This window comes from Musa acuminata, chromosome BXJ1-5, assembly GCF_036884655.1.
Source record: "Musa acuminata AAA Group cultivar baxijiao chromosome BXJ1-5, Cavendish_Baxijiao_AAA, whole genome shotgun sequence".
NCBI classification, from domain to species: Eukaryota; Viridiplantae; Streptophyta; class Magnoliopsida; order Zingiberales; family Musaceae; genus Musa; species Musa acuminata.
The window spans coordinates 37,007,610-37,151,788 of NC_088331.1; the positions used below are offsets into that span (position 1 = coordinate 37,007,610).

General features: G+C 39.0%; 3 pseudogenes; all 3 read left to right on the forward strand.

The window, feature by feature from the left end:
* The first annotated feature begins 5,932 nt into the window (after window positions 1–5,932).
* Window positions 5,933–27,972, forward strand: LOC135673941 (DIS3-like exonuclease 2; annotated as a pseudogene).
* Window positions 27,973–32,299: 4,327 nt separating this feature from the next.
* LOC135673942 (DIS3-like exonuclease 2) lies at window positions 32,300–35,255 on the forward strand (annotated as a pseudogene).
* A 23,082-nt stretch (window positions 35,256–58,337) lies between these two features.
* Window positions 58,338–82,708, forward strand: LOC135673943 (DIS3-like exonuclease 2; annotated as a pseudogene).
* Window positions 82,709–144,179: the final 61,471 nt, after the last annotated feature.

Below are 144,179 nucleotides of genomic sequence, written 5' to 3' on the forward strand. Positions count from 1 at the left end.
GCATGTCATTGGTCCTACGACGCTTCATCCGATTCTTCGATGCATCGTCCTCTCTTGCGGCATATTGCCCAATCAGTCAGTTGACTCCGCAACTCTAATATCCTTGGCGCAATACCCGCTTTTATCGGCCCGATGCCCGAATCCATAGCCCGAAGTCTTCTGTTGATACGTCGACCAATCCGCCGGCCCAACGTCCAATCTTCTGACATGTTCTTCCAGCACAACATGATTTTCCTACTTTAATTGTCTCATCCTGATCGAAGCATCCTGCGTCACTCAAAACGTAGATTAAATCATAAACACATATCAAGTGGTTTCATCATCAAAATACGAGATTCAACAATCTCCCCCTTTTTTTATGATGACAATCACTTGATGACAGAGTTAACCTTAACTTCCGGAGTTTAAACAAACTCCCCCTATCAATATACCATATTGATAGAACCTTGAATTCAAGCCAAATTTAAGTCATTACAAAATATTCATCATGAATATTTGCAATACGTCATCATGCATAACATGATCATACTTCTCCCCCTTTGTCATCAACAAAAAGGAGAAGTGCCACTTTCTATGTGTTTGAGATATAAAGTTCAATACATTGCATGAAAAAATATAGTGTCAAATTTTATCATCATGCAATCGAGTAATTAAAGATGTGCAAGTTTAGAATGTTTGCTTTTCTTGAGATAGCAACTGTTTGCTTCTCTTTAGACTACAAGCTAGCAATTTTTATGATATTTAAGTTTTGCTATATGCAAGCTAGCAAAAAATTTTGAAAGCAAATACAAGATAGCTTTCTTGTGTAAGCTCATGATTCTTGCTTCCTGTTGCAATGTGCAAGTTGCAAGTTTTTGAAATATCCAAGTTCAACACATTGCATAATTAATATAATCTCCTAGTTTTATCATCATGCAATTTTGCTATTAGCATCGATATGCAAGATAGTATGATAGCAATTTCTACAACATACAGGCTAGCAAATTTTACAATATTTTTAGAATGTGCAAGTTAGCAGTTTTGAGATGTTCAAGAAAGCATCCCTTGCTTCTTGAAATACGCAAGTTTGCAAGATATGCAAGTTAGCATATTTTGCTTCTTGAGATAGACAAGATTGCACATTTGGTATGCAAATTTATAGTATGCAAGTTATCAACTTTTACACATAAAATGTTAGTAAAAAGATGTGCAAGATAGACTATTTTGTCTCTTTTCAAAATATGTAACTTGGCACATATTACTTCTTTGAGATTTGCAAGATAGCACTTTTGCTTGAGATTACAAAATAGCATTTCTTGCTTTTGAGATGAGCAAACTAATAAGTTTTGCCCCTTTTCGGGATATGTACATTTTCAGTTTTTACTTCTCTTGTCTTGTGCAAGCTAGCTAGCTAGCTAGCAAGCTAGCTATCTCCTCCTTTGTCATTGTCAAAAAGAAGGGAAGAACCTTTACATCAATTATGACAAAGGTAAGTATCAATCTTATTTGTACATTATTATATTTTCAAATTAAAACATGTACTATTTCAAAAACCTTATATTTCATTCATGCACGATGAGTAAATCAATCAACATTATGAGCATATCATACATGATACTAAAATTTTTAACTATTTATCAATATTTTGATCATGATACCAAACATTCATCATTTAGAGCATTCATGATACGAAACATTAAATCAACATTTATGATACACCATTTTAGCAACAATTCATAGCATTTTAAATCATGATTCACATCATATGTAATATATCACATCATAATTAAAAATCACAAGTATTACATGCATTATTGTAAATCATAAATATTTCATATCATGATGGTATCAATTTTGTCAAATTATATCCTACCATGCATGTTCATAACTTTTCATTTGTATGCATCAAAATAATATCAAGAGTATTTTATGCATAATACCAAATCATCATTTATAATTACATCAATATTCTAATCATTATTTTAATCTACACATCATGATAACAATAAATTTGCACTATAGACAATCTCATGTTTTATCATTCAAGCTAGCGTATATTTTTGCAATTAGCAAGCTAACAATTTCCTTTTCTTTTATAACAGTGATTCAATCATATCAAGGCATTTGTATCATAGATACCAAGAAATCATATCATCAAAGATAAGACCATTTGAATACCAAAAGACATGATTTATTTCAACAGATCTCCTTTTTTTTTATAAATGTCAAAAAGAAATGTAGGAGATCAAATGTTATAGTACCTTGATTCTTGCATAAGAAGTCATAAGTTATAAATTTCGAAAAATCAAGATAAGTCTTATTCAAATTCAAATCATCAAATCAAAATCATTTTCAAGAGATTCATAAAAAGAAAAACATAGATAGATTTTTTAATCTCTCAATTCTTTATGAATCATAAAAATTATAATTCCAAAAAATCATGATTCATTTCGGAAATTTTCTTCTTTAGTAAACAATAAGAAGAAACATGGGAGTTCAAAGGACAAGATCTTGATTTACAATAAAATTTCATGTATCGAATATCGAGAAATCAAGATGATGATTCATAAAGAATATCACAAGTTACATTCAAGAGAAAAATCATTATTCATTTTTAAATCATTCAATTTGTCAAATCAATATTTCTTGGGTATGCATGATATCAAAACATAGTTTCAAATCTTCAACATATAACATGCATGAATTCAAAAATCGAAAGGAGAAGGGAAAAATTCAAGGGTACAAAGATTTCAACCATCTCATAAACAAATGAAGGATCAAGTCATGAATCCAAAATTCCATGAATCATTTCAACAAATCTCCTTTTAAATAATCAAAAAGATCATCAAAGGAAATCTCATATTATTCCAAAAAATCAAGATCATGATTTTGATAAAACTCATTTCAAATTCAAATTATCAAAATCATTTTTATGGTTCACAAAATTCATAACATAAGTAGATTCATGATTTCATTAATAATAGATTTTTTTCCTTTTTTTTTTAAGTGTTTCATTTTAAGTGATTGATTCCATGTTAACATGCTTTTCAAACATGCATCAACGTTTAGGATCAAAAAATGAATTTCGTCATAAAACCATCAAGACCAATAAATTACAAATATCATTATATATTACTTTAAAATCTCATACATAAAATCGTCAAATCATGGTATCAAAATTTCAATATTTTCATTACAACTTTATTGCATTGGTTTCATTGAACATAATTTTGAATGATTCTTATATATAACTAAAACTTCTTTAATTTTAATTTATATGATTGACTTTATATTAGCATGCTCAAATTTTATTCTTATGTCAAAACCATACATCATGTTTGAAAACCAAAGATAAGGTTCATAAAAAATCATCAAGCCTTCCATTCAAAAGCCATGCATCGTCATTGAAAATCAATATGGAAATTGTCAAAATACACATTCTTACTTCTCAAGCACATACATAAGATTAATCTTACTAGGTGTATAAGCATTAGATTTATATCTAACATTTTATTGCATTAACATAACACATGCAATTTTCAAGAAAATTAATCCTAAACTAAATTAAAAATAACTCATGAAAGTATTATGTAATTTCAAAATAAATTAGGGGGATTTCGATTACCTCATCGTTGAAAGTGGTTGAGGCATAGTTTGCCACCTTGCCTTTCTTGATTTTCTCCTCGTCTTCGGAAGAGCTCAATTCATCCCAATTTTTGTTCTTCTTGCGTTCAAAGCAAGTAGTTCCATTCTTTTTGTTTTTTAATTTTTGTTTCATTTGTAGTTTAAGTTCACCATCACTTGAGCTTATGCTCGAGTGGTCTTTATGTGTTCTATGTCCCAAATCCTTCCTATCCTTTGGAAGGTTGTTCTCGAGTTTTTTTTTTGTCACATCGTTCATTTCGTAGGTCATTAGAGACCCAATAAGTTCTTCGAGAGGGAATGTTTTAAGGTCCTTGGCCTCTTGAATGACCGTAAGTTTTGGATCCCAACTTTTTGGAAGGGATCTTAAGATTTTAGTGACTAGTTCAAAGTTAGAAAAACTTTTACCAGGAGCTTTGAGTCCATTGATGACATCCGTGAAACAAGTGTACATGTCTTCGATGGACTCACTTGGTTTCATCCGGAAAAGTTCGTAAAAGTGCACAAGAATATTGATTTTGGACTCTTTCACTCGGCTAGTGCTTTCATGAGTGACCTCAAGAGTTCTCCAAATATCAAAAGCCGAATCACAAATCAAAACGCGATTAAATTCATTTTTGTCAAGTGCACAATATAAGGCATTTATAGCCTTTGCATTTAAAGCAAAAACTTTCTTCTCCGATTCATCCCATTCGCTCATCGGAAGAGAAGATTTTTGAAATCTATTTTCGATAATATTCCAAAGCTCGAGATTCAACGAAAGTAAGAAAACTCTCATTCGAGTTTTTCAATAAGTATAGTAAGAAAACGATCTTTCGAAAACTTCGACAAGTCCCCGATTTCTTCTCGGTTGGTTCCGGTAGCATCTTCGACGAATCTTCAGACTCTTGAACACCCATCAAACATGACTCCGGTAGACTTGCTTTATGTCTTCAAGCTTTCGTAGTTAATCCTACATACTTTTTAAGTGACCTGTTCAACCTTACTTCATGTGCTTGCAAGGAACCCATTAGTTCATCAAATGAATAAGTAGATAAATATTTTGACTCCTCAATTGTGGCAACAACATGATCAAATTTCGACATTAAACTTCTTAAAACTTTTGCAACAATTATATGATCAGGAAGATATTCACCATAAGATTTCATTTGACTAATAATTTCAATCACTCGAGAAAAAAAATCTTACACCGATTCATTGCTTTTCATGAACAAAATTTTAAACTCACGACGGAGGGTTTGAAGTTTTACCGTAATCACCCTTGATAAGCCTTGAAATTTATTTTGAAGTATCAACCAAGCTTGCTTTGAGGTTGTCGCTGCTGCAATTCTTGAGAAGATCGTCTCATGTACAGCTTATTGAATGAAGAACAATGCTTTTGAGTCGTTATTTCTATTCTCCCTCAGCCTGATTTCATCATCTAGATCTGCATATCCAATCTCTATTAAGTCCCAAAGATCTTGAGACTTGAATAGAGTCTTCATCTTAATACTCCAAAATTTATAGCTTTTGCCCGAGAAGTTTAGATAAGGGGTTGAGACATGGAATTGTCAATGAAAGTCATAATGCCCAGTTTAGATTGAAACTAGGCTCTGATACCACAAATGTTGGAGATGGAGGAGCAAGGAAAAAATAGAATACTACGATACAAGTAAAAAGAATCCTTTCGACTCAAGAAAACTGATGTAGTATTTAAAATAGGAGGATTGACAAGAACACTTACAAGATATTCTCAAGTGCACACACTCTCTATATTCCTTGTATCATGAACTATGGTCCTATTTATAGGACCTAGTTATAACCACCCTATAACTACTAGATCATGATTGTGATAGTTATTGAAATCATATATCTAGATAGATAACTATGAATCAAATCTCAATAGTGCAAAGGAAAGGCTCATCAATGGCGATGTATCAATCGAAAGGGAATTGGTAGCTGACCGAATAGAGGAGTCGAAGGAAGGAAGTGTCTACCCCAAAGCATAGGTGCTATATTGTTTGAGCATGCAATCAGAGCTGTAGACTTCTCTCTGGAGTCTTTGTCTTGTCTTTCAGAAGCACCATGGAAGATCCCTACGGAGGAATATGAGACCAGAAAGGACCTTAGAAACACTTGCACCTTCACAATCGATCCTGCATCTGCTACCGACCTCGATGATGCATTATCTATCAAACAGGTATCCGAAAAAGTATTTGGAATCGGTGTCCACATCGCTGATGTTTCATGGTTTGTTCTTCCAGACATAGCATTAGATAGAGAAGCCTGAATTCGATCCACCAGTGTGTACACATAGCAGCACAAGCTGCCAATGTTGCCTCCAGAGCTTTCTGAGGAAGCATGTTCACTTGTACCAGGTGAGGATAGGCTTGCCTTCTCCATCACTTGGGACATTGATGACACCGGAAACATCACCGTGCGGTGGATCGGCCGATCTGTGATCCATTCATGCTGCAAGCTATCATACGATGATGTGCATGACATCATTGATGGAGGATTTGAGGTTGATGTTTCAGGGAAAATGATACCTAAAATGCATGGGCAGTTTGAGTTAAAGGATGTTGTTGATTCTCTTAGAAGCCTGCATGGGACCACCAAGAAGATGAGGGAGATCAGATTAAGAAATGGAGCATTTTGGATTGAGACTCCTAAGCTTGTCTTCTTGTTGGATGAGAGTGGGAATCCAAATGATAGCTTCCTTGGTGTGAGGAAGGAGTCAAGTTGTCTTGTTGAGGAGTTGATGCTGCTGGCAAATGAATCAGTTGCAGAGCTTCCCAGTGCCCTACTTCGCAGGCATGCTAAGCCTGTGTCAATGAAGCTCAAAGAGTTCCAAGAATTTTGTAGGAAACGTGGACTCGAGTTGGATGCTTCGTCGGATATTATTGATCTATTTTTTCTATATCATTTGCTCTATTACTAATTATGAGCAATGTATAATTTTATGTTTGATCGATGAATTTACTGTTTACTATCATCGATGTTATTGAGACGATCATCTCTATTGATCGTTGTCAACAAAGGGCCGTGTACCACCCCGTAGCCGTGCATCACGGTCGTGCATAGGCAGCGGTCCGCTTGCGAGCGGTGGCGGCACCACGGGCATCCCGCACCGCCTATGAATGCGGTGCCTGTGGAAGGGCAATGGCCACGGATGGCGGCAACCGCTGCTCCTGTGGACAGAGGGCAGCGGCAGCGGTCGCGCCAAGGCGGTGGCCAAGCGCGGGTAGGAACCACCGCAGCGGTCGCTAGTGGGCAGATTATATTTTTTATTTGATTATGATTAAATTTAATCATGATTATATTTTTTATTTGATTGGATTTAAGTTTGATTAAAAAAATATAAATTATGGTTTACTTTATAGTTTTCTCATATGAATTATTGATTATACATGTGATAAATAAAATTCAATTATTGTTCTTGGATATTCTTTAGTTATTCACATGTATATATTTGAAATTATGAAATAATATTTACCTTTCACATGAAGGCATGATTTATATGTTATCATGATTATCATATGAGTTTTCTTTTACTAATTAATGTTCAATAATTATTATGGTTATTATTTTATTATTGAACTACTTAGCATTAATATTCAATAATTATTATGGTTGTTATTTTATTATTGAACTGCTTAGCATAAATTAAAAAAATTTGATGAATATTATTTGTAATTCATCTCCTTAAGTTTTATCTGACTTGTAGTTACCAAAGTGGCTTGGGATGATAGACTTTTGTGATATGAATTACAATAAATGTCTTATTATTTATAGAATATTTTAGATTATATTTTATATTTTTATATTGGTCCTACAGCCACCAAAGTGATTTGGATCGATAATTTATAAAATATATTATGAAATTAGACTTAAATGATATTAAATAAAATAATATTCACAATGACATGAATCAGGATAAAGAAATTTAGTGAATATTATTCGTAATTTATCTTCCTAAGTTTTATCTAACCGGTAGCTACCAAAGTAGCTTGGGATGATAGGCTTATGGGATATGAATTACAATAAAGTTCATGTCACTTGTGGGATATTTTAGATTATATTTTATCTTTTTATATTGATCCTATAGTCACCAAAGTGACCTAGATCAATAATCTATAAAATATATTATGGAATTCATCCTAAATGATATTAAATAAAATAATATTCATGACGGCATATATAATTATAAGATTTAGACAATCCCAAAGGAGAATCTATTTCAAAAAATTATATGATGGGGTAGGATGATATTGTTTTAGGTATTCTTATAGTTTAGGGTTTATACCTAAAGGTAACAATACTATTCCACAAGGATTGTATCAGTCCTCCAAAAGTGATCTTGAGTGAACATTAGATATGTTAATATTTCACCCAAAGGTGAAATATAGATGATATCAATAGTTCATCATATTTTGAAAACTCAAAGCATTAATGTTATATTATTACTATGGCACTTCCTTTATTGTGTTTTTGTAAATGTCCCTATACTTTCTGAAATAAATGGCTTGAGTATATGTAAGTTGTATTGAGTGAGTGAGACCTTGATCAGATTAATTGAATAGAACATAAATTACTGAAAGTTCTGTGAAATAAATAATTGAGGTGACTGATCAAGAAAGGTATGAAAGACTCAATTTTATGATACTTAGACTTCAGTATAGTTTACAACTAGCACATAAGAATATCTAATGATCAATTTAAATTTTCTGATAAGTCATTAGTTGACACCTTATTATGATAGTATTTGAGAAATTCAAGATTATATCCTCAAAATAAATGATAAAGATATAAGCTCAAGACTCATAATATTTTGAATACTACTCAGGGAGTATGTAATACCAAAATAAGGGTGAAGAATAAGTCACCTGAGTTTATAATTACTATATAAACTCATGAAAGAATATCTTCACAAAAATTATTGCTTTTGTAGCAAATAAAGTTATATGAAGAAGAAATATACTATAAGATTTGATTTGAAATGAAAAAGGTATAAATAGAACCTTTATATGGTTCAAATCAAATATTATAGATATTATTGATGGATTAATTTGATGCTTCATCATATGTTACCAATAATAGTATTCATTAAAATAAAAAGAAAAATTAAGAGGGATAAAACCAAAAGAGAATGAGATATTTATCAATGTAGGGAATCATCTTAAAGTGAATGCGATGTTAGTTTGTATTTATCGCTTATATCTAAAGATAAAGATGATTCAATTTGATAAATCTTGAGAATCTATATTATGTTCTTATAATTCTGTGAATTTTAGTTCTTTACCTAGAATTGTTATAATATTATTTTTCTTTTGGTGGTTGTAAATTTACTATGATTCAATAAAATTAACCTTTGAATTCTGCATAATAGTCTATACAAAATTAATATGAATCATAAGTTTACAATGATTCTACAATTAAATATCGAAGTGAAATGTAGTTTTATAAACTCCTTAAGGTTATGTTTATCACTATATGCTTTTGTCTTAGTAAAAAGAGACATTTTATCACCATATAAATAATTTATTGAGATATGATTATATATATCTAATTCATGTAAAGTCTTTGACCATTTACACTCTTGAAGTGTAAATAAATAAAGTTGATAGACAATCAGATAAAAGAGTCAAGATCATCATATCTAACAAGGGTGATAAATTTTATGGTATTTATGATGAACCCAATTATAATTCTTTTGCTAGATTCTTAAAAAAATAAGGTATATGATTTACCATATGTGTTACAGTAGAATATGATTCCTGAAAGATATCATCGTACCTTATAGATATGGTTAAGAGCAATGATAAGTTATTCTTTTATACCCAAATCAATGTGAGAATAAGCTCCACGGACAACTATATATATCTTGAATGGTGTTCCTAGTAAGTAAATTACATAACTTCTTTTAAGTTATGAAATAATAGAAAACCTAAGTTAAGATATTTATATATTTAAAATTATCCTATGGAGATAAGGATCTTCAACTCACATAAAAGAAAATTAAATTTAATAATTATTTTGAATATTTTATTATCTATTCAGAAAAGTTTAAAGGGGTACATATTTTATTACTTTAATTATAGTACGAGGATAATTAAATCTGGTAACTTAAGATTCCTATAAAATAGCAAATCAGTGGGAGTGAAAATCTTGAAATTTAATTTTGATATAAAGGAGATACAAGTTAATACTCCTTTATTATTCAAGAGATTATTGTTACTCAAACCATTAAATGATTTGATAAAAGTGAATAACAAAATAACATTACTAAACTCCCACATTATATATTGATATCATTATTAATAGTCTTGTAGAATAACCATAATTGATAACTTTGAGAATATCTCAAAGGGAAAGGAATCATGTCATTTATGGTTATTATGTTGCATATCTACAAGAATTATATTATGATATAGGAATAAGAATGGATCCCTTATTTTTGTCATGGGTCATGAAAAGTAATGATTTTGAAAAGTAATATGATGCAATAAAAGAAGAGTTAAAATTAATAACCAGAATGGTGTCTCATAAATTTATCGAATTGTCCAATAATTGTAAAAGAGTTAATTATATAAATGTGACTCAAAGGACAATGTCAAATGATATAATGGTGAGACTTGTGGTTAAAAGTTTTACTCATAAAAAATGCATCGACCATAATGAGATTTTTAATGAACTCGTTAAGAATCATCATGACATTAGTGATTCATTATGAGTTTTGAGTTATATCATAATGATATGAAAATATTTTTAAAAGATCTAGCTTTATATGAGTTACTCTAAATGATTTACAAATAAAATGAAAGAAATATAAAGTTTGGTATGCAAATTCAAGAATCCATTTATGACCTTAAACAAGCTTCAAGATAATGATATATAAAGGTTCTTGATATCATTATTTTAGATTTAAGGTAAATACTATTAATTAATATTTATATCAGTGGAACCAAGTTTATTATATTGGTCTTATGTATGGATAATATTTTACTTTACCAATAGTGATCTTGATTTATTATACTAAATCAAGAAATTTGTCACTAAGAATTTTAAGATGGTTGATATGAATGAGACATCTTATATTATTAACATTGAGTAATTCAAAGATAGACCTTAATGATTATGAAGATTATCTTAGAAAGAATATATCTACCGAGTCTTGAAAATATTTTAATATACAGCTTTGTTAAGTCAATCATAAAAACAAAGTTTTAGTCAATAGTAAATATTTTAAAATGACTTGAAAAGAATCAGATAAATAAGATATTCTTTGTATATGCGCAGTTGAAAGTCTATGCTCAAGCCTGTGTTAGAAAAGATGTCAGTTTTTACAATTAAAATGTTGGGTATATATTGGAGTTACCAAGAAGTATAAACATTAAAGGACTACAGAGAAAGTAATAAGATATTCGGAAGGGACAAAGGATTATATACTCACATGTATGAAATTATATCAGCTTGAAATAATAGTTTTTTTCAGATGCTGATTATATAAATTGCCTTGATAATAGGAAGTCCACCTTACGGTTAATATCTATGTAAATTAGAGGAGTAATTTATTATTATTAATAATAGAAGTTGTTAGACTCAATTACCAAGTCGTTGAAGATATTTTATGATATTGCAGTAGTTTTCTTCAATAAGAATGACAAGTACTATTGCATCTATATGCATTATGGTATAAAGTATTTGATAGTTAGAGAAGATGAGTCCAGAAACATCTAATGTCAATTAATTACTTAAGTTCTACTATATTGATTACTGATCCATTCACTTAGGACTTACAGTCTAAAGTATTTTAAAAGAACATGTTCTTATGATTGGGTTTGTGAGCAACCCATAAAGGATATGGTGATGCATGTTTTAGTGGATACTATAATTGACATTCTTGCTTACGTACTTAAAGTTATTTGTTTCTGCTATCCTATTCACAATTATGTATGTACATATTATGGTTGAATGTGATGATAGGATTGTCTTAACAAGACAAATTATATGGGTCATTTTGGATTGTATTAAGAAAGGCTCACAGTATTGTGGTACATAGAAGGAAATGTGACTCTAATGGCATACAACTGTTATGACTCATATTGTTAGTCAGACTTAATATAATAATATTATTATTATTGAACTTATTGGCCTATTTTCTAAAAATTCATGCACGTGTATATAGTTTTTCTAAAATTTCAAAATCCAATTAAGTCAAAATTTTTCTAAATAAATTTTATTTATTTATTTTTTTATTTTAAATCCTTTTGTATATTACTAATTAATGGGCCAAGTGGGAGAATGTTAGATTATGTGGCTCTATTTAATTAAGTAAGATATATTATAGATATGATTGGATTCTGGTCATTGGCCAATAGAAAAGAAGTCGATGTTAAAGTAGGATTCCTTAGGAGATAAATATGATGGGAGGAACTCTCCTAATAACTTATCCTAGACTCTCTACTCTCGCCTATAAATTGACAGGACCTCTAGGGGCTAAGGGTGCATCTGAGTGGTCTTGTGAAAAGATAGGAAGAGAGGAGAAGGATCTAGTTCTCCTTGTAGATCCTTGTAGATTGATATTTCAGATCCGAAAATGGAGTGCTTGTAGATCAGATAAGGTTTATTTTTCTGAACAATAAGAAAGGTATGCATCGTAATATTGTTAGATCCAATTTATTTGATTTCAATCTTGGCATAAAAGTTTTTTTATATTACATATAGCATGATTACATATTTTATGCTTACAGTTTATATGGAGAAAAGGCAGAGTAGTGGTAGTCTTTATTTTGATAAGGAGGCTACAGAATCTGAGAAAGGTAGAGAAGCATTGTTGTCTGCCACTGTGAGATGTGGAGTTCCTACATCTGAAGTGGTATCTGAAGTTGTTGCATATTGTAATGAAAGAAAAAGAGCTAGCAAGCATGCTGAGCAATCTGCAAAAAATGTTTTATCTTTGGGCTTTGCTGAATAACGAGGTAATTTTATTTATTTTTTTCACTTACGGTGTTTTATTTTTCTAAAGAATAAGTGATGAAGATGAATTTTGATCCTAATATTTATTTATTTTTACTCTTATACCTAAATATTATAAGGATATCATATGTTTTGATATCTTATAAATTGAGAAATAAAATATATAATAAGGATATCATATGTTATGATACTCTTATACCTAAATATTCCATAAGATATCTGACTTTCAAAAATGAGAAATGTATAGTAGATATAAAAAATCTGAAAAAAAATATATCAACCAATATCTCTTGGAAAAAGGAATTTTCTATATTATAAAATTAAATAGTAGTAACATCACAAATATATTATGATTATACAAAAGATATATAACTTCTTGCAGCTCAACAGATAGCTACTGATTATATTACGATTAATTTGTTGCTATAGATAAAAAATAGTGATCATACTTGATTGTTTTTATTGGCATTTTGGGTTGGGAATGAGAAATTGATCTTTATATTGTCATTATTATTTGTAGGTGATGTTTTCTGATGCCAGGGTATTAAGAGTAGGATCAACTTTCATGCCAGGGTTCTACATAAACAAATTTGCTGTAAGATCTTAGCACCTCATCTTGATATAAATTTGCACATTTACTGCTATATTAATCTCATTGATTCTTCTTCTTTTCTCATAGATCGAGAGGAGGATATATTTTGGTGAATTTGAAGGATTGATTGTCGAATGGACTGAAACTACTGGTACATTAGTTCTTAATACACTGAAGACTAAACCCTTATAGAGAAGTGATCTTTCTGAGACGTGTCGTGTGATTGAAGATGTAGTGTTAATGATGAGCCAAATAGTTACACCCGAAGATCAAAATGAATATATCTCTACAGTTCTCAGTTGTTGTAATAGAGAAGGCAATGTAACTGCGACAGCTCCCCAATGCTTTCCTTTGGTGATTCGAGTTTTATCCACCATTCCTGTGGCTGTTCATGCTGTTGGAGGAAGCAAAGGTCATGTACACATCATGGTAAGACTATATATGCACTAATGATTTAGATAAGGTCAGAAGAAGAAGTTTCCAAGTAGAGGTATCAATTATGTTCACAGGTACGAGCACGAGGAATAAATGCAAATGGAGGTATTTTCTATTATTCGCATGGTGATGGAGCAGGAAAGGGTAAAAGCACTTTCCTTCTTCCCTCGTGCCCATCCTCATCATGTCAATATGTGAGTCAACATGATTCAAATCAAATCAAAGTTGGGTTGAGCCTTGTTAATTTTCCTATAAAATTCACTCCTCTTGTACACTATAGGTGTTCATCGTTCGTAGTGGCAAAACTGTGTCTCTATTCTGCACTCCAAGCCAATCGGTGTAAACTGTCTCTTATACTCTTCCTCAAATGGTATCCACATAATACTTCCTCTTTTGAATCTACTAATCATTACATGAATGATATCATACTTTCTGTTCTCCTTAAGAAAAATATCTAAAATGATTTCACCCTTACTGATTTCTGGATTGTGAAGAGCACTTTAAGTTATTTTCCCTAAGAGAAGTCAGAGAACCTTGAGAGATCGATCAGGTAGTTGGAGTCTTCGTACATTCCCCCCACGCTCTCTTGGAATGCTAGTATATTGTTGTGTTTCTCTTGAGGGCACATGAGAAACAAAGCCATCCTTGAGAATGATGGTACAAGTGAAGCTGCTTATGTTGGCACTAACCCTTCATGGTTGAATTCCGGGAGTTCTATTTTAGGGTCTTTAGATTACAATGAGTTTGAAAGAGATTGTTCCACAACGTAATCTTCAAGAACATCATTTTTGAACCAAAACAATATAGCGAAGACCAATGCAGTTTAGAGACTGGGTAGAATGTCCAATGCAACTGTGGAGCCCATTGGACACTAGGTAGGTCAAAGACAGAAGCCCCATGTCCAATGATTTCACCCTTCGTCCATCGCCCTCAGTCGCCCTTGTCATCTTTGACTGTCACTAGAGCTAAACAAATACGCGAGTGCCAAATAAAACTCTCTTGATGGTAGCATCCATCGTAACTATAGCCTTCTCCTCCGGCATTGACTTCACATCATCAGAGGTCTCCCTCCCTATCTTAAACCCTAAATATTAAACTCTAAACTCTAAATCCTCAACGCTAAACCCTAAACTATAAAACCTAAACCCTAAACCCTTATACAAAAATACTAAACCCTAAACATTAAACCCGCAACTCTAAAACCTAAACCCAAAATATCAAACACTCAACCCTAAACCCTCAACCCTCAACCCTCAACCCTCAACAATAAATCATAAACCCTCAACCCAAAACCTCAAACCGTCAACACTAACCCATAAACCCTACACTCTCAACTCTCAACCCTCAACCTTAAATTTTAACCATAAACCTTAAACCCTAAAGCCTCAACTTTAAATCCTATACCTTGAACCCTCAACCCTAAAACCTAAACCATAAACCCTCAACCTTAAACCCTAAATCGAAAATACTCGACCCTCAACTCTAAGTCATATTTCCATCTACTCTGATCTTCTTCTTGAAGATCCATTTACAACCAATGGGTACAAAACACTTGTGTGTATCATGTTGAATCTCATATTTTGATGATGAAATCAATTAATAAGTTTGTTATCTAATATGTGTTTTGAGTGTCGTAGGACTATCTTCGATCATGGAGAGATAACTTAATTAAAGTAGAAAGAATCAATGTTGGGCCGAAGTGAAACAAGTTAGAAGATTAGACGTCTAGCTGAATGATTGGTCGATATGTCGACAGAAGGCTTCATGCTATGAGTTTGAGCTTCGGGCCAAGAAGATCATACATTACGCTAAGGAGATCCGATGTTGCGGGAAGACGATATGCCGATTGGGTAATATACCGAAGGAGAGGATGATACGTCGAAGGGTCGAATGAAGTGCTAGATAAACTAATGATATGTCGAACAATATGTGATTAATACATTATAATAATTTGTCTAGATATCAAATGACTAGAACCAAAGTATCTTTTACAAATAAAGAAAGAAAGGCTCTTGAAAGACTCTTAATTGATGAAGACATCTGAGTAGTTTCCATCATGATTATGGCCATGACATAGAAGACTATCATGACTTGAAGGAACAAATCGAAGGACTCATTCATTGGGGACACCTCGAGAGGTTCGTCCGAAGGCACTGGGAGGAGATATCTTCTTAGGTCGTAAAGTCTACACCCAAGCTGCCACTGAAAAGCGCTTGAGGTCAGAAGACGACTCAAAAATAACCTTTAAGGAAGAAGAGACGGAGTACCTCGATCCAAATTAAGATGATGCCTTTGTAGTCTACGTAAGGATGATTAATGCCCGAGTAAAGAGGGTTATGATTGATATAAGTTGATCTATCGATATCTTCTACTTTGAAACTTTTTAAAAGCTTGGGCTTTTGGCTAACGATCTCATCCCTATTATTTCTTCATTGATGGGGTTCATTGGCGACTTTATCTCCCCTCTCTAGACTCTAATCCTACATATTACGGTTGGGGACTAGCCTTGCTCTAAAACAATGATGACCAAATTTATAGTAGTCGACATTCCCTTAGTTTATAATGTCATTATAGGTCGACCCACACTCAATAGGCTGAGGGCAACGGTGTCAACATACCATATGGTTATATATATATATATATATATATATATATATATATATATATATATATATTAACGATCAATCATCATCTGACATATAATCACCATGTGAAAGTTATCATGGATGGAAAAGGTCCATGTTATCCTCCACCCATCTGCTCGCATGGACAAAATTATAAGAGAGAGACGTTTGGACAATTACAAATTGTCCTCTCTAAGGCCAGGTGACATCTCGAGAGTTTGATACTTTTACTTCGAAGTCATCTCAGCCACCACCTTAAACACTCCTATGTCTTTAGATTTAGACAATGTCGGATTGACTCATATATCAATAATGATTTTTCTACATTAATAATAAAATTATTTTATTAATAAATAAAATATGGTAACACACTACCCACACATTATATCAGAAAATAACATAAATTGCTAATCCATTTTTTAATTATCTCTATTACACCTTTTATAAGCCTAAGTACTGCAAAAGAGAGATTTAGAAATAAAAAATCACAATTATATCAAACTAAATAAATCATTTGTTCTTTCCTTGTTGGAAGAAGATAACATCCTAAATTTATCTTGAAAATAATCTTCTAAATTTTATTTATAATCATAAGTTAATTTTTTTATTTTTTTTTTATTTTCTTTCTTTGTAATCTAGAAACTACATTAGAATTATTTCACATATCGCAACTTGTGATCGAGAAATAGTAGCTCCTTAACTAATTGAATTTATTCAAATAAGATATAAACTAATTTGGTATATATCAGACTCCCCCTATTGATGCGACACGTATCAAACTCCTCCCATCAGTAGGTGTGCATTGTAAGCTTTTAAATTAATTTAATTAACTTTTTATTTATAAACTAAAATACACTTATTGATTTTCTAACTAAAATAAAATAAATACGCTTATCAAGAATTTTAATAAAACAAAATAATATTTATTGTATTAATACCTTTAAAATATAAAATATTTCCCATAATACCTTTAAGTAATATTTCCTATAACAATAAGGCATAGTTTTATTATTTTTAATTAATATGAAATCAAAGATAGAAATTAAAATCTCATACATTTTTATAAGTCTTCCTCTTCTCCTATTTAGTTGGTTAGAATTATTATCTTCTCATCCATCTTAAGTGATCAAAGAATTTGATCATGCGAAAAGATTTGTGGAGATATTCTAAATAGGTTCTCCATCTAAACCAGAGGTTCGATAGTGGGGAAAGATTTGAGGAGGTTTTCAATTCTAGGTAAGCTATTTAATTATTTCATATTTTAAGTGATAATATGTTTTGTTTTTAAGATTAATTATATGAATATATTTTTATGCATATTATATCATATTCATCGTTCATGAAAATATGCAATCAACTCTTGGCATAAATAATTGTAGAAATTCTCTTTCTAACCGATGTAAAATAAAATTTTGAATTATAATATGATGTTAAATAATTAATCTTATCAATTTGATTTGTTAAGATAATGTCACAAAATTATTATATTTTATTATTTTCAATTTTATCTATTTTATTCAATTATTTAGATGAACTCTAAAATTTATAAAAAATGAAAATTAGATTGGGTAGTGTTGGAACTTACCCAACTCGGATCGGATCAAGGCTTGGGCGCGAGCCCGATCCAAATGGGCTTGGTTCGATTCCTAGTTATCCTAGTGGCTGAACCCAATTCGGGTCTCCGCATGGGTGGATTGGCAAAGACCAACGGCCAACCCAAGTCGAGGTAAGCATAATTAGGTCGGTTTAGGCTTATTAAGCTTGGCTTAGTCCTAATTCGGTCTGCTTCTGGTCGGTTCAAACTCATTTTGGTGGTTTCAATCTGATATCATATCGGTTTACAGATCGATTCTGACTTGTTGAGTATGGTTCAAGGAGAAATTAAACCTAATTAGAGTCGGTTTAGCCTGGTTTAATAACAATTGGGCTTAGTTGGAGCCGGTTTAGTGTGTGGCTCAACGTATGCTAAATTCATTCGACCAGATTGGTTGGCTAAGTCAAGCATACTGAATTATGTGTATTTATGATATATGAAACTCTTAATATAAATAATCAAAAAAGTTTCACAAGTAATAATTGTCTTATGATTTTTCAGGGTTCTTACAAAACTTTCTAGTTCCAAAATTTATTGAATTATTTTATTTATTTATTTATTTATTTATATTCAGATAAAGAAAAAGATCGAGTCCTCTTCTCGAAGTTTTTATTTTAATTTATATAAGCAAAATGAAATATGAATTAATTAACGACGTTCAGTCAATGATCTGAATTAATTATCTCGACGTAGCTGCCAAGAGGCCGACATAGCAGCGGCGCAGGCGACACCATGGCCTTCCTACCAGGTTGGCCTTAGCGCTTCCATCCTCTTCGTTCCATCTGCTCTCCTTCAAGATTTGACCGAAAAATCTGTTCTTTTTCTTTTGTCTGATGTTCTGCAGGGATCCCGAATAACCACCCTTTGCCGACTTCCTCTGTTCCTGTTGTTGTGGCAGCTCCTCCACGCAATTCGCAGATGAACTTTGCTCTTCATTGGCCAGAGCAGGCAGTCAAAGAGGCGATCGAGGTAAACCTGTTGTCTGCTACAATAGGAGATGAACTCTTACGGTGGAAACCATACTGATCGAGTCTTTGATCTTGCAGAAAGGTCGTGCCTTTAAAGCAACATTTCGCGTGAACGCATATGACCGGAAAGAGGTCAGTAACAAAGCTTGTTCTTTACTGTTCTTGCAGAATTCTTATCGGGTGTTTGTTTCTTGGCTGCTGCAGGCCTTCTGTACCGTCACGGTCTCCCGGTGGACGTTCTCATTAATGGAGCTGGTGTAACCGTTATTATTAAATATCTAATTTAATAATAATATAATCATTCTTATTAAGATTCATAATTTATTATCATAAATTTTTTCGTTAATTATGGTTTAAATGATTTCAGTTTTTTATTTTTTAAATATTAAACCGTTATTATTAAATTAAATATTTAATATCATTAAAGTTCTTCGTTATGATCCCAACATTAAAAATTTGAATTAATTTTTGAACGTTATGATTTGGTGATAATAAATGTTCTTGATGGGAGAACATCTATATATATGAGGATTTTGGTTCCTGAGCTCAATATCTCTTTGAAGCGAAAGGCTTTCCTACACCATCTAAAGCGAGAGTTCTGAGCCGAGAAGTACCAAAGTTCAAGAAAAAACCTCTGCAGAAATTCTTGGCGACAATGGCTGGAGGTACGCTATTTTATTTCCGCATAAGTTTTTATTGTATTTCTATTGTAACGATTTAGAAACACAAGTTGGTTTAAGTCATTTCTTACATTTGGTATCAGAGCCTTTTGACTTCTGCCTTGATACGAAACAGTTTTCATTTTTTATGCCATGAAAATGATTTGATTTTGGTTTCTTCTTGGAAACTTCTTGATATATTTTATTGAAAATCATGAGGAAATATCATTTTCAACATTTTAGTTAGTAAAATGCTCATATTATGTATGCATATTTAGTTATATTAAATTATGCTTATGAGCAAAATTTTTTTTAATGTTTAAAATGTCTAGTGATCCATATAATCTTAATTAATTAAGAATTAGCCATAACATTTTTAATTAATTAAAATTATATATAAAATTAAAATAAGGATCACATAAGTAATTAGACATCATATTGTGATTGATTATATTTCATATAATAATTGTTATCCCACAAGATCTTTTATTATATTTAATATAATTAATCAGGATAAAATATCAGATTATTTTCATAATTTACCCACAGGGATTATGAATTGGAATATAATTTGATAGTTTTATCATAAAGACCATATGAATTTATTTGAATTAAGAATTTAGCCCACAAGCAATTTTTATGTCATGAGATTCATATTTTTGGCATGTTTCACATTGGTAAAACATGTAATTTAGTCTATTAAGCTTCAAATTTTGACATAAGCATGTTTGATTTTATGCAGTTTCTCAAACTATTAATTTCTCTGATATTCGATGTGATATTCCCGAACTTAATGGCGATAACTATAAGATATGGAAAGAGAGAGTTCTCCTCCATTTAGGGTGGATAGATATCGATTATGCTATCAGGAAAGACGAACCACCTATAGTCACTAATACCAACACTCCAACTGAGATCACGTTATATGAGCGATGGGAGCGATCTAATCGGCTCAGCGTGATGTTTATCAAAACTAAGATGACTGCTGGCATACGTGGTTCTGTTGACCAGCATGAAAATGTCCGAGACTTGCTAAAAGCTATTGATGAACAATTCGTCACTTCGGATAAGGCACTGGTAAGTACCCTTATTATGAAATTTTCATCTCTTAGACTCATCAACATAAAGGGTGTGCATGAGCACATAATGCAAATGCGAGATATTACGGCTCAACTTGAGAAACTTGAGGTTAATATGTCAGAATCCTTCCTGGTGCACTATATTCTAAACACCCTTCCACCTCAATATAGCTCTTTTAAAATTTCATATAATACACATAAGGACAAATGGTCAATCAATGAATTAATAACCATGTGTGTTCAAGAAGAAGAGAGGCTAGTAATGGAATTGGGTGAGAATGCATTAGTAGTAACCACTCGAGGAAAAAATAAAACTGACAAACATCAAGCTAATCAGAAAGCTCATCAGCAGGGAAACGGTAAAATACCACCCCAAGCTGATATCAAGAAAGAAGTAAGGTGTTTCTTTTGTAAAAGAAAGGGACACATGAAGAAGGAATGCACGAAATTCCAACAATGGCTTGAAAAGAAAGGTAAACCAACCTCATATGTATTTTATGAATCTAATATGGTCAATGTTAATATTAGCACCTGGTGGATTGACTCTGGATCAACAATCCATATTGCAAACTTTTTGTAAGGTATGCAAAACCTAAGGAAGCCAGTGGAAAGTGAGCAAAGCATCTTATTAGGAAAGTGAGCAAATGTAGAAGCAATTGGAATATGCATTTTAACTTTAAGTAGTGGTTTTGTTTTAAAATTGGAAAGAACCTTTTATGTACAAGTTTCTCACGAAACTTAATTTCTGTTTACAGACTTGTACCATTTGGGTATTCCTTTAATTTTAAAGACACATCATTTTGTTTATTACATAAATCTGATTGTATTGGGAATGGTATTTTGTCTGACGGTCTTTACCGTATTTTATTACAAAATGATAATACTCAAAGTTTAATACATGTTCACGTTGGCATTAAGAGGTGTAATATTAATGAGAACTCTTCTATATTATGGCATCGGAGATTAGGACATATCTCCATAGAGAGAATTAAGAGATTAGTTAAAGATGGGGTACTTAGTACTCTTGATTTTACTAATTTTAAGACTTGTGTGGATTGTATAAAGGGAAAGTAGACCAATAAGTCCAAAAAGAGTGCTAATAGGAGTTCATACTTATTAGAGATAATTCATACTAATATATGTTGTCCAGACATGGACATACATGTTCAGAAATACTTCATCTCCTTTATAGATGATTACTCACGATAGATATATGTATATATATTTGCTTCATAACAAAAATGAAGCATTGGATGCCTTCAAAGTCTTTAAGGCTGAAGTTGAGAACCAATGTGGTAAGCAAATTAAAATTGTGAGATCAGATAGGGGTGGAGAATATTATGGTAGATATACTGAAAATGGACAAGCACCTGGTCCTTTTGCTAAGTTTCTTCAAGAACATGGGATTATTGCCCAATACATTATGCCTGGTTCTCCAGACCAGAATGATGTTGCAGAAAGAAGAAACCGAACCTTATTAGACATGGTGCGGAGTATGCTTAGCAACTCCAGTCTTCCTAAGTTCTTATGGATTGAAGCACTAAAGACGACTGTGTATATATTAAACCGAGTTCCAACCATGGCTGTCCAAAAGACACCATTTGAACTATGGAAAGGTTGGAAACCGAGTTTGCAACATATGCACATTTGGGGATGTTCGTCTGAAGTTAGGATATATAATCCACAAGAGAAGAAACTGGACCCGAGGACTATTAGTGGGTATTTCATTGGATATGCCGAAAAGTCCAAAGGTTACAGGTTCTATTGTCCATCTCACACAACTAGGATTGTGGAATCAAGAAACGCTAAATTTCTTGAGGATGATGTGATTAGTGGGAGCGATCATTTTAGGAACATAGTTTCCGCACATGATCATATAGAATCTCAACCTTCCATATCAAATGATAGATTGGTTATAGTTTATAGCACTCCTTAAGTACAAACTAGTGCTGAACAACCAATCATTGAAATTCCACAAGTTGTTGATAGTATTCTAATAGATCAAGCAGTTCAGGAATTACAACAAGCTCCTGAACAACTAGTTGAACCACAAGTTCCTTAAGGAACCATTGGTACAACATTAAGAAGATCTACTAGAAATAAAAGATCAGCAATTCCTAGTGATTATGTTGTATATCTACAAGAATCTGATTATAATATTGGAGCCAAAAATGATCCTGAAACATTTTCACAAGCCATGAGTTGCAAAGAATCAAATTTATGGTATGATGCCATGAAAGAAGAGATGAATTCCATGATGAGCAATGAAGTCTGGGATCTTGTAGAGTTGCCTAATGAAGCAAAGGCCATTGGTTGCAAATGGATCTTTAAAACTAAGAAAGATTCGTTAGGCAATATTGAGAGGTACAAGGCAAGACTTGTTGCAAAAGGATTCACTCAAAAAGAGGGAATCGATTATATGGAGACATTTTCTCCTGTATCTAAGAAAGATTCTCTACGTATTATTTTGGCATTAGTTGCTCATTTTGACCTTGAGTTGCAACAAATGAATGTGAAAACAACATTTCTTAATGGAGATCTAGAGGAATAGGTTTATATGAAACAACCTGAAGGTTTCTCCTTTAGTGTTGGTGAACACTTGGTTTGTAAGTTTAGGAAGTCTATATACGGCTTAAAACAAGCCTCCTGCCAATGGTATTTTAAATTTCATGAAGTGATTTCTTCATTCGGATTTGTTGAAAATCCCATGGATCAATGCATATACCAGAAGGTTAGTGGGAGTAAAATATGTTTCTTTGTTTTATACGTAGATGATATTTTGCTTGCAACCAATGATAAGGGTTTGCTGCATAAGGTGAAACAATTCCTTTCTAAAAATTTTGACATGAAGGATATGGGTAAAACATCTTATGTCATTGGCATTAAGATCCATAGAGATAGACCTCGAGGCATTTTAGGTCTATCACAAGAAACCTATATCGATAAACTTTTAGAAAGATTTCGGATGAAGGATTGTTCACCAAGTGTTGCTCCCATTGTGAAAGGTGATAGGTTCAATTTGAACCAATGCCCAAAGAACAAGTTTGAAAGGGAATCAATGAAAAACATCTCATATGCTTCTGTCGTAGGAAGCTTTATGTATGCTCAGGTCTATACTAGACCTGATATTGCATTTATTGTGGGGATGCTAGGTCGATATTAGAGTAATCTAAGTATGGACCACTATAGAGCTGCAAAGAAAGTGATGAGGTATCTACAAGGAACCAAAGATTACATGCTTATGTATAGACATACAGACAATCTGGATGTGATTGGTTACTCAGATTCAGACTTCGCCGGTTGTGTTGATTCTTGTAAATCAACATCATGATATATTTTTATGATGATCGATGGAGCTATTTCTTGGAAAAGCGCTAAGCAAACCTTGACTGCTACTTCTACCATGGAAGCTGAGTTTGTTTCTTGTTTTGAGGCTGCTTCACATGGTGTATGGATTAAGAGTTTCATTTTTGGGCTTAGAATCATGGATTCTATTTCTAAGCCATTAAGAATTTTCTGTGATAATTCAGCCGCTGTCTTTATGGCTAAAAATAATAAAAGAGGAAGTCGAAGTAAACACATCGATATTAACTATTTAGCCATAAGAGAACATGTAAAGGAAAAAAAAGTGGTCATTGAGCATATTAGCACTGAATTGATGATTGCTGATCCTTTAACGAAAGGCATGCCACCTCTGAAATTCAAGGATCATGTAGAGAAAATGGGACTTGATTCCACTTTGTAATGATATTGAAACTATTATATATTGTAAAATTTTCTCATTCATGTGCACATTATTTTGAGAAAATATATTGTTACTGGACCAAGAATAAACATAAGGTTTATTCATTAAGTAATATTGTCATATTAAGATTAAGAAACTAAATACATCGTGATACATGGATGATAATACTCGCTCTTAGAGGACTTATCGCTATGATTCATGTATTTATTTCTTAAGAAAATTGTTCAAGAAAAATTAATTCAAATTATTAAGATAAATGTATGGACCAAGTGGGAGAATGTAACCATTATTATTAAATATCTAATTTAATAATAATATAACCGTTCTCATTAAGATTCATAATTCATTATCATGAATTTCTTCATTAATTATGGTTTAAATGATTTCAGTTTTTTATTCTTTAAACATGAAACCGTTATTATTAAATTAAATATTTAATATCATTAAAGTTCTTTATTATGATCCAAACGTTACAAATTTGAATTAATTTTTGAACGTTATGATTTGGTGATAATAAATGTTCTTGATGAGAGAACATCTATATATATGAGGATTTTGGTCCCTGGGCTCAATATCTCTTTGAAGCGAAAGACTTTCCTACACCATCTAAAGCGAGAGTTCTGAGCCGAGAAGTACAAAAGTTCAAGAAGAAACCTCTGCAGAAATTCTTGGCGACAATGGCTGGAGGTATACTATTTTGTTTCCGCATAAGTTTTTATTGTGTTTCTATTGTAATAATTTAGAAACACAAGTTGGTTTAAGTCATTTCTTATAGCTGATGCACAAAACATAGCGGTATGTTCATTCGGTATGTCTTTGCAGATCACATTTGCGTAGTGTGATGATTCCTTTACGTTATTATGTGTAGATAGAAGGTGATGTGGTCGCGGTAATGTTGGATCCTGTTGTGTACTGGACCAAGTTGAGAGGATCGAATGATGCTCTGATCTCCAAGGCATCAACCGATTCAACTTAGAACAGGGACTCCGAGCAGGGAGAAGCTGCAAGAGCTTTGGAGGGAATACGTGCTACGTTGAGTTGCAATCCATCGAAGCGACCAACTGGGAGAGTCGTGTCTATCATCAGAAGCTCTCCTCGTCGTGAAGCAGTGATTGGTCTTCTTGCTTCGAATCCATGGTTTCCTGAAGGAGAAGAATATGGAAGAGAGTTGGATTACATAAAACTCATACATACAAATTCCAAATTGCCAATGATGGTAATCACTGTGGAAAGTCTTCCAGGTTGTGCAAAGGAAAGGCTCATCAATGGCGATGTATCAATTGAAAGGGAATTGGTAGCCGCTCGAATAAAGGTGTGGAAGGAAGGAAGTGTCTGCCCCAAAGCACATGTTATCCGTATGTTGGGACGAGCTGAGGAAATTGAGCCACAGATAAGTGCTGTATTGTTTGAGCATGCAATCAGAGCTGCATACTTCTCTCCGGAGTCTTTGTCTTGTCTTCCAGAAGCACCATGGAAGATCCCTACGGAGGAATATGAGACCAGAAAGGACCTTAGATACACTTGCACCTTCACAATCGATCCTGCATCTGCTACCGACCTCGATGATGCATTATCTATCGAAAAGTATTCCGAATCGGTGTCCACATCGCTGATGTTTCAAGGTTTGTACTTCCAGACACAGCATTAGATAGAGAAGCCCGAATTCGATCCACCAGTGTGTACACACCGCAGCACAAGCTGCCAATGTTGCCTCTAGAGCTTTATGAGGAAGCGTGTTCCCTTGTACCAGGTGAGGATAGGCTTGCCTTCTCCATCACATTGGACATTGATGACACCGGAAACATCACCGTGCGGTGGATCGGCTTATCTGTGATCCATTCATACTGCAAGCTATCATATGATGATGTGAAGGACATCATTGATGGAGGATTTGAGGTTGATGTTTCAGGGAAAACGGTACCTAAAATGCATGGGCAGTTTGAGTTAAAGGATGTTGTTGATTCTCTTAGAAGCCTGCATGGGATCACCAAGAAGATAAGGGAGATCAAATTAAAAAATGGAGCATTTTGGATTAAGACTCCTAAGCTTGTCTTCTTGTTGGATGAGAGTGGGAATCCAAATGACAGCTTCCTTGGTGTGAGGAAGGAGTCAAGTTGTCTTGTTGAGGAGTTGATGCTGCTGGCAAATGAATCAGTTGCAGAGCTTCCCAGGATGTGCATTACTTTGCAGGTATGCTGAGCCTATGTCGATGAAGCTCAAAGAGTTCCAAGAATTTTGTAGGAAACATGGACTCGAGTTGGATGCTTCGTCATCCGGCAAACTTCAGCTCGCACAACCCAAAATGAGAGAGAAACTGAAGAATGATCCTGTGTTGCTTCAAATTCTTTTGGCACGTGCTGCAAGGACAATGCAATTAGCAGTCTATTTTTGCACAGGAGATTTGAGAGGCAGAGAAGATGAGTGAGCTCGTTATGGACTGTCATTCCCACTCTACACACATTTCACTTCTCCATTGAGAAGGTATGCTGACATTATTGTACATAGAACATTGGCTGCAGTGGTTGAAGCTGAAGAGGTTTTTGTGGAGAAAAGGCATAGTTGTGCATCTGATTCAGGTGATGGGATTGGCAATAGTTGTTTTACTGGTCTTTATTTTGATAAGGAGGCTGCAGAATCTGAGGAAGGTAGAGGCATTGTTGTCTACAGTTGTGAGATATGGAGTTCCTTCATCTGAAGTGGTATCCGAAGTTGCTGCATATTGTAATGAAAGAAAGAGAGCTAGCAAGCATGCTGAGCAATCTGCAGAAAATGTTTATCTTTGGGCTTTGTTGAAGAACAAGGAAGTAATCTTCTTCTTTTTTGTTTTCAATTACTATTTTTTTCTTTTTTTTATAAAGAATAAGTGATGAACACAAGTTCTAAAATATTCCATAAGATATATCTAACTTTAAAAAATGAGATTGTATAATAGAGATAAAAAAATCTGAAAAATAGAATTTTCTATATTATAAAATTAAATAGTGGTAACATCGCATATATACTGTGATTATACAAAAGATATATAACTTCTTGCAGCTTTAGAGAGAGAAATTGATCATATTATGATTAATTTGCTGACATAGATACAAAACATAGTTCATACTTGATTGTTTTCATTGGCATTTTGGGTTGAGCATGAGAAGTTGATCCTTATGCTGTCATTATTATTTGCAGGTGATGTTTTCGAAGCCAGGGTTCTAACAGTAGGACCATATTTCATGACAGTCTACATATACAAATTTGCTGTAAGATCTTAGCACCTCATCTTGATATAAATTTGTACTTTTACTTCTATATTAATCTCATGGATTCTTGTTTTTTTCTCTCACAGATTGAGAGGAGGATATATTTTGGTGAAGTTGAAGGATTGGCTGTTAAATGGATTGTAACTACTAGTATTTTGGTTTTTAGTACACCAAACATTGAACCCTCGCAAAAAAGTCATCTTCCTAGGAGTTGTCGTGAGATTGAAGATATAGGGTTTACGATGAGCCAATGCCAAATAGTTACCCCCGAAGATAAAAATAAATGCATCACTATTGCTCCGAGTTCTTATAATACAGAAAGCAATGTAACTATGACTCCTCTACGCTTTCCTTCGGTGATCGGAGTTTTATCCATCGTTCTTATGGCTATTCATACTATTATTGAACACAATGGTCGTGTAAATTTCGAAGCAAAACTGTATATACGGTGATGATTTAGACAAAGTTTTATATTTCAATATTGTTTTGACATGTAAAACTTCATAAATATTATTGTTATTATTTATAAATTTTATATTATTAACTAATTTTAATAATAATTATATTTTTTTAAAAAATAAAAATAAATTAATTATGAGAATATAGAGAACTTACGTGTTACCCACCTGACAGGGATAATATTAGTACCCTCCAACTCACCCACTTGATAGGGATAATATTAGCACCATCTAGCTCCCTCGACTGCGTGAACTAACAAACAATAAAGGCATAGGAACAAATTATCATTAACGATAGTACGTCTCAACATCCGCAAATGATAGGGATAATATTGGCTCCCTCCAACTCTCTCCACTATGTGGACTAACAGACAATAAAAGAATGAGATTCAATGATTATTAATGACAACATGCCTCAACTTCCCTAGGCATTAATGATTGACTGCAAATCACTCTCATTAAAGCCTTCGTAGTTTAGTGTAAGGGGGGCCTTGGCTAAGGCATGACCAGATCGCTCAGCGCCTAAGTATAAAAGTCATGCCCCAAGCTAAGTAGGCAATAGCTTCTCTATTCTCTATTCTCTCATTTACACAGCTCATGTTGTTGTCTTCTTCCCCCTCTGCCTCTCACTAACTTAAATATCGGAGGGGTCAAGCCAAGAAGCCTCCGAAATAGATCTATTATGTAAGACTACCAGTGGCTAGGAGATGACCCCATAATAAGGGAGACCCCGTTCTTCTACTCAACCTCCTTGTTACAAAATTAGATCACCCCAATGAACGATCCCCACAACAGATCTATAGATTGTAATGGGAGAAAAAGTGTTATTTTTGTTAAAAAAAATCATATCATCAATTAACTAATTGGACCCTATTTGTCCATAAAATAAAATAAAATTCTCCTCCGAGGAAGGTTGGAGAAGAACAAAAATGCTCCATTGACAAGGTTGTGAGCTATAGAATTGTTTAACATGTTAACGGTTATGAAGTTAAATGTAAATTTTAAAATATTATAAATTAATACTTTATCTTTTAAATAAGATTAGATAGAGTTAGAGAGATAATGAGTTCTTAATTTTATTGATTAAAATATATTTTGAAAGATTTTAAATTAATATTTTATTTTTAAAATTAGATTAGATAGAATCATAAAGATTAAGAATTCTTATATTTCACATCTATAAATATCTGACATCTATTAGATAATTCAAATCTTAAATATTCAAGCCAATAGAATTGAAGTATAAGAGTCTTTTAAAATCTGTAATTATTTTTTTAAGAAGTTTAATAAAATTTTATTTCACGTTTTAATTTTGATCTAATAGTACCTTTTTACTACTATTCGAGAATAGATTGTATTTACATGTGATCATTTCTTTTTCTTTCATATTAACATATTCAAAAGATAAAACACCCACAGATTCAACCAGTTAAAAAAATATCCTAGATTTATTATAAAACAAAACTGCCTTAAAATAATAGGATTTGAGAATAAAGTTTCGCAGATTCAAATGGGAGGCTTTTGTGAGTGCATAAACTTGAGATAGCCCAGAATTCAACTTGGAGCGGAGATGAAGCTTGATGTATGTGTCTTCTAAGATTACGTTGTTGTTACCATCCACAAAGCAAAAGCTAGACCTGCTTTGACATCTTAGCGAAAGAAGGATCCATCACAGTAAACAGTCGATGAATTAGGAATGCACTCAGCTGGGGGTGGATTTGAGGCATGGTGGGTGCTGCTGCTGCTTTCGTTGATCATGGTATCGAGTCCATTAAAGCTGCGATGGCTGCTACCTGCTGAACCAACAAAAATGTCTTTCTTAGAGGAAGATTCATTGCTAAAACCGTGTAGGAAGCTTCGAACACTTGCGTGTTCGGGCAGTGGTGAGTTGCTAGAGGGGTTCTACTCAAGTATTAAAGCTGCGGGAAGATCTGACTTGAATCTAGAGTGGCTGGATTATATGATGATTGTCTAATTATATGATTGAATTTTGATTATGAACATGGATCAATATAAAAAAAGTTTGATTATTATAAGATTTCTTAGGGGATAAACTCCTAATTATTTATCCTAAACTCTCTATTGTCGCTTATAAATAGACAGAACCTTATGACTCAATGTAAATATATGATATTATTGAGAGATGAACTAATTATTAAGAGATTATATATATATTTTATCTCCCTTTGTCCTTAATTCATTGTTAATAGTAATATTTTCAAGGATATGAAGAGAGAAAAAAGTGAATCTAGCTTTTCATACATATACTATATATTTCAAATTCGATGATAGTGCACTTACAGATCAGATAAAAAGTTTCTAAATAATATCGAAAGATATACATCGTATATTTGATCTATTGTTATGTGATTTAAATTTTTAACATTAAAATTTTTCGTATAATAATAATATAATCAAGATATTTATACTTATGATTAATATCAAAGTCATATTTTGAAATCAAATACTTTGGATCATAGAAGTATTTCAAATCTATTTTTTATTTAGATCTGTTTGTTAACACCCGTCGCTTGCAAAAAAGTATTATTTAATTTTAATTTATAATTCCTAAATGATCTACTTATATTGTTGTTCTACTATTCTACTTAGTCTATCATATCGCTCGCTGCTTGTAGACGATCTGAGATTCCTTATGTTTAATCGATGAACCACTATCGATAGATTGTATATCTATGATGTATTGTCGAAGGAGGTGGTCTTCGTTTGTTTGTCTGAAAGAGAACTAGAGAGGAAAAAAAATAACAAAGAGATAATAATAAAATAAAATATAACTATCAAATTCACAAAATATAGGTTTTGCATCAATATACATCTTATGATAGAATAATATTATTTAAAAAAATATGGTATCACATCACCCACATATTATATAGGAAAAGAGTGTAATTTATTAATCTATTATTTTTATGCTCTTTATTACAAGGTATTAGCCCCTTTTTATAAGCCTAAGTATCACAAAAGAGAAAAAAATATAGAGATAAAAAAATATAATTAAATCAAACTAAATAAATTATTTGTTCTTTTGTTATTCGAAGAAGATAACATTTTAAATTTATCTTGAAAATAATCTTCGATGATAGGCTTCCATTTATGTAGAAATAACGATTTGAAATATCTTTGTATTTGTAATCTTTATTTACAATCATAATTTAATTTCTTGTTCTTTTCTTTCTTTGTAATATACAAACTACATTAGAATTATTTCACATGTTGTAATGTGGCAACTTGTGATCTTAGAGAAATAACTCTTCAACTAATCAAATATATTCAAATAAGATATAAACTAATTTGGTTTTGCATTATACCTATAAGGTTGATCGAATACCGGACATGATCTTTGAGCTAACGTTGTCAAGTTGATGAGAATCCCTATATCAATGGGCACCAATTCCAATCAAGCGAGAAGTAGTTGAGAAGTAGTTGTGCAAGCGACAAAAGCTATAGTCGTTAGCTTCTTAATTAATTAATTAATTAATTTTTTATTTCTAATGAAAATACCCTTATTTATTTTTTAAATATGTTATCAAGAATTTTAATTAAAAAAATAATATTTCCTATATTAATACCTTTAAATAAGGTATAGTTTTATTTTTTAATTAATACGAAATCAAAGATAGAAATTAAAATCTCAGACATTTTTTCAAGTCTTCCTCTTCTCCTATTTAGATAGATGGTTGGAATTATCCTCTTCTCATCTATCTTAAGTGATCAAAGAGTTTTTTAATTGTGGGGAAAGATTTGCAGAGATGTTCTAAATAAATTCTCCATCTAAACCAAAGAAAGAGTTCGATAGTGGGGAAAAATTTATGGAGGTCATCTATTCTCAAGAGGTTATTTAATTACTTTATTTTTTAAATGATAATATGTTCAATTATTATGATGAATAATTTGTATGAGATTGATCATATTTGAATATTAATTCACCTTCATTCATGAAAGAAAATATGCTATGGACTCATGGCATAGATAATTATAGAAATTTTCTTTCTAACAGATGAAAAATAAAATTTTGAATTATAATATGATTATTTTTTAACTTAATATTGTGTCATTAAATTATTAGATTTCATTATTTCCAGTTTTATCTATTTTAATTCAATTGTTTAGATGAAATTGGGTAGTGTTGGAACTGACCCAACTCTGATTAGGAGTGCGAGCCCGATTCCTATTGTGTTTGACAACGAAGTTATCCCGGTGGCTAAAACCCAATTAGAGTTTAATGATTCGTTCAGTATATCTTTGCGGATCAAATTTGATAATTGTCTTATGATGATTCCTTGACATGATTGTGTGTAGATAGATGGTGATACAGTCAGTTGCTGTAATGTCGGATCCTGTTGTGTACGAGACCAAGTTGAGAGGATCGAATGATGCGTTGACCTTCGAGGCATCAACAGATTCAACTAAGAATGGGGAATCCGAGCAGGGATAAGCAGTAGAAAGGATACGTGCTATGATGAGTTGCAATCCATCGGAGCATCCTACTGGCAGAATCTTGTCTATCATCAGAAGCTCTCCTCATCGTGGAGCAGTGATCGGTCTTCTTGCTTTGAATCCATGACTTCCTGAAGGAGAAGAAAATGGAAGAGAGTTGGATTACGTACAGCTGATGCCTATAGATGCCAAATTGCCAATGATGGTAATCACTGTGGAAAGTCTTCCAGGCTGTGCAAAGAAAAGGCTCATCAATGACGATGTATCAATCGAAAGGGAATTGGTAGCTGCTCAAATAGAGGAGTCGAAGGAAGGAAGTGTTTGCCCCAAAGCACAAGTTATCCGCATGTTGGGGCGAGCGGAGGAAATTGGGCCACAGATAAGTGCTGTATTGTTTAAGCATGCAATCAGAGCTGCAGACTTCCCACCGGAGTCTTTGTCTTGTCTTCCAGAAGCACCATGGAAGATCCCTACGAAGGAATATGACACCAGAAAGGACCTTAGAAACACTTGCACCTTCACAATCGATCCTGCATCTGCTACCGACCTCGAATCGGTGTCCACATCAATGATGTTAAGGTTTGTTCTTCCAGACACAGCATTAGATAGAGAAGCCCGAATTCGATACACCAATGTGTACATACCGCAGCACAAGTTGCCAATGTTGCCTCCAGAGCTTTCTGAGGAAGCGTGTTTGCTTGTACCAAGTGAGGATAGGCTTGCCTTCTCCATCACTTGGGACATTGATGACACCGGAAACATCACCGGGCTATGGATCGATCGATCTATGATCCATTCATGCTGCAAGCTATCATACGATGATGTGCAGGACATCATTGATGGAGGATTTGAGGTTGATGTTTCAGGGAAAACGGTACCTAAATTGCATGGGCAGTTTGAGTTAAAGGATGTTGTTGATTCTCTTAGAAGCCTGCATGGGATCACCAAGAAGATGAGGGACATCAGATTAAGAAATGGAGCATTTTGGATTGAGACCTAAGCTTGTCTTCTTGTTGGATGAGAGTGGGAATCCAAATGACAGCTTCCTTGGTGTGAGGAAGGAGTCAAGTTGTCTTGTTGAGGAGTTGATGCTGCTGGCAAATGGATCAGTTGCGGAGGTCATATCCAAGGCTTTCCCAGGCTGTGCTATACTTCGCAGGCATGTTGAGCCAATGTCGACGAATCTCAAAGAGTTCCAAGAATTTTGTAGGAAACGTGGACTCGAGTTGGATGTTTCATCATCTGGCAAACTTCAGCTCGCACTACCCAAGATGAGAGAGAAACTGAAGAATGATCCTGTATTGCTTCAAATTCTTTAGGCACGTGCTGCAAGGACAATGCAATTAGCAGTCTATTTTTGGACAGGAGATTTGAGAGGCAGAGAAGATAAGTAGGCTCATTATGGACGGTCAATCCCACTCTACACACATTTCACTTCTCCATTGAGAAGGTATGCTAACATTATTGTACATAGAACATTGGCTGCATTGATTGAAGCTGAAGAGGTTTATGTGGAGAAAACGCAGAGTAGTGGTGCATATGATGAAGGTGATGGGATTGGCAATAGATGTTTTACTGGTCTTTATTGTGATAAGGAGACTGTAGAATCTGAGGAAGGTAGAGAAGCATTGTTGTCTGCAGCTGTGAGATATGGAGTTCCTGCATCTGAAGTGGTAACTGAAGTTGCTGCATATTGTAATGAAAGAAAAAGTGCTAGCAAGCATGCCGAGCAATCTCCAAGAAAATGTTTATCTTTGGGTTTTGCTGAAGAACAAGGAGGTAATTTTATTTATTTTTTTCACTTATGGTATTTTATTTTTCTAAAGAATAAGTGATGAAGACAGATTTTGATCCTAATATTTATTTATTTTTACTCTTATACCTAAATATTGTAAGGATATCATATGTTTTGATACTCTTATAAATTGAGAAATAAAATATATAATAAGGATATCATATGTTATGATACTGTTATGCCTAAATATTCCATAAGATATCTGACTTTCAAAAATGAGAAATGTATAGTAGATATAAAAAATCTGAAAAAAAATATATCAACCAATATCTCTTGGAAAAAGGAATTTTTTATATTATAAAATTAAATAGTAGTAACATCGCAAATATATTATGATTATACAAAAGATATATAACTTTTTGCAGCTCAAGAGATAGCTACTGATCATATTACGATTAATTTGTTGCCATAGATAAAAAACAATGATAATACTTGATTATTGTCATTGGCATTTTGGGTTGAGCATGAGAAGTTGATCTTTATATTGTCATTATTATTTCCAGGTGATGTTTTCCGATGCTAGGGTTCTAAGAGTAGGATCAACTTTCATGACAGTCTACATAAACAAATTTACTGTAAGATCTTAGCATCTCATCTTGATATAAATTTGTACTTTTACTGCTATATTAATCTCATGGATTCTTCTTCTTTTCTCATAGATTGAGAGAGGATATATTTTGGTAAAGTTGATGGATTGACTATCGAATGGACTGAAACTACTGGTACATTGGTTCTTATTGCACTAAAGACTAAACCCTCATAGAGAAGTGATCTTTCTGAGAAGTGTCATGTGATTGAAGATGTAGTGTTGATGATGAGCCACTACCAAATAGTTACACCCGAAGATCAAAATGAATGCATCTCTACCGCTATGAGTTGTTGTAATAGAGAAAGCAATGTAACTGCGATTGCTCCCCTATGCTTTCCTTTGGTGATTCGAGTTTTATCCACCATTCCTGTGGTTGTTCATGCTATTGGAGGAAGCAAAGGTTATGTACACATCATGGCAAGACTATATATACACTGATGATTTAGATAAGGTCAGAAGAAGAAGAAGAAGTTTCTAAGTAGAGATATCAATTATGTTCATAGGTACGAGCACTAGGAATAAATGCAAATGGAGGTATTTTCTATTATTCGTATAGTGATCGAGCAGGAAAGGGTAAAAGAACTTTCCTTCTTCCCTCGTACCCATCCTCGTCATGTCAATATGTGAGTCGATACGATTCAAATCAAATCAAAGTTGGGTTGAGCTTTGTTAAGTTTCCTATACAATTCACTCCTCTTGTACACTACAGGTGTTCATCGTTTGTAGCAGCAAAACTGTCTCTATTATGCACTCCAAGCCAATCGGTGTAAACTATCTCTTATACTCTTCCTCAAATGGTATCCACATAATACTTCCTCTTTTGAATCTACTAATCATTACATGAACGATATCATACTTCCTGTTCTCCTTAAGAAAAATGTATAAAATGATTTCACCCTTACTGATTTCTCGATTGTGAAGAGCACTTAAAGTTATTTTTCCTGAGAGAAGTCAAAGAACCTTAAAGAGATCGATCAGGCAGTTGGGAGTCTTCGAACATTCCTCCCACGCTCTCTCTTGGAATGCTAGTATATTACTGTGTTTCTCTTGAGGGCACATGAGAAACAAAGCCATCGGTTGAATTCCTGGAGTTCAATTTTAGGGTCTTTAGATTACAATGAGTTTGAAAGAGATTGTTCCACAATGTAATCTTCAAGAACATCATTTTTGAACCAGAACAATGTAGTGAAGCCCAATGCAGTTTAGACACTAGGTAAAATGTCCAATGCAACTGTGGTGGAAGGGAGCCCATTGGACACTAGGTAGGTCAAAGACGAAAGACTCATGTCCAATGATTTCACCCTTCGTCCATCGCCCACTAGAGCCAAACAGATATGCCGGAGCCAACTAGAACTCTCTTGGCGGTAGCTGTTGGGAAATATTGGGGGCGACATCACATGCGCAGCGGAATAACAAGAAAACAAAATCCCCGATTCCCAAAAAGATGTTTGTCATCGTGCGAAGATTGGTGCGCAAAATCCGCGAAACTCAAAACTGCGTATAGAGTAGATTGTGTTACCTAGGGAGATCGTATATCCCTGTTTCCTTGCAAATCCTTAGGAGAGGGTGAAGGAGGTCAAGTGTCCTCCTCTCTAGCGGTGATCCACACAGCAGGGTTGCGACGATGCTCCTCAAAACTCCAGGCCTGCTCTGAGGTAGAGAGGGAGAGGAGAATAGGAAAGGCAAGCAAAGACTCTAGCCTATGAGGCTCTGAATCCCTCATATTTATAGAGATCCCCTGTCAAACCCTAATGGGTCCTCCCCTAATGGGTATTGGATCTGTATCCAATAGCACAAGGGCTCCGTCGGATATCTCATATCTGAACCTCTACTCATCGCAATGCCTACCATATGTGTGTGACCCTCTAGGCCCAATATCGAGCTGGCCGTGAGTCATACCTGTCAGAACTCCTTCTAACTCAGTGAATTATTTTCTCTATAATAATTCACTCAACTCATCGACTACGAACGTACTAGGCCACTACACCGTAGTCCCCGGACGATACAGGGGAATCCAATCCATTGGACCTGTCTGTCCTCAGTTATCGTGTACCTATAGTCCCTTATCCATCTAATATCCCAGAGACCGTATATCGAGCATGGTGTTGTCAGACCCATACGGTTTCTACTCGAGTCTCGCTATAATCGGATTCTCCCGGAGAACTCTTTCTCTCTCAACCCGATTGACCCTGGCCAGGGATTTGTCTGAGCAAGAACACATGGGATATTCCTCTCATGACGCCGAGAGTGGATGATCCTCTATCGACACTCAATAGCCCTCGTAAGGTCGACTACCACTCCCAATGACCAGCTATACTAGATCTGGGACAGCCAAACCTATAAGTCTGGTATCAAAGAGTGGAGCACTCATACAGGACATCCTTGGTGTCTCAAGTCTAAGGACTAGATACACCACTAGGACTACGGAATCGCTGTCTGACAATAAGGCATCATCAACCATCCAGCATTCCGTAAGTGGATCAATCAGTGAACTCATTCTCCAATGAGCACCTGTACTGTATCCCTAGTGTCCCTACACGAGCAGCTATGAGACCAACTGCATCCATCATACGGACGGGTATACAGCACACCAGTCTATCCGGTTATCACGATGTCCCTCTCGAGTAACCTATGACCGGGATTATTTAGGATATGTGTTTAAAGGTGAATCGATCTCATTATCGTGATCTCATCACGATCCGATTCCCATTGCACAAATCCAAGGACATCACAATATATATATATGCACATATGCAATAGTTATAAAGTGATATACGCCAAAATATAATAAGCAAAAAAGATTCTGTATCAAGTCACACGTGCCATCACTCACGTGATTGGCTTGCTGGGCACCTATACCTAGCAATCTCCCACTTGACCTAAAGCCAATCACCTATGTGTCTTATCCCCATCAGACCCCTGTGACGCTCAAAGACAAAATGAGACAACGGCTTTGTCAATGGATCTGCAATGTTATCTTCGGATGGAACTTTTTCCACTGCTACATCTCCTCGGGTTACGATCTCTCTGATAAGCTGGAACCTCCTCAGAACACTTCTGATGAGACCCGGGTTCCCTTATTTGAGTAATCGCCCCATAGTTGTTGCAATATAAGGAGATCGGCTCCTCGCTACTCGGCACGACTCCAAAATCTGTGATGAACTTCTTCACCCAGACTCCCTCCTTTGCTGCATCTGATGCAGCAATATACTCCGCCTCTGTGGTCGAGTTAGCAGTGGTATCTTGCTTGGAACTCTTCCAGCACACTGCTCCTCCATTCAAGGTATACACATACCCTGAATTCGACTTACTATCATCGACATCAGACTGAAAACTTGAGTCTGTGTAGCCTTTAACCTTAAGACTATTACCTTTATATACTAGTAAAAGATCCTTAGTCCTTCTCAAGTACTTAAGGATACACTTTACTGCTTTCTAGTGCTCCAAGCCTGGATCCGCCTGATACCTGCTCATGACACTCGAAGCATGCACTATATCAGACCTAGTACATAGCATGACATACATGATAGACCCTATTGCTGAGGCATAAGGTATCATATTCTTATTCGCCCTTTCTTGTGGAGTCTTTGGGGACATACTCGTAGAAAGCGATATCCCATGTCTCATCGGTATGAGACATCTCTTAGAATTTTTCATGCCAAACCTTTTGACAATGGTTTCTATGTACTTGGACTGGGACAAACCAAGCATCCTTTTGGATCTATCTCTTTAGATTCTAATCCCCAAGATATAAGATGCTTCCCCTAAGTCATTTATGGAGAAGTGTCTAGCTAACCAAGTCTTTACTGTGGATAGCATTCCTACGTCATTCCCAATGATGAGGATGTCATCCACATATAACACCAAAAAGGTGATAGCGCTCCTACTTACCTTCCTGTACATACAAGGCTAATCTTCGTTCTTAACGAAGTGATAAGATTTGATTGCCTCATCAAATCTTATGTTCCAACTTCGGGAAGCTTGCTTTAATCCATAAATGGATCTAAGCAACCTACACACCTTATCTAGGCAGTTCTTGGACACGAATCCCTCAGGTTGCATCATATACACCTCCTCCTCGAGGTTCCCATTGAGGAATGTGGTTTTCACATCCATCTGCCAGATCTCATAATCATAGTGTGCTGCAATAGCCAATAGAATTCAGATGGATTTTAGCATTGCTACGGGTGAGAAGGTTTCGTCGTAGTCAACACCTTGCCTTTGACGATACCCCTTAGCCACTAGCCTTGCTTTATAGGACTCTACCTTTCCATCTACTCCGATCTTTTTCTCAAAGATCCACTTGCAACCGATGGGTACAATACCTTCGGGCGCATCAACTAGGTTCCAAACCTTATTGGAGTACATAGAATCCATCTCAGAATTCATGGCTTCTTGCCACTTCCCGGAGTCTATACTCATAATAGCCTCCTCGTAGGTCTGAGGATCAATATCCTCAACATCCTCTCCTCTAATATGTCCCACATATCTCTCAGGAGGATGAGATACTCTATCAGACCTGCGTAAAGTTGAAAATTGTGTATTAGGTACCTGAACAGACTCGGGCTGTAGAGTGGTGCTTGAGATTGGTTCTCCAACTTCGCTCAACTCTATCATTCTCCCACTGTCTCCGCCAAGAATGTGTTCCTTCTCAAGGAACACTGCTCTCTTAGCTACAAAGACCTTTTGGTCCTCGAGATGATAGAAATAATACCCACAAGTTTCCTTGGGGTATCCCACAAATTTGCATCGCTCTGTCCTTGATTCTAACTTATCGGGGTTGTGTCTTTTAACGTGGGCAGGGTAGCCCCAAATCTTAACAACCTTAAGATCAGGCTTCTTCCCTTTCCATATCTCATATGGTGTAGACACTACCGACTTAGTTGGAACTCTGTTCAGAAGGTAAGTTGTGGTCTCTAGGGCATATCCTTAGAATAAGATGGGTAGGTTAGCGAAACTCATCATAGACCGTACCATATCTAATGGCGTACGATTCCTCCTTCCAAAGACACCATTGAGCTGAGGTGTATAAGGAGGTGTCCATTGGGATAATATCCCATAGTCCTTGAGGAACTGAGTAAACTATGTACTTAAGTACTCACCTCCTCGATCTGATCGAAGAGTTTTGATACTCTTTCCAGTCTGGTTCTCCACCTCATTCTTATACTCTCTGAATTTCTCAAAGGCCTCGGGCTTGTACTTCATTAAGTACACATATCCATACCTTGAGAAATCATCAGTAAATGTAATGAAGTAGGAGTAACCTCCAATGGCATAAGTTGACATAGGTCCACATACATCACTATGTATGAGTTCCAACAACTCAGTGGCTCTCTCTCCAGTTCCACTAAATGGAGAGTTGGTCAATTTTCCACGAAGGCAAGGCTCGCAAGTTACATATGACACATAGTCGAATGGATCTAGATTGTTGAATCTCGGATTTTGATGATGAAGTCAATTGTCATTTGTTATCTAATCTATGTGTTGAGATAAGTGTGCAGGATTAACTACGATGAGAGTAAGACAAGCAGCAGGTGTTGCGCCGGAGTCAAGATCATGATCACGTTGGGAGTTCGAGAGTTCGACGGAAGTTCGGACGGTCGTCGGAGGTTCAGCGAGAAAAGATCCGAGAAGTCCAGAAGCTTGCCAAGCGAAGCTCGTCGGAACTCGCCAAGTGGATCGTCGCAAAGTCCAGGAGTATGCCGGATGTCCGCAGAAGGATCACCGAGGGTTTATCGGATGATCGACGGAAGTTCGCCGGAAACTCGCCGGAAGAAGCGATTGACGCATCGGAGCATAGCTGCAGAAGTTGTCTTAGAGTTAATCGTAGTTAGCACGATGATTAAGCTTGAAAATGGGAGGTGATCCCATTAGCTTAATCTTGGGGCAATTGGGCCCCTGAAAAGATTCAAATTGGGCCGAATGGAGCGAACCATTCGGACCCTGATTGCACCAGGCGGTGCAACCGCCTGGGCTGCGGGACTGGGCGGTGCAACCGCCCCAGCCAGGCGGTGCAACCGCCCAGGCCATGTCTTCCAGCGGGACTGGGCGGTGCAACCGCCCCAGCCAAGAGGTGCAACCGCCCAGGGCTCAGTCTCCAAGCGAGACTGGGCGGTGCAACCTCCTCTGTCAAGAGGTAGCACCGCCAGAGCTCAAGTTTCGAGCTCTGCCAAGAGGTGCAACCACCGAGCTCGGTCTTCGAGCTCTGGCAGAGAGGTGCAACCTCTTTGGATAGGAGATGCATCGCCTGAGCTCGGTCTTCGAGCTCTGGCAGAGAGGTGCAACCACCTCTGGCAGAGAGGTGCATCAGCCTGAGCTCAGTTTCGAGCTCTGCCAGGTGATGCAACCACCAAGCTCAGACTTCGAGCTCTGCCAGGCGATGCAACCACTGAGCTCAGTCTTCGAGCTCTGGCAGAGAGGTGCAATCGCCTGAGCTCAGTCTTCGAGCTCTGCCAGGCGGTGCCACCTCTCCAGTCAAGAGGTGCAACCGCCTGATCCCGGAATTCCGGGATTTGATCGTTTTGAGCTCCAAATTTGAATTGGGTTGGGGCCTATAAATACCCCACCCATTCAACACTGAAAAGATACAGATCCACACCGAATTCTTGATCTTTTCAGTGATTCTAAGAGCTCAAATTTGTGTAAAGTCCTAAAGTTCTCCTCCTTTTGTTCTTTAAGTCTTGAGTTGTAAAGAGAGGAGAGAAAGGATCTGTAAAGGTTGTCTCCTAAGCCTGTCAAAAGGAGAGAAACTGTAAAAGGGCAGTTAGCCTTCGCCCATTGAAGGAAGGCAGCTAGTTGACGTCGGTGACCTCGTCGGAGGAGGAAGCCAAAAGTGGAGTAGGTCAAGACTGACCGAACCACTCTAAATCTCTGGTTTGCTTTTACCTTGAGCACTTTTCCATTACTGCAAACCTCCTACATTGCTACTGCCCTCTGCGCCTTTACGAACGAGTTTCTAAGCTCTGATCTTTCAGAATCTGCATTCAAACGTAAATCGTGTTTTCGTACGATCTTCACACTGCAGTTTACGCTTACATTCGGATTCCATTTATAACTGCAAATTGCTTTCTACGTAAAACGCTTTTCAAGGTTCAAAACTGCCTTTAGACGCAAAACTACATTTAGACGTAAAATTACGTTTAGAAGTAAAACTGCGTTTAGACGCAAAACTGCGTTTAGACGTAAAACTGCGTTTAGACGTAAAACTGCGTTTAGACGCAAAACTGCGTTTAGACGTAAAACTGCGTTTAGACGTAAAACTACGTTTTGACGTAAAACTGCGTTTGGACGTAAAACTGAGTTTAGACGCAAACTGCGCTTAGACGCAAACTGCGCTTAGACGCAAACTGTGCTTAGACGCAAACTGCGCTTAGACGCAAACAGTGTTTAGACGCAAACTGCGCTTAGACGCAAAACTGCGCTTAGACGCAAACTGCACTGTGATTCTGCTTTTATATCGAAATCATTTTTTATCGGACGAACGAAGCTTTAGCTTTTTAATTGCTGTAAGATTTCCGCTGCACTAATTCACCCCCCCCCCTCTTAGTGCTCTCGATCCTAACAATTGGTATCAGAGCGAGGTTAACTCTCTAAAGGATTAAAACCCTAGAGAGATGGCTTACGCCGGAAACCAAGAGGGGCATTCTATTACACGTCCACCCATGTTCAGTGGAACGGACTACACCTACTGGAAGACCCGAATGAGGATCTTTCTTATTTCTATGGATTTTGAACTGTGGAACCTTGTTGAAAACGGATTTTCAAAGTCTTCTCTTCCAATGATCGATTGGAATGAGTTGGAAAAGAAGGCTTTCGCTCTTAATGCAAAGGCTATGAATGCCTTATTTTGCGCACTTGATAAAAACGAGTTTAATCGTGTTTCAACTTGCGAAACTGCATTTGATATTTGGCACACACTTGAAGTGACCCACGAGGGCACAAGTAGAGTGAAAGAGTCAAAAATCAATCTGTTGCTGCATTCTTTTGAACTTTTCCGAATGAAACCGAGTGAAACCATTGGCGACATGTTTACCCGTTTCACGGATGTCGTCAACGGTCTAAAAGGACTCGGAAAAAGTTTTTCGGATTTTGAACTCGTAAATAAAATACTAAGATCCCTTCCTAAAAGTTGGGATCCTAAAGTCACTGCCATTCAAGAGGCAAAAGATCTACGCAACTTCCCTCTTGAAGAACTAATCGGGTCATTAATGACCTACGAAATGACTTGCAAAGCTCATGAAGAGCAAGAAGACATCCTTCCAAAGAACAGGAAGGATATGGCACTTAAAACTTCTGAATGCCACTTGAGAGAAAACTCAAGTGATGAGGACTGTGATGATGACTTGGCACTTTTGACAAGAAAGTTTAAGAAATTCTTCAAAAGAAACAAGTTTAAAAACGATGTGAAAAATAAACTTGAACCCAAGAAGGACCAAGTGATCTGCTACGAATGTAAAAAGCCGGGACACTACAAGAATGATTGTCCCCAAGTCAAAAGAAGAACATCAAAGAAGAAGGCTCTTCAAGCAACATGGGATGACTCGAGCGCATCTGAAAAAGAGGAGTCCAACACCGAGCAAGTTGCTCATTACGCCTTAATGGCCATCGGAGAGGAGGTAACGGATTTATTAGATGCTGATTTATCTTTCGATGAATTATTAAATGCCTTCCATGATTTATTTGATGAATGCAAAGTTATAAATAGAAAATACAAATTGCTAAAAAAGGTACATGATAGTCTTACTTGTGATTTTAATAAGTTAAAAATCGAATATCATGATAGTTTAAATTCATGTATAAAATGTCATGATCTAGAGATCTGTCAAAAAGAAAACTTGCTACTTAAGGACACCTTGAAGAAATTCGAGGTTGGTAGCAAGTCATTAAACATGATCCTTACAAACAAGGGTCATGCTCCCAAAAGAAGTGGGATTGGATTTGTGAGGAGTCCTCACCAAAATCCAACTACCTTTGTAAAAGGCCCCATCTTACATGTTAGAAGCAAATGCAACTTTTGTTGCAAGTTTGGTCACAAGACACATTATTGTCCATTCAGGAAATTGAGTCCAAACAAATTGATATGGGTTCCTAAAGGAACCATGACAAATTCTATGCAACATGATAAAAAATGTAGATCTATTTGTGAGGAACCCAAAAGCAAATGGGTACCTAAACATCATCCTTTCTTGTAGAAAACTAAACCATCGCAAGCTAGGAGCAAGAGATGGTACCTTGACAGTGGATGCTCAAGGCATATGACCGGAGATTCATCCCAATTCTCTAAGCTCTCTAGCATAAACGAAGGATATGTCACCTTCGGAGACAACAACAAGGGTAAAATCATTGGCAAAGGAACCATAGGTAACAAATCCAACTTTTCTATTGAAGATGTTTTGCTGGTTGATGGTCTAAAACATAACCTCCTAAGCATTAGTCAATTATGTGATAAAGGATATATCATCAAATTTGAATCTAATGCTTGCGTCATTGAAAAACCTCACAAAAACATATCTATGATTGCATTAAAACAAAATAACGTATACACTATTGACATCGATGATTTATGTAATGAAACATGTTTTTCTGCTTTAAAAGAGAATGCTTGGATATGGCACAGAAGATTAGGTCATGCTAGCATGAAGCTAATCACTCAAATATCATCCAAAGAACTTGTAAGAGGAATTCCTCATATCAAGTTCATCAAAGATAATGTATGTGATGCCTGCCAATTAGGTAAACAAATTAAGAGTAGCTTCAAATCTAAAAATCAAGTAAGCACCTCTAGGCCCTTACAATTGATCCATATGGACTTGTTCGGACCCATCTCCACATCAAGCCTAGGAGGTAGCAAATACGCTTTCGTCATCATAGATGACTATAGCAGATACACATGGACTTACTTTTTAAAACAGAAAAGTGAATGCCTTAGATCTTTTACCAAGTTTTGCAAACTCGTTCAGAATGAGAAAGGTTCTATGATTTCGTCAATTAGAAGTGATCATGGTGGTGAATTTCAAAACCATGATTTCCAAGAATTTTGTGAACTCAATGGATACAACCATAATTTCTCTACTCCTAGAAACCCTCAACAAAATGGAGTTGTAGAAAGAAAAAATCGAAATTTACAAGAAATGGCAAGAACCATGTTGAATGAACATAACCTACCCAAATATTTTTGGGCCGAAGCCGTAAATACTGCATGCTATATCTTAAATAGAGTTCTAGTGAGACCTCTACTAACCAAAACTCCCTATGAGTTATGGAACAATAAAAAACCCAACGTTTCATATTTCAAAGTCTTTGGGTGTAAGTGTTTTATCTTGAATGAAAAAGACAACTTAGGAAAATTTGATGCTAAATCCGATGAAGGAATCTTTCTTGGTTATTCTACAGTTTCTAAAGCCTTTCGTATCTTTAATAAAAGAACTCTAATTATTGAAGAATCCATTCATGTGGTTTTCAATGAGACTTCTGAAATCACGAAAAATGATCTTGACGATGATGTTAATTTTGACTCTTTAAATTTAAACGAGACCCCGTCTCCAACTAGCAACTTGGATGCATCCACTTCTCAGATTTCCTTACCCAAGGATTGGAAGTATGTAGATGCTCATCCTAAGGAGCTAATCTTAGGAGACACATCAAAAGGAGTTCAAACACGATCTTCTCTTAAAACCTTTTGTGCAAATACCGCCTTTCTCTCCCAAATTGAACCCAAATGCGTTGATGAAGCCATGAAAGATGATTCATGGATTATCGCAATGCAAGATGAATTAAATCAATTTGAGAGAAATGAAGTGTGGAAGCTTGTTCCTAGACCAAATGATCATCTAGTTATTGGTACTAAATGGGTCTTCAGAAACAAGCAAAATGAAAATGGTATCGTGGTTAGAAACAAGGCTAGATTAGTGGCCAAAGGTTTCAACCAAGAAGAATGTATCAATTACGAAGAAACCTTCGCTCCTGTGGCACGATTGGAAGCCATAAGGATGCTCCTTGCCTACGCTAGCAGTAATAATTTTAAGTTGTTTCAAATGGATGTTAAAAGCGCCTTTCTTAATGGCTTTATTTCCGAAGAAGTCTATGTTGAACAACCTCCTGGATTTGAAAATAATAGTCTCCCTAATCATGTGTTTAGATTAACTAAAGCTCTCTATGGTTTAAAATAAGCTCCTAGGGCTTGGTATGAGAGACTTAGTTCTTTTCTTATTGAAAATAATTTCATAAAAGGCAAGGTTGATACTACATTATTCATCAAGAACTTTGAAAACAATTTTCTCATTGTTCAAGTTTATGTTGATGATATTATCTTTGGTTCTACAAATGAATCTCTTTGTGAATCCTTTGCGAAAACTATGAGTTGTGAATTCGAAATGAGTCTAATGGGAGAGTTAACATTCTTCTTAGGCCTACAAATCAAACAACTAAGCAATGGCATCTTTATTAGTCAAACCAAATATGCTGTGAGCTTGCTAAAGAAGTTCAAAATGAATAAATCAAAAGCCATTGACACTCCTATGAGCACCTCCACTAAGTTAGAAATTGATGAGAATGGAGAAAGCTTCGATCAAAAAACCTATAGGGGTATGATAGGAAGTTTACTTTACCTCACTGCCACCAGACCAGACATCATGTTCAGTGTAGGACTTTGTGCTAGATTTCAATCAGACCCTAAGATATCTCATCTCAAAGCAGTCAAAAGAATACTCAGATATCTTAATGGAACTACCAATCTAGGGTTATGGTACCCAAAATCAGAAAATTTTGAATTAACAGCTTATGCTGATGCGGACTTCGCTGGCTGTAGACTAGACAGAAAAAGCACATCAGGATCATGTCAATTTTTAGGACATGCCCTTGTATCCTGGTCATCTAAGAAACAAAACTCGGTTGCTCTATCAACAACCGAAGCTGAATACATTGCAGCAAGTGCATGCTGTGCACAAGTTGTATGGATGAAAAACACTTTAGAAGATTACAAAGTGAATCTTAAAGATATTCCCATTAAATGTGATAACACGAGTGCAATATGCTTAACTAAAAATCCTATACAACACTCAAGAACAAAACACATTGATATTAGACATCACTTTATACGAGATCATGTCACTAATCATGATGTAACCATAGAGTTTATTGATACCAAACATCAACTAGCTGATATCTTTACAAAACCCCTATGTGAAGAACAATTTGATTACATAAGAAGAGAATTAGGAATGTTGATGTGTCCGAATACTTAAACTAGTTAAAATTATTTTTCGGATGTTATTACTATTACATGCCTTGACATCGCTTGATCAAATAACATGTTGCAAATTATGTGACAAATATTGTTAACCAAATGCATGTAAGAAGTTCATTTTTCGGTTTGTATGCTAAAAATGGGATGTTCCTGTACACTCTTATGAAAACTTTTTGAAAAATGACTTTCCTCCTTCAAGCAACAAACAATAAAGAGATATTCAAAGAATTATATATGTCATGACTTCCTTTATGTGCTTGATAATGCTATCATGCTTTTTGTTGATGACAAAGGGGGAGAAACATATGAATTGATAAACACTATGTCATAGCTGAACTGCCATAATCATGTCTATGTCATAGTTGCAAATACTTGAGTGATGCTATAAACAATGTTATAGTTATGCCATCCTTGCATCACCAAGAGATATGTGAACATGTGCTATAGTTTGCATCATGTCTTGATTTGATATTCTATCTTGTGAAGTATATGCAAACTTGCTAGAAAATCTCAAATGTGTGCATCATGTAAAAGTCCTTCGTAGCTTTATATGATTACATGATGAATAGTTACAAACACTATCATACAAACTTAATGATGTATGTCATGCCTTGACATCATTCTTGAAGAGATACATCATGATGGGAGCATTGATAAGTTTAACTGATCTAACTTATCAATACGTCACTTGAATTCTTAGGTCTTGAATTCAAGGTTGACTTATCTCAACTATGGCATATAGATAGGGGGAGTTAAGGACAACTCCTTTATCAATTGATTGTCATCATAAAAAAGGGGGAGATTGTTGAATCTCGGATTTTGATGATGAAGTCAATTGTCATTTGTTATCTAATCTATGTGTTGAGATAAGTGTGCAGGATTAACTACGATGAGAGTAAGACAAGCAGTAGGTGTTGCGCCGGAGTCAAGATCATGATCACGTTGGGAGTTCGAGAGTTCGACGGAAGTTCGGACGGTCGTCGGAGGTTCAGCGAGAACAGATCCGAGAAGTCCAGAAGCTTGCCAAGCGAAGCTCGTCGGAACTCGCCAAGTGGATCGTCGCAAAGTTCAGGAGTATGCCGGATGTCCGCAGAAGGATCACCGAGGGTTTATCAGATGATCGACGGAAGTTCGCCGGAAACTCGCCGGAAGAAGCGATTGACGCATCGGAGCATAGCTGCAGAAGTTGTCTTAGAGTTAATCGTAGTTAGCACGATGATTAAGCTTGAAAATGGGAGGTGATCCCATTAGCTTAATCTTGGGGCAATTGGGCCCCTGAAAAGATTCAAATTGGGCCGAATGGAGCGAACCATTCGGACCCTGATTGCACCAGGCGGTGCAACCGCCTAGGCCAGGAGGTGCAACCGCCTGGGCTGCGGGACTGGGCGGTGCAACCGCCCCAGCCAGGCGGTGCAACCGCCCAGGCCATGTCTTCCAGCGGGACTGGGCGGTGCAACCGCCCCAGCCAAGAGGTGCAACCGCCCAGGGCTCAGTCTCCAAGCGAGACTGGGCGGTGCAACCTCCTCTGTCAAGAGGTAGCACCGCCAGAGCTCAAGTTTCGAGCTCTGCCAAGAGGTGCAACCACCGAGCTCGGTCTTCGAGCTCTGGCAGAGAGGTGCAACCTCTTTGGACAGGAGATGCATCACCTGAGCTCGGTCTTCGAGCTCTGGCAGAGAGGTGCAACCACCTCTGGCAGAGAGGTGCATCAGCCTGAGCTCAGTTTCGAGCTCTGCCAGGTGATGCAACCACCAAGCTCAGACTTCGAGCTCTGCCAGGCGATGCAACCACTGAGCTCAGTCTTCGAGCTCTGGCAGAGAGGTGCAATCGCCTGAGCTCAGTCTTCGAGCTCTGCCAGGCGGTGCCACCTCTCCAGTCAAGAGGTGCAACCGCCTGATCCCAGAATTCCGGGATTTGATCGTTTTGAGCTCCAAATTTGAATTGGGTTGGGGCCTATAAATACCCCACCCATTCAACACTGAAAAGATACAGATCCACACCGAATTCTTGATCTTTTCAGTGATTCTAAGAGCTCAAATTTGTGTAAAGTCCTAAAGTTCTCCTCCTTCTGTTCTTTAAGTCTTGAGTTGTAAAGAGAGGAGAGAAAGGATCTGTAAAGGTTGTCTCCTAAGCCTGTCAAAAGGAGAGAAACTGTAAAAGGGCAGTTAGCCTTCGCCCATTGAAGGAAGGCAGCTAGTTGACGTCGGTGACCTCGTCGGAGGAGGAAGCCAAAAGTGGAGTAGGTCAAGACTGACCGAACCACTCTAAATCTCTAGTTTGCTTTTACCTTGAGCACTTTTCCATTACTGCAAACCTCCTACATTGCTACTGCCCTCTGCGCCTTTACGAACGAGTTTCTAAGCTCTGATCTTTCAGAATCTGCATTCAAACGTAAATTGTGTTTTCGTACGATCTTCACACTGCAGTTTACGCTTACATTCGGATTCCATTTATAACTGCAAATTGCTTTCTACGTAAAACGCTTTTCAAGGTTCAAAACTACCTTTAGACGCAAAACTACATTTAGACGTAAAATTACGTTTAGACGTAAAACTGCGTTTAGATGCAAAACTGCGTTTAGACGTAAAACTGCGTTTAGACGTAAAACTACGTTTAGACGTAAAACTGCGTTTAGACGCAAAACTGCGTTTAGACGTAAAACTGCGTTTAGACGTAAAACTACGTTTTGACGTAAAACTGCGTTTGGACGTAAAACTGAGTTTAGACGCAAACTGCGCTTAGACGCAAACTGCGCTTAGACGCAAACTGTGCTTAGACGCAAACTGCGCTTAGACGCAAACAGTGTTTAGACGCAAACTGCGCTTAGACGCAAAACTGCGCTTAGACGCAAACTGCACTGTGATTCTGCTTTTACATCAAAATCATTTTTTATCGGACGAACGTAGCTTTAGCTTTTTAATTGCTGTAAGATTTCCGCTGCACTAATTCACCCCCCCCCCCCTCTTAGTGCTCTCGATCCTAACATAGATATCCATCATTTAGCAACTTTTGAATCATTCCCTTATGGATATGACCTAGCCTACAATATTCATGATATATGGAGCAGTGTCTTGCATAAACAAACCTTTATGCAATATTCCTCTCGTCAATCTCCCATCGGCTTTGCTAAAATTTACAATAAATTATAGATGTGATAAGCAATACTGGTATCCAATACCAATGCACTATCACAAAAATCTAACAATTGGAGATTGATCATGAATGTACCTGAAGCTTCTCTAAGCTTCTATTTTGCCCTCTCTGCAAGGTACTCTTTGCAATTCCTCTTCCAGTGCCCATCTTTACCATAGTGGAAGCATTGGCCTTTGTCCTTTACTGGGTCTTTCTTAGCAACCTTTGCTTTACCTGGTCTGCCCCTTGCCCTTTCCCTTCTTAAGGGATATTTCTGCTTTCCTTTTCTTTCTAGTCTCACCAGTATAGAGAACTGGCTTCTCTTTCTTAATAGTACTCTCTGCCTCCCTCAACATATTGAGGAGCTCTGGGAGAGTCACCTCAAGCTTGTTCATATTAAAATTCATTATGAACTGTGAAAAGGAATCTGGTAGGGACTGAAGCACAATGTCCACACACAAGTTATCCTCTAGGACCATTCCTAGACCTGTGAGTTTCTCTATCCACTCAATCATCTTTAGGACATGGTTCTGAACCGGTGTCCCCTCAGTCATCCTAGCGCGGAAAAGGCTCTTGGATATCTCATATCGTTGAGTCCTTCCCTGTTCCTCAAACAATTTGCGGACATGTAGGAGAATGGATCTGGCATCCATCTTTTCATGTTATCTCTGTAACTCAGGAGTCATAGAGCCCAACATATAGTACTAAGCAAGAGTGGAGTCATCAATGTACTTCATGTAGCGAGTGATCTCATCCTCGTTTGCCCCTTCTTCGGGCGTAGGTATCACTGTATCAAGGACGTACACGATTTTCTCCGCTGTGAGAACAATTCTCAAGTTACGGAGCCAATCCGTATAATTTGGACCAGTGAGGCGGTTGACATCAAGTATGCCACGTAAGGGATTTGAAAGCGACATTTTCTGAAAATAAAGATGCAGCAGAAATGAATAACATGCAGATTTTGTAAGAAATAAACTATCAAGATATGGACTTCTATCTTAATATGCTCCCACTATTTTACTAACGAGTCACGCGACGCCCTTAGCACGTGAAACGGAAGTCTCCGGCAGACTTCTAGTGGGGATCATGATCCAATCAGCATCTTAGTGTAACCTCGAGGGACTCGACCAATCACACTAAGCCTAAAAGGTAGGCAACTCTTGCCGATCACAACTCCTTGTGATTCCCGTCCTGTTCGGCCTCCGAATCACCATGGTCTCGAGGGACTCGACCAACCATGATGCTCGGTTAAGTCAACACCTTCGTTACAAGATGAGTCTGATTTGATGATATACCCTCGAGGGACTCGACCAAGCATACCATGCCCTCAGGTCACCGGTGACATCTCTATGTCGTAAGCAAGATAGCGAATCACGATATAGGTGAGTCTTGAGGGACTCGACCAACTCAACCTACATCGGGAATCGGTTCCTACTCATAACGATAAAAGGCCACGTGGGTCAATCTAATTACCTCACGTTTACCGACTTAATATTATCGAGAGATGTTTCTATGATTTGGTCTCCTAATATGACATGTCACACATATACATATTTAATATATATCTACATCGCATGCAAAATATATATATATATATATATATATATATATATATATATATATATATATATATATATATATATATGTATAAACAATCACACCAAATGATCATGGATCATAACCTAATATGATTAGGCCCGAGCCAGTAGGCCTAATCACACACATCAAGATCTATGTGTGCAACGGTGCATCTCCATGTCCTGTGATCGTCCATCTCGTCCTCGTCGGTTCCGTCGACATTATGATGCATCTCCATGCATCACGATCGTCCGTCTCGTGGGTCCCGCTATCGCATCCACGCTCCCGCTGCGCCTCCTCATGTGATTACAACTTAATCATAGGCATGCAGGCCCGATAATAAACGAGAAATATAATAGAGGCTCGCAGACCTCAATAATAATAATCACAAGTACACACATCACACGGTCCATGATCATCCGTCCACACATCATACATCACATGTATAATTAATCATCATCATGTAGGACTACTAGATAATAAAAAATAATAATAATCAACTAAACTTTTTAATTAATTAATATTTTCTGAAATCAGGGACATGTAGGGAATTTCTCAATTCCTAAGGGTATTTTCGTAATTTGGACAAAAGATAGAAACTGAAATTTCTCAAATTCCGAGGGGCAAAACTATCTTTTGCCCAGAAAACCCTAATGCCCTACTCCCCTTTGCTACTGCCGCCGCCGCCGCCACCCTGCTGGCGGCGGCCTGTGCGGCGGGGCGAGGGCGCTGCCGCCACAGGTGGGCTCCCCCGCGGGCGGTTCTGCCGGCGGGGCAACGCCCGCAACCGCCCCTGTGGGGGGGGGGGGGGGGGGTTTTCGCCCGCTACCCTGCGGTGCCTCACCCCGCGGGAGAAGCGGCCGCAGGCGCCTCTGCCCGCGGGCTGCCAGCCCCGCCGGACGCATGCCTGCTGCAAGCAGGCCGTCGGCCGGCTGCTGCAGACGCAGCCCCTGTGCTGCCCGCCTTCGGTTGCGCTACACACACGCAAATCGAGGGCAGCAACTGTTGCTGCCCTTCCTTGTTTTTGCGTCAACGATTTTGACATCAAAATTCTTCCTAAATATAACACACGCAGTTCAAAACCAATCATTCGCACAAATAACCTAGCTCTGATACCACTGTTGGGAAATCTTGGGGGTGACATCACATGCGCAGCGGAAGAACAAGAAAACAAAATCCCCGATTCCCAAAAAGATGTTCGTCGTCGTGCGAAGATTGGTGCGCAAAATCCACGAAACTCAAAACTGCGTATAGAGTAGATTGTGTTACCTAGGGAGATCGTATATCCTTGTTTCCTTGTAGATCTTTAGGAGAGGGTGAAGGAGGTCAAGTGTCCTCCTCTCTAGCGGTGATCCACACAGCAGGGTTGCGACGACGCTCCTCAAAACTCCAGGCCTGCTCTGAGGTGGAGCGGGAGAGGAGAATAGGAAAGGCAAGCAAAGACTCTAGCCTTTGAGGCTCTGAATCCCTTCTATTTATAGAGATCCCTTGTCAAACCCTAATGGGTCCTCCTCCCCTAATGGGTATTGGATCTGCATCCAATAGGACAAGGGCTCAGTCGGATATCTCATATCTGAACCTCTACTCATCACAATGCCTACCATATGTGTGTGACCCTCTAGGCTCAATATCGAGCTGGCCGTGAGTCATACCTGTCAGAACTCCTTCTAACTCAGTGAATTATTATCTCTGTAATAATTCACTCGACTCATCGACTACGAACATACTAGGCCACTACGCCGTAGTCCCCAGACGATACAGGGGAATCCAATCCATTGGACCTGTCTGTCCTCAGTTACCGTGTACCTATAGTCCCTTATCCATCTAATATCCCAGAGACCGTATATCGAGCATGGTGTTGTTAGACCCATACGGTTTCTACTCGAGTCTCGCTCTAATCGGATTCTCCCGGAGAACTCTTTCTCTCTCAACCCGAATGACCCTGACTAGGGATTTGTCTGAGCAAGAACACATGGGATATTCCTCTCATGACGCCGAGAGTGGATGATCCTCTATCGACACTCAATAGCCCTCGTAAGGTCGACTACCACTCCCAATGACCAGCTGTATTAGATCTGGGACAGCCAAACCTATAAGTCTGGTATCAAAGAGTGGAGCACTCATACAAGACATCCTTGGTGTCTCAAGTCTAAGGACTAGATACACCACTAGGACTACGAAATCACTGTCTGACAATAAGGCATTATCAACCATCCAGCATTCCGTAAGCGGATCAATCAGTGAACTCATTCTCCAATGAGCACCTGTACTGTATCCCTAGTGTCCCTACATGAGCAGCTTTGAGACCAACTGCATCCATCATATGGACGGGTATACAGCACACCAGTCTATCCGGTTATCACGATGTCCCTCTCAAGTAACCTATGACCGGGATTATTTAGGATATGTGTTTAAAGGTGAATCGATCTCATTATCGTGATCTCATCACGATCCAATTCCCATTGCACAAATCCAAGGATATCACAATATATATATGCACATGTGCAATAGCTATAAAGTGATATACGCCAAAATATAATAAGCAAAAAAGATTCTGTATCAAGTCACATGTGCCATCACTCACGTGATTGGCTTGCTGGGCACCTATGACTAGCAGTAGCATCCATCGTAACTATGGCCTTCTCCTCCGGCATTGACTTCACATCATTAGAGGTGTACCTTCCTATCTTAAACCCTAAATATTAAACTCTAAACTCTAAATCCTCAATGCTAAACCCTAAACCTCAAACAACAATACTAAACCCTAAACATTAAACCCTCAGCTCTAAAACCTAAACTTAAAATATCGAACACTCAACCCTAAACCCTCAACCTACAACCTGAAAACCTAAACCCTCAACCCTCAACAATAAATCATAAACCCTCAACCCAAAACCTCAAACCCTGAACACTAACCCATAAACCCTACACTCTCAACTCTAAACCCTCAACCTTAAATTTTAAATTATAAACCTTAAACCCTAAAGCCTCAACTTTAAATCCTATACCTTGAACCCTCAACCCTAAACCCTAAACCCTAAACCATAAACCCTCAACCTTAAACCTTAAATCTATAACCCTAAATCGAAAATACTAGACCCTCAACTCTAAGTCACCTTTCCATCTACTCCGATCTTCTTTCTGAAGATCCATTTGTAACCAATGGGTACAATACACTTGGGTGTATCATGTTGAATCTCATATTTTGATGATGAAATCAATTAATAAGTTTGTTATCTAATATGTGTTTTGAGTGTCATAGGACTATTTTCGATCATGGAGAGATAATTTAATTAAAGCCGGAAGAATCAATGTTGGGCAGAAGTGAAACAAGTTAGAAGATTAGACGTCTAGCTGAATGATTGGTCGAGATGTTGGCAGAAGGCTTCGTGCTATGAGTTTGAGCTTCGGGCCAAGAAGATCATACATTATGCTAAAGAGATCCAATGTCGGGGGAAGACATGCCGATTGTGCAATATGCCAAAGGAGAGGATAATGCGTCGAAGGGTCGAACGAAGTGCTAGATGAACCAAAATATCTTTTACAAATAAAGAAAGAAAGGCTCTTGAAAGACCCTCAATTGATGAAGACATCTGAGTAGTTTCCATCATGATTATGGCCATGACATAGAGGACTATCATGACTTGAAGGAACAAACCAAAGGACTCATTCATTGGGGACACCATGAGAGGTTCGTCCGAAGGCACCGGGAGGAGATAGCTTCTTAGGTCGTAAAGTCTACACCCAAGTTGCCACTGAAAAGCGCTTGAGGTTAGAAGACGACTTAGAAATAACATTTAAAGAAGAAGAGATGGAGTACCTCAATCCAAATTAAGATGATGCCTTTGTAGTCTCCGTAAGGATGATTAATGCCCGAATAAAGAGGGTTATGATTGATATAAGTTGAGCTATCGATATCCTCTACTTTGATACTTTTTAAAAGCTTGAGCTTTTGGCTAACGATCTCATCCCTATGATTTCTTCATTGATGGGGTTCATTGGCGCCTCTATCTCCCCTCTCTAGACCCTAAGCCTACATATTAAAGTTGGGGATGAGCCTTGCTCTAAATAAATGATGACCAAATTTATAATAGTCGATATTCCTTTAGTGTACAATGCGATCATAGGTCGACCCATACTCAACAGGGTGAGGGCAATAGTGTCGACATACCATATGGTTATATATATATATATATATATATATATATATATATATATATATATATATATATATATATATATATATATATATATATATATAAATATATATATATATAAACGACCATTCATCATCTGACATATAATCACTATGTGAAAGTTATCATAGATGGAAAAGGTCCATGTTATCCTTCACTCATCTACTCACATGGACAAAATTGTAAGAGAGAGACATTGGGACAATTACAAATTGTCCCCTCTAAGGCCAGGTGACACCTTGAGAGTTTGATACTTTTACTTCAGAGTCACCTCAGTCACCACCCCAAACACTCCTATGTCTTTAGATTTGGACAATGTCGGATTGACACAGATATCAATAATGATTTTTCTACGTTAATAATATAAATTATTTTATTAATAAAATAAAATATGGTAACACACCACCCACACATTATGTGAGAAAATAACATAAATTACTAATCCATTTTCTAGTTATCTCTATTACATTGTATTAGGCTCCTTTTATAAGCCTAAGTACTACAAAAGAGAGATTTAGAAATAAAAAATCATAATTACATCAAACTAAATAAATAATTTGTTCTTTCCTTTTTGGAAGAAGATAACATCCTAAATTTATCTTGAAAATAATCTTCTAAATTTTATTTATAATCATAAGTTAATTTCTTTATTTTTTTCATATTTTCTTTCTTTGTAATCTAGAAACTATATTAGAATTATTTCACATATCGCAACTTGTGATCGAGAAATAGTAGCTCCTTAACTAATTGAATTTATTCAAATAAGATATAAACTAATTAGGTGCATATCAGACTCCCCCTATTGACGCGACACGTATCAAACTCCTCCCATAAGTGGGTGTGCGTTGTAAGCTTCTAAATTAATTTAATTAACTTTTTATTTCTAAACTAAAATACGCTTATTTATTTTCTAACTAAAATAAAATAAATATTCTTATCAAGAATTTTAATAAAATAAAATAATATTTTTTATATTAATATCGTTAAAATATAAAATATTTCCCATAATACCTTTAAGTAATATTTCCTATAACAATAAGGCATAGTTTTATTATTTTTAATTAATACAAAATCAAAGATAGAAATTAAAATCTCATACATTTTTATAAATCTTCCTCTTCTCCTATTTAGTTGGTTGGAATTATCATCTTCTCATCCATCTTAAGTGATCAAAGAATTTCATTGTGCGAAAAGATTTGTGGAGGTATTCTAAATAGGTTCCTCATCTAAACCAGAGAAAGAGTTCGATCGTGGGGAAAGATTTGAGGAGGTTTTCAATTCTAAGTAAGCTATTTAATTATTTCATATTTTAAATGATAATATGTTCTGTTATTAAGATTAATTATATGAATATATTTTTATGCATATTATACCATATTCAAATCTTAATTCACCTTCATTCATGAAAATATGCAATCGACTCTTGGCATAAATAATTGTAGAAATTCTCTTTCTAACCGATGTTAAATAAAATTTTGAACTATAATATGATGTTAAATAATTAATATTATCAATTTTATTTGTTAAGATAATGTCACAAAATTATTATATTTTATTATTTTCAATTTTATCTATTTTATTCAATTATTTAGATGAACTCTAAAATTTATAAAAAATGAAAATTAGATAGGGTAGTGTTGGAACTGACTCAACTCAGATCGGATCAAGGCTTGGGCGCGAGCCCGATCCAAATGGGTCTGGTTCGATTCCTAGTTTTCCCAGTGGCTGAACCTAATTTGAGTCTCAGCGTGGGTGGATTGGCAAAGACCAACGGCCAACCCAAGTCGAGGTAAGCATAATTAGGTCGGTTTAGGCTTATTAAGCTCGGCTCAGTCCTGATTCGATCTAATTCTGGTCAGTTCAAACTCATTTTGGTGGTTTCAATCCGATATCATATCGGTTTACAGATCGATTCTGACTTGTTGAGTCTGGTTCAAGGAGAAATTAAACCTAATTAGAGTCGGTTTAGCCTGGTTTAATATCAATTGGGCAGAGTTAGAGCCGGTTCAGTGTGTGGTTCAACGGAGGCCAAATTCATTCGACCATATTGGTTGGCTAAGTCAAGCATATTGAATTATGTGTATTCATGATATATAAAACTCTTAATATAAATAATATATTAATTGTCTTATGATTTTTCAGGGTTCTTCCAAAACTTTCTAGTTCCTAAAATTACTGAATTATTTTATTTATTTATTTATTTATTTATATTCAGATAAAGAAAAAGATCGAGTCCTCTTCTCGAAGTTTTTATTTTAATTTATATAAGCAAAATAAAATATGAATTAATTAACGACGTTCAGTCAATGATCTGAATTAATTATCTCGACGTAGCTGCCAAGAGGCCGACGTAGCAGCGGCGCAGGCGACACCATGGCCTTCCTACCAGGTTGGCCTTCGCGCCTCCATCCTCTTCGTTCCATCTGCTCTCCTTCAAGATTTGACCAAAAAATCTGTTCTTTTTCTTTTGTCTGATGTTCTGCAGGGATCCCGAATAACCACCCTTTGCCGACTTCCTCTGTTCCTGTTGCTGTGGCAGCTCCTCGACGCAATTCGCAGATGAACTTTGCTCTTCATTGGCCAGAGCAGGCAGTCAAAGAGGCGATCGAGGTAAACCTGTTGTCTGCTACAATAGGAGATGAACTCCTGCGGTGGAAACCATACTGATCGAGTCTTTGATCTTGCAGAAAGGTCGTGCCATTAAAGCAACATTTCGCGTGAACGCATATGACCGGAAAGAGGTCAGTAACAAAGCTTGTTCTTTACTGTTCTTGCAGAATTCTTATTGGGTGTTTGTTTCTTGGCTGCTGCAGGCCTTCTGTACAGTCGACGGTCTCCCGGCGGACGTTCTCATTAATGGAGCTGATGCACAAAACAGAGCGGTATGTTCTTTCGGTATTTCTTTTCGGATCACATTTGCGCAGTGTGATGATTCCTTTACGTTATTATGTGTAGATAGAAAGTGATGTGGTTGCTGTAATGTTGGATCCTGTTGTGTACTGGACTGTTGGGCTGATGGCCCATATTAAGCCCATGTGGGTTTTATCAGCCCACAGCCCACACCCTCTCTTAACCTAACCATAATTAAGATTAGGGGGGTGTGGTGGCTGCGTTTTAGAGGCAGATTAAAGCTATAAAAAGGCAGCAACGAGGCAGATCTTTGGGGCCACGGGATTCCAAAGAGAAGAAGGAGATCAAGGCAGAAAAGGAAGAGAAAGAAAGGGAAGAAGACAAGGACAACGCAGAGAGACTGTTCACAATCATCTAGCAGTGTTCTCATCTCAGGTTAGATCAAATCTACAGTAAACTCTTGCTGTGATTACTTGGGGAGGTTTTAGATATTGTGGGCAGTGACGTGATCCTTGTATCCCAGTTATTCTCTTGTGGTTGTTGCTTGGGTTTTGGGCAAGAGATTGAGATTTGTATATTCATTATTCTCATAGTGGATTATCTCTAGTTTGCCCCGTGGTTTTTACCCTTCACATTGAAGGGGTTTTCCACGTATATCTTGGTGTTCTGTTTGATTGTGTTTCCATTTTATTCCGCTGCGTATTTTGGTCTTCTAGTATTTGTTCCTATACAAAGGTTATTCCTCTTTTTATCCCCATCAACTAGTATCAGAGCGGGGTTTTGGTGATTTAATTTTTGTATTTGAACATGGAAAGATTCAGTATGAGCAATGCTAAGCCAGTTGGTTCTCCTCTTGCAGGTCACTTCAAGTTGTGCTCAGAACAGAGTCCGTCAAGTGATGAGGAGAAGGAGAAAATGCAAAAGGTTCCTTATGCTTCAGCAGTTGGAAGTTTAATGTATGCAATGGTATGTACGAGGCCAGACATCGCATATGCAGTGGGTGTTACTAGCAGATTTCTTGCAAATCCAGGCAAAGAGCACTGGGCAGTAGTGAAGTGGATTTTTAGATATCTCAGAGGGAGCTCTAAGGTTTGTTTAAGCTTTGGAGGTGGACCACCTGTGTTGACAGGTTACACAGATGCAGATATGGCAAGAGATATAGATACGAGGAAGTCTACTTCAGGTTATGTACTTACTTTTGCAGGGGGAGCTGTGTCATGGCAATCCAGGTTACAAAGGTGTATTGCTCTCTCCACCACAGAAGCAGAATATATTGCTGCTACAGAGGTATGCAAAGAAATGTTATGGATGAAAGAATTCTTACAAGAATTGGGGCTGAAACAGGAAAATTATGTGGTGCATTGTGACAGCCAGAGTGCCATCCATTTGTGTAAGAACCCAATGTTTCATTCCAAGTCAAAGCATATAGATGTCAGATACCACTGGATTCGAAATGTATTTGAAGAGAAGCAGTTGCAGCTTCAGAAAATTCATACAGATGACAACGGAGCAGACATGTTAACGAAGACCTTACCAAAAGAAAGACAGGAGATATGCCGACAGTTGGTCGGCATGACTTCACATTGAGGAGTCATGAGACAGCCTCCCTTATGGGCTGAAGGGGGAGGTTGTTGGGCTGATGGCCCATATTCAGCCCATGTGGGCTTTATCAGCCCACAGCCCACACCCTCTCTTAACCTAACCCTAATTAAGATTAGGGGGGTGTGGTGGCTGCGTTTTAGAGGCAGATTAAAGCTATAAAAAGGCAGCAATGAGGCAGATCTTTGGGGCCACGGGATTCCAAAGAGAAGAAGGAGATCAAGGCAGAAAAGGAAGAGACAGAAAGGGAAGAAGACAAGGACAACGCAGAGAGACTGTTCACAATCATCTAGCAGTGTTCTCATCTCAGGTTAGATCAAATCTACAGTAAACTCTTGCTGTGATTACTTGGGGAGGTTTTAGATATTGTGGGCAGTGACGTGATCCTTGTATCCCAGTTATTCTCTTGTGGTTGTTGCTTGGGTTTTGGGCAAGAGATTGAGATTTGTATATTCATTATTCTCATAGTGGATTATCTCTAGTTTGCCCCGTGGTTTTTACCCTTCACATTGAAGGGGTTTTCCACGTATATCTTGGTGTTCTGTTTGATTGTGTTTCTATTTTATTCCGCTGCGTATTTTGGTCTTCTAGTATTTGTTCCTATACAAAGGTTATTCCTCTTTTTATCCCATCATGGACAAGTCCGATTCAACTAAGAACAGGGACCCCAAGCAGGGAGAAGCTGCAAGAGCTTTGGAGAGAATACGTGCTACGTTGAGTTGCAATCCATCGAAGCGACCAACTGGGAGAGTCTTGTCTATCATCAGAAGCTCTCCTCGTCGTGGAGTAGTGATCGGTCTTCTTGCTTTGAATCCATGGCTTCCCGAAGGAGAAGACAATGGAAGAGAGTTGGATTACGTACAGCTGATGCCAAATTGCCAATGATGGTAATCACTGTGGAAAGTCTTCCAGGTTGTGCAAAGAAAAGGCTCATCAATGGCGATGTGCTCGAATAGAGGAGTCGAAGGAAGGAAGTGTTTGCCCCAAAGCACAGGTTATCCGCATGTTGGGGCGAGCGGAGGAAATTGGGCCACAGATAAGTGCTGTATTGTTTGAGCATGCAATCAGAGCTGCAGACTTCTCTCCGGAGTCTTTGTCTTGTCTTCCAGAAGCACCATGGAAGATCCCTACGGAGGAATATGACACCAGAAAGGACCTTAGAAACACTTGCACCTTCACAATTGATCCTGCATCTGCTACCGACCTCGAAGTGTCCGCATCGCTGATGTTTCAAGGTTTGTTCTTCCAGACACAGCATTAGATAGAGAAGCCCGAATTCGATCCGCCAGTGTGTACACACCGCAGCACAAGCTGCCAATGTTGCCTCCAGTGTGTACCAGGTGAGGATAGGCTTGCCTTCTCCATCACTTGGGACATTGATGAGACCGGAAACATCACCGTGCGGTGGATCGGCCGATCGGTGATCCATTCATGCTGCAAGCTATCATACGGTGATGTGCAGGACATCATTGATGGATGATTTGAGGATGATGTTTCAGGGAAAACGGTACCTAAATTACATGGGCAGTTTGAGTTAAAGGATGTTGTTGATTCTCTTAGAAGCCTGCATGGGATCACCAAGAAGATGAGGGAGATCAGATTCAGAAATGGAGCATTTTGGATTGAGACTCCTAAGCTTATCTTCTTGTTGGATGAGAGTGGGAATCCATATGACAGCTTACTTGATGTGCGGGAGGAGTCAAGTTGTCTTGTTGAGGAGTTGATGCTGTTGGCAAATAGATCAGTTGCAGAGGTCATATCCAAGGCTTTCCCAGACTGTGCTCTACTTGGCAGGCATGCTGAGCCTATGTCGATGAAGCTCAAAGAGTTCCAAGAATTTTGTAGGAAACGTGGACACGAGTTGGATGCTTCGTCATCCTGCAAACTTCAGTTCGCACTACCCAAGATGAGAGAGAAACTGAAGAATGATCCTATGTTGCTTCAAATTCTTTTGGCACGTGCTGCAAGGACAATGCAATTAGCAGTCTATTTTGCACAGGAGATTTGAGAGGCAGAGAAGATGAGTGGGCTCATTATGGACGGTCAATCCCACTCTACACACATTTCACTTCTCCATTGAGAAGGTATGCTGACATTATTGTACATAGAACATTAGCTGTAGTGGTTAAAGCTGAAGAGGTTTATATGGAGAAAAGGTAGAGTAGTGGTGCATCTGATGCAGGTGATGGGATTGACAATAGATGTTTTACTGGTCTTTATTTTGATAAGGAGGCTATAGAATCTGAGGAAGGTAGAGAAGCATCGTTGTCTGCTGTGAGATATGGAGTTCCTGCATCTGAATTGGTATATGAAGTTGCTGCATATTGTAATGAAAGAAAAAGAGCTAGCAAGCATGCTGAGCAATCTGCAGAAAATGTTCATCTCTGGTCTTTGTTGAAGAATAAGAGGTAATCTTCTTCCTTTTTTTCTTTTTCAATTACGATTTTTTCTTTTTTTTATAAAGAATAAGTGATGAACACAAGTTCTAAAATATTCCATATGATATATCTAACTTTCAAAAATGAGATTGTATAATAGAGATAAAAAAAATCTGAAAAAAATAATTTTCTATATTATAAAATTAAATTGTGATAACATCGCTCATATATACTGTGATTATTCAAAAGATAGATTACTTATTACAGATTTAGAGAGAGAAATTGATCATATTATGATTAATTTGTTTCCGTAGATACAAAACAATGATCATACTTGATTGTTTTCGTTGACATTTTGGGTTAAGCATGAGAAGTTGATCCTTATGCTGTCATTATTATATGCAAGTGATGTTTTCTGAAGTTAGGGTTCTAACAGTAGGACCATATTTCATAACAGTCTACATATACAAATTTGCTGTAAGATCTTAGCACCTCATCTTGATATAAATTTACACTTTTACTTCTATATTAATCCCATGGATTCTTATTTTTTTCTCTCACAGATTGAGAGGAGGATATATTTTGATGAAGTTGAAGGATTGGCTGTTAAATGGATTGCAACTACTAGTATATTGGTTCTTAGTACACCAAACACGGAACCCTCGCAAAAAAGTCATCTTCCTAGGAGTTGTTGTGAGATTGAAGATATATGGTTGACGATGAGCCAATGCCGAATGGTTACCCCCGAAGATAAAAATAAATACATCACTATTGCTCCGAGTTCTTATAATACAGAAATTGTTGAATCTCGTATTTTGATGATGAAACTACTTGATATATGTTTATGATTTAATCTGCGTTTTGAGTGACGCAGGATGCTTCGATCAGGATGAGACAATTAAAGCAGGAAAATCATGTTGTGCCGAAGGATCATGTCAGAAGATTGGACGTCGGGCCGGTGGATCGGTCGACGTATCGACAGAAGGCTTCGGGCCGTGGACTCGGGCATCGGGCCAAGAAGAGCGGGTATTGTGCCAAGGATATCGGAGTTGCGGAGTCAACTGGCCGATTGGGCAATAGGCTGCACGAGAGGACGATGCGCCGAAGAATCGGACGAAGCGTCGAGGGACCAATGACATGTCGGACAACTTGGTTAATTGCTTAGGATTAATTGTCTCGATCGAAGTTTTGATTTGTTGTGCAGGATTAACTACGATGAGAGTAAGACAAGCAGCAGGAGTTGCGCCGGAGTCAAGATCATGATCACGTTGGGAGTTCGAGAGTTCGACGGAAGTTCGGACGGTCGTCGGAGGTTCAGAGAGAACAGATCCGAGAAGTCCAGAAGCTTGCCAAGCGAAGCTCGTCGGAACTCGCCAAGTGGATCGTCGCAAAGTCCAGGAGTATGCCGGATGTCCGCAGAAGGATCACCGAGGGTTATCGGTTGATCGACGGAAGTTGGCCGGAAACTCGCCGGAAGAAGCGATTGACGCATCGGAGCAAGCTGCAGAAGTTGTCTTAGAGATAATCGTAGTTAGCACGATGATTAAGCAGGAAAATGGGAGGTGATCCCATTAGCTTAATCTTGGGGCAATTGGGCCCCTGAAAAGATTCAAAATGGGTCGAATGGAGTGAACCATTCGGACCCTGATTGCACCAGGAGGTGCAACCGCCCCAGCCAGGAGGTGCAACCGCCTGGGCTGTGGGGTTGAGAGGTGCAACCGCCCCAGCCAGGAGGTGCAACCGCCTGGGCTGTGGGGCTGGGAGGTGCAACCGCCCCAGCCAGGAGGTGCAACCGCCAGGGCTGCACGGCTGGGAGGTGCAACCGCCCCAGCCAAGAGGTTGCACCGCCAGAGCTCAAGTTCCGAGCTCTGCCAGGCGATGCAACCACCAAGCTCAGTCTTCGAGCTTTGGCAGAGAGGTGCATCAGCCTGAGCTCAGTCTCGAGCTCTGCCAGGTGATGCATTCACCAAGCTCAGTCTTCGAGCTCTGGCAGAGAGGTGGATCAGCCTGAGCTCAGCTTGGAGCTCTGCCAGGTGATGCAACCACCGAGCTCTGTTTTGAGCTCTGCCAGGTGATGCAATCACCAAGCTCAGTCTTCGAGCTCTGCCAGGTGATGCAACCATCGAGCTCAGTCTTCGAGCTCTGGCAGAGAGGAGCAATCGGCAGAGCTCAGTCTTCGAGCTCTGCCAGGCGGTGCCACCTCTCCAGTCGAGAGGTGCAACCGCCTGATCCCAGAATTCTGGGATTTGATCGATTTGATTGTTTTGAGCTCGAATTTTGAATTGGGTTGGGGCCTATAAATACCCCACCCATTCAGCACTGAATTGAGCAAGAACAGACCCGAAATCTTGATCTTTTCAGTGGTTCTTAGAGCTCAAAACTGCTAGTTTTCCTCCTCCTTCTGTTCTTCAAGTTTGAGTTGAAAAGAAAGGAGAGAAAACATCTGTAAAGGTTGTCTCCTAAGCCTGTCAAAAGGAGAGAAATTGTAAGAGGGAAGTTTGGCCTTCGCCCATTGAAGGAAGGCACCTAGTTGACGTCGGCAACCTCATCGGTGGAGGAAGCCAAAAGTGGAGTAGGTCAAGGCTGACCGAACCACTCTAAATCTCTGGTTTGCGTTTATTTTCGAGCACTTTATCATTACTGCAAACCTCCCTCATCACTACTGCTCTCTGCGCTTTCACGAACAAGTTCTAAGTGCTGTTCTTCCAAATCTGCATTCAGACGTAAACTCGTATTTTCATACATTACAGTTTACGTTTACGTTTGATTCTGCAGAACTGTTTTCCGTGCTTTTACGAACGAGCTTCCTTGCAGTTTACGCTTACATTTTAATCCTATTAATAACTGCAATCTGTCCTCTACGACTTTACGAACGAGTTTCAACATTTAGACGTAAAACTGCATTCAAACGTAAATCGGCTTTCTTCGCTCAATCATCAGATTTCAGTTCACGTTTACGTCTTGGTTTCAACTGCATACTGCCTTCTGCGAGTATACAAACGAGTTTCAAAGTTTAGACGTAAATCTGCGTCTAACTGCGTTTAGACGTAAATCTGCGTTTAGACGTAAAACTGCGTTTAGACGTAAAACTGCGTTTAGACGTAAAACTGCGTTTAGACGTAAATCTGCGTTTAGACGTAAAACTGCGTTTAGACGTAAAACTGCGTTTAGACGTAAATCTGCGTTTAGACGTAAATCTGCATTTAGACGTAAATCTGAGTTTAGACGCAAAACTGCGCTTAGACGCAAAACTGCGCTTAGACGCAAAACTGCGCTTAAACGCAATCTGCGCTTAGACGCAAACTGCACTTAGATACAAACTGAGAATTTGCTTTTGCATCATAATAGTTTTTGAACGAACGCAGCTTTTGGTTTTTAAATTATTATAAGATTTCCGCTGCACTAATTCACCCCCCCCCCCTCTTAGTGCTCTTGATCCTAACAACAGAAAGCGATGTAACTGCGACTCCTCCTCTACGCTTTCATTTGGTGATCGGAGTTTTATCCATCGTTCCTATGACTATTCATGCTATTATTGAACATAATGGTCATGTAAATTTCGAAGCAAAACTGTATATTCAGTGATGATTTAGACAGTTTTATATTTCAATATTGTTTTGACATGTAAAACTTCATAAATATTATTGTTATTATTTATAAATTTTATATTATTAACTAATTTTAATAATAATTCTATTTTTTAAAAAATTAAATAAATTAATTATGAGAATATAGAGAACTTACATGTTACCCACCTGACAGGGATAATATTAGCACCCTCCAACTCATTCACTTGATAGGGATAATATTAGCACTCTCTAGCTCCCTCGACTACGTGAACTAACAAACAATAAAGGCATAGGAACTAATGATCATTAACGACAGTATGTCTCAACTTCTATAAATGATAGGGATAATATTGGCACCCTCCAACTCTCACCACTATATGGACTAATAGACAATGAAGGAATGAGAATCAATGATCGTTAATGACAACATGCCTCAGCTTCCCTAGGCATTAATGATTGACTGCAAATCGTTCTCATGAAAGCCTTCGTAGTTTAGAGTAAGGGGGGCCTTGGCTAAGGCATGATCAGATCGCTTAGTGCCTAAGTATAAAAGCCACGCCCCAAGCCAAGTAGGCAATAGCCTCTCTATTCTCTACTCTCTCATTTACATAGCTCATGTTGTTGTCTTCTTCCCCCTCTGCCTCTTGCTAACTTAAGCATCGAAGGGGTCAAGCAACGAAGTCTCCGACGTAGACCTGTTATGGAAGACTACCAGTGGCTAGGAGATGACACCATAGTAAGGGAGACCCCGTTCTTCTACTCGACCTCTCTGTCACAAGACTAGATCACCCCCAATGAACGATCCCCCCAACAGATCTCACTCATCAGTTCGCCACATCAGCACTCCACATTAAAAAAGAGAAATTATCAAAAGGCACTTAGCACTTTTGATAAATATCTAACCGGACCGACTCAGTAGTGGATGATATTTTTTTCAATAATTTATAAATGACTTCGATAATTTCATATGTAAATAATTTCTTATACTATGTTTTAAATATAACTAAAATACACACCAATAAAATAATCTAATAATTTATACATATTGTAATGGGAGAAAGAGTGTTATTTTTGTCAAAAGGAATCATATCATCAATTAACTAACTAGACCCTATTAGTCCATAAAATTAAAAAAAAATTCTCCTCCAAGGAAGGTTGGAGAAGAACAAAAATGCTCCATTGATAAGGTTGTGAGCTATAGAATTGTTTAACATTTTAACGGTTAAGAAGTTAAAAGTAAATTTTAAAATATTATAAATTAATATTTTATCTTTTAAATAAGATTAAATAGATTTAGAGAGATAAGGAGTTCTTAATTTTATTTATTAAAATATATTTTGAAAGATCTTAAATTGATATTTTATTATTTAAAATTAGATTAGATAGAATCATAAAGATTAAGAATTCTTATATTTCACATCTATAAATATCTGACATCTACTAGATAATTCAAATCTAAAGTATTCAAGCCAACAGAACTGAAGTATAAGAGTCTTTTAAAATCTGTAATTATTTTTTTAAAGAAGTTTAATATATTTTTTTCACGGTTTAATTTTGAGCTAATAGTACCTTTTTACTACTATTTGAGAATGGATTGTATTTACATGTGATCATTTTTTTTCTTTCATATTCACATATTCAAAAGATAAAACACCCACAGATTCAGCGAGTTAAAAAAATATCTTAAATTTATTATGAAACAAAACTGTCTTAAGAGAATAGGATTTGAGAATAAAGTTTCGCAGATTCAGATGGGAGGCTTTTGTGAGTGCATCAACTTGAGATAGCCTAGAATTCAACTTGGAGTGGAGATGAAGCTTGATGTATGTTGCTGTCTTCTATGATTACGTTGTCGTTACCATCCACAAAGCAAAAGCCAGACTTGCTTTGACATCTTAGCGAAAGAAGGATCCATCACAGTAAACAGTCGATGAATTAGGAATGCACTCAGCCGGGGGTGGATTTGAGGCATGGTGGGTGCTGCTGCTGCTTTTGTAGATCATGGTATCGAGTCCATTAAGGCTGCGATGGCTGCTACCTGCTGAACCAGCAAAAATGTCTTTATTAAGAGGAAGATTCATTGCTAAAACCATGTAGGAAGCTTGGAACACTTGCATGTTCGAGCAGTGGTGAGTTGGAAGAGGGGTTCTACTCAAGTATTAAACTTGAAGGAAGATCTGACTTGAATCTAGAGTGGTTGGATTATATGATCATTGTCTAATTTTAGACATATGATTGAATTTTGATTATTAATATATACCAGTACAAAAGAAGTTCGATTATTATAGGATTTCTTAGGAGATAAATTGATGGAAGGGATTTTCCTAATTGTTTATCCTAGACTCTCCACTTACGCTTATAAATAGATAGGATCTCACGACTCAATGTAGATATATGATATTATTAAAAGATGAACTAATTATTAAGAGATTATATATATTTCTCATCTCCCCTTTGCCTTTAATTCATTGCTAATAGTGATACGGGAAGGATATGAAGAGAGAAAAAAGTGAATCTAGCTTTTCTTACGTATCGATATCGTTGTAGATTTTGAATTCGATGATGGTGCACTTATAGATTAGATAAAAACTTTGTAAATGGTAATTAAAAGGTACGTATCGTACATTTGATCTATTGTTATGTGATTTTAATTTCCAGCATTAAAAATTTTCATATAATAGTAGTATAATCAAGATTTTTATGCTTATAATTAATATCAAAATCATATTTTAAAATCAAATACTTTAGATCATAGAAGTATTTAAGATCTATTTTTTATTTAGATATTTTATTAATACCCTTCGCTTACGAAAAGATGTTATTTAATTTCAATTTATGATTCTTAAATGATCTACTTATATTATCGATATGCTATTTTAATTAGTCAATTTTATCTCCCGCTTGCAAGCAATGTGAGATTGCTCATATTTAAGAGATGAACCACTGTCGATAATTTGTTGTCGATTATATATTGTTAAAGGAGGTGGTCTCCATCTTTCTGAAAGAGAACTAGAGAGAGAAAAAAAACAAAAAGATAATAATAAAATAACATATAACTACTAGATTCACAAAATATAGGCATCAATATACATCTTGCATGTTGATGAGAGAATAATATTATTTAAAAAAATATGGCATCACATCACCCACATGAAAAGAGCACAATTTATTAATCCATTTTTTATGATCTCTATTACAAAGTATTAGACCCTTTTTATAAGCCTAAATATCACAAAAGTGAAAAAAAAATTAGAGCTAAAAAAGTATAATTAAATCAAACTAAATAAATTATTTGTTCTTTCCTTATTCGAAGAAGATAACATTTTAAATTTATCTTAAAAATAATCTTCGATGATAGGCTTCCATTTATGTACAAATAACAATAGGTAATATCTTCCAACAGTATTTGTAATCTTTATATACAATCATAATTTAATTTCTTGTTCTTTTCTTTCTTTGTAATTTAGAAACTACATTAGAATTATTTCACATGTTGTAACGTGGCAACTTGTGATCTTTGAGAAATAACTTTTTAACTAATCAAATTTATTCAAATAAGATATAAACTAATTTGGTTTTACATTATACCTTTGAGGTTGATCAAATACCTGAGGTGATCTTTGAGCTAACGTTGCCAAGTTGGCGAGACTCCCCCTATCAATGGGTACTAATTCCAAGAGACATAGTTATGCAAGTGACGAAAGCTATAGTCATAAGCTTCTTAATTAATTAATTAACTTTTTATTTCTAATGAAAATACCCTTATTTATTTTCTAAATATCTTATCAAGAATTTTAATTAAAAAAATAATATTTCTCTATATTAATACCTTTAAATAAGGTGTAGTTTTATTTTTTTAATTAATACGAAATCAAAGGTAGAAATTAAAATCTCAAAAAAAATTTCAAGTCTTCCTCTTCTCCTATTTAGATAGATGGTTGGAATTATCCTCTTCTCATCTATCTTAAGTGATCAAAGACTATGCCACGACGATGAGACTTCTTGGGGCATTGTTTGGGCCTCTCATTGGGCCCAACATAGTCCTTACATGGGCCTTGCTGGCCCCTAATTGGGTTGGCCCAAATCCAAACCCAATTACGTGCTAACTACAAAATCTAAGACATAATCTGAGTTAAACAAGTCCGTAAGTCTATTCTTCCGACGAGCTTCCGACGATCTTCCAACGAACTTCCGACAATCTTTCGGCAGTGTTCCGGTGGACTCCCGGCAAGCTCCTGGACTTCACGATGATCTTCTTGGTGAGTTCCGATGAGCTTCTCTAGCAAGCTCCAAGACTTCTCGGCTAGTTCCACCAGAACTTCCAACGAACTCTCGAACTCCCAACGAAGTCACGTCCTTGACTTCGGGACTTCATTTTGCTTTATGCCTTGCTATCGTAGTTAATCCTGCATATGTAAAAATATATTTCGATCTAGACAATTAATACTAAGCATTAATCATGTTGTCCGATATGTCATTGTGTTGAATCTCGTATTTTGATGATGAAACTACTTGATATATGTTTATGATTTAATCTGTGTTTTGAGTGACGCAGGATGCTTCGATCAGGATGAGACAATTAAAGCAGGAAAATCATGTTGTGCCGGAAGAACATGTCAGAAGATTGGACGTCGGGCCGGTAGATCGGTCGACGTATCGACAGAAGGCTCCGGGCAGTGGACTCGGGCATCGGGCCAAGAAGAGCGGTTATTGTGCCAAGGATATCGGAGTTGCGGAGTCAACTGGCCGATTGGGCAATAGGCCGCAGGAGAGGACGATGCGCCGAAGAATCAGACGAAGCGTCGAGGGACCAATGACATGCCGGACAACTTGGTTAATTGCTTAGGATTAATTGTCTCGATCGAAGTTTTGCTTTAATTGTGCAGGCTTAACTATGATAACGATGAAGACATAAAGCGAAACAAAGTGTCGGAGTCAAGTGCGAAGGATTTGTTGCAAGTTCGAGAGTTCGACGGAAGTCCGAAGGTTCATCGGGAATGCTATTGGAACTAGCCGAGAATGAGTTGGGAGCTTGCCGAAGGATTTTCAGAAGCTCGCCGGAAGGTTCGTTGGAAGTTCGCGGAGCTCGCCGAGAAAGATCGGAGCTTGCCGAAGAAGCTCATTGGAACTCGCTAAGATCAAATCGTGAAGTCTAGGAGCTTGCCGGGAGTCCACAGAATGGTTTTCGAGAGTTCATCGGAAGACCGCCGGAAGTTTGCCGAAAGCTCGCCAGAAGAAGTCTTGACTTGCGGACTTTGTAATAGCTTAGAAAATATCTTTAAAATCATAGTTAGCACATTAATTAGGGTTAGGATTAGGTGTTAATCCTATAACCCAAGTAGGGGCAAATTAGGCCCAAGTTCGGACTGGTTTGGACCAAGTTTGGAGCCAAACCAAGTGAGCTGAAATAGTGAAAGAGGTGGCACCGCCAGGGTTGGAGGTGGCACCGCCCAGGAGAGGATCTCCCAGCGAAGCTGGGCGGTGCAACCGCCCCAGCCAGGAGGTGGCACCGCTTGAGCTTAGTCTTCGAGCTAGACTGGGCGGTGCAACCTCCCTGACAGAGAGGTGGCACCGCCTGAGCTCGGTCTTCGAGCTCTGGCAGAGAGGTGCAACCGCCTCAGTCAAGAGGTGGCACCGCTTGGGGCTCAGTCTCCGAGCCAGACTCAGGTGGTGCAACCACCCCTGACAGAGAGGTGCAACCACTTAGGCTCAGTCTTCGAGCTCTGCCAAGCGGTGTAACCGCTCTAGTCAGGAGGTGCAACCGCCTGATCCCGGAATTCCGGGATTTGATCATTTTGAGCTCCAAATTTGAATTGGGTTGGGGTCTATAAATACCCCACCCATTCAGCACTGAAAAGATACAGACCTACACCGAATTCTTGATCTTTTCTGTGATTCTAAGAGCTCAAATTTGTGTAAAGTCCGAAAGTTCTCCTCTTTCTGTTCTTCAAGTTTTGAGTTGTAAAGAGAGGAGAGAAAGGTCCTGTAAGGGTTGTCTCCTGAGCCCATCAAAAGGAGTGAATTTGTAAAAGGGCAGTTGGCCTTCGCCTATTGAAGGAAGGCCTCTAGTTGACGTCGGTGACCTCATCGGTGGAGTAGGTCAAGACTGACCGAACCACTCTAAATCTCTGGTTTGCGTTTATTTTGAGCACTTTATCATTACTGCAAACCTCCTACATAGCTACTGCTCTCTGCGCCTTTACGAACAAGTTTCTAAGTGCTGATCTTTCCGAATCTGCATTCAGACATAAATCGGTGTTTTCATACATTACAGTTTACGTTTACGTTTTGATTCTGCAAAACTGTCTTCTGCGCTTTTACGAACAAGTTTCTAAGTGCTGATCTTTCCAAATCTGTATTCAGACGTAAATCGGTGTTTTCATACATTACAGTTTACGTTTACGTTTTGATTCTGCAAAACTGTCTTCTGCGCTTTTATGAACGAAGTTTCTAAGTTCAGATCCCTTTAAAACTGCGTTTAGACGTAAACTGTGCAAACTGTGTTTAGACGTAAAACTGTGTTTTAGACGTAAACTACTTTTAAACGCAAAACTACGTTTAGACGTAAAACTGCGTTTAGACGCAAACTGCGTTTAGACGTAAAACTACGTTTAGACGTAAAACTATGTTTAGACGTAAAACTGTGTTTAGACGCAAACTGCACTGCGCTTAGACTCAATCTGATCTTAGACGCAAACTGCGCTTAGACGCAAACTGCGCTTAGACGCAATCTGCATTTAGACGCAAACTACATTTAGACGCAAACTGTATAAACTGCGCTTAGACGCAAACTGTGTTTAGACGTAAACTGCACTTAATCATAAGTATTCTTAGAATCGACTTTTGCATCAAAATAGTTTTATCAAACGAACGCAGCTTTCGTTTTTAATCGCTGAAAGATTTCCGCTGCACTAATTCACCCCCCCCCCCTCTTAGTGCTCTCGATCCTAACACATTGGTCCCTCGACGTTTTGTCTGATTCTTCGGCGCATCGGCCTCTCTTGCGGCCTATTGCCCAATCGTCCAATTGATTCTGCAACTCCGATATCTTTGGCACAATATCCACTCTTCTTGGTCCGATGCCCGAATCCATGGCCCAAAGCCTTCTGTCGATACGTCGACCGATCCTCCAGCTCGATGTCTAATCTTCTGACATGTTTTCCTCTAACTTAACATGATTCTTCCTGCCTTGATTGTCTCATCCTGATCGAAGCATCCTGCTTCACTCAAAATGCAGATTAAAACATAAACACTTATCGATTGGTTTCATTATCAAAATTCAAGATTCAATAATTATTGCTTCTTAAGAACATACATAAGATTAATCTTATTTAGTGTACAAGCATTAGATTTATATCTAACATTTTATTGTATTTTCATAAAAAATACAATTGTCATTATCATTTTTAAAATTACTACCATGATCCCAATATTTTTTTATTTTTATTTTTACCAACTAATTAAAAAACAACTCATGAAATGCATCTTGTAATTTTGAAAAAAAATAAAGGGATTTTGGTTACCTCATCGTCGAAAGCCATTAAGGCATAGTTTGCCACCTCGCCTTTGTTGGATTTTTCTTCATCTTCAGATGAACTTGATTCATCCCAAGCCATCTTGAGTGTTTTCTTCTTTTTTTATAGCTTTTTCTTTTTAGGTTCATTTTTGTTCTTCGATTCTTGTTTTAAGAATTTTTTAAGCTTTATAATCAAGAGTTCAAAGTAATCATCACTTAAGTTTTCGCTCGAGTGGTCTTCATTTGTTCTAAGTGTCAAATCCTTCCTGTCCTTTGGAAGGTTGTTCTCAAGCTCTTCATGAGCCATACAACTCATTTCATAGGTCATTAAAGACCCAATAAGTTCTTCAAGTGAAAAATGGTTCAAGTCTTTGATTCTTGTATTGCCGTTATTTTCAAATCCCAATTTTTAGAAAGTGTTTGTAAAACTTTATTAACAAGTTTAAAATTTGAAAAACATTTGCCAAGAGCTTTTAAACTATTGACGACATCCGTAAAAGGGGTGTATATGTCAATAATAGTTTCGCTTGACTTCATACGAAACAACTTAAAATCATGCATCAAAAGATTAACTTTAGAATCTTTTACCCTACTTGTGTCTTCTGTGTGATTTTGAGTATATGCCAAACATCAAAAGTCATTTCGCAAATAGAAACTCGATTGAATTTAGTTTTATTTAAAGTGCAAAACAAGGCATTCATAGCTTTGGCATTTAAAGGGAAGTCTTCTTCTCCAACTCATTCCAATCATTCATTGGAAGAGAAGACATTTCAAATCCATTTTTAGCAATATTCCATAAATCAAGGTTCAAGGAAAGCAAAAAAACTCTCATTCGAGTTTTTCAATAAGTGTAGTTCGTCTCATTGAACATGAGAGGACGAACGATACAAAAGCTCTCTTGAAAGCAAAAAAGAGTCATTTCTCTTAGGTGTTAAACAAACGAGAAAAACATGGCTCTAACAAACTGTTAGGATCGAGTTGGCACTAAGAGGAGGGAGTGAATTAGTACAATGGATAAAAACGTCATCGGTTCAAAAACTTTATATGATAAAAGCTCGTATCGGAAATGTATAACATTGAAAGCACATGGAAGCATAGTGAAAGCAAGAATTCAGTTTGCAATAAAGGTAAATAGTAAGAAGTAAATGCAAACCAGATTTTTATAGTGGTTCGATCATCGTGACCTACATCCACTCCGCCGATTCCACTTCCGGCGAGGCTACCGGCATCCACTAACGATCTTCTTTCAACGAGGGAAGATCAACTACCCTTTTACACTCGATTTTCCTTTTGACAAGTTCAGGAGAGAACCTTTACACCCCACTTACTCCTATCTTAAACCACACTAATACTTAGAGCTTGAGAGGAGTTCCTATAAGATTACAATGGCATTTTTCTACTTTTGTGCTCTTAATTCTTATGTATGTTAACCAGGGATGAGAGGGGTATTTATAGGCCTCAAGTGGATTCAAACTTGGAGCCTAAAAGTGTCTCATCCTCGGTTTTCAAGGTAATAGTGGTACCACCGCATGTGTTGGGCGGTACCACCACCTGTAGCGCTAACACTGGACCACTTGACAGTCTCTCAAAGACTATGTCTAGGCGGTACCACCAACTGACATACTTTTGGAGACTGTGCCACTGATGGTGCTGTCTATTGGGTCACTGTTTGGGTCTTTCACTTGGCCCAACATAGCCTAACCTTGGGCTCAATTGGCCTCTAGTTGAGTTGGCCCAATTCCAACCCAATTATGCCTAAAACCTACTTCGATCTAGACAATTATTACAAAGCTTGAATCAAATGTTGTCCGGCATATCATTGGTTCATCGACGCTTCGTCTTATTCTTCGGTGCATCATCCTCTCTTGTGGCCTATTGCCCAATCGGCCAGTTGACCTCCACAACTCTGATTTCCTTAACACAATTTCCACTCTTCTTAGCCCGATGCCTGAACTAATGGCCCAAAGCTTTCTACCGATACGTCGACTGATCCTCCGGCTTGACGTCCAATCTTCTAACATGTTCCACTCTGACCAAATATGATTCTTCCTGCTTTAATTGCCTCTCCTTGATCGAAGCTTCCTGCATCACTCAAAACACGGATCAAATAAACACTATCAATTGGTTTCATCATCAAAATATGAGATTCAACAAGATGGAGATCCAATACCCAATATGGCATGATCCATTAAGGTTAAGTTGACATAAGGCCTCTATAAATAGGAGGTAACCAAAGGGCCATGGGCTAGGTTTTTTGGCTACCACCTCCTATACTCCTCTCCCCTTCTCTTCTTGAGCTAGCAACCCCTATTTAGGGCATGTGGATAGCAAGAAGGGCAGCCCCTTCTTGATTGTGTGATGCATGCAAAGAAGAGATTTGGGTAGTGATTTCAAGAGTGTCTTTAGGAATTCAAGGATATACGATCTCCCTAGGTAACACAATCTCTCTTGTATACGTAGTTTTTTAGTTTCCCAGGTTTTTGCACACTAATTTTTGCACGCCGATGAAACCTTATTTTCTATGGGAAATTCTAGGATTTTGTTTTCTATTCTTCTGCTATACATGTGATGTCACCTCTAGATCTTCCAACAGTGGTATCGGAGCCAAGTTGCTCATACAAAAGATTAGTTTTTAAACTATGTTGTATTGAATCATGTAGAATTATTTTGCATGATTGTTGTGATTTTTTTTATCATAGTTTTTAAATATGTGCTACACCTTTTCTCGTTGTTAAGAGGTATTTTAGAGAGGACTTTTGATGTCAAATTTGTTGACACAAAAGGGGAAGAAATTGTAGCAACTATTACTACCATTTAGATTGGCCGAAGGCTGCTTATAGCCTTGACCGAGAGCTCCACTTTGCTGCTCTCGGCTTAGCCAAAAGCTACAACGCCGAGAGCTACAAGGAGCTCTCGACCATGGGGGTTGAGATCATATATCCATGAATCCCTAGATCTCTAGGAGAGGGTGAAGGAGGTCAAGTGTCCTCCTCTTTAACGGTGATCCACACAGTAGGGTTGCGACGATGCTTCTCGAATCTCCAGGCCTGTTATCTAAGGAGGAGAAGGGGAGGAGAATAGGAGATATAATCCAAAAAGGCACTGGCCTATGAACCATTGGTTCCCTCCTATTTATAGAGGTCTCCTATCAACAAAACCCTAATGGATCCTACCATATTAGGTATTGGATCTCTATCCAACTACCCAAGCCTCTTAGATTAGTGGATCTCTATACAATAATCTCTCATTGACTCTTATTGGATCTCATCCATAGGATCCAATAATTCAGGGGCCTACTAGATATCCAATAAGATAGGGGCTTCAACGGATATCTCATATTCGAACCTCTACTCATCACAACGCCTACCATATATGTGTAACCCTCTAGGCCTAATATCGAGCTGGTCGTAAGTCAAACCTATCAGAACTCCTTCTAGCTTACTGAATTATTATCTCCATAATAATTCACTTGACTCATCAACTACGGACGTACTAGGCCACTACACCGTAGTCCCCAAACGATACAGGGGAATTCTGTTAGGATCGAGAGCACTAAGAGGGGCGGGGGGTGAATTAGTGCAGCGGAAATCTTACAGCAATTTAAAAGCTAAAGCTGCGTTCGTCCGATAAAAAATGATTTCGATATAAAAGCAGAATCACAGTGCAGTTTGCGTCTAAGCGCAGTTTTGCGTCTAAGCGCAGTTTGCGTCTAAACACAGTTTGCGTCTAAGCGCAGTTTGCGTCTAAGCACAGTTTGCGTCTAAGAGCAGTTTGCGTCTAAACTCAGTTTTACGTCCAAACGCAGTTTTACGTCAAAACGTAGTTTTACGTCTAAACGCAGTTTTACGTCTAAACGCAGTTTTGCGTCTAAACGCAGTTTTACGTCTAAACACAGTTTTACGTCTAAACGCAGTTTTGCGTCTAAACGCAGTTTTACGTCTAAACGTAATTTTACGTCTAAATGTAGTTTTGCGTCTAAAAGCAGTTTTGAACCTTGAAAAGCGTTTTACGTAGAAATCAATTTGCAGTTATAAATGGAATCCGAATGTAAGCGTAAACTGCAGTGTGAAGATCGTACGAAAACACGATTTACGTTTGAATGCAGATTCTGAAAGATCAGAGCTTAGAAACTCGTTCGTAAAGGCGCAGAGGGCAGTAGCAATGTAGGAGGTTTGCAGTAATGATAAAGTGCTCAAGGTAAAAGCAAACCAGAGATTTAGAGTGGTTCGGTCAGTCTTGACCTACTCCACTTTTGGCTTCCTCCTCCGACGAGGTCACCGACGTCAACTAGCTGCCTTCCTTCAATGGGCGAAGGCTAACTGCCCTTTTACAGTTTCTCTCCTTTTGACAGGCTCAGGAGACAACCTTTACAGATCCTTTCTCTCCTCTCTTTACAACTCAAGACTTGAAGAACAGAAGGAGGAGAACTTTAGGACTTTACACAAATTTGAGCTCTTAGAATCACTGAAAAGATCAAGAATTCGGTGTGGATCTCTATCTTTTCAGTGTTGAATGGGTGGGGTATTTATAGGCCCCAACCCAATTCAAATTTGGAGCTCAAAACGATCAAATCCCGGAATTCCGGGATCAGGCGGTTGCACCTCTTGACTGGAGAGGTGGCACCGCCTGGCAGAGCTCGAAGACTGAGCTCAGGCGATCGCACCTCTCTGCCAGAGCTCGAAGACTGAGCTCAGTGGTTGCATCGCCTGGCAGAGCTCGAAGTCTGAGCTCGGTGGTTGCATCGCCTGGCAGAGCTCGAAGTCTGAGCTCGGTGGTTGCATCACCTGGCAGAGCTCGAAACTGAGCTCAGGCTGATGCACCTCTCTGCCAGAGGTGGTTGCACCTCTCTGCCAGAGCTCGAAGACCGAGCTCAGGCGATGCATCTCCTGTCCAAAGAGGTTGCACCTCTCTGCCAGAGCTCGAAGACCGAGCTCGGTGGTTGCACCTCTTGGCAGAGCTCGAAACTTGAGCTCTGGCGGTGCTACCTCTTGACAGAGGAGGTTGCACCGCCCAGTCTCGCTTGGAGACTGAGCCCTGGGCGGTTGCACCTCTTGGCTGGGGCGGTTGCACCGCCCAGTCCCGCTGGAAGACATGGCCTGGGCGGTTGCACCGCCTGGTTGGGGCGGTTGCACCGCCCAGTCCCGCAGCCCAGGCGGTTGCACCTCCTGGCCTAGGCGGTTGCACCGCCTGGTGCAATCAGGGTCCGAATGGTTCGCTCCATTCGGCCCAATTTGAATCTTTTCAGGGGCCCAATTGCCCCAAGATTAAGCTAATGGGATCACCTCCCATTTTCAAGCTTAATCATCGTGCTAACTACGATTAACTCTAAGACAACTTCTGCAGCTTTGCTCCGATGCGTCAATCGCTTCTTCCGGCGAACTTCCGTCGATCATCCGATAAACCCTCGGTGATCCTTCTGCGGACATCCGGCATACTCCTGGACTTTGCGACGATCCACTTGGCGAGTTCCGACGAGCTTCGCTTGGCAAGCTTCTGGACTTCTCGGATCTGTTCTCGCTGAACCTCCGACGACCGTCCGAACTTCCGTCGAACTCTCGAACTCCCAACGTGATCATGATCTTGACTCCGGCGCAACACCTGCTGCTTGTCTTACTCTCATCGTAGTTAATCCTGCACAACAAAACAAAACTTCGATCGAGACAATTAATCCTAAGCAATTAACCAAGTTGTCCGACATGTCATTGGTCTCTCGACGCTTCGTCCGATTCTTCGGCACATCGTCCTCTCCTGCAGCCTATTGCCCAATCGGCCAGTTGACTCCGCAACTCCGATATCCTTGGCACAATACCCGCTCTTCTTGGCCGAATGCCCGAGTCCACGGCCCAAAGCCTTCTGTCGATACGTCGACCGATCCACCGGCCCGACTTCCAATCTTCTGACATGTTCCTTCGGCACAACATGATTTTCCTGCTTTAATTGTCTCATCCTGATCGAAGCATCCTGCGTCACTCAAAACGCAGATTAAATCATAAACATATATCAAGTAGTTTCATCATCAAAATACGAGATTCAACAAATTCAATCCATTGGACTTGTCTGTCCTCAATTGTCGTATATCTATAATCCCTCATCCATCTAATATCCTAGATACCGTATACCGGGCATGGTGTTGTTAAGCCCATATGGTTTTTACTCAAGTCTCACTCTAATCGGATTCTCCCCAAGAACTCTTTCTCTCTCAATCTGAATAACCCTAGCTAGGGATTTGTCTGAGCAAGAACACATGAGATATTCCTCTCATGACATTGAGAGTGGATGACCCTCTATCAATACTTAATAGTCCTTGTAAGATTGGCTACCACTCCCGATGATCGGCTGTGCTAGATCTGAAACCTCTAGACCTATAAGTTTGATATCAAAGTGATAAGACCTTAAAGTTTTATCGTCGCTCTGATACCAATTAATAAAACCCTATGGTCTTATCGTGAAAGAAAGGGGAGAAAAGGGAATGATAATGATCGCTTCGAGGGGATCGACCTCTTTGATCGCTTCGAGGGGATTGGCCCTCGTTGATCACTTTGAGAGGATCGACCCTCCTTGATCACTTTGAAGGGATCGACCTCCTAGGGTTTGACCACAGAGTGGAATAACATTTCATTGATTGATTCCAAAAGAAAGGGTTACATCACTATTTATAGAGTTCCACCTAGAATCCACCAGGACTTGGACCCTTAATAATAAATAAATATTAAATAAACCTCTACTTGACTCTAACTGAACTAAATAGACTCAATAAACAACTGAACTAAATAGACTCAATAAATATTATTCAAAAGCTCAGAAAAAGGGTCCTTATAGTTTCTCCCTCTTCAAATCAGCCTTGTCCTCAAGGCTGAGCAACATCAATCTCGGGGAGCTTCTCTTTCAGCACTTTAGTCATAGACTATCTGCAACGCATCACAACCCATTGATCAAATAAGTATAGTCTCCACTTTTTGATAGTGTAAGCAAATAGTCGGTCTTTCAGTATAGTAACCGTTGCAAGAAACTTCTGACCCTATATAATCAATTTTATCTTTGAACCTTTGCTATCACAAGTGAAAATCCGTCCATCAACGATCTTTACTTTGAATCTGTTATAGTCTTCAATGTGGTGGGCCAATCGGTCAACAGTCTCACTAACCATAAAATTGTTAGTGCTACCAGTCTCAATCAAAACTATAATAGGCTGATGTTCCAGAGTTCCACCAACTTCCATAGTTTACGGGTTAGAGTAGCTGGTTAATGCATATATTGTATGTATGGTAGGTCCAATATCTTCATTAGAATTTATACCTTCATGATCGGAGTCCACATTCCTCTCCAATTGGTTCCTCTCCACATTTTTATTTGCATCGGTGCACCTTACTCCACTTTTCATCGTAATGCCAGCACAAACCCTTCGCTGATCTTTCTTTAAGTTCTTCTTGGGTTAGTCTGCAAGTGATAGGATTTTGATTGGGAGTAGATAGGGTGTGCTGCTTGCTGATCACCTGTTTATTGACACCTCTATTTTGATGATATTCCATGCTGAGTTTTTCCTTATGCAGGCATGCAAATGAAATCGCAGCTATCATGGTGCGGGGTTGACGAGCCTTAACTTCATACTAAATCTCCAGATTAAGCCCTTCAATAAATGTATCTAGATGCTGTCGTTTCGACCAATCTCTTGTTTGATTTAACAATCTTTCAAACCTACTCTGATATTCCAACACTGTAGAAGTTTAACGAATTTTAGCGAGCTGGCTATCAACATTCTCATATTCGGATGGGCCAAATCGAACAAGAAGGCTACTTTTGAACTTCTCCCATGAAGGAATTCTGTAGAGAGTTTCATACCAATCGTACCATTGGAGTGCATCTCCCTCGAGCTGGATTGAGGTCACTTTTACCTTATATTCTTCTAGGGTTCTATAAAAAAGAAAAAAAAATTCTGCCTTAGAGATCCAACTAGTCAGATCCTCATATTCCCATCGTGGAAATTCTACCCTAATGCGTGGGTAGTGTGTGTCACCATCCTGGGGCCCTTTTCCTATATCTCCCAATCTGTTCAACATAGAACTTGAGCTCCCCATCTTGTTGAAATTTACTAAGGCTCTCTAGTAGGCTCTTTTTGAAATCATTAAGTGTTTCTTGCATTCGGTTCTCAATTCTGATTTCCAATGCTTCCATTTGTGCTTTCACTGAGTTATCGGTGACCATTATGTAAGACTGCAAATATATAATCTGAACTCCTGTTTTTGGTGTCGGTCAAGGGCATCAATCACTGTAGCTGCAAAGCTGCCGAGGAGGAAGAGGTGTTGCCCTATGTTTCTGTCGCTGCGTGAGATGAGAGCGTCGAGGGCTAGAAGGCGATAACTATAACGGAGGTAAAGCAAGGGAGAGGCAGCGTTGAAGTGTCCGGGGTTGAGGTTGCAGTGGAGAATAGGAATCCACGGTGGCACTGCAGAACAAGGGCAATCAGTGATTTGCCCTGTTTCTGTCACCAGAGCAAGGGGGAGGCTGCGAGGATCACGATTGGGTGGCGAGCAGCGTCATCACTGTGGTGCAGTTGGAAATAAGGGCAGCAAGGTGAGTTGCTTGTGCTTGCTCTGTTTCGGTTACAAAAGATGCAGAGCAAGGGGGAGCGACGATTGGGAGGTGAGCGACGGGCGTCGCACGGTGGCTGGCAATGGTGGTGGGTTGGCTGAGTGGCGACATTGCTCGAGGGGAAGAGGAATGCTGGAGGAGGCGCGCCTAGTGGAGGCGCGGTTGCGATCGATGAGGGGCTGCGGCAACAGAGGAAGCTCTGTTTCTGCAACCGCTGCAAGGAGGGGTTGCGACAACCGATAGCTACGGCTGCAACCCAGGGGGGGGGTGTGGCACGATGGCAGACTAGGGCAGCGTCATCGACGGTAGAAGCGGCGATGGGGTGGTCTGCTGGCTGGGATCGATGAGGGGTTGCGGCAACAGAGGAAGCTTTATTTCTGCAATCGCTGCAAGGAGGGGCTGCGGCAACCGGCGGCTGCGGTTGTGACCCAAGGGGGGGTGGGGGGGGCGGCACGATGGTGGACTAGGGTAGCGTCGCCGACGGTATAAGCGGCGATGGGGTGATCCGCTGGCTGGGAAACGGTGCCGGCAATCCTTCTCGCTCGAGTGAGATGGGGAAGTGAGGAGGAGAGGTTGCTGGCCGGGTGGGGGCAGCGGCGGTGGCGGTGGCTGGGCTACAGCGGTGGCAGTGGTGGTCCCTCGGCCGGGAAGCAGTGGCGGCGGGTGGGCTGGCCGGAAGCAAGGGTTCGGCAGGGGAAGCAGGGGTGGCTGCGGCTTCTTCTTCTTCTTCTTTCATTTTTTTTTTTTTTTTTTTTTTCTGGAAGATGAAGATAACAGCAACAAGGGGGCAGCGGTAGTGGTGACAGCTACTGCCTGGGCAGTAGCGATGGCGGTGGAGAAGGGGCAACGATGGTCGCTGACCAAGACATAGAGGTTCCTTCTCAATTGAGAAGGATCAACATTCGTGGCTGCCGGCTTCACCCTTCGTCACACAAATTTTTTTTTTTTTTTTTGATAGCTACGGCAACACTACAGTAAGAACGCCAAGGATCACCGCTCTGATACCAAATGGTAAGACCCTAAAGTCTTATCGTTGAAGAAAGGGGAGAAATGGGGATGCTCTGATGCCAAATGATATGACCCTAAGGTCATATCGTGAAAGAAAGGCGAGAAAAGGGAATGCTCTAATACCAATTGATAAGACCCTAAAGTCTTATCGTCACTCTGATACCAAATGATAAGATCCTAAAGTCTTATCGTAAAAGAAATGAAAGAAATGATAATGCTCTAATACCAATTGATAAGACTCTAAAGTCTTATCGTAAAAGAAATGAAAGAAATGATAAGGCTCTGATACCAAATAATAAGACCCTAAAGTTTTATCGTAAAAGAAATAAAAGAAATGATAAGACTCTGATACCAAATGATAAGACCATAAAGTCTTATCGTCGCTCTGATACCAATTGATAAGACCCTGTTGAATCTCGGATTTTGATGATGAAGTCAATTGTCATTTGTTGTCTAACCTATATGTTGAGATAAGTGTGCAGGATTAACTACGATGAAAGTAAGACATGCAGCAGGAGTTGCACCGGAGTCATGACAATGATCACGTTGGGAGTTCGAGAGCTCGACGGAAGTTCGGACAATCGTCAGAGGTTCTGCGGGAACAAATCCGAGAAGTCCATAAGCTTGCCAAAGAAGCTCGTCGGAACTCGCCAAGTGAATCGTCGCAAGTCCAGGAGTTTGTCGGAAGTCCGCAGGAGAATCACCGAGGGTTCATCGGATGATCGATGGAAGTTCGCCGGAAACTCATCGGAAGAAGCGATTGACGCACCGGAGCAAGCTGTAGAAATTGTCTTAGGATTTATCGTAATTAGCACAATGATTAAGTTGGTAATGGGAGGTGATCCCATTAGCTTAATCTTGGGGCAATTGGGCCCCTGAAAAACTCAAATTGGGCCGAATGGATCTACCCATTCGGACCCTGATTGCTGTGGGAGTTGCAACCGCCCAAGCCAGGAGGTAGCACCGCCTGGGCTAAGTCTCCCAGGGAGACTGGGCGGTGCAACCACCCCAGCCAGGAGGTGCAACCGCCTGGGCTCAGTCTCCAAGCGAGATTGGGCGGTGCAACCTCTCCTGACAGGAGGTAGCACCGCCTGAGCTCGGTCTTCGAGCTCTGTCAGGCGGTGCAACCGCCCCAGTCAGGAGGTGCAACCGCCTGAGCTCGATCTTCGAGCTCTGGCAAAGAGGTGCAACCACCCCTGACAGAGGTGGCACCGCCCAGAGGCTCAGTCTTCGAGCTCTGCCAGGCGGTGCAACCACCCCAGTCAGGAGGTGCAACCGCTTGATCCCGGAATTCCGGGAATTGATATCTTTCTATGATTCTTAGAGCTCAAAATTGTTGTAAAGGCCAAAAGTTCTCCTCCCTCTGTTCTTCAAAGTTTTGAGTTGTAAAGTGGGGAGAGAAAATTTCTGTAAGGGTTGTCTCATAAGCCCGTCAAAAGGAGTGAAACTGTAAAAGGGTGGTTGGCCTTCGCCTATTGAAGGAAGGCCTCTAGTTGACGTCGGTGACCTCGTCGGTGGAGGAAGCCAAAAGTGGAGTAGGTCAAGATTGACCGAACCACTCTAAATCTCGGTTTGCATTTACTTTGAGCATTTTATCTTTACTGCAAACCTCCTAAATAGCTATTGCCTTCTGCGCTTTTACGAACGAATTTCTAAGTTCAGAACTTTCCGAATCTGCATTTAGACGTAAATCGACTTTTTCGTACGATCATTACATTTCAGTTTACGTTTACGTCTTGATTTCAATCATAACTGCAAACTTCCTTCTGCGCATGTATAAAACATATCTCAAAGTTCAGTATCTTCAAAATTATCATTTAGACGTAAACTGGTTTTATCGTACGAACGTCGCATTTCAGTTTACGCTTGCATTCTGATTTTCATCATAAACTGCAAACTGCTTTTGTAGATTTACTTTAACGTCATCTCGCTTAATCTTAAGTAATCTTAGAATCGGCTTTTACATCGAAATCGTTTTTTATCAAACGAACGCAGCTTTCAGTTTTAATCGCTGAAAAATTTCCGCTGCACTAATTCACCCCCCCCTCTTAGTTCTCTTGATCCTAACAATTGGTATCAGAGCGGGGTTAACTCTCAAACGGATTAAAACCCTAGAGAGATGGCTTATGTCGAAACCATGAGGGCCATTCTATTACACGTCCACCCATGTTCAATGGGACGGACTACACCTATTGGAAGACCCGAATGAGGATCTTTCTTATTTCTATGGATTTTAAACTTTGGAATCTTGTCGAAAACAGTTTTTCGAAGTCTTCTCTTCCAATGATCGATTGGAATGATTTGGAGAAGAAGGCTTTCTGTTAGAACCCTTGTAGATTCTAAACTTAGGATTGATCTCTTTAGGGGATCGGCCTCCTTGGAACTCTCTAGGGGTTCCTCCCTCCAAGTTGCTGCTCAAAGGCTGCAAAAAAGATTCATCTATTGCTTGAGAAAAGAGGAGGAATACATGGCTATTTATAGGGCTTCTAAACCCTAACTCCTAATAGGACTCCTACTTAAGACTCTTACTTCTAACCAACTCCTAATAGGACTCATACCCAAGACTCCTATTCCCTTACAACTCCTAATTATTCTCTAAGAAAAAACCTCCTACATGAATGTCTCTCTCAATTAGGACTCTCCTAACTAGAGTCCTAACAGAATGTCTCTCTCAATTAGGACTCTCCTAGCTAGAGTCCTAACAGAATGTCCCTCTCAATTATGACTCTCCTAGCTAAAGTCCTAACAGTTTTACATGAATGTCCCTCTCAATTAGGACTCTCCTAGCTAGAGTCCTAACAAACCCGCCCTCTTCAAATCAGCCTTGTCCTCGAGGCTGACGATTCATGAATTTTGGGAATTTGATCTTCAAGTCATCATAGTTCTCCAAAGTGGCATCTTCTGTTAGTAGGTTTGCCCACTGTATTAGCAATTCAGTAGTGAATCGTCGTCGTCGAGTCATAATCCGTCGATCAATAATGGCACTTGGCTGAGTCTGAAGTCCTCCTTGGGTAGTCATATTTGGTGGGTGACTTTGGGCTATCTCCAAGCACTTATTTACAACTTCTGTCTGGCCATCGGATTGTGAGTGATATGCCATACTCCTTTTCAATTTAGTACTCTTATAGTATAATTCTTTTGAGTCCCAATTGTAATGAGCTACGGAGCTTGGTGCTTCCTCCAATTTTTTTATAATCTTACTAGTCTCTGAATCTTCCTGCCATTCCATCTTAATATCCTCAAGGAAGTCGCTGGTTAGAAGTGAAATGGCCAAAACTTCAGCTTGCTCGGGTAGCTGCGAAAGCGCATCTGCAAGAACATTCTCTTTCCCCTTTTTGTAAGTTATTTCATAATCAAATCCAATAAGTTTTGTTACCCAATTTTGCTGCTCAGGGGATGATATTTTTCGCTCCAAAAAGTCCTTGAGGCTTCTATGGTCGATTTTAATTTGAAATCGTCGGCCAATCAAGTAGGGTCTCCACCTCGTTGCTGCGCGCACAATGGCGAGCATCTCCTTATCATATGTTGACTTATTTTGATGGGAGGGAGATAATGCCTTGCTAGTGTATATGAGTGGTCGACCATCTTGTATGAGAAAGGCTCCAATTCTGACTCCAGATGCGTCGGCCTCAATAATGAAGGGTCGGTTGAAATCTGGTAGTGTTAGCACCGACGTCGTCATCATGGCTACCTTAAGTTTGTCGAAGGTAGCGGAGGCTCTGTCCGACCATTGGAAGACATCTTTTTTCAGTAAGGAAGTAAGTGGTGCACTGATCTCTCCATAGTTTTTCACGAACTTGCAGTAGTAGCCTGTTAAACCTAGAAAGCCATGTAGCAATTTTATGTTCCTCGGGGTCAGCCAGTTTTGCATTGCCCCAATTTTGAAGGGTTCTACTGCCACACCTTCCTCTGATATGATATGCCCAAGATATTCCACCTTATAATGAAGAAAGCAAAAATTCATAGTGGTTGTTGTGTGTTCAAAAGGTGGTTTTCGGTATGTCTTCTTCGCATACTCGTATTTGATGATACCCGGATCGAAGGTCCAGCTTTATGAAGATTTGTGCTCCCTTAGCAACTCATCTACTACTGGAATAGGGTATTTATCCTTGATGGTTATGCCATTGAGAGCTCGGTAATCAACACATAATCGCCATATTCCATTCTTCTTTCGTATGAGGAGCACAGGTGAAGAGTAGGGGCTACAACATGGCTGAATAACTCCTGTTTTGAGCATCTCTTTTACAATCCTTTCTATTTCATCCTTCTGGAGAAGTGGATACTAATATGGCTGAGCATTTGCTGGAGATTGGCCTGGAAGAATCGTTATACAATGATCATGCCGACGAGTAAGAGGTAGGTTGCGTAGTTCGTCAAATATATCTAAAAATTCAGCAAGCAAAGGAAGTAGATTTGTATCTTCCAATTTTGTTGGCTCTCCCTTAGTTTGCTACTCAAGTTGTACCAAAAAGCCACTGCATGCTTTATGCAAAACCTTCTTCATTTGTTGTGTGCAAATCATCGTTACGTCGCCCCCCACGTTTCCCGTGCAGTATCACCTGTTTCTCCTTACTGTAAAATTTCATAATTAGTTTCATAAAATTCCAAGAAAAATCACATAATGTTGTCAACCATTTAATTCTAAGCATGGCCTCATGATCATCAAGAGGGAGAAGGAAGAAATCTGCAATTATCTCTTGGTCCTGCAGCAATAATTTCTCCTGCGGGCGCCTACGATCACACTTCAAAATCCGTCTGTCGGTGACCTTAACATCAAACCTGCATCGATTCTCGATAGGTAATGCCATTCGGATAGCAACCTTACTGTTTAGGATATTATTAGTGCTGCCCGTGTCGATGAAAACAGTGATCAGTTGTTGTTTGAGAAGGCCTCCAACTTTCATCATTTGCGGGTTTGAGTAGCCGGCTAGTGCATGTACCGTAACTTCTGTCGGTTGTGGCTCTTCTTCTACATCTTCTTCTTTATGTTCAATGCTCTCTTCTGGATGTTCAATGACCTCTTCTTCTACTGGTTCAATGATAAAAAGTCTCCCTTTACTACAACGATGCTCATGGCTCCACGGCTCGTCGCAATGCCAACATAACCCCTTCGCAGATCGCTCATGAAGCTCTTCTCTTGTCAACCTTTTTGGTGCAGGGACTCGGTCAATAGTAGGAGGGGCTAAGGGCTTCAATATTAATGGTTGAGAAGTGACCCTAGTCCTTCGAGCTTCATGGTTCAATTGCTCCTCTTGATGTCGTGCGAAAGAGATGGCTGCCATAAGCGTGTACGGTTGTCGTGCTTTAACTTCTCCTCGGATCTCCGGCTTCAAGCCCTCAATAAAGGTCCTCAATAGCTGTTTTTGAGACCAATCAAGAGTTTGATTAGATAACCTTTCAAACCTGGTTTGGTACTCCTGAATGATGGAGGTTTGTCGGATCTTTGCTAGTTGTCCGTCAATATTCTCGTAATCGGTTGGTCTGAAGCGGATCAGTAGTCCTTCTTTGAATTGTTGCCATGAAAGGACTCCATAAGTATGTTCAAACCAGTCAAACCACTGTATAGCATCCCCTTCAAGATGTATAGCTGCAATTTTCACCATAGATGCATCCGCGGTTTTATGGTACCAAAAATATCGCTCCGCGTGCAAGATCCAACCAATCAGGTCTCCTTCTTCCCATCTAGGGAAGTCCACCCTGATGCGTGGATAGTTGGGGTCAGTCATAGAGCCTCTCCTCCCTTGGAAGTCATCTCTTCGGGCTTGGTGTGATTGGGCAAAGCTCTCTCCTTGATATGATTTTTTCGGGCTTAGTGGTCGGCCCAATTTGAGTTCGGTAAAGAGCGTCCGAATCTTATCCTCCATTCGCGCCTCCAATGCTTCGAATTTAGCATTGATTGCCTCCTTAGATGCCATAGTATATGGCCCCAAATCAATGATGTTAAGATCTCTCTTTTGCTGTTGGGTTAAAGGCACGTATAGGTTGAGAGAAGTGATGGTCGAAAGTGTTGGTGGATTGGTGGATGTAGGCTGCGGTTTAGGCTTGTTTTGTGGCTGTTTTGGGTGCAGTTTGAGGGTGTGGTTTAGTAGAGTTTTAGGGCTGTGGATGAAAGTTTTGGATCTGTGGTAGATGGTAGCAAAGGTTTGACAGAAATCCGTGGAAGTTGCAGCAAGTATGTGCTGTCTTGTAAGAGTAGAATTGTCGTCGAAGAAACAACGGTTTCTCGACATAATTTCCACCAAAAACTTGGGAGAATTGAGGAGGGAATTGATAGCAAAATCACAGTTTATATGACAGCAAGGATATCTAATTTAATCAAGAAAATTTCGGTAGTATAACAGCAAGGAAATTGGTGCAAGTTGCAATTGCAGAATTATCGTTGAAAAATTTCAACGGGTTACGATGAAAATTTGCAGCAACATAAAATCGTTTTTAGAGATGAATTTCTTAATAGATCAATCTTAGATGGAAGCCAAGATGATCTATGAAGTGTATAAGAAATTTCATTCAAAAAGATTGCAAATAGATGGGTTAAGGCAATGATATGCAGCTGAAATTTTCTACAGCATAGATTTTCAAGTGCAGCAGATTGGACATAAAAGATCAGTAGTTTATATTGAGAATTTTTCGATGAAACTAAAGGGAAATCTACTGTTAGGAAGTGTCAAAGATGTCATAAAAATTTCGTAGAAATTTGGATAGAAAAAGCACAGTAGCAAGATCAAACAGATGGTGCTATGCGGCTTGAATTCTGCAATTCAAGTGCAGCAGATTGGACATAAAAGATCAGTAGTTTATATTGAGAATTTTTTGATGAAACCAAAGGGAAATCCACTGATAAGAAGTGTCAAAGATGTCATAAAAATTTCGTAGAAATTTGGATAGAAAAAGCATAGTAGCAAGATCAAACAGATGGTGCTATGCGGCTGGAATTCTGCAATGTATCTTTCGTCGTAGAGATGAAAACTTTGTGACGAAAAGTTTATGCAGCAATATGGGAACGATTTTTTTTTTTTTTGAATTTTCGAATAAGGATAACTAAATTGCAGCAGTAGTAAGGTAGGAAACCAGAACCTGTTGCAATTCACGGGGAGATCAAAGGATGATCCGTGGTGGTGGAGATGATGACGGAATTCGGTGACGATCTTTTAAGCAATTGTGGGAATTGCTTTGGATGGTTGTAGAGGGTTGATGGATGGCTGTGGAAGGGCAGTGAGACGCCAAGAACGCTGCTCTAATACCAAGTGTTAGAACCCTTGCAGATTCTAAACTTAGGATTGATCTCTTTAGGGGATCGGCCTCCTTGGAACTCTATAGGGGTTCCTCCCTCCAAGTTGCTGCTCAAAGGCTGCAAAAAAGATTCATCTATTGCTTGAGAAAAGAGGAGGAATACATGGCTATTTATATGGCTTCTAAACCCTAACTCCTAATAGGACTCCTACTTAAGACTCTTACTTCTAACCAACTCCTAATATGACTCATACTCAAGACTCCTATTCCCTTACAACTCCTAATTCTTCTCTAAGAAAAAACCTCCTACATGAATGTCCCTCTCAATTAGGACTCTCCTAACTAGAGTCCTAACAGAATGTCCCTCTCAATTAGGACTCTCCTAGCTAGAGTCCTAACAGAATGTCCCTCTCAATTAGGACTCTCCTAGCTAAAGTCCTAACAGTTTTATATGAATGTCCCTCTCAATTTGGACTCTACTAGCTAGAGTCCTAACACTTTCGTTCTTAATGAAAAGGCTTTGAATGCCTTATTTTATGCACTTGATAAAAATGAGTTTAATCGTGTTTCGATTTGTGAAACCGCATTTGATATTTGGCACACACTCGAAGTGACTCATGAAGGCACAAGTAGAGTGAAAGAGTCAAAAATCAATCTTTTGTTACACTCTTTTGAACTTTTCCGGATGAAACCGAGTGAGACTATTGGCGACATGTTTACCCGTTTCACGGATGTCGTCAACGGTCTAAAAGGACTTGGAAAATGTTTTTCGGATTTTGAGCTCGTAAATAAGATTCTAAGATCCCTTCCTAAGAGTTGGGATTCTAAAGTCACTGCTATTCAAGAGGTGAAAGATCTAAACAACTTCCCTCTTGAAGAACTAATTGGGTCATTAATGACCTACGAGATGACTTGCAAAGCTCATGAAGAGCAAGAAGACATCCTTCCAAAGAACAGGAAGGATATAGCACTTAGAACTTTAGAAGACCACTTGAAAGAAAACTCAAGTGATGAGGACTATGACGATGACTTGGCACTTCTAACAAGAAAATTTTAAAAATTTATTAAAAGAAACAAGTTTAAAAATGACACTAAAAATAAACTTGAACCCAAGAAGGACCAAGTTATTTGCTATTTGTGCAAAAAGCCGGGACACTACAAGAGTGATTGTCCCCAAGTCAAAAAGAGAACAACAAAGAAGAAGGCGCTCAAAGCAACATGGGATAATTCGAGCGCGTCCGAAGAAGAGGAGTCCAACACCGAGCAAGTCACTCATTACGCCTTAATGGCCATCGGAGAAGAGGTAACAAATTTAATAGATGTAGATATATCTTTCGATGAATTATTAAATGTCTTCAATGACTTATTTGATGAATGCAAAATTATTGATAGAAAATATAAATTGCTAAAAAAGGAGCATGATAGTCTTACTTGTGATTTTGATAAGTTAAAAACTGAATATCATGATAGTTTAAATTCATGCATCAAATGACATGATCTAGAAACTTTCCAAAAGGAAAACTTGCTACTTAAGGACACCTTAAAGAAATTTGAGGTTGGTAGCAAGTCACTGAACATGATCCTTGCAAACAAGGGTCACGTTCCCAAAAGAAGTGGAATTGGATTTGTGAGAAGTCCTCACCAAAATCCAACCACCTTCATAAAAGGCCCCATCCTACATGTTCAACACCAAAACAAATGCAACTTTTGTTGTAAATTTGAACACAAGACGCATTATTGTCCATTCAAGAAAATTAATTCAAACAAATTGATTTGGGTTCCTAAAGGAATCATGATGAACTCTATGCAACATGATAAACAATGTAGATCTATCTTTGAGGCACCCAAAAGCAAATGAGTACCTAAAAATCATCCTTTCTTGTAGAAACCTATACCATCGCAAGCTAGGAGCAAGAGATGGTACCTTGATAGTGGATGCTCAAGGCATATGACCGGAGATCCATCTCAATTCTCTAAGCTCACTAGCATAGACGAAGGCTATGTCACCTTCGGAGACAACAACAAGGGTAAAATCATTGGCAAAGGAACCATAGGTAACAAATCCAACTTCTTTATTGAAGATGTTTTGTTAGTTGATGGCTTAAAACATAACCTTTTGAGCATTAGTCAATTATGTGATAAAGGATACATTGTCAGATTCGAATCTAATGCTTGCATCATTGAAAAACCACACAAAAACATGTCTATGATTGCATTAAAACAAAATAACGTATACACTATTGACATCAATGATTTGTGTAATGAAATATGTTTTTCGATTTTGAATGAGGATGCTTGGCTATGGCATAGAAGATTAGGTCATGCTAGCATAAAACTAATCACTCAAATATCATCTAAAGAACTTGTAAGAGGAATTCCTCATATCAAGTTCATCAAAGATAATGTATGTGATGCTTGCCAATTAGGTAAACAAATTAAGGGTAGCTTCAAATCTAAGAATCAAATAAGCACCTCTAGACCCTTACAATTAATCCATATGGACTTGTTCAGACCAATCTCTACATCAAGTCTAGGAGGTAGCAAATACGCCTTCGTCATTGTGGATGACTATAGCAGATATACATGGACCTACTTCTTAAAACAGAAAAATGAATGCTTTAGATATTTTACCAAGTTTTGTAAACTTGTTCAAAATGAAAAGGGTTCCATGATTTCGTCAATTAGAAGTGATCATGGTGGAGAATTTCAAAACCATGATTTCCAAGAATTTTGTGAACTCAACGGATACAACCATAATTTCTCTACTCCAAGAAATCCTCAACAAAATGGAGTAGTAGAAAGAAAAAATTGAAATTTACAAGAAATGACAAGAACCATGTTGAATGAACATAGCCTACCCAAATATTTTTGGGCCGAAGCCATAAACACCGCATGCTATATTTTGAATAGAGTTCTAGTAAGACCCTTACTCACCAAAACTCCTTATGAGTTATGGAACAACAAAAAACCCAATGTTTCATATTTTAAAGTCTTTGGGTGTAAGTGTTTTATCTTGAATGAAAAGGATAACTTAGAAAAATTTGATGTTAAATCCGATGAAGGAATCTTTCTTGGTTATTCTTCGGTTTCTAAAGCTTTTCGTATCTTCAATAAAAGAACTTTAATTATTGAAGAATCTATTCATGTTGTTTTCAATGAGATTTCCGAAGTCAGGAAAAACAATTTTGATGATGATGTTAATTTTGATTCCTTGAATTTAAATGAAACCCCATGTCCAACTAGCAACTTGGATGCATCCACTTCCGAAACATCCTTACCCAAGGATTGGAAGTATGTAGATGCTCATTCTAAGGAGCTAATCTTAGGAGACACATCAAAGGGGGTTCAAACACGATCTTCTCTTAAAAATTTTTGTGCCAACGCCGCTTTTCTCTCCCAAATTGAACCCAAATGTGTTGATGAAGCCATGAAAGATGATTCATGGATTATCGCAATGCAAGATGAATTAAATCAATTTGAGAGAAATGAGGTGTGGACGCTTGTTCCTAGGCCTAATGACCATTTAGTTATTTGTACTAAATGGGTCTTTAGAAACAAGCAAGATGAAAATGGTATCGTGGTTAGAAACAAGGCTAGATTAGTGGCCAAAAGTTTCAACCAAGAAGAAGGTATCGATTACGAAGAAACATTCGCTCCTGTGGCTCGATTAGAAGCCATAAGAATGCTCCTTGCCTACGCTAGTAGTAATAATTTTAAGTTATTTCAAATGGATGTTAAAAGCGCTTTTCTTAATGGCTTTATTTCCGAAGAAGTCTATGTTGAACAACCTCCTGGATTTGAAAATAATAGCCTCCCTAATCATGTGTTTAGATTAACTAAAGCGCTCCGAGGGCTTGGTATGAGAGACTTAGTTCTTTTCTTATTGAAAATAATTTCATGAAAGGCAAGGTTGATACTACATTATTCATCAAGAATTTTGAAAATAATTTTCTCATTGTTCAAATTTATGTTGATGATATTATCTTTGGTTCTACGAATGAATCTCTTTGTGAGTCCTTTGCTAAAACTATGAGTCGTGAATTCGAAATGAGTCTAATGGGAGAATTAACATTCTTCTTAGGTCTACAAATCAAACAACTAAGCAATGACATCTTTATTAGCCAAAGTAAATATGCTATGAGTTTACTAAAGAAGTTTAATATGAATAACTCAAAAGCTATTAACACTCCTATGAGCACCTCCACTAAGTTAGAAATTGATGAAAGTGGAGAAAGCTTCGATCAAAAATCCTATAGGGGTATGATAGGAAGTTTACTTTACCTCACTGCAACTAGACCAGACATAATGTTTAGTGTAGGACTTTGTGCTAGATTTCAATCAAACCCTAAGATATCTCATCTCAAAGCAGTTAAAAGAATACTCAGATATCTTAATGGTACCACAAATCTAGGATTATGGTATCCAAAATCAGAGAATCTTGAGTTAATTGCTTATGCTGATGCGGACTTTGCTGGCTGTAGACTAGATAGAAAAAGCACATCAGGAACATGTCAATTTTTAGGACATGCCCTTGTTTCCTGGTCATCTAAGAAACAAAACTCGATTGCACTATCAACAACTGAAGCTGAATATATTGCAGCAAGTGCATGTTGTGCACAAGTTGTATGGATAAAAAACACCTTAGAAGATTATAAAGTTCATCTTAAAAATATTTCCATTAAATGTGATAACACAAGTGCAATATGCTTAACAAAGAATCCTATACAACACTCAAGAACAAAACATATTAATATTAGACATCATTTTATATGAGATCATGTTACTAATCATGATGTAATCATAGAGTTCATTGATACTAAACATCAACTAGCCGATATTTTTACAAAACCTCTAAGTGAAGAACAATTTGATTTTATAAGAAGAGAATTAGGAATGTTGATGTGTCCGAATACTTAAACTAGTTAAAATTACTTTTCGGACTTTATTGAATGATCAAATCATTTGATTGCCATGTGTTGAAATGCTTTGATTTTTGAAAAACTGTAGCATAATCTTGTCCGAATGCATGAAAGAATTCATCTCATTTTCAGACTCGCTTAACAGTTGGAATGACAAAAATCAAATACACTCTTATGAAAAATATTTTTTTCGAAATGGATTTGATAAAATGACTTTCCTCCTTCATGCACAAAGAATTATAACATAAAAGGAGAAGAAGAATTCAAAGCATTATACGTATCATGCCTTCCTTTATATGCTTGATAACTTGCTTATATTGTTCTCCTGGTATCACATCTATCATGCTTTTTATTGATGACAAAGGGGGAGAAATATATGAATTGATTTGATGCTATAAACACTGATGCTATGATTATGCCATGCCTGCATCATCAAGAGATATATGAACATATGCCATATATAAAAATGCAACACTTGCTAAAATATTTGAAATGTGTACATCATATAATGATATCAAAATCTTACTTCACAGTTTTACATGTTGATATCTTACAATATGATGAATTGCTTCAATTACCATCATTCAAAATTATTATGTAAGAATGAATGTTAAGCCTTGACATCAACTTCAGAGATGTCACTTGAATTCTTAGGTCTTGAATTCAAAAATGACTTATCTCAAGTATGGCATGTAGACAGGGGGAGTTAAGGTTAACTCCATTATCAATTGATTGTCATCATAAAAAAGGGGGAGATTGTTGAATCTCGGATTTTGATGATGAAGTCAATTGTCATTTGTTGTCTAACCTATATATTGAGATAAGTGTGCAGGATTAACTACGATGAAAGTAAGACATGCAGCAGGAGTTGCGCCGGAGTCATGACAATGATCACGTTGGGAGTTCGAGAGCTCGACGGAAGTTCGGACAGTCGTCGGAGGTTCTACGGGAACAAATCCGAGAAGTCCATAAGCTTGCCAAAGAAGCTCGTTGGAACTCGCCAAGTGGATCGTCGCAAGTCCAGGAGTTTGCCGGAAGTCCGCAGGAGAATCACCGAGGGTTCATCGGATGATCGACGGAAGTTCGCCGGAAACTCGCCGGAAGAAGCGATTGACGCACCGGAGCAAGCTGCAGAAATTATCTTAGGATTTATCGTAATTAGCACAATGATTAAGTTGGTAATGGGAGGTGATTCCATTAGCTTAATCTTGGGGCAATTGGGCCCTTGAAAAACTCAAATTGGGCCGAATGGATCTACCCATTCGGACCCTGATTGCTGTGGGAGGTGCAACCGCCCAAGCCAGGAGGTAGCACCGCCTGGGCTAAGTCTCCCAGGGAGACTGGGCGGTGCAACCACCCCAGCCAGGAGGTGCAACCGCCTGGGCTCAGTCTCCAAGCAAGACTGGGTGGTGCAACCTCTCCTGACAGGAGGTAGCACCGCCTGAGCTCGGTCTTCGAGCTCTGGCAGGCGGTGCAACCGCCCCAGTCAGGAGGTGCAACCGCCCCAGTCAGGAGGTGCAACCGCTTGGTCCCGAAATTCCGGGAATTGACAGTTTTGAGCTCCAAATTTGAACTGGGTTGGGGCCTATAAATACCCCACCCATTCAGCACTGAAAGGTAGCAACTTACACTCGAAATCTTGATATCTTTCTGTGATTCTTAGAGCTCAAAATTGTTGTAAAGGCCAAAAGTTCTCCTCCCTCTATTCTTCAAAATTTTGAGTTGTAAAGAGAGGAGAGAAAATTTCTGTAAGGGTTGTCTCCTAAGCCCGTCAAAAGGAGTGAAACTGTAAAAGGGTGGTTGGCCTTCGCCTATTGAAGGAAGGCCTCTAGTGGACGTCAGTGACCTCGTCGGTGGAGGAAGCCAAAAGTGGAGTACGTCAAGATTGACCGAACCACTCTAAATCTCTGTTTGCATTTACTTTGAGTATTTTATCTTTACTGCAAACCTCCTAAATAGCTACTGCCTTCTGCGCTTTTACGAACGAATTTCTAAGTTCAGAACTTTCCGAATCTGCGTTTAGACGTAAATCGGCTTTTTCGTACGATCATTACATTTCAGTTTACGTTTACGTCTTGATTTCAATCATAACTGCAAACTGCCTTTTGCGCATGTATAAAACATATCTCAAAGTTCAGTATCTTCAAAATTGTCATTTAGACGTAAACTGGTTTTATCGTACGAACGTCACATTCCAGTTTGCGCTTGCATTCTGATTTTCATCATAAACTGTAAACTACCTTTGTAGATTTACTTTAACGTCATCTCGCTTAATCTTAAGTAATCTTAGAATCGGCTTTTACATCGAAATCGTTTTTTATCAAACGAACGCAGCTTTCGGTTTTAATCGCTGAAAAATTTCCGCTGCACTAATTCACCCCCCCCCTCTTAGTGCTCTTGATCCTAACAGACCCTACGGTCTTATCGTGGAAGAAAGGGGAGAAAAGGGAATGATAATAATCACTTCGAGGGGATCGGCCTCCTTGATCGCTTCGAGAGGATCGGCCCTCCTTGATCACTTCGAGGGGATTGATCCTCCTTGATCATTTCGAGGGGATCGATCTCTTAGGGTTTGACCACAGAGTGGAATAACATTTCATTGATTGATTCCAAAAGAAAGGGTTACATCACTATTGATAGAGTTCCACCTAGAGTCCACCAGAACTTGGACTCTTAATAATAAATAAATATTAAATAAACCTCTATTTGACTCTAACTGAATTAAACAAACTTAATAAACAACTGAACTAAATAGACTCAATAAACATTATTCAAAAGCTCAGAAAAAGAGTCCTAACACAAAGAATGAAGTACTTATACATGACATCTTTGGTGTCTCGAGTCTAAGGACTAGATACACCACTATGACTATAGAGTCACTATCTAAAAATAAGGCATCATCAACCATCCAACATTTCGTAAGCGGATCAATCAGTGAACTCATTCTCTAATGAGCACTTGTGCTATATCCCTAGTGTCCCTACACGAGCAGCCATGAGATCAGCTATATCCATCATATGGACGAGTATATAGCATACCAGTCTATCAGGTTATCTCGATGTCCCTCTAGAGTAACTTATTACTGGGATTATTTATAATTTATGTTTAAAGGCAAATCGATCTTATTATTATGATCTCATCATGATTCGATTCCCATTGCATAGATCCATGGACATCACAATATATTCAAGCAACAAACAATATAAAGTAATAAAATACTAAATAATAATAATAAGCAAAAAGACTACGTGTCAAGCTACATTTGTCATCACTTAAGTGATTGGCTTGCAGGACACCTATGACTAGCAATCTCCCACTTGACCTAACTCTAATCACCTATGTATTTGATCCCCATCAGACCCCTATGATGCTCAAAGATAATTTGAGAAAATGGCTTTGTCAGTAGATCTGTGATGTTATCTTTGGATGAAACTCTTTCCACTGCTACTTCGCCTCAGGTCACAATCTATATAATAAGCTGCAACCTTCTCATAACACTTCTGAGAAGACCTGGGTTCCTTTACTTGAGCAATCACCTCGTTGTTGTCGCAATATAAGGGAATATGCTCCTCACTGCCTGGTAGGACTCCCAGATCTGTAATGAACTTCTTCATCTAGACTCCCTCCTTTGTTGCCTCTGCTGCAACAATGTACTCCGCCTCTGTGGTCGAGTCAGCAATAGTATCTTGCTTGGAACTTTTCCAGCACACTGCTCCTTCATTCAAGGTGTACACATATCTCAAATTTGATTTGCTATTATCGATGTCAAACTGAAAACTCGAGTCTGTGTAGCCTTCAATCCTGAGGCTACTACCTCCATATACTAGTAAAAGATCCTTAGTCATTCTCAAGTACTTAAGGATACACTTTACTGCTTTTCAATGCTCCAAGCCTGGATCTGCCTGATACCTACTTGTGACACTCAGAGCATGCGCTATATCAAGCCTGGTGTAAAGCAACGCATACATGATAGACCCTATCACTGAGGCATAGGGTATCATATCCATGTTCGCCCTCCTCCGACGAGATCACTAGCGTACTCTAAAGGCCTTCCTTCAATAGGTGAAGACCAACCACCTCTTACAACATTTTTTCCTTTTCACGGGTTTAGGAGAGAACCCTTACAAGTCTTACACCTCTCTTGAATGATCTCAAATCTTAGAAAGGGAGGAGGAGAACTCTAGCACTTGTTTACAACACTTTTACACCCCAACAACTCAAGATTATCTAAATGCTTTCATGTCCTTTCATGTAGAAAAGGGTGGGGTTTTTATATACCCCAATGACTTCAAAAATAGAGCCAAAAAGTATTTAATCTTGGATTTTCGGGGTCCTAGCGGTACCATCGCCTAACACCTGACACTGGGTGGTACTACCACTCAGTCTGGGTGGTACCATCGCTTGATAGAGCTCGGAGACCGAGCTCTAGCGGTACCACCGCTGGCAACAATAACTGTCGGAGGTACCACCGCTGGCCATGTTTTCAGGGGCTGATTGGGTTGTTCAATCCATCCCAAATCAGCCATGTTAAGGGCCCAATTGGCCCATAATTAAGTTTGTGGGATTACCTCCCAATCCTAACTTAATTTACGCTCTAACTACGATAATTAAGACATGATCACAGCTCTTCTTGTTCCGATGCGTCAATTGCTCTTCCGACGAGCTTCCGGCGTACTTCCAGCGAACATCCGATGAACTCTCGGCAATGCTCCGACGGACTCCCAACAAGCTCCTGGACTTTACAATGATCTTCTTGGCAAGTTCCGATGAGCTTCTTTGGCAAGCTCCTGGACTTCTTGGTTGGTTCCGATAGAACTTTCAACAAACGTCCGGACTTCCGACGAATTCTCGAACTCCCAACGTGATCTCGATCTTAACTCCGGCACAACACCTACTTTATGTCTTACTGCTATCGTAATTAATCCTGCATACTTTTCTCAACATTTAGATTAGATCAAACAAATTATAATTGACTTCATCATCAAAATCCGAGATTCAACAATCTCCGCCTTTTTGATGATGATAAACAATTGATGTCGGAGTTAACCTTAACTCTCCCTATCTATATGCTATACTTGAGAAAAGACACTCTTGAATTTAAAGCCTTTGAATTCAAGTATCAAACTGATAAGTTAGATTCATTCAAACTTATCAACATGCAAATCATGATTACTATCATTATCTAACATTCTCAAAATGATGTCAATGTATGACATCCATTTTCAAGTATGATATTTCAAATATGAAAGATGACAAAGATAGCAATTCATCATTCTATGGCAAGATATCAATCGTAAAATATCAAGTTAAGCTCTAGATATCTGATCATAATGAAGAAAATTTATCAAGCAAATATTTCATGTATATATGATGAAATACATTGCATACATTTGTCATCAATTTATCACATTTTGGTATTATTTCTCCCCCTTTGTCATCAACAAAAAGGAGAACAATTCAACAATGCAATTGTGGTAAAAATTTATGCTACATTTTAATTTGTATACCAATCATATTTCAAGCATTCATGACATGGTATCATTCAAAAGTTCTCACATTAAAAGTTATAAATATTAAAGAGATAGCTTCCTTTAACTTCTCCCATTTTTTCATCAAAACTTGGCATAAAGAAGGAAAGTAAGGAGGAAATCCATTAAGAACCAATTTTGTGAAATGATTTGAATCAAGTCAAAACCGATAAAAGAGTTTCATTAAATCATGCTTCAATTTTCATAAGGATCAAGATATTCATATGAAATCAACTCCTCATTCTTGCAAGTGTTCATCTCATAAAAAAATAAAAATTCTTCCTTCATTAAGAAATAATTCATGTGAAAGAATCATCATATAAAGGATAAAAGAAATTCTATGAATAAACCTTCATAATGAGAGGAGCATCACATTAAATCTATTTCTCATTAAAAATTCACATGAGATAAATCCGTGAGAGATGCATTTGTCAATGAAATCCATGGAGTGATTGAGTATATCAAAAATCATTAAGTGATGGAGCAAGTGTATGAAGTAAACTTGATACCAGGGAAGATAAAAATGAAATAAGTTCATGAAAGCTCCATTTATGAAATACACAAAGATAGTTTGGAAAAGATATACATTAAATTCATGCATTTAGACAAATTAACATTCCTAACTTCGTAAATGATCATCAAATAATGTGTCAGGTTATAAATGCCAAAAGTTGAATGTATCAAGGAATTTATTTAGTTATAATATTTATCAAGTCTAATTCTTAGAGTGATACATTCATTAAAATAAGCACAGAATTTCACCATCAGAGTAGGCAACATAATATTACAACATAAAAGAGATCACAACGAAATCAAAATAAGCATCATTTTAAGATTACAAATAGTAATGTAATCAACATAAGATTACAACATAAAAGTAAGCATAATACAATAGAGAGATTTCATCCATTGCTCATTCAGGTGGTGGTAAGTTAAAATGTCTAAACAAAGTATTAAACTGTCGGTGAATCTGCTACAACTCAGTTAAGATTTGATCTTGGCGTTGTTCAAGTCGATCTTGTCATTGTTCAAAATGATCCATCCGAGTCCCCATGTCATCGATAGATGAGGGAGGTGCTTGCTCTACTGGAGGTGATTCCTCGAAGAGACCAGTTGGAGGAGATTGATTACCCCTAAAAATTGGTGTTTTAGGTTCTGGTTCAGGTTGGAGGGGATCAGTCCTTCTAGGCAATCTAGTCCATATACCATTTCTAAATATACATCTCATCTGTCAAAGTAGATTTCTATTTATGACACTAAATCTATCTAGTTTTATAACTTCTTCGGGTGGAATGACAATATCATAGGCATGGAGTAGTCTTGTGATTAAGCCACCATATGGAATCATCATGTCCCTTTTTGATAGTTCTATCATGTTTTGTTGGATTAGATAATCAAAACAATTGTTATCTCCCTTCATAATCCAAAACATGGTACCTAATTTCATTTGGCTTACTTCATCATGATGATATTATTTTGGGAGAATGATACTTATCAGGATGTGATGAAGTATTTTGGTGCTTAAAGGTAGTAAATGTTCATAACTTTTTGAAAGAATTGTTAAGTTAGGATTGTCAAAAATTGTTCCTAAGGCATCAATGTAAGTAGTCCCAACTGTTTCATCATCCCATTGTCCTCTAAAATAACACCCTCTTTCTTTTACCAGAATTCCTATGATGTTGTAAATGGTTCTATCCGTAATGAGTATATGATGTCCTAATAGATAGGTAGATACCCTTTCATCTTCATCTATATGTAAATTATTGTAAAATAGCCTAACAAGTCAAGGGTAGATAGGTTTACTCATTTGAAAGATTGGGAGAATGTCTAGATTAGCAAACAATTGAATAGGTTCCAAATCAATTAATTCATCTAAATCAACACTTTTACCTTTGTGAATATATATAGACTCTATTGATGGAAATTTTAGGGCACGTTGATTAGAATCGAAAAATAGGAAGTCATAATTTTTATCTAATCTCCTCTTCCCTTTATCCCTAGAGGATCTTCTAGAAGCCATGAAACTAAACACATAAATGATACCAAGAACTACACATAAGAAGCAAGATCTATCAATAAATTGAAAGAAGAGGTTTGAAAATTACCCTTGTAGTGATCTTCTTGAAAGATTAAGATTGATCCTTGGATTTGAAGAAGAGCAGGGTTTCCTAGAGTTTCTAGAGGAGGATCAAGGAGAATGAGGGGTGGAGAGGTGTTTAGAGGAATGTAGGAGGGCTTGGGGTCAGTTCTACCATCGGCCCTAAGTGCCTTTTTATAGGGCAGAGGTTGCGGGTGGTAGCACCGCTAGCTAGGCGGTGCTACCGCTTGCCAGGCGGTGCTACCGCCAGCTAGGCGGTGCCACTACCTACAGGCAGTGAGTACTGCTCACATTAGTGTGTGTTGCTATCATAGGTGATTCCAATTTTGCAAGATTTTTATTGTTGTGAAGCACACAACCTTATTTACATTATCATATAAAATTCACATCATAAGAGGAAAAGATTCATACTGGAGATTGTACGTTCATGATTCATCATATAAAATTTGTACGCAAGTATCATAACAAATGCATATGGCTCATTGCGCATACTATAAGATCATGATTTAAGTGAGTAATCCAAAGAATCAAGAAAAGTCTGAAAATAAAATTTAACAAATTCATGATCTTGTTGGATAGAATTCGATTCAAAAAACAATTGAGGGAATGTATCCGAGAAATTTAGATATCCGGAAGAAGTGAGAAAGGGAACTTATGTATAAGAATTTTCAGGTTTGAGAGATCAAGATCAAGTGTTTATCACATAATATTTCAAATAATTATTGCATCATGATCTTATAAGTATCATTTTGTAACTGACAGTTTTAATTCCTATGATCCCCTTTTTATTATCTTGGCTAGAGAGCTTTATGAGTTATTTTGGATCTCTAGTTATAAGCCTTGAACATCTAAAATCAAAGTATCATCTCTTGCTCCTAGCTTGCGATGGTATATTTTTCTACAAAAAGAGATGAGTTTTAGGTACCCATTTGATCTTGGGTGCCTCAAAAATTGATCTACATAGCTTATCATGTTGCATTGAGTCATTTTGGGTTCTTTTAGGAACCCAACTCAATTTATGTGGACTATATCTCTTGAATGGATATTTGTACGTAACATGTCTAAGTTTGCAACAAAAGTTGCATTTAGTGTGAGGTGATATATGCAAAGTAGGGCCTTTAATAAAGGTGGTTGGATTTTGGTGAGAGCTACTCATAAATTCGATTCTGTCTTTTTTTATAAACGTGACATTTATTGGCAATGATCATGTTCAAGGACTTGCTACCAACCTCAAATTTTTCTAAGGTTTCTTTGAGTAGCAAGTTTTCTTTTCTAAGTGTTTTTACTTCATGACATTTCGTACATGGAGCTAAACTATCATTATGCTCAACTTTTAATCTATTGTAATCACTAACAAGAGAATCATGCTCCTTTTTTAATAATTTATATTTTTTACTAATTGAATTGAATTCATCAAATAAATCATGAAAAGTATTTAATAGTTCATCAAATGATAAATTTGTATCAATTGAACTTGTTACCTCATCTCCAATGGCCATTAGTGCATAGTGAGCAACTTGCTCGGTGTTGGTTGGCTCCTCTTCTTCGGAAGCACTTAAGTTATCCCATATAAGTACTTGAGAATGATTAAAGATTTTTTACTAGTATATGATGAAAATAGCCTTAGGGTTGAGGGCTACACGAACTCGAGCTTCTAGCCCGATATCAATGATAATAAGTCAAATTTTGGGTATGTGTTTATCTTGAATGGAGGAGTTGTATGCTGAAAGAGTTCTAAGCAAGATACTACTACTAACTTGACTACAAATGTGGAGTATATTGCTATGGTAGAGACAATAAAGGAGGGATTGCGATGTAGATAGGTCCAATAGATTAGATTCCCCTATATTATCTAGGGACTACGACGTAGTAGCATAGTACATTTGTAGTCGATGAGTTAAGTGAATTATTATTGAGATAATAATTCACTGAGCTAGAAGGAGTTCTAACAGGTATGACTCATAGCCAGCGCGAGATTAGGTCTAGAGGGTCATACACATATGATAGGTGTTGCAATAAGTAGAGGGTTAGATATAAGATATCCGTTGGAGCCCCTATCTTATTGGATATCCAATAAGCTCGTGAATTTTTGGATCCTATGGATAAGGTCCAATAAGAGCCAATGAGAGATTATTAGGTAGAGACCCACTAATCTAAGTGGCTTGGGTAGTTGGATGGAGATCCAATATCTGTTAGGAAATCTTGGGGGGGGCGACATCAGATGCGTAGCGGAAGAACAAGAAAACAAAATCCCCGATTCCCAAAGAGATGTTCATTATCGTGCGAAGATTGGTGCGCAAAATCCGCGAAACTTAAAACTGCGTATAGAGTAGATTATGTTACCTAGGGAGATCGTATATCCCTATTTCCTTGCAGATCTTTAGGAGAGGGTGAAGGAGGTCAAGCGTCCTCCTCTCTAGCGGTGATCTACACAGCAGGGCTGCGACGACGCTCCTCAAAACTCTAGGCCTGCTCTGAGGTGGAGAGGGGGAGGAGAATAGGAGAGGCAAGCAAAGGCTCTAGCCTATGAGGCTCTAAATCCCTCCTATTTATAGAGGTCCCCTGTCAAACCCTAATGGATCCTCCCCTAGTGGGTATTGGATATGCATCCAATAACCTAAGCCTTTTAAATTAGTGAATCTTTATCCAATAATCTCTCATGGGCTCTTATTGGATCTCGTTCATGGGATCCAATAATTCAGGGGCTTATTGGATATCTAATAGGACAAGGGCTCCATCGGATATCTCATATCCGAACCTCTACTCATCGCAATGCCTACCATATGTGTGTGACCCTTTAGGCCCAATATCGAGTTGGTCGTGAGTCATACATGTCAGAACTGCTTCTAACTCAGTGAATTATTATCTATGTAATAATTCACTCGACTCATCGACTATGGATGTACTAAGCCACTACGCCATAGTCCCAAAACGATACAGGAGAATCCAATCCATTGGACCTATCTATCCTTAGTTATCGTGTACCTATAGTCTCTCATCCATCTAATATCCCAGAGACCGTATATCGAGCATGGTGCTGTTAGACCCATACGGTTTCTACTCGAGTCTCGCTCTAATCGGATTCTCTCGGAGAACTCTTTCTCTCTCAACCCAAATGACCCTAGCCAGGGATTTGTCTGAGCAAGAACACATGGGATATTCCTCTCATGACGCCGAGAGTGGATGATCCTCTATTGACACTCAATAGCCCTCGTAAGGTCGACTACCGCTCCTAATAACCAGCTGTACTAGATCTGGGACAACCAAACCTATAAGTCTGGTATCAAAGAGTGGAGCACTCATACAGGACATCTTTGGTGTCTCAAGTCTAAGGACCAGATACACCACTAGGACTACGGAATCGCTGTTTGACAATAAGGCATCATCAACCATCCAACATTCCGTAAGCGGATCAATCAGTGAACTCATTCTCCAATGAGCACCTGTACTGCATCCCTAGTGTCCCTACACGAGCAGCTATGAGACCAGTTGTATCCATTACATGGACGGGTATACAACACACCAGTCTGTCCGGTGATCACGATATCCCTCTCGAGTAACCTATGACCGGGATTATTTAGGATCTGTGTTTAAAGGTGAATCGATCTCATTATCGTGATCTCATCATGATATGATTCCCATTGTACAAATCCAATGACATCACAATATATATATGCATATATGCAATAGTTATAAAGTGATATACACCAAAATATAATAAGCAAAAAGATTCTGTATCAAGTCACACGTGCCATCACTCACGTGATTGGCTTGTTGGGCACTTATGACTAGCAATCTCCCACTTGACCTAAAGCCAATCACCTATGTGTCTGATCCCCATCAGACCCCTATGACGCTTAAAGACAATTTGAGACAACGACTTTGTCAATGGATCTACAATGTTATCTTCGGATAGAACTCTTTCCACTACTACATCTCCTCAGGTTATAATCTCTTTGATAAGTTGGAATCTCCTCAGAACACTTCTGATGAGACCCAAGTTCCCTTATTTGAGTAATCGCCCCATAGTTGTCGCAATATAAGGAAGTTGGCTTCTCGCTACCCGGCACGACTCCCAAATCTGTGATGAACTTCTTCACCCAGACTCCCTCCTCTATTGCATCTGATGCAGCAATGTACTCCGTCTCTATGGTCGAGTCAGCAGTAGTATCTTGCTTGGAACTCTTCCAGCACACTGCTCCTCCATTCAAGGTGTACACATACCCTAAATTCAACTTGCTATCATTGACATCAGACTAAAAACTTGAGTCCGTGTAGCCTTCAACCTTAAGGCTATTACCTCCATACACTAGTAAAAGATCCTTAGTCCTTCTCAAGTACTTAAGAATACACTTTACTGCTTTCCAGTGCTCCCAGCCTAGATCCTCCTGATACCTGCTCGTAACACTCAGAGCATGCGCTATATCAGGCCTAGTACATAGCATGACATACATGATAGACCCTATTGCTGAGGCATAAGGTATTATATCCATGTTCGCCATTTCTTCTAGAGTCTTTGGGGATATACTCGTAGAAAGCGATATCCCATGTCTCATCGGTATGAGACCTCTCTTGGAATTTTCCATGCCAAACCTTTTGACAATGGTTTCTATGTACTTAGATTGGGACAAGCCAAGCATCCTCTTGGATCTATCTCTATAGATTCGAATCCCCAAAATATAGGATGCTTCCCCTAAGTCCTTCATGAAGAAGTGTCTAGATAACCAAGTCTTTACTGTAGATAGCATTTCTACGTCATTCCCAATGATTAGGATGTCATCCACATATAACACCAAAAAGGTGATAGCGCTCCCACTTACCTTCCTGTACACACAAGGCTCATCTTCGTTCTTAACGAAGTCATAAGATCTGATTGCCTCATCAAATCTTATGTTCCAACTTCAGGAAGCTTGCTTTAGTTCATAAATGGATCTAAGCAACCTACACACCTTATCTGGGCAGTTCTTGGATACGAATCCCTCAGGTTGCATCATATACACCTCCTCCTCAAGGTTTTCATTGAGGAATGCAGTTTTCATATCCATCTGCTAGATCTCATAATCATAGTGTGCTGCAATAGCCAATCGAATTCTGATGGAATTTAGCATTGCTACGGGTGAGAAGGTTTCGTCGTAGTCAACACCTTGTCTTTGACGATACCCCTTAGCCATTAGCCTTGCTGATAGGTCTCTACCTTTCCATATACTCCGATGTTTTTCTTAAAGATCCACTTGCAACCGATGGGTACAATACCTTCGGGCGTATCAACTAGGTTCCAAACCTTGTTAGAGTACATAGAATCCATCTCAGAATTCATGGTTTCTTGCCACTTCCCGGAGTCTATACTTATAATAGCCTCCTCGTAGGTCTGAGGATTAATATCCTCAACATCCTCTCCTCTAATATGTGCCACATATCTCTCAAGAGGATGGGATACTCTATCAGACCTACGTAAAGTTGAAACTTGTGTATTAGGTACCTGAACAGACTCGGGCTGTAGAGTGGTGCTTGAGCTTGGTTCTCCAACCTCGCTCAAATCTATCATGCTGCCACTATCTCCACATAGAATGTGTTCCTTCTCAAGGAACACTGCTCTCTTAGCTACAAAGACCTTTTGGTCCTCGAGATGAAAGAAATAATACCCACAAGTTTCCTTGGGGTATCCCATAAATTTGCATCGCTCTGTCCTCGATTCTAACTTATCGGGGTTGTGTCTTTTAGCATGGGTAGGGCAGCCCCAAATCTTAACAACCTTAAGATCAGGCTTCTTCCCTTTCCATATCTCATATGGTGTAGACACTACCGACTTAGTTGGAACTCTGTTCAGAAGGTAAGTTGTAGTCTCTAGGGCATATCCCTAGAATAAGATGGGTAGATCAACGAAATTCATCATGGACCGCACCATATCTAATAGCGTACGATTCCTCCTTCCAGAGACACCATTGAGCTGTGGTGTATAAGGAGGTGTCCATTGGGATAATATCCCATGGTCCTTGAGGAACCAAGTAAACTCTGTACTTAAGTACTCATCTCCTCGATCTGATCGAAGAGTTTTGATACTCTTTCTAGTCTGGTTCTCCACCTCATTCTTATACTATTTGAATTTCTCAAAAGCCTCGGACTTGTACTTCATTAAGTACACATATCCATACCTTGAGAAATCATCAATAAAGGTAATGAAGTAGGAGTAACCACCAATGGCATGAGTTGACATGGGTCCACATACATCACTATGTATGAGTTCCAACAGCTCAGTGGCTCTCTCTCTAGTTCCACTAAATGGAGAGTTGGTCAGTTTTCCACAAAGGCAAGGCTCGTAAGTTGCATATGACACATAGTCGAATGGATCTAGATATCCATCATTTAGTAACTTTTGAATCCTTCATTCATGGATGTGACCTAGCCTATTATGCCACAGGTATGCACTGTTCATCTCATCTCGTTTCCTCTTGGATACATTTATATTCATGATATGTGGAGTAGTGTCTAGCATAAACAAACTTTTATGCAATATTCCTCTCGTCAATCTCCCCTCGGCTTTGCTAGAATTTACAATAAATTGTAGATGTGATAAGCAATACTGATATCCAATACCAATGCACTATCACAAAAATCTGACAATTGGAGATTGATCATGAATGTACCTCAAGCTTCTCCAAGCTTCTATTTTCCCCTCTCTGCAAGGTACTCTTTGTAGTTCCTCTTCTAGTGCCCATCTTTGCCATAGTGGAAGCACTAGCCTTTGTCCTTTGTTGGGTTTTTCTTAGCAACCTTTGCTTTACCAAGTCTGCCCTTGCCCTTTCCCTTCTTAAGGGACCTTTCTGCTATCCTTTTCTTTCTGGTCTTACTAGTATAGAGAACTGGCTTTTCTTTCTTAATAGTACTCTCTACCTCCCTCAACATATTGAGGAGCTCTAGGAGAGTCACCTCAAGCTTGTTCATATTAAAATTTATTATGAACTGTGAAAAGGAATTTGGTAGGGATTGAAGCACAATGTCCACACACAAGTTATCCTTTAGGACCATTCCTAGACCTGTGAGTTTTTCTATCCACTCAATCATCTTTAGGACATGGTTCTGAACCGGTGTCCCCTTAGTCATCCTAGCGTAGAAGAGGCTCTTGGATATCTCATATTGCTGAGTCCTTCCCTGTTCCTCAAACAATTTATGGACATGTAGGAGAATGAATCTGGCATCCATCTTTTCATGTTGTCTCTGTAACTCAGGAGTCATAGAGCCCAACATATAACACTGAGCAAGAGTGGAGTCATCAATGTACTTCACGTAGCGAGCGATCTCATCCTCACTTGCCCCTTCTTCGGGCGAAGGCATCACTGTATAAAGGACGTACACAATTTTCTCCGCCGTGAGAACAATTCTCAAGTTACTGAGCCAATCCGTATAATTTGGACCAATGAGGTGGTTGACATCAAGTATGCCACGTAAGGGATTTGTAAGCAACATTTTCTAAAAATAAAGATGCAGTAGAAATGAATAACATGTAGATTTTGTAAGAAATAAACTATCAAGATATTGACTTCTATCTTAATATGCTCCCACTATTTTACTAATGAGTCACGCGACACCCTCAGCACATGAAACGGAAGTCAACGACAGACTTCTAGTGGGGATCAGGATCCAATCAGCGTCTTAGTGTAACCTCGAGGGACTCGACCAATCACACTAAGCCTAAAAGGTAGGCAACTCTTACCGATCACAACTTCTTGTGATTCCCGTCCGGTTCGGCCATCGAATCACCATGGTCTCGAAGGACTCGACCAACCATGATGCTCGGTTAAGTCAACACCTTCGTTACAAGATGAGTTTGATTTGATGATATACCCTCGAGGGACTCGACCAAGCATACCATGTCCTCAGGTCACCGGTGACATCTCTATATCGTAAGCAAGATAGCGAATCGCGATATAGGTGAGCCTCGAGGGACTCGACCAACTCAACCTATACCGGGAATCGGTTCCTACCTATAACGATGGAAGGCCACGTGAGTCAATCTAATTGCCTCACGTTTACCGACTTAATATTATCGAGAGAGATGTTTCTATGATTTGGTCTCCTAATATGACATGTCACACATATACATATTTAATATATATCTACATCGCATGCAAATATATATACATATCTAGTATATGTATAAGCAATCACACCAGATGATCATGGAGCATAACCTAATGTGATTAGGCCCGAGTCAGTAGGCCAAATCATTCACATCAAGATCTATGTGTACAACGGTACATCTCCATGCCTTGTGATCGTCCATCTCGTCCTCGTTGGTTCCGTCGACATCTTGATGCATCTTCATGCATCGCGATCGTTCGTCTCATGGGTCCCACTATTGCATCCATGCTCCCGCTACGCCTCCTCATGTGATTACAACTTAATCATAGGCACGCAAGCCTGACAATAAACGAGAAATATAATGGAGGCTCGCAGACCCCAATAATAATAATCACAAGTACACAAATCACACGGTCCATGATCATCCGTCCACACATCATACATCACATGTATAAATAATCATCATCATGTAGGACTACTAGATAATGATAAAAAATAATAATCAACAAAACCTTTTAATTAATTAGTATTTTATAAAATCAGGGACATATAGGGAATTTCTTGTATGTCCCTTATTTCATAAAATACTAATTATACATATGATTATTATTTTATAAAAATACCCCTATTTAATAGGGGTATTTTCATAATTTGGACAAAAGACAGAAACTGAAATTTCTCAAATTCCGAGGAGCAAAACTGTCTTTTGCCCAGAAAACACTAATGCCCTACTCCCCTTTGCTACTGTCGCTGTCGCCACCCTACTGGCGGCGGCCTGTGCGGCGGGGTGAGGGTGCTGCCGTCGCCTACAAGCGGCATGCCCGCTAGCGGCGCTGCCGCTGCAGGTGGGCGCCTCCGCGGGCGGTTTTGCCGACGGGGCAAGGCCCGCAGGCGGTGCTGCCCCTGCAGGTTGGCGCCCCTACGGGCGCTATCGCCTCCGCGGGCGGTTCTGCCCGCGGGGCAATGCTCGTAGGCAGTGATGTCCCGCCGGGCAACCGCCCTTGTGGGGGGGTTTCGCCCGCGGGAGAAGCGGCGGTAGGCGCCGCTGCCCTGCTGTAACGGACAAACTTCTAAACAAGATGTTGGATGTAATGCTTATGTCTGTCCGTTGTCTTTTGGCATGTTCATGCCTTGTATAGCAGGTAGAGGGGCGGCCGAAGGCTTATAAGTCCCATTTTAGTTGGGTTGGTGGCCTCTTTAGGCTTGTAAATAAAGGTTGTGTCATGTGGACACGTTCGAGAGCTTTTCGGTCTGTAATGGACCATTTTACCCTTTGTTGTGCCACTATTCAGAGCTTGTAAAGTCTGTTTGTAATTTGCATTGTCTATGAAGTGTTTTTCGGACATGTTTGCTTGTGGATCCCGATTGAGGCGTTCTTTTAACCCGTTCTCTCTTTTGTTGGTCCTAAGGGACAATGGGAGGCTTCGGGGAGGCTGACCTTTTGTGGACGGACGCGCGAGGGTGCCGCACGCCTTAGGCAAAACCAGCTAAGGTCGTGACATTATGGTATCAGAGCGGGACAAGCACTCGTAGAAACACTTGACATGCAAACGTGGGGGACCTAGCGGGGCTGCGTTGAGGGCAGTCAGCACACGCGCGACCGTTTGAGGGAAAACGGGCATGGAGATGTAGGGAAAAGAGTCGCTCAGAGGAGCGGGCATCTAACATTGGCATTTTGAGGAATGGCCAACCCTTCGCGCAAGAGGCACCACGAGAACAGGCAAGCTTGGAAGAATTCGGAGCGCACAAAGGTTGGGATGGCTGAGTTTGAGCTACGGCTCAACGTTGACAACTATACTTGATGGTGCTCTAGGCAAGCGAGGCGCTTGGCAAGAATGAGACCATCCAAGGTGGAATGAGTTGCTCAACGACCAAAAGAGTTATGCAAAGCTCACAGAGGTGAGGGGAATTGCTAACTCGAAGAATTTGGTACTCATGCATGGGCTTGTATGCGGACGATGGAATGTTCGTGGCCATCCCAAGGCGACCGAGACTCGGCGCCATGGAGCATTGAAACTTTCTCTTCGGCAAGTGAAGGATACGTCCGGAGGAGGCTGAAATGTGCAATGAGTTCAGCATGTTGCTAGGCCTTGAGGGGTGCAGCGGTGGTTGTATTGACGTGGAGGCGCAATCTAGCAAGTGCGTCTGCAGGAGGCAGAACAATGCACAGTTTGTTCAGCAGATCGGAGTAGTCTAAGGGGATGGTGGTCTCCGAAACGAAGAGAGATGTTGCTCCAATGGGACAGTTATCCAGGAGGGATAAGTCTCGGCACTCCAGAGGGAGACTCATGTGAGACGGACTTCACATGTTGAGGAGGAGTACCTCACAAACAACAACTTCACGAAGCTCGATGGACCGAGCAAGCGGCGAGGAGTTGTCGCTTGATCTCGCTCGAGAGAATGCATTGGTGGATGCATTGCGAGATCAAGTGGGGGAGCAACCTGAAGCAACTTAAATGAAGGCACACTTAGAGTCGATATGGAGATCGGACTCAAGGGAGGGCTGACCCGTGGAATGGAGGGCGCGAGGGCCACCATCGACTCAATGCAAAAACGAGGAGCGGAGCAACTTGGGTGTAACTTGGCGAAGTACCCAAGCCGCATGAAGGGAGCCAACAGAGAAGTTGGAACATGGAGCAGAAGCACAGTGCTTTCCTTAGACAGAGGTCAAAGACATGAACTCTTGCAGAGGCAAGGGTAGGATCATGTTGTTCCATGGGTCCTTCATTCTGACGGAGCGGACTCATCTTGCATGGTGCCAAAGACGAAGGGAGCTTCTGGGCACATGCACCTTATCTCGGAGGAGCATTTGATGGAGGAACTAAGGCGACTCAATTTGCGGAGGCGAAGTTGGGTTCAGAAGGCCTTAGCACGGGGCAAGAGGACGCAGAGGCGGGTACTCTTGAAGAATATGCCACAGTGTTGCCATTTGAGTTGCTGTGAAGGAAGCAGTGCGCAGCGGAGATTGTGCTGGTAGGGGCAGAGGCCCAGGATCCAGACAATGGTGCACAAACTACAGTGGAGTCGGTGGACTTCGGGAGCTACTAGGCGACGGACTGTCCTAGAGCGGTGCTTCATCTAGGTGTGACCCAAGAGTGGGTGGATGAAGGTCGATTGCCAAAGGAGCGAACAAATTCGAAGGTGGAAGGGACCCTGCGATGTATTGGTAGAGGCCACACATGGAGGGTTCACAATTCGAGTTTATTCCACATGGATCAGAATGCAATAGAGATGTCACCAGGAGGCGACATGGCGCAGCGGATCGTGGTGGAACAGTTTGTGGCAATGCGACGCACACGATAATTCCCGTGAGGGATGAGATCATATGGAGGTATGATCGGGAGCTACTGGAAGCTCCACTTCGGTGAACAACACGACGGCAAGAAGGGCTATGGATTCAAGGAGTGAAGGCCATGGTACCGCAGAGGCGGGTCTTCCGGGCGTGCATCGAATTTTGCATCGGATGAAAGCCTTGGTCATCAGCATATGGGGGCTGTGTTCCACCAAGGGAAAAGTTCGAATGCAAGTACCAGTGAGTTCCATGGGAGGGACTTTATCATACAGAGGTATGATCGAAGCAGCTGGAGAGTTGGACTGCTCCAGAGCTCATATTCGCTTAAGGGAGCCCGATAAGTCAGAGGACAAGGTCGAGTAAGCGAACGTTGCTACCAAGGAAGCTAAGGAGAACAGAATCGGTGCAAACTCTACAACGTGATGGCAGAGGCCATGCATGGGAGTTGCAGTCTGTCTTTCCATCGACCAAACAGACTGCTTGGAGAACACAGAGGTGTTGAAGCAGGGGGTCGAAAGGGGCGAGGAAGCGACGACGAGTCCAGAGGGACTTAGCTACCCAAAATCAAGCATCAGTTAGAATGGAGGTGGACTCAGAGGAGTGCCACGGAGACATCTCTACTGATTGTGAAGAAAAGGGATACAGAGGCGAGGCGACGGATAGTAGGGCCATGGGCATGGCAGCGCCGTGGTACCGCAGAGGCGGGACTTCCGTGCAAGTCATTGATCCCTTGCTCTCATGGAGGGAGAGCGCTAGGTCGTGAAAGGGGCCGAGGAGGTGGAGCATGCAGAGGCAATCTCCAAGTACCGAGACAAGGCTGAAGGGCAGAGGCCAAGAAACTTCGTAAGACCGGTGTCAACAAGTTTCTCATCAAGATAGCCGTAAGTGAAGGACTTCAGGTCATGCAAGGGTGCACGACCAAGGAACGAAGCAAGCAGTACACGGTGCTGTACCTTTACTACTCAGTGGAGTAGGCGGCAGGGTTGATGGAGAAGACGGTACAATCCCAGAGGCGACCTCATCTATCAGAGAATTACTCCAAGTTGGGGTGAAAACTTCCCGCATTCCAGAAGTTCGATGGCATTGAGAAGGTGAATCACAGTAGCCAACTCAACGCAAGGAGTGCAAACACTTCAAGTGCTTCAGAAGTGTGAGCAAAGAGCAGGCGAAGACTAGTAACCAGCTCGATGCATGAAGTACAACCTCGAGGAGGCGGGCAAAGTCAAAGTAACCTTTGCCTTCTCAACTCTTAAGAGAATGGGCGAAACCGAGTACCCCAGTTCTCTTATCTATCCAGCAGAGGAGCTCTGCATAAGTTCAAAGACCCTTCGAAGATAATGGAAGACAATAGTTGTCAAATCCTCACCAACGGTGATCAGTGCTACTGAGAGTAGATCGTCCGCCTCATTTCCCAACGAAATGCTAATCGAAAGCGGAAGTGATGCGAACCTACTTGGATGTGACAACTAACTGAAAGAAGAGTCAATGAGCAAATTTTGTGGAGGAAGGATCCAAAACTTCAGAAGTTTGCGAGGCGATGCTCGTTAAAGCTCCAACAAGCATCCACCCAGTTCAAGCAGCATGTGGAAATTTTGAGAGACTGGCGCAGAAAAGATGGTCTTTTCCTTCATTTGGTGGATCCGCAAGAATCGACATGGATCAACACAACTTAGCCAAACCCCCCAACAGAGTCAGAGTCATTGGTGAGTTGTAGCAGCATGGCGGATTAAAGGGTCGACTACTCAAAAACAGCAGCGTAGAGCAGTTGGGAGCCAAGAGGCGCATTGCAGCTGGAGCGGAAGATTGAAGACTCAGCAAAGGCGAAGAGTTGCAGTGTTCACAAAGGCTTCGACGAGGACGTCGAAGGGATAAATGGGGGAGAATGTAACGGACAAACTTCTAAACAAGATGTTAGATGTAATGCTTATGTCTGTCCGTTGTCTTTTGGCATGTTCATGCCTTGTATAGCAGGTAGAGGGGCGGCCGAAGGCTTATAAGTCCCATTTTAGTTGGGTTGGTGGCCTCTTTAGGCTTGTAAATAAAGGTTGTGTCATGTGGACACGTTCGAGAGCTTTTCGGTCTGTAATGGACCATTTTACCCTTTGTTGTGCCACTATTCAGAGCTTGTAAAATCTGTTTGTAATTTGCATTGTCTATGAAGTGTTTTTCGGACATGTTTGCTTGTGGATCCCGATTGAGGCGTTCTTTTAACCCGTTCTCTCTTTTGTTGGTCCTAAGGGACAATGGGAGGCTTCGGGGAGGCTGACCTTTTGCGGACGGACGCGCGAGGGTGCCGCACGCCTTAGGCAAAACCAGCTAAGGTCGTGACACTGCGGCGCCTCACCCCGTGGGAGAAGCGGCCGCAGGCGCCTCTGCCCGCGGGTTGCCAGCCCCACCGGACGCAAGCTTAGTGCAAGCAGGCCTCCGACCGGCTGCTGTAGACGCAGCCCCTGTGCTACCTGCCTGCGGCTGCGCTGCACGCACGCAGATCAAGGGCAGCAACTGTTGCTGCCCTTTCTCGCTTTTGCGTCAACGATTTTGACGTCAAAAGTTTTTCCTAAACACAACACATGCAGTTCAAAACCAATCATTCGCACGAACAACCTGGCTCTGATACCACTATTGGGAAATCTTGGGGGGGCGACATCAGATGCATAGCGGAAGAACAAGAAAACAAAATCCCCGATTCCCAAAGAGATGTTTGTCGTTGTGCGAAGATTGGTGCGCAAAATCCGCGAAACTTAAAACTGCGTATAAAGATTGTGTTACCTAGGGAGATCGTATATCCCTGTTTCCTTTCAGATCTTTAGGAGAGGGTGAAGGAGGTCAAGCGTCCTCCTCTCTAGCGGTGATCCACATAGCAGGGCTGCGACGACGCTCCTCAAAACTCCAGGCCTGCTCTGAGGTGGAGAGGGGGAGGAGAATAGGAGAGGCAAGCAAAGGCTCTAGCATATGAGGCTCTGAATACCTCCTATTTATAGAGGTCCCTTGTCAAACCCTAATGGATCCTCCCCTAGTGGGTATTGGATATGCATCCAATAACCTAAGCCTTTTAGATTAGTGAATCTCTATCCAATAATCTCTCATGGGCTCTTATTGGATCTCGTTCATGGGATCCAATAATTCAGGGGCTTATTGGATATCCAATAAAACAAGGGCTCCGTCGGATATCTCATATCCGAACCTCTACTCATCGCAATGCCTACCATATGTTTGTGACCCTCTAGGCCCAATATCGAGCTGGTTGTGAGTCATATATGTCAGAACTCCTTCTATCTCAGTGAATTATTATCTCTATAATTATTCACTCGACTCATCGACTACGGACGTATTAGGCCATTACGCCGTAGTCCCCAGACGATATAGGGGAATCCAATCCATTGAACCTATCTGTCCTTAGTTACCGTGTACTTATAGTCCCTCTTCCATCTAATATCCCAGAGACCATATATCGAGCATGGTGCTGTCAGACCCAAACGGTTTTTACTCGAGTCTCGCTCTAATCGGATTCTCTCGGAGAACTCTTTCTCTCTCAACCCGAATGACCCTGGCCAGAGATTTGTCTGAGCAAGAACACATGGGATATTTCTCTCATGATGTCGAGAGTGGATGATCCTCTATCGACACTCAATAGCCCTCGTAAGGTCGACTACCACTCCTAATGACCAGCTGTACTAGATCTGGGACAGCCAAACCTATAAGTCTAGTATCAAAGAGTGGAGCACTCATACAGGACATCCTTGGTATCTCAAGTCTAAGGACCAGATACACCACTAGGACTACGGAATCGCTATTTGATAATAAGGCATCATCAACCATCCTACATTCTATAAGCGGATCAATCAGTGAACTCGTTCTCCAATGAGCACCTGTACTGTATCCCTAGTGTCCCTACATGAGCAGTTGTGAGACCAGTTGTATCCATCACATGGACGGGTATATAGCACACCAGTGTGTCCGGTTATCACGATGTCCCTCTCGAGTAACTTGTGATCGGGTTTATTTAGGATTTGTGTTTAAAGGTGAATCGATCTCATTATCGTGATCTCATCACGATCTAATTCCCATTGCACAAATCTAAGGGCATCACAATATATATATGCATATATGCAATAGTTATAAAGTGATATACGTCAAAATATAATAAGCAAAAAGATTCTGTATCAAGTCACATGTGTCATCACTCACGTGATTGGCTTGCTGGGGCACCTATGACTAGCAATACCCAATATGGTGGGATCCATTAGAGTTAAGTTGATAAGGGGCCTTTCTAAATATGAGGGAACCAAAGGGCCATGGGCTAGGTTTTTTAGCTACCACCTCCTATACTCCTCTCCCCTTCTCCTCTTTAGCTAGCAGCTCCTATTTGGGGAATGCGGATAACAAGAAGGGGCAACCCCTTCTTGATTATGTGGTGTACGCGAAGAGGAGATTTATGCAGTGATTTCAGGAGCATCTTCACAACCCTTGTCGTGTGGATCATCGCTAGAGAAGAGGACAATTGACCTCCTTCAGTCTCTCTCATAGATCTATAGGAATTCAGGGATATACGATCTCCCTAAGTAACACAATCTTTCTTATACATGTAGTTTTTCTATTTCGTGGGTTTTTGCATACCAATCTTTGCATGACGATAAGAAACCTTTTTCTACGGAAAATTCTAGGATTTCATTTTCCGTTGTTCTACTACATATGTGATATCACCTCCAGATTTTCCAACAACTAGCTTATGCATTAAGGTCCCCAGGTGAGTCTTGTTACACTAGGAAAGGCCTCCTTTGAGCTTATTAAAGTTATGGAAAAAAAGAGGTAATTGAACAAATGTAATTGAATATACAAATTTTCAGAACCTCATGGGATTCTTCATTCTCGATTTAAAAGTTTTGAAAGTGAAATAAGCATTTAGTACAATTAGGAATACTTTTAACTATAAATAGAAGAAGGTAGTGATTGGAACATAACCTCGCCATATGACAAATTGAAGAATCACAAAGCAACTAAATCAAATGAGAATTACCAAAAAAACCCTATCCAATCTAACTCAAACTCTAGCCAAACCTTCATAGTTTTTGGACCAAGTGAACCTCATACTAAAAAATCCCATCCATTAAGATAGAGTCATGAATAAAAGTACGAAAATACTAAATCATAGATATAACCAAAATCCTATCCTTGAATTGTTGCCCAAATCTCCACATGCCCCAAATAGGAACTGCTAGCTGAGGAGGAGAAGGGGAGAGAAGACTAGGAGATGACAGCCAAAAAGGCCTAGTCTATAGCCCTTTGGTTCCTTCTAATTTATAGAGGCCCTCTATCAACTTAACCTTAATGGATCCTGCCCTATTGGGTATTGAATTTCCATCTAACTATCTAAGCTTATTATATTAGTGGATCTCTATTTAATAATCTATCATTGGCTCTTATTAGATATCATCTATAAAATCCAATAATTCAGGGGCTTATTGGATATCCAATAAGATAGGGGCTCCAACGGATATCTCATATATGAATATTTACCCGTCGCAACAACTACCATATGTGTGTGACCCTCTAAGCCCAATATTGAGCTAGCCATGAGTCATACCTATTAGAACTTCTTTTGGTTTAGTGAATTATTATCTCCATAATAATTCACTCGACCCATCGACTACAAACGTATTAAGCCACTATGTCGTAGTCCCTAGATAATACAAGGGAATCTAATCCTTTGGACATATCTGTCCTTAGTTACTATGTACCTATAGTCCCTCATCAATCTAATATCCCAAAGACTGTATACCGGGCATGGTGCTATTAGGCTTATATGGTTTTTACTCGAGTCTCGCTCTAATCGGATTCTCCTAGAGAACTATTTCTCTCTCAATCCGAATGACCCTAGCTTGGGATTTGTTTGAGCAAAAATATATGGGATATTCCTTTCATGACACTAAGAGAGAATGATCCTCTATCGACACTCAATAGCCCTTGTAAGATTGGCTGTCACTCTCAATGACCGGTTGTGCTAGATCTAGAACTTTTGGACCTATAAGTCCAGTGTCAAAGAGCGGAGTACTCATACAGGACATCCTTGGTATCTGAAGTCTAAGGAACATATATACTACTAAGACGATGGAATCGCTGTTTGATAATAAGGTATCATCAACTATCCAATATTTCGTGAGCGAATCAATCAGTGAACTCATTCTCCAATGAGCACCTACATAGTGTCTCTAGTGTCCCCACATGAGCAGCTATGAGACCAGTCGCTTTCATCATATGGATAGGTATACAGTACACTAGTCTATCTAGTCATCTCAATGTCCCTCTTGAATGACCTATGACCATGATTATTTACGGTCTGTGTTTAAAGATGAATCGATCTCATTATCATGATCTCATCACAATCTGATTCCCATTGCACGGATCCATGGATATCATAATATGTGCAGCATACAAGATAAAGTGATAAAATGCTAAATAATATAATAAGCAAAAGGAATGTGTATCTTGTCACACGTGCTATCACTCATGTGATTGGCTTGTAGGGCAACTATTACTAGCAATCTCCCACTTCACCTAAAGCCAATAAGCTACGTGTTTGATCCCCATTGATACTCAAAGATAATATAAGACAATAGCTTTGTTGGTGGATCTGGGATGTTATCTTTGAATGAAACTCTTTCCACCGCTACATCTCCTCGAGCCACGATGTCTTTAATAAATTAGAACCTCCTCAGAACACTTCTGATGAGACCCGAGTTTCCTCATTTAAGCAATCGCCCGTAGTATAAGGGAATCAACTCCTTACTACTTGGCATGACTCCCAGATCTATGATTAACTTCTTCATCCAGATTCCCTCCTTTGTTGCCTCTATTGTAGCAATATACTTTGCCTCTATGGTCAAGTCAATAGTAGTATCTTGCTCGAAACTCTTCCAGCATATTGCTCCTCCATTCAAGGTGAACACATATACTGAATTAGACTTGTTGTCATCGACATTAGACTAAAAACTTGAGTCCATGTAGCCCTCAACCTTGAGGCTATTACTTCTATATATTAGTAAAATATCCTTAGTCCTTCTCAAGTACTTAAGGATATATTTTACTGCTTTCCAATGCTTCAAGCCTGGATCCACTTGATACTTGCTCGTGACACTCGGAGTATATACTATATCAGGCCTGGTACATAGCATAGCTTACATGATAGATCCTATCACTAAGGCTCAGGGTATCTTATCTATGTCTGCCCTTTCTTCAAAAGTCTTTAGGGATATGCTCCTAGAAAGCGATATCCCATGTCTCATTGGTATGATATCTCTCTTGAAATTTTTCATGCCAAACTTTTTGACAATAGAGTCTATGTACCTAGATGTTAGGACCAAAATCAGCACTAAGAGGGGGGGTGAATTAGTGCTTACGTAAAAACGTCGAGTATTTAGAAAAACCATTTCGATAAAATCATATTAAAAATACATTTAAACTTAGAAAAAGTATGAAATGGAGTGAGCAGCCAAATCAGTAAGTAATATAAAGGGAAAAGGTAAAGAAAAGAAGGCACACCAATTTTATAGTGGTTTGGTTGTTATGACCTATGTCCACTCTCGATTTCTCCTATGTTGAAGTCACCGGCTTCCATTATTGATCTTCTTTCAATGAGCGAAGATCAACTAACCTCTTATAGCTCTATTATCCTTTTCATAGGTTCAAGAGATAACCTTTACAGTTCTCTCAACCTTCCCTTAAATAGAATTTACACTTAGGGATAAGGAGGGGAACTCTCAAGGAATCACAATAGTGTTTTCTCACTTAGATCATAAGTTTTTTATATACTTTTCATGCTCTTTCATGCTGAAAAGAGTGAGGTATTTATAGGCCCCATATGACTTCAAAAATGGAGCCAAAAAATATCTCATACTGATTTTTCGGGGTACTAGTAGTACCACCACCATTACTGGGTAGTACCATCGCTTGCAGACTGACATTGGGCAGTACCACCATCCAATCTAGGTGGTATGACTACTTGACAAAGCATTAGAGATTGGGCTCTTGTAGTACCATTGCTTGGTAGGGTGGTACCATCGCCTAGCAGTATTTGGGTGGTACCACCACCTAAACTACTTCGAAGGCAGAGCCTTAGGTGGTTCCATCGCCAACCCTAGCGGTGCCACTGGCTGACGTGGCTCCTAGTCACTAAATGGGCTATCCATCCAACCCAATTCAGCCCTGATTTGAGTCCAGTTGGCCCCTATTTGAGTTAGTAGGATTTCTCTCAAAATTAACTCAAATTAAAATCCTAACTATGATAATTAAGGCTAAATAATTAAAATGCAAGCAATCTTAGTTGTACGACACGTCAATTATTCATTTGAAATCTCAATGAAACTTCCGGCACACTCCCGACGATCTTCCAATGAGCTTTTAGTGAACTCTTAGCGAGTTTTCGATGCATCGTCCGAACCTTCGACGTATCTCCCGATTCTTCTGGCCCGATGCCCAATCTTTAACTCCTACATAATATTTGATTCTTCTTCAATTGTTTTACCTTTTCATAATTGTAGTTAGTCCTACATCACTTTTCTCAATACATGAATTAGATCATTAATTCATCAATTGATTACATCATAAAAAAAAGAGATTCAATAGTCTCTCCCTTTTTGAAGATGACAACCAATTGATGACGGAGTTAATCTAAACTCCCCTTATCTATATGTCATATTGAGATAAGGCAAACTTGTATTCAAAAGGAATCATAACCTTTGAATTCAAGTGAAATAATTTTGATCATAGTGATCAAATGCAATATATTGTTAGGAACGAGTCGGCACTAAGAGGGAGGGGTGAATTAGTGCAGCGGTAAAATCATGGATTCAAATTGTTTCATTTCAATTAAAACCAATTCCGACGAAAACCGTTTCATAAAGATCTTAACTTGAAACATGTTCGTAAATGTATTGAAAGCAGTAAGCAAGTAAAGTGCTTTGCAATTAAAGTAAATTGCTCAAGAAAAAATGCAAACCAGATTTTTATAGTGGTTCGGTCGTCGTGACCTACATCCACTCTACCGATTTCTCTTCCATCAAGGCCACTGGCATCCACTATTGGTCTTCCTTCAATAGGCGAAGACTAACCATCTTTTATAACTTGATTCAAACTTGGAGCCTAAAAACATCTCATCCCGGGTCTCATTGGGCGCTACCACCGCCTGGCACCCTACCATTGGGCGGTACCATGGCCTGCAGCCTCTCAGAGACTGTATCTGGGCGGTGGTATACCATTGCCTAACACAGTCTCGAAGGCTATACCACAATGGTGTCACCTCTTGGGTCACTATTTGGGCTTTTTTATTGGGCCCAACATAGTTCATACATGGGCCTAACTAGCCCTTAATTAGGTTGGTCCAATTCCAATCCCAATTATGTGCTAACTATGAATTCTAAGATATTTACTAAGCTAAACAAGTTTATATGTCTAGTTTCTTCCGGTGAGCTTCTAACGATCTTCCGATGAACTTCCGACGATCTCTCGGTAATGTTCCAGCTGATTCCTAGCAAGCTCCTAGACTTCACGACGATCTTCTTGGCAAGTTTCGATGAGCTTCTTTAGCAAGCTCCAGGACTTCTCGGTCAATTCCGGCAGAACTTTCGACGAACGTCCGGACTTCCAACGAACTCTCGACCTCCCAACAAAATCATGTTCTTGACTCTAGGACTTTATTTTGCTTTATGCCTTGCTATCGTAATTAATCCTGCACATATAAAAACACACTTCGATCTAGATAATTATTACTAAGTATCAATCATGTCATCCGGTATGTCATTGGTCCATCGACTCCTCGTCCGATTCTTCGGCGTATCGTCCTCTCTTGTGACCTATTGCCCAATCGGCCAGTTGACCTTTGCAACTTCAATATCCTTGGTGCAATATCAGCTCTTCTTGGCCCGATGCCTGAATCTATGGCCCGAAGCTTTCTGTCGATACGTCGATCGATCCTCTGGCCTGACGTCCAATCTTCTGACATGTTTTCCTCCAGCCCAACATGATTCTTCCTTCTTTAATTGTCTATCCCTGATCGAAGTATCCTACATCACTCAAAATATAGATCAAATCATAAATACCATCAATTGGTTTCATCATCAAAATTCGAGATTCAACAAATATCATATCAAAATTTTATACATTGTGTATCATTATAGTTTCAAATTATCAAATTGTAATATGCACAATTTCAAAACATAAAAATTCACCATCACTTTATGCATGATACCAAAAAAAATTAATATCACTTTGGGTATAATATACATGATACTAAAGTATTCATCATTTCATATATGATACCAAAATTAACATCATTTTAGGCATAACATACATGATACTAAAACATTAAAATTTTAACCATTTAGCACTTCATGCATGATACCAAAATTAATATTATTTTGGGCATGATACCATTCACATTTCATGATACCAAATATTCATCATTTCTCCCTCTTTGTCATCAATAAAAAGGAGAAACGTTCAACAAATATTTGGACCATGTACGCAAGTTTTATATCACTTTAGAACATGCAAGCTAGCAAGTGAAGTTGAGCAAAATAGCAACTTTTGAGATGTGCAAGATAGTAACTTTTGCATCTTGAAATAGGTAAGTTAGCACTTCTCTTTAGATGTAGCACTTTTGGTTCTTCTTAATATATGCAAGCTAGAATTTTACCATTTTTTGAGATACTAGTAAGTTTCTTTCCCCCCTTTATCAGAAGAAGAAGAAGAAGAAGAAGAAGGGAGGAATTCATTCATCACATCGTCATAAGTACCGAAAGTCCATGAATCAAGATTCTACTTTCGTAAATAGAAATAGAAAGGATTCATATGAAAATGATCATCTCATAAAAGATCAAGTATACCAAAAGTCCAAAAGTAAAATTTCTTCTTTTATAAATTGCAAAATGAATGATAGCAAACGATCTCGGTTTAAAAAGAAAAACTCAAGTTATAAAAACCAAGAAATACGAAAAATGTATAAGAGGAACTTATGCATTAGGAAGATTGTTTGAATCCTAGCAGATTCTAAGCTTGGGGTTGATCTCTTTAGGGGATCGACCTCCTTGGAACTCTATAGGGGTTCCTTCTTCCAAGTTGTTGCTCAAAGGCTGCTAAAAATATTTATATATTTCTTGAGAAAAGAGGATGAATACATGACTATTTATATGGCTTCTAAACCCCAACTCCTAATAGGAATCCTACTCAAGACTCCTACTTCTAACCAACTCCTAATAGGACTCCTACTTAAGGCTCCTACTTCTAACCAACTCCTAATGCTTCTCTAAGAAACAACCTTCAAACTAATCCTAACCTTAGCTGGCCTCTTCACCTCTTTAATAGGGGTCGGCTAGGTAGGTTTTATATAAATGCCCCTTTCAATGAAACTCAATTAGGACTCTCATAGCTAGAGTCCTAACAAAGATTTAATATGCCTAATTATCTTCTAAGAGAATCAAATTATTCTTCATTCAATGGTTTTATTCTTCATTCAATAAATTCTAAAGATATCATGGTTATTAACATGATCCCTAATAAAATGATGCCTAATGTTAATATATTTAGGTTTAGAGTGTTGAATGAGAGTTTTTGTTAAACATATTGCACTAATATTATCATATTTTATAGGAATATTTTTTAAATATAGTCCATAATCTTCTAAGGTGTATTTCATCCAAATAACTAGTGCACAACATGCCCTGCTGCTACATATTCAACCTCGGTTGTAGATAACGAAACCAAATTATATTTCTTGAAAGACTAAGAAACAAGTGAATAACCTAAGAGTTGACATGTTTCAAGTGAAACAAGTTGACAAGTGAATAACCAAATTATATTCTAGATGCAGCAAAATTAACATCGGCATAAGCAATCAAGTTAAGATTTTTTTTTTTGGGTACCATAATCCTAGATTAGGTGTTCCTTTTAGGTATCTAAAATTCCTTTTAATAGCTTTTAAGTGTGATTGCTTGGGATTAGATTGAAATCTAGTACATAATCTAATACCAAATATAATATCAGATCAAGTTGTTGTTAGGTATAGTAAACTACCTATCATACTCCTATAAGTTTTTTGCTCAAAACAATCTCCATCAATATCTATATCTATCTTTGTGTAAGTGCTCATTGGTGTATTAATAGCCTTAGCACTATGCATATTAAATCGTTTTAATAGATCTAAAGCATATTTAGTTTGACTAATAAAAGTTTCATTACTTAGTTGTGTAATTTATAATCCTAAGAAGAAAGTTAATTCACCCATTAGGCTCATTTCAAATTCTTGGCTCATAGGCAAATGATTCACACAAGGATTCATTTGAAGAACCAAAAATGATATCATCAACATAAATTTAAACAATAAGAAAATTAATTTCAAAATGTCTAATAAATAATATAGTATTGACCTTGCCTTTCATAAAATTATTTTGAATAATGAAAGAGCTAAGCCTCTCATACCAAGCCCTAGGGGCTTGTTTTAACCCATAAAGAGCCTTAGATAACTTAAAAATATGGTTAGGAAAGAGAACATTTTTAAATCTAGGTGGTTGTTCAATATAAACTTTTTCAGAAATAAAGTCATTAAGAAAAATACTTTTAACATCCATTTGAAATAACTTAAAATTATTACAACTAGCATAGGTAAGGAGAATCCTTATGACTTCAAGTCTAGCCATAGGAGCGAAGGTTTCTTCGTAATCGATACCTTCTTCTTGTTGAATCTCGGATTTTGACGATAAAATCAATTGATGGGTTAATTGATCTAATCCATATTATTGAGTTAAGTGTGCAGGATTAACTACGATAACCAGAAAACACAAAGCAAGAATACCGGAGTCAAGTTCGATGGACGTTTAAGAGTCCGAAGAATCATCGGAGATGCTGCCGGAACCAACCGAGAAGAAATCGGGAACCTATCGAAATTTTTGGAAGTTCGCCGAAGAGATCGTCGGAGGTTCGCGGAGATCACCGAGAAGGCTCGGCTACTCGTTAAAGTCATCACAAGTTCGGGAGCTTGCTGGGAGTCCGTCGGAAGAAGTTTGTCGGAAAGCTCGCCGAAACAAGACTCGACGTTCACGGTTGAAAGCTTGCTTAGGATGTGTTTTGTTATGTAGTTCACTTGTAATTAGGATTAGGATTAAGAGATAATCCTATATCCTAGTTAGGGGCCAACTGGGCCCAAAATTAGACTTGGTTTGGGCTAAATTTGAAGCCCAAACAGTGAACCGAAGAGTCTGGCGGTGGCACCGCCAGACTGGGCGGTTGCACCGCCCAACACCCGAGAGCTGGGCGGTGGCATTGCCCAGCACTGTCAATGTCTGACAGTGACAGGCGGTGGCACCGGCAGCATCGGGAACCCAAAGAGAATTCAAATTTTGGAGCCCAAATTTGAATCCTCTTGAGGCCTATAAATACCCCTCAAATCTCAGCTGAGATTACAACTTTTTGAGAATCAATTGATTGAGAGAAAAGTCTTAGAAAGTCTTAGTATGTCTTGTTTTCAATTTGCTAGAGTGTTCTCCTCCTTCTTTCTTGCTGAAAATTTGTAAGAGGTTGAATTGCTTGTAAAAGGTTGTAAGAGGGGTATTTACCCTTCCATTTCAAGAGATTTGCTAGTGGAAGGTGGGAGCCTCATCGAAGAGGGGCCTCGCAAGTGGATGTAGGTCATTTGACCGAAACACTCTAAAATCGGCGTGATCTCTGGTTTGCATTTCATTATTGCTATTTACATTACTGTAAACCTTCTTACATGCTTTATTTCCTTATTACCTTTGCTGCACAACTTTAAGAATATGCTTTCAAGTTAAGCTTTTCAAGTTCCGTTCTTATCGTACGAAAGATTTGTCGAAACCAACGTTTTAATCCGCTGCACTAATTCACCCCCCCCCCCCTCTTAGTGCCGCTCCGATCCTAACACTTCTTAGTTGAAACTTTTGGCCACTGATCTAGCCTTGTTTCTAATCACGTTACTAAGTTCATCTTATTTGTTTCTAAAGACCCATTTAGTACCAATTACTAAATGGTCACTAGGTCTAGAAACAAGCTTCCATACCTTATTGCTCTTAAATTGATTTAACTTCTCTTACATTGCAATAACCCATAAATCATATTTTAGGACTTCGTCAATGCATTTTGGTTCAATTTGAGACAAAAAGGCAGTATTAGCACAAAAATTTTTAAACGAAGAGCGAGTTTGAATACCTTTTGATGTAGTATTTCAATTATATAAGCATTAGAATCAAATTTGATGATAAATTTATTAGGATCAAGTCGGTACTGGGGGGGGTGGGTTTGAATTAGTGCTTTCGTAAAACTTTGACAGTTTAAAACTCATTCGATAAAAGCCCATCTCAGAAAGATAAATTTAACTTGAAAGCATTCGTATGCATAGCAAATAAGTAAATCAGTTTACAATATGAATAAAAAGTATAAAGTAAATACAAACCAGATTTATAGTGGTTTGGTCGTTATGACCTACATCCACTCTTGATTCCTCTTCATTCGAGGCCACCGACTTCCACTATCGATCTTCTTTCAATGGAAAAAGATCAACTACCCTCTTATAACCCTTTTCTCCTTTTCACGGGTTTAGCAGATAACCTTTACAAGCTTCACACATCTCTTAGAATGAACTCTAAACTCTTAAGAGGTGGAGGGGAACACTCAACATTTTTTAAGCTTTTCTAGCTCTTTTTCGTCGAGGATTCTTTTCCCTTTTCTATTCTTTTTTTTTGTTTTCTTAAGCAGGAAATAGTAGGGTATTTATAGACCCCAAATGGCTTAAAAATAGAGCTAAAAAATATCTCATCCTAGGATTCCCGAGTCCTGGTGGTACCACATGTGCTGGGTGATACCACTGCCTGTAGTACTACCACTAGACGGTACCATCGCTTGTAGCACTGCCACTGGGCAGTACCACCGTCTGACATAGTCTAGGAGACTATGTTTGAGAGATACCATCACCCAATCTAGTGGCACCACTGCCTGATAGATTGACACTATGTGGTACTACCATCTAGCCTAGCGGTACCACCGCTTGACAGCTTGGAAAAGTATGCTCTTGACTTTTTCAGCTCATAGGCGGTTCAACCTAACCTTGGGTCACTGAATGAGCCTTCCACTTAGCCCAAAATAGTCCCAACTCAGGCTCAATGGGCCCCTAATTGAGTTAGTAGGGTTTCTCCTAACACAAACTCAATTACAATCATGACTACTTCAATCTAGACACAATCGATTACAAACATAATACTATGTTGTTCGGCATGTCATTGGTTCATCTGACGCTTCATCCGATCCTTTCGGCACATCATCCTCTCTTATGGCATATTGCCCAATCGGTATGTTGACCTCCACAACATCCAATCTCCTTGTCGTAATGTCCGATCCTTCTAGCCCGATGTCCGAACTCATGACATGAAGCCTTCTATCGACACGTCGACCGATCCTTCGGCTCGATGTCTAATCTCCTGACATGTTCTGACCTAACATCTGATTTCACTGCTTTAATATATTTGTCTTTCCCTGATTGAAGCAAGTCCTATATTAATTAAAACACATATTAGATCGTTAACTTATCAATTGATTTCATAATCAAAATTTGAGATTTAACAATATCCTTGATCACATAATTGACTAATGCTTAGTAGATTATATTTTAAACCATCTACTAATAATATATCTTTAAACAAGAAGTTTGACTTGTTACCTATGGTTCCTTTGCTAATAATTTTTTCCTTATTGTTGTCTCCCGATAGAACCCTAGAGGATTTTAAGCTTAGGGTTAATCTCTTTAGGGGATTGGCATCCTTGGAACTCTATAGGGGTTCCTTCCTCCAGGTTATTACTCAAAGGCTGCTAAAAAGATTCATCTATTCTTTGAGAAAAGATGATGAATACATGACTATTTATAAGGCTTCTAATCCCCAACTCCTAATAGGACTCCTACTTAAGACTCCTGCTTCTAACCAACTCCTAATAGGACTCCTACTCAAGACCCATACTTCTAACTAACTCCTAATGTTTCTCTAAGAAGCAACCTCCAAACTAATCCTAACCTTAGCCGGCCTCTTTACCACTTTAATAGGGGTCGGCTAGGTAGGTTTTACATAAATGCCCCTTTCAATGAAACTCAATTAGGACTCTCTAAGCTAGAGTCCTAACAGACTCACCCTCTTCAAATCAACCTTGTCCTCGAGGCTGATGATCCATGAATTCTAGGAATTTGATCTTCAAGTCATCATAGTTCTCCCAAGAGGCATCTTCTGTTGATAGGTTCACTCATTGTATTAGCAATTTAGTAGTGAGTCATCGTCGTCGAGTCACGATTCGTCGATCAATAATGGCACTCGTTTGGGTCTAGAGTTCTCCTTGGGTAGACATATTTAGTAGATGACTTTGGGCTATCTTGTTTTGTCCCAACTTGAGCTTTAAAAATGACACATGGAAGACTAGATGGATTCAGGAGCTGGCGGGTAAGTCCAATCTGTATGCTACCACTCCGATGCGCTCCAAAATTTGGTAGGGTCTATAGAACCGAGGTGAAAACTTCATAGATGCTCTAATTTTGATTTATGTTTGTTTGTATGGTTAGAGTCATAGGAAGACCCAATCTCCTATTGAAAATTCTCTTTCACCTTTGTATTGATCATATTGTCGTTTCATCCTTGCTTGAGCTGCAATGAGATTATTTTTTAGCAACTTCAGCATTTTGTCTCTATCTTGTAGTTCCTTATCTACTTGTTCTACTTTAAAGGTGCCCAACACATATTTTGGGATCACAAAGAGAGGGAGGTCATACATAGCCTTATAGGGAGTACATTTTGTGGATGAATAATAAATTATATTATACCACCACTCTGCCTAGGGAAGCCAATTTGTCCACTCTGTTAGCTGGTCACTACTAAAGCATCTGAGGTATGTCTCCAAGCACCTGTTCACCACTTTAGTCTGGCTATTGGTTTGTGGGTGATATGCCGTACTCATTTTCAATTTAGTACCCTACATCTGGAATAACTTTGTCCAAAATCTGCTCGTGAAGACCCTATCACGTGTTAGGATCGGAGCGGCACTAAGAGGGGGGGGGGGGGGGGTGAATTAGGGCAACAGATTAAAACTTTCGTTTCGACAAATCTTTTGATACGATAATAACCGAACTTGAAAAGCTTAACTTGAACGCGTGTTCGTAAAGATATGCAGCAAAGGTAATGAGGAAATAAAGCACTTAAGAAGGTTTGCAGTAATGTAAATAGCAATAAGAAAATGCAAACCAGAGATCACGCCGATTTTAGAGTGGTTCGGTCAAATGACCTACATCCACTTGCGAGGGCCTCTTCGATGAGGCTCCCACCTTCCACTAGCAAATCTCTTGAAGGGGAAGGGCAAATACCCCTCTTACAACCTTTTATAAGCGGTTCACACTCTTACAAATTTTCAGCAAGAAAGAAGGAGGTGAACACTCTAGCAAATTGAAAACAAGACTTGCTAAGACTTTTCTAAGACCTTTATCTCAATCAATTGCTTATCAAAAAGTTGTAATCTCAGCTGAGATTTGAGGGGTATTTATAGGCCTCAAGAGGATTCAAATTTGGGCTCCAAAATTTGAATTCTCTTTGGTTCCCGATGTTGACGGTGCCACCGCCTGTCAGTGGCGGTGCCACCGCCTGTTAGTGTCTGACACTAACAGTGTACAGGCGGTGCCACCGCCTGGCTCTCGGGTGCTGGGCAGTGCCACCGCCCAATCTGGCGGTGCCATTGCCAGACCCTTTGTTTCACTAGTTGGGCTTTAAATTTAGCCCAAACCAAGTCTAATTTTGGGCCCAGTTGGCCCCTAACTAGGATATAGGATTATCTTTTAATCATAATCCTAATTACATGTGAACTACATAACTAAAAACATCCCAAGCAAGTTTTCAACCGCGAGTCTTGTTCCGGCGAGCTTTCTGACGAACTTCTAGCGGACTTCCGATATGCTCTCGGGTTTCTTCCGACGGACTCCCAGCAAGCTCCCGATCTTGTGACGACTTCAATGAGTAGCCGAGCTTTCTCGGTGATCTCCGCGAACCTCCGACGATCTCTTCGGCGAACTTCCGAAAATTTCGATAGGTTCCCGATTTCTTCTCGGTTGGTTCCGGTAGCATTTTCGACGATTCTTCGGACTCTTAAACGTCCATCGAACTTGACTCCGGTATTCTTGCTTTATGTTTTCTGGTTATCGTAGTTAATCCTGCACACTTAACTCAATAATATGGATTAGATCAATTAATCCATCAATTGATTTTATCATCAAAATCTGAGATTTAACATCACGATCACTTATAATAGATCTCGGCATCCCATGCAATTTTACAATATTCTCCATAAAGATTCGAGCAATACTAGAAGTAGTGTAGGGATTTCGAGTAGTGCAAAAGTGAGCATACTTTGTAAGGCGATCAACCACGATAAGAATTATACCTTTTCCTTGTGATGAGGGAAGCCCTTTGATGAAGACCATTGATATATCAGTTCATATTGAGTCTGGGATGGGTAGAGGTTGCAGCTTTTCGGGACTTGCCACTATCTCACCTTTATGTCGTTGACATACATCACATTGTGCCACAAATTTAGCAATAATATTTTTCATCCTTACCCAATATATATTTTGCTTAATTCTCTTATAGGTTCTAAGGAACCCGGAGTGCTTGGCCACAGGTGTGGAATGCATCTCTTGAAGGATGGTCTTTATGCAAGTATAATTTGGCATAAGCACGATGCGTCTCTTATAGCGCAATTCTTTTTAGTCCCAACTATAATGAGCCATAGAGCTTGGTGCTTCCTCCAATTTTTTTAAGATCTTACTGGTCTCTGGATCTTCCTACCATTCCCTTTTAATATCCTCAAGGAAGTTGCTGGTCGAAAGTGAAATGGCTGAAAATTCAGCTTGCTCGGGTAGCCGCGAAAGCATATCTACAACAACATTCTCTTTTCCCTTTTCATAAATTATTTCATAATCATATCCAAGAGGCTTTGTTACCTATTTTTGCTGGTCAGGGGAAGATATCTTCTACTCTAAGAAATATTTTAGGCTTTTATGGTCGGTCTTGATTTGAAAACGTCGCCCGATCAAGTACGATATCCATTTTGTCACTGCATGCACAATCGCGAGCATCTCCTTGTCATAAATAGTCATCTTGAGATGTGAAGGAGATAATGCCTCATTAGCATAAGCGAGGGGGCGGCCATCTTGCATTAGTATAGCACTAATTCTGACTCCGGAGGTATTGACTTCAAAAATAAAAGTCTTGTCGAAGTCGGGTAGCGCTAGTACGGGCATTGTCATCATTGCGGCTTTAAGTTCATCGAAGGCGGTGGTGGCTTTGTCCGACCATTAGAAAGCATCTTTTTTCAGCAAGGAAGCAAGGGGTGCACTGATCTTTCTATAGTTTTTCATGAACTTACGGTAGTAGTCAGTTAAACTGAGAAAGCCGCGAAGCGATTTTATGTTCCTCGGGATCAGCCAGTTCTGCATTGCTTTAATTTTAGAGGGGTCCACCAGCACACCTTCCACTGATATGATATACCCAAGATATTCCACCTTCTATTGACAAAAGCTGCACTTCAATTTTTTGACAAAAAGAACATGTTCTCATAAAATCATCAAAACAAGTCGTAAGTGCTGAAAATGACTTTCAAGAGTGTTAAATCTCGTATTTTGATGATGAAACTACTTGATATATGTTTTTGATTTAATCTGCATTTTGAGTGATGTAGGATGCTTCGATTAGGATGAGACAATTAAAGCAGGAAAATCATGTTGTGCCGAAGGAACATGTCAGAAGATTGGACGTCGGGCCGGTGGATCGGTCGACGTATCGACAGAAGGCTTCAGGCCGTGGAATCGGGCATCGGGCCAAGAAGAGCGGGTATTGTGCCAAGGATATCGGAGTTGGGGAGTCAACTGGCCGATTGGGCAATAGGCTGCAGAAGAGGACGATGCGCCGAAGAATCGGACGAAGTGAAGAGGACTTAGTTAATTGCTTAGGATTAATTGTCTCGATCGAAGTTTTGTTTTTGTTGTGCAGGATTAACTATGATAACGATGAAGACATAAAGCGAAACAAAGTGTCGGATTCAAGCGCGAAGGATTTGTTGCGAGTTCGAGAGTTCGACGGAAGTCCGAAGGTTCGCCGAGAAAGATCGGAGCTTGCTGAAGAAGCTCATTGGAACTCGCTAAGATCAAATCGTGAAGTCTAGGAGCTTGCCGGGAGTCCGCAAAATGGTTTCCGAGAGTTCATCGGAAGACCGCCGGAAGTTTGCCGGAAGCTCGCTAGAAGAAGTCTTGACTTGCGGACTTTGTAATAGCTTAGAAAATGTCTTTAAATTAATAGTTAGCACGTTAATTAGGGTTAGGATTAGGTGTTAATCCTATAACCCAAGTAGGGGCCAATTAGGCTCAAGTTCGGACTGGTTTGGGCCAAGTTTGGAGCCAAACCAAGTGAGCTGAAATAGTGAAAGAGGTGGCACTGCCCAGGAGAGGATCTCCCAACGAAGCTGGGCGGTGCAACCGCCCCAGGCAGGAGGTGGCACCGCCTGGGCTCAGTCTCCGAGCGAGACTGGGTGGTGCAACCTCTCCTGACAGAGGTAGCACCGCCTGAGCTTGGTCTTCGAGCTCTAGCAGAGAGGTGCAACCGCCTCAGTCAAGAGGTGGCACCGCCTGGGGCTCAGTCTCCGAGCCAGACTCAGGCGGTGCAACCGCCCCTGACAGAGAGGTGCAACCGCCTGGGCTCAGTCTCCGAGCTCTGCCAGGCGGTGCAATCTCTCCAGTCAGGAGGTGCAATCGCTTGATCCCGGAATTCCGGGATTTGATCGTTTTGAGCTCCAAATTTGAACTGGGTTAGGGCCTATAAATACCCCACCCATTCAGCATAGAAAGAGCAACAGATCCACACCGAATTCTTGATCTTTTCTATGATTCTAAGAGCTCAAATTTGTGTAAAGTCCAAAAGTTCTCCTCTTTCTGTTCTTCAAGTCTTGAGTTGTAAAGAGAGGAGAGAAAGGATCTGTAAGGGTTGTCTCCTGAGCCCATCAAAAGGAGTGAAACTGTAAAAGGGCAGTTGCCCATTGAAGGAAGGCAGCTAGTTGACGTCGGTGACCTCGTCGGAGGAGGAAGCCAAAAGTGGAGTAGGTTAAGACTGACCGAACCACTCTAAATCTCTGGTTTGCTTTTATTTCGAGTACCTTATCATTACTACAAACCTCCTACATAACTACTGCTCTCTGCGCCTTTACGAACAAGTTCTAAGTGCTGATCTTTTCGAATCTGCATTCGGACGTAAATCTGTGTTTTTCGTACGATCAGCTTACGTTTGTGTTTTGATTCTGCAAAACTGTCTTCTGCGCTTTTATGAACTAGCTTCTGAGTTTAGATCCCTTTGAAACTGTTTTAGACGCAAACTACGTTTAGACGTAAAACTGCGTTTAGACGTAAAACTGCGTTTAGACGCAAACTGCGTTTAGACGTAAAACTGCGTTTAAACGTAAATTGCGCAAACTGTGTTTAAACATAAAACTGTGTTTTAGACGTAAACTTCTTTTAAACGTAAAACTACGTTTAGACGTAAAACTGCGTTTAGACATAAAACTGCGTTTAGACGTAAACTGAGTTTAGACGCAAAACTGTGTTTAGACGCAAACTGCGCAAACTGTGTTTAGACATAAAACTGTGTTTTAGACGTAAACTACTTTTAGACGCAAACTGAGTTTAAGACGTAAAACTGCGTTTAAGACGTAAACTGAGTTTAGACGCAAAACTGCGTTTAGACGTAAAACTGTGTTTAGACGTAAAACTGCGTTTAGATGCAAACTTTATTTAGACGCAAACTAAGTTTAGACATAAACTGTGCTTAAACGTAAACTGCGCTTAATCTTAAGTAATCTTAGAATCGACTTTTACATCGAAATCGTTTCTATCGGACGAACGCAGCTTTCGTTTTTAAATCGCTAAAAGATTTCCGCTGCACTAATTCACCCCCCCTCTTAGTGCTCTCGATCATAACAATTGGTATCAGAGCGGGGTATTTCTCATTTCGGATTTACACTTGAGAGAAATGGCTCTTCAAGAGGGCTTTTCGGTCTTTCGTCCACCGTTGTTTAATGGATTGGACTACACTTATTGGAAAACTTGAATGAGAGTTTTCTTGATTTCTACGAATTTAGACTTATGGAGTATCATTGAAAACGGTTTTCAACTTCCCTCCAAACTGATGAACGAATGGTCGGATTTGGAGAAGAAGATTTTTTCTTTAAACGCAAAGGCTATGAATGCCTTATTTTGCGCATTAGACAAAAATGAGTTCAATCGGATTTCTACGTGTGAAACGGCTTTTGACATTTGGCGAATTCTTGAAATCACGCACGAGGGAACTAGTAGAGTCAGAAACTCGAAAGTTAACTTTTTATTGCATGATTTTGAGTTTTTTCAAATGCAACCAAGCGAGACTATAGGCGACATGTACACCCGTTTCACGGATGTCGTCATTAGTTTAAGAGCTCTTGGAAAATGTTTTTCGGATTTTGAACTTGTAAACAAGATTTTGTGTTCTCTTTCTAAAAAGTGGGATTCAAAAGTAACTGCAATACAAGAAGCTAAAAATCTAAACAACTTACCACTTGAAGAACTAATTGGTTCATTGATGACATATGAAATGGTGCACAATGCACATGATGAACATGTTGAATACAATCACCTTCCAAAGAACAGGAAGGATTTGGAACTCTGGACAAATGAATGATTTGAAGACCACTCGAAGCGTAAGCTCAAGTGATGGTGAACTTAAACTACAAATAAAACGAAAATTAAAAAGCAAAAAGAATGGAACTACTTGCTTTAAACGCAAGAAGAAGAATAAAAATTGGGATGAATCGAGCTCCTCTGAAGACGAGAAAGTCAACAAAAGCGAGGCGGCAAACTACGCCTTACCAGCCTACGACATTGAGGTAATTAAAATGCCTTTGGTTTATTTTAAAATTACTTGATGCTTTCATGATATATTTTCTTTTTTAGTTTAGAATTAATTTTCTTGAAAATTACATGTTTAAAAATAAAAATACAAAAATTATGATCATGCTAATAATTTCGAAAATGATAATATTGCATGATAAACAAACAAAATGATTTTGATCATGGTTAAGAAGTAATAATGTGTATCATGTTTGATTAACATTGTTGAATGAAATCACGTTTGATTTAAAGTAATGTATAAAGATGTAATATTAAATGGTTATTAACAATTTTATGCATGAGACTTTAAGTTATCCATGATCATGAGCTTGTTTGATCTTCTTGATTTAATTTCAAGATCTATAACAAAAATCATGTCTGAATATATGAAAGTGTTAATTTCATTTTCGGATTCACTTAACAATTGGTATCCTAACAATCGGATTTTCTCATACACTTATGAAAAATATTTTTCTAAAATGGATTTGATGAAATGATTCCTGCTTATAAATTTCATCTTGAAATATGAATGATAGTGTTTTTGCTTGCAAAGATTTGTTTCACATTCATATCTCCTATGATTCATGTGAAGAAAAAGAATTTATAAATCATAATACAATGAGATTTCTTATGCAAAAATAAAGTACTTTTGTGATTCTTTGCTAAAGAGAATAATTATTAAAATCATGATCTTGGTAATTATAACATGAATCTCTTTATAAATCAAGATCGTTCATTATGCTCCCTACATTTATCAAAAAGGAGTTCTTCAAATGAAATGCAATTCAATGAAGTGTCGTATTGATATCTTGAAACTTGGAATATTTTAAAATGTGATCTTGATAAGAATGTTTCAAGTTGCTCTTTGTATTATATCTTTTCGAATGAATCATGAGCCTTGATATCATATATTTCATAATACAAGATTTATTTGCCTTATGTCTTGAACTTTCATGCTTATCTTAATTTGGCATATAAAGACTAAGGCATGCTTAGATGAAAAAGAATCTCTTAAAAAATGCTTTTCCCATCTGATCGAGATTAATGATTTCATGATATTTTGTGAATCTCGAAATTAATTTTAATGACTTGATTATGAATTTCAAGTTAATGATTTGATTTGAATAAGTTTTATCTAAATCATAATCTTGATCTTGCAAAATTGAAGTCACAAATAATATCTTGTGGTATTCATGGATTGAAACATTGTATGCTTAAATTAATCATTCTCCTATGTTTCAAAAATTCCTTAAAAGCCTTATGTGATGATTGAAAACTAACTTGCTTTATGATGAATCACGAATCATGACTTGATCTATGATGTAAATGCCTTGAAATGATTGAAATATTTAACACTTTTATGCTCTTCCCCCTACTTTCTTCTTATTTTCAATGATAAAATGGGGAGAAGTTTTGATCATGCATGGTAGGATATAATTTGACAAAATTGATACCATCATGATATGAAACATTTATGATGTGCAATTATGCATGCAATACTTGTGCTTTCTAATTATGATGTGATGTATTGCATATAATGTAAATCATGATTTAAAATGCTATGAGTGCCGAGTTACATATTTTGAGAAGAAATTGTTATATTGAAACATTAATGTAATTATGAATGGTGATATGATATCATGCATGTAATACTTCAATTTATGATAATGATGCATGCAATGATAAAATATTCATGATGAAAAATTGTCTTGACATTCATAACTTGATTATTCATCATTTGTCATGATTTTGAAATCGTTGTAAAAGGAAAAGAGAACTACAAAACTGTATTCTCTCTTTCTTTTTTACAATGACAAAGGGGGAGATAGCTAGCTTGTACGAGTCAAGAAGATGCAAAAACTTGATTGCTAGCTTGCCTATTTTAAGTAGCAAAGATTGCTAACTTGCTTATTTCAAGAAGAAAAATTGTCTTCTTGAACATCACTATCTTGAATATCTCAAGAAGCAAAACTTGCAATTTGCACATTGCAATAGGAAGCAAGAATCATGAGCTTACACAAGAAAGCTATCTTGCATTTGCTTTCGAAATTTTTGCTAGCTTATATATTGTGAAACTTGTATATCGTAAAAATTGCTAGCTTGTTGGTCTAAAGAGAAGCAAAAAGTTGCTATCTCAAAAGAAGCAAATGTGCTATCTTGCCTATCTCAAGAGGCAAAAATGCTAACTTGCGCATCTAGCAAAGTGAGCAAAATTTTCAAGAAGCAAGTGTTGCCTTCTTGAACATCTCTAATTTGCTAGCTTGCATGATGTAGAACTTGCTATCTTGAACATTACCAAAAGTGCTATCTTATATGCTATAAAACTTGCATATCTAAAACTTGATAGCATGAATGTTCTAAGCATGATGTAACACTTGCTAAATCTTCTAGCTACAAGATTGCATGATGATAAAACTTGATATTATGATTTTCATGCAATGAGTTGAACCAATATCACACACAAACGATTAATTGTGATACTTCTCCTTTTTGTTGATGATAAAGGGGGAGAAGTATGTTGATGACATGACATGTGATGCATAAGTTTATGCATATGTTCATGTTGCAAGTATTCATGATGAATATTGCAATGACTTGAATTCAGTTTGAATTCAAGGTTCTATCAATATGGCATATTGATAGGGGGAGTTTGTTTAAACTCCGGGAGTTAAGTTTAACTCCGTCATCAAGTGGTTGTCATCATCAAAAAGGGGGAGATTGTTGAATCTCGTATTTTGATGATGAAACTACTTGATATATGTTTTTGATTTAATCTGCGTTTTGAGTGATGCATGATGCTTCGATCAGGATGAGACAATTAAAGCAGGAAAATCATGTTGTGCCGAAGGAACATGTCAGAAGATTGGACGTCGGGCCGGTGGATCGGTCGACGTATCGACAGAAGGCTTCAGGCCGTGGAATCGGGCATCGGGCCAAGAAGAGCGGGTATTATGCCAAGGATATCGGAGTTACGGAGTCAACTAGCCGATTGGGCAATAGGCTGCAGAAGAGGACGATGCGCCGAAGAATCGGACGAAGTGTCGAGGGACCAATGACATGTCGGACAACTTGGTTAATTGCTTAGGATTAATTGTCTCGATCAAAGTTTTGTTTTTGTTGTGCAGGATTAACTATGATAACGATGAAGACATAAAGCGAAACAAAGTGTCGGAGTCAAGCGCGAAGGATTTGTTGCGAGTTCGAGAGTTCGACGGAAGTCCGAAGGTTCGCCGAGAAAGATCGGAGCTTGCCGAAGAAGCTCATTGGAACTCGCTAAGATCAAATCGTGAAGTCTAGGAGCTTGCCGGGAGTCCGCAGAATGGTTTCCGAGAGTTCATCGGAAGACCGCCGGAAGTTTGCCGGAAGCTCGCTAGAAGAAGTCTTGACTTCGGACTTTGTAATAGCTTAGAAAATGTCTTTAAATTAATAGTTAGCACGTTAATTAGGGTTAGGATTAGGTGTTAATCCTATAACCCAAGTAGGGGCCAATTAGGCTCAAGTTCGGACTGGTTTGGGCCAAGTTTGGAGCCAAACCAAGTGAGCTGAAATAGTGAAAGAGGTGGCACCGCCAGGGTTGGAGGTGGCACCGCCCAGGAGAGGATCTCCCAGCGAAGCTGGGCGGTGCAACCGCCCCAGGTAGGAGGTGGCACCGCCTAGGCTCAGTCTCCGAGCGAGACTAGGCGGTGCAACCTCTCCTGACAGAGGTAGCACCGCCTGAGCTCGGTCTTCGAGCTCTGGCAGAGAGGTGCAACCGCCTCAGTCAAGAGGTGGCACCGCTTGGGGCTCAGTCTCCGAGCCAGACTCAGGCGGTGCAAACGCCCCTGACAGAGAGGTGCAACCGCCTGGGCTCAGTCTCCGAGCTCTGCCAGGCGGTGCAACCTCTCCAGTCAGGAGGTGCAACCGCCTGATCCCGGAATTCCGGGATTTGATCGTTTTAAGCTCCAAATTTGAACTGGGTTGGGGCCTATAAATACCCCACCCATTCAGCACAGAAAGAGCAACAGATCCACACCGAATTCTTGATCTTTTCTGTGATTCTAAGAGCTCAAATTTGTGTAAAGTCCAAAAGTTCTCCTCTTTTTGTTCTTCAAGTCTTGAGTTGTAAAGAGAGGAGAGAAAGGATCTGTAAGGGTTGTCTCCTGAGCCCATCAAAAGGAGTGAAACTGTAAAAGGGCAGTTGGCCTTCACCCATTGAAGGAAGGCAGCTAGTTGACGTCGGTGACCTCGTCGGAGGAGGAAGCCAAAAGTGGAGTAGGTCAAGACTGACCGAACCACTCTAAATCTCTGGTTTGCTTTTATTTCGAGTACCTTATCATTACTGCAAACCTCCTATATAACTACTGCTCTCTGCGCCTTTACGAACAAGTTCTAAGTGCTGATCTTTTCGAATCTGCATTCGGACGTAAATCTGTGTTTTTCGTACGATCAGCTTACGTTTGTGTTTTGATTCTGCAAAACTTTCTTCTGCGCTTTTATGAACTAGCTTCTGAGTTTAGATCCCTTTGAAACTGTTTTAGACGCAAACTACGTTTAGACGTAAAACTGCGTTTAGACGTAAAACTGCGTTTAGACGCAAACTGCGTTTAGACGTAAAACTGCGTTTAAACGTAAACTGCGCAAACTGTGTTTAAACATAAAATTGTGTTTTAGACGTAAACTTCTTTTAAATGTAAAACTACGATTAGACGTAAAACTGCGTTTAGACGCAAACTGCGTTTAGACATAAAACTGCGTTTAGACGTAAACTGAGTTTAGATGCAAAACTGTGTTTAGACGCAAACTGCGCAAACTGTGTTTAGACATAAAACTATGTTTTAGACGTAAACTACTTTTAGACGCAAACTGCGTTTAGACGTAAAACTGCGTTTAAGACGTAAACTGAGTTTAGACGCAAAACTGCGTTTAGACGTAAAACTGTGTTTAGACGCAAAACTGCGTTTAGACGCAAACTGTATTTAGACGCAAACTGAGTTTAGACATAAACTGTGCTTAAACGTAAACTGCGCTTAATCTTAAGTAATCTTAGAATCGGCTTTTACATCGAAATCGTTTCTATCGGACGAACGGAGCTTTCGTTTTTAAATCGCTAAAAGATTTCTGCTGCACTAATTCACCCCCCCTCTTAGTGCTCTCGATCCTAACAAAGAGAAGTGTTGTAAATAAGGATATCGTCAAAGAAAACCATCACAAACTTACGAAGATAATTTCAAAAAATATTATTCATAAGGCCTTGAAAGGTGGAGGGAGCATTGGTGAGACCAAAGGGCATGACCAAAAATTCGTAGTGGTCGTTGTGTTTTCGAAAGGCGGGTTTTGGTATGTTTTCTTCGTACACTTGTATTTGATGATACCCAGATCGAAGGTCCAGCTTTGTAAAAACTCATGCTCTATTTAATTCATCAAGCAATTCATCTACTACTAGAATAGGGTATTTTTCCTTGATGGTTATGCCATTGAGAGCTCGGTAATTAATGTACATTCACTATTTTCCGTCCTTCTTTCATACGGGGAGCACCGGTAAAGAGTAGGGGCTGCAACTTGGCCGAATAACTCCTATATCGAGCATCTCTTTTACAATCCTTTCTATTTCATCCTTTTGAGATGTGGACATCGATATGGCCGAGTATTTGTTGGAGGCTTGCCCGGAAGAATCAGTATACAATGATCATGTCAATGGGTAGGAGGTAGGTTGCGCGGTTCATCAAATATATCTGAAAATTCGGCAAGCAAAGGAAGTAGGTTTAGATCTTCAAATTATGTTGGCTCTCCCTTAGTTTGCTACTCAAGTTGTACCAAAAAGCTACTACATACTTTGTGCAAAACCTTCTCCATTCGTTGTGTACAAATCGTCATTACGTCGCCCCCACGTTTCCCGTGCAGTATTACATGTTTCCCCTTACTTTAAAATTTTATAATTAGTTTCATAAAATTTCAAAAAATATCACCTAATGTCATCAGTCATTCAATGTCTTGCACAGGCTCATAATCATCAAGAGGGAGGAGGAAGAAATATGCAATTATCTCTTGGTCCTACAGCAATAGTTTCACCTGTGGGCACCTATGATCACACTTCAAAATTCGTCCGTCGGCGACCTTAATGTCAAATCTGCTTCAATTCTCAATAAATAAGGCCATCTGGACAGCAACCTTAATGTTCGTAAAATTATTAGTGCTCCTGGTGTCAATAAGAATGGTGATAGGTTGTTGCTTCAGAAGTCCTCCCATTTTCATCATTTGCGAGTTCGCATAACCGGTAAGTGCATGCATCATAATATCAACCGGCTGCTGTTCTTCATCCATGACCTCTTCCTCATGCTCATGGACCTCCTCCTCCATGTCTTGAAATGGTTTAATCAGTAGGAGGTGGCCCCTTTTGCAGCGATGATCATGGTTCCACAACTGGGAGCAGAAGGCAGTTTATATACGATAGGCCTAGGAGAGGTTCTCATCCTTCGAGCATCTTGGTTGAGCTGCTATTCTTATATTCGAGCGAAAGAAATCACAACTGTTACAGTATGGGGTTGCCATGCCTTAACCTCACCTTTTATCTCTGGCTTGAGTCCTTCAATG